This window comes from Manis javanica, chromosome 13 (assembly GCF_040802235.1).
Source record: "Manis javanica isolate MJ-LG chromosome 13, MJ_LKY, whole genome shotgun sequence".
Classification (NCBI taxonomy): domain Eukaryota; kingdom Metazoa; phylum Chordata; class Mammalia; order Pholidota; family Manidae; genus Manis; species Manis javanica.
The window spans coordinates 47,536,021-47,680,199 of NC_133168.1; the positions used below are offsets into that span (position 1 = coordinate 47,536,021).

The 144,179-nt window shown below is 37.7% G+C and overlaps 2 protein-coding genes across 8 annotated transcripts; both read right to left on the reverse strand.

Annotated features, from left to right (window-relative positions):
* Nucleotides 1-40,101: 40,101 nt before the first annotated feature.
* KIAA0408 (KIAA0408 ortholog) lies at nt 40,102-67,460 on the reverse strand. 6 transcript variants are annotated; one of them, XM_073219583.1, is made up of 6 exons: nt 67,315-67,460; nt 51,769-52,009; nt 47,609-47,971; nt 47,442-47,521; nt 44,399-45,722; nt 40,102-42,335 (listed from the first exon to the last, which is right to left on the reverse strand). In XM_073219583.1, the coding sequence occupies exons 2-6, from the start codon at nt 51,901-51,903 to the stop codon at nt 42,162-42,164; spliced, it is 2,076 nt and encodes a 691-aa protein (XP_073075684.1). In that variant the 5' UTR covers nt 51,904-52,009; nt 67,315-67,460; the 3' UTR covers nt 40,102-42,161. The 6 variants fall into 6 exon arrangements, with proteins under 6 accessions (XP_073075684.1, XP_073075683.1, XP_073075682.1 ...); XM_073219582.1 differs by having other exon boundaries at nt 51,769-52,023; nt 67,315-67,456; XM_073219581.1 differs by lacking the exon at nt 67,315-67,460 and adding an exon at nt 56,989-58,043 and having other exon boundaries at nt 51,769-52,023.
* MTCL3 (MTCL family member 3) lies at nt 67,315-107,764 on the reverse strand. 2 transcript variants are annotated; one of them, XM_036993949.2, is made up of 7 exons: nt 106,902-107,764; nt 103,799-104,987; nt 103,116-103,340; nt 101,247-101,405; nt 74,013-74,084; nt 69,032-70,198; nt 67,315-67,621 (listed from the first exon to the last, which is right to left on the reverse strand). In XM_036993949.2, exons 2-7 carry the CDS (start codon nt 104,891-104,893, stop codon nt 67,511-67,513), a joined length of 2,829 nt encoding a protein of 942 aa, XP_036849844.2. In that variant the 5' UTR covers nt 104,894-104,987; nt 106,902-107,764; the 3' UTR covers nt 67,315-67,510. The 2 variants fall into 2 exon arrangements, with proteins under 2 accessions (XP_036849844.2, XP_036849838.2); XM_036993943.2 differs by having other exon boundaries at nt 69,023-70,198; nt 106,902-107,760.
* Between the last annotated feature and the right edge of the window lie 36,415 nt (nt 107,765-144,179).

The following is a 144,179-nucleotide window of genomic DNA, read 5'->3' on the forward strand; positions in this document are numbered from 1 at the left end:
CCCACGTGTCACCAGCTAGCAGCCCAGCTGCTTGCCTGTGCCGCTCTAGTTGGGCTTGAACTCATGACTCTGAGGTTAAGAGTCCCATGCTCTACTAACTGTGCTACAGCAGGGCTCCAGTTAATTGCTTATGGAATGTGTAAACAGAATGTTCTTTGTTCTCCATTCCTGCCACATTGGCAAGTGGAGGAAGGGCATAGCTAGAAGCAGGGGCGGTGTTTCTACACATCTTCAAGGTCTCCCTATTTTCAGAGTGAGGAGTCTTGGCTCATCTTCGAGGACAAGATATGTTTTTGTGGACAGATAACTTCTAAGGACTGCACCGGTTGTTCTCTAGCTTGTGCTTTCCCATGCTGCATTCAGACATGGGGGAAGGTGCTTTCCATTCTCCCTACAAACATGTGAGAAGACAAAGGCAGTCCTTAACATTGGAGAAACAGGTGATGAGGGCAAAGACGGAGGAGGCCCCTGGGACCTAGTTAAAGGGGGGCTGAAAGGCTCAGGCTTAATCTGCAGGGAATGAAGATGGAGGAGGTGAGATGGGGGAGGAGATGGTGGGGGAGGAAGGGAGAAGGGCTGCTGTAGGAGAAGAAGGGGAAGGGAGTGAATGGGAGGCTTCTGCGGGGCGGCGGCTTGCAGGCTAGGAGAACTTGGGTGGGGGCGGCAGGGAGGAGGAGGCGGAAAGCTTCAATATAGGGAATCTCCTTCCATTTTTTCAGGCGCTGGCAGTAGTTAAAAAGATCGTGAGTTATGTTAGGATCAAGAGTTCCCCCTGCGGGCCATTGGTTGTTATTGTCTAGGGGGTATGTTGGCAAATCTTGGGAGCAACATTTATGGAGAAGTTTTGGTTTTATATCAGGCGTCAGGGAGAGGGTAGCCAGATGCTTAAGCAGGCATTCAAGAGGTGAACTTTCAGGGAGGGATGAGGAGGCTCCCATGGCTAAAAGGACAGAGAAGAAGACAAACAGGGGAAGACGAACGGAGATCCTCGGACTGGAAGCAGACTGCAAGGAGACAAAGGGCGTCCCGATGATCCTTGGTGGTCTGCGGAAACTCGTATATGAGTCAGAATTTCTTAGGAAGTGTGGGTCGTCACCCAGACTTCCCTAAGAAGGCAGTTTGCCAGAGTCACGAGGTACCTAGCACTAGGAATTTTCGGCAGACAGAATGGATTTCGGTGGACAGAACAGAAGGAGGAGGGGGGCGGGGGAAAGGGAGCATTCTCATCCGCAAAGGAGTCACCTCGTTTATGGCTGTTGGGGGGGGGGCCTGAGGGTCTGCCGCAGCCATGAAGGCCTGAAGCAGGGATTTATGGCTGCCGGAGGAGGGGCCTGAGGGTCCGCCACAGCCGTGAAGGCCTGAGGTGGGGAGCGTTCCCTCCTCGTCCCTGAGCGTCAGGGCCTTGGACGATCATGGTCAATGGCACTGCAATAGCTCGGGGAAGAGTGGCCCACTCTGGGGGGAAAACTTACCTAAAGGCCAGAGAGGAGTGGTGAGTGTGATGAGCCAGCGCTGGAAAAAGAGGACGAGGGCAAGCTGCTGCTGGTGTTGGGGGCAAGACCTGGCCCAGTTGGGGTGTCCCGTCTCCTGGGTTTTGGCACCAATGAAAGGAAAGGAGTGACACACAGCAGCAATTCACCGGAGAATTCCGCTTTATTAGGGAAAGGTGCTGGGTTATATAGGAAGGGGCATGAATTGATTGAGGTGTCACTTCTACGGGGCTGTTGGCTGTTGGCTAGGTGCTGGGATTGGGAGGGGGGCGAGAGGTGATTGGGCTTCAGGTGGCGCCGGCGGGAACCGAGGACCCCGAAGAGAAGCCGGAAGTTTGCCATCTTACTGGTGGGGGCCCTTCATCTTCTTTCTTTCAGAGTTTGTTACCTCCTAATATTCCCTGTAGTCCTCCAATGAAAGTTAAGTTCTATTCTCTCCATTGAAATTGTCCTTGCTAATTGCTAAATTTCCTTTGGCACAACTCTTCTGCAAGGCTCCATTATCTACCCTCCCCCTTTTTCACACCATTACTTTCTAAGGCTGTTTTATCTAATACCTTAACTTCAATATTTATAAATTATTTGTAGATATTCTTACCTCTACACCTGTAGATCAGACATCTCACCTTAATTCTGAAGATCCTATTAAATATGCCTTCCTGTCTATTATTCCTAAAATTTAAATTCAGTATTTCCAGATTCAACTTCATGTTGCCTTGGTAATCTATTTCTCTTTGATTTGCTATTGAGTGGACATGTGTCATAAGTGGTTGGCCAACTCTTTTGAAGACCTCCCTTTATTTTTATAATTCTTCACACTCTGAGTCCTGCCTTCAGAAGATAGAAATCAGAAAACTTACACCCGAACTCCTTTGGATCTACAATACTGGCATAAAATCTAGGTTTGACCAATTGGATTTTATGCACTATATATAATAATAACAGAAACATTAGAAACTTATACAACACTGAGTTTTCCTTGTCGAAATAGTCATATGTCAGACCTTACTGTGGTGCAAGATCTACACTGGGGCATTTAGCTGTGGATCCAAAGGCTCTCCATGTTCTTCAGGATAATGTACATTGTCACTAACACGGTCCTTTATAATCCAGTTTCTACTAGTCTGTGTAAGTTGGTAACATAAATAAGTCACCTTACCTAATAGCAAAGAGCTATTATCTTGCATATAATGCTCACGTGTTAAACAACATCCCAAGTCCCATCACTCCAAGGCCAGCAACCTTTTCAACATTTTTACCCATATTAAACTAAATATAATTGCTTTGATTTGTTAGCATGCCCTATCCCTTAGGTACAAGTTAGCCATGATTTGACAGAAAACTGAAATGACCGTACTTCCATATATGTCTTATATCACATTTGCTTATTTTGGGTCTTACAAAATTTTATTTTATATTTATTCAATGGATATGAATATGAATATATTTTAAATAGAATTTAGTTGAGAGTCAGAGCTCTCCTTGTTGTTCAGGAGGTGATCAGAAAGGTTGGGAGTTTAATTTTCATGAAGTCAAAGAGAGAGCTTTTCTTGCTTCCTGAATTAATTTGATGAATTATCACATCAGTTGCGCCTGTCTTGCCCTTTGTCTTGCATTGAGAATAATGCTAACAGCACAAGAAGCAGCAATCGTCTCTCTTCCAAATGCTCCCTCCACATGCTGTCCAAATGGTCAATACCAATCTTTCTCTGTAGAGCTGGGTATATTTCTTTGGAAAAATTATGTATCTTTCACATTCTACATTCCCCAGATCAAGGCTCGACTGAGTATAAACTTGTATAAAGAACACATTGTATGGACAGCTGAATGAATAGCTTTTGAAAGAGATTCTCACTTAATAAGGTAATTGGTTAATAAGAAACTGGTTTCCCAAGTTCCTGGCCAGAAATCAGAATAACAAGTTTGCAGGGAAAGCCTCAGAATTTTCTCAGCAGAAAGATTCTAACTGTTATTCTTATTTATTGTACAGCTTCACATCAGGGCTGGGCAAGCATGAGAACCCCTAGCTCTAGTTCCATTTTGAACAGGAACAAAGCAGGTTCTTGTCAGAATGGTGAATGTTCTCTTGGCTTAACTGCTGGGCACCCTACTCTAAACCAGTTTCTTTTGTGAAGCACATTGGAACTGAACAAAGTAATGGGTAAAGCCTGAAAACAGTTATTATTGTACTGGATGTAGAAATTAAAAGAGACAGAGAGATTTATTTTAACAAGATGTAAAGCAACTAAGAAGAAGTCAGGAGGGCTATATGGGGAGTAAGAGGAGTAGATGGGGAACTGGGAGAAGCAGGAGGGGAACTAACGTTCACTGATGCCTAGTCTGTGGCTCATAATGCTGGGAGCTTGACAGTTTACCACACTGAACCTTCAAAATAACATTTCCCATTTAAAGTATTTTCCTATTTCACAGATAATGGAACAGAGTTTTGTAGAAGTGAGCTCATTCTTCCCATTGCACAGAGCTCGTGAGGATCAAACTTAGATTCAAAATCCTAAGCAGGATTCAAAGCTGAAGATGTCTGATTCTAAAAATTGTGCTTTTTCTACCATGTGCCTTTTTTACAAAATTTCTTAGTTTTGGTTTTTGTTTCTTTCAAAAATTAAAAACCCACTTAAAATTAATCCCTAGGGTTTGTAAATGATCAGTTCACTAATAATTCCATGTATGAGGGAAAAAATTAATAAAGCAGTATTTATAAGAGCTGTATTCTGATGTCATCAGTGGTATAAATTATTAAAAATGGAAAGTAAAAGGTGAAAATGTCAGTTTTTAAAGATACTCTATAGGGCTGAAATCTTTCGATGCTTCAATGTGACTGTATAAGGAACAGAAGGCACTAACTCTAGTGTGGGATAGAGAGTATCACAGATTTTTGCAATGCTATAGCTATTTCCATGACTAAGAATATGATGTCTCAGCATCATCATGGAACAGAACTCCTCATGTGCAGACTAACTGGCAGCACAAGTAGGCACTGCATCAAAGTGACTGTGTGCTAGCAGGCTAGGTGGAAACTTCTACCCTAACAAGCTAGGATAAGGACAGTGCAACCCAGCTCACAGACCGCCCATTCACCACTCTGTCTCCCAAAGCTCATAATTCCCTCTAAATGGTGCATCTTTGGCAAAGCCTAAGGCCACATCTATGCAATGTCATCAATGTTCTGTGTGGACGTGTAAAGTTCTGCCCACTGTATAAAACCTGTTTTGCCTGTATAACATCAAGCTTGTAGGCATTCATGCATTTTCCCATTCATTTAAACATGAAGTTTTCTTTTTTCATTTGGATGCTTGATATCATTTAAATATGATCCAGGACTTGTTCAGAAATTGAAAACACCTCCTTCTTATGCAGCTCAAATTACCAGCATGATACCACCGCCTGGTTATAAATAACAGGTGTATCAATTGTCCTGATGCCTCCCCAAGGCGGATGACAAACTCCTACTCCCCTCCAGGGGAAGCCTGTGTTGTGGTATTTCCAGTTTATGGTTTATAAGAGACCTAATCCACAATGTTCTTCTATTTTTACATCTGCAAAACCTGAACCTAGAAGCCATACTAGCTATTTAGGATATTTTAGCTCTGCTGGCCACTTTGATTCAGGGACATTTGCAAAGCGTTGTTTTTTGCAGTAAAGCTGGGCACGCTGCTTGTTTCTGACATGGCCGCCTACTTAAGCCAGGTGGCTTATTTACAGTGTGACTTCCCTCAGCTCAACCACTACAAAGGTCACCTTGAGTTCTTAAGTCACTATCAACCTCAGAGACCTTCATCCACAGTACAGACTAGCAATTTTTAGCTGGCAACCCTCCAGATAACCTGTGTTAGCAGTATAACCTGTATTACCATTATTAACATTAGAATCATAAAATTTGAGAGCTAGAAGGAAGTTTCTGGGTCCTGGGAGTTCCTCTCCCTTATTCTAGAAAACAGGGTCTTGTCCAGGTGTTGGTGGAGAAATAAGGCTCTCCCATGAACCAAGGTTAAGTTGAGTTTTATACAGAACAAGGTGATGCATATCTTAGCTACATGACTCTGAGTTGTAGACAAGGAATGATAAAAGACAGAGAGGGGGAGTCTGCAACATGGAAATTAAAAATTGTCCCCTGCCAAAAGGCAATTCACAGTGAGTTGTTGAGCAAGAGGCATGTCTTCTGTGAGAGGAAGGTCTTCCCTGCTGCAACTTGGCTGGCTGGTTTCACCTGGTAAACCAAGACTCTCAAGCCTTCTTGCCATCGATTTAAGTTGTTCCTAAGTTGGATCTAAGAACTCATCTTCTGGACCCCAGAGAACTTTCATTCAAAGAAAAACTGACAACACACACATGTATATTAATATTCTAAATTTCAAATGGGTAAGAATTCCTAGCTCTTATTTCCTAATAACTCTTACCTCCTCCCTTCTCTTCCTGTAGAAGTTAGTTCCTGAATTTCGTTCTATTGCTATTCATCCATTTGTTTGCTTTTTTTTCTTCATTCTTAGATTGATTCATTCCATATTTATTGAATACTTGCCTTAAATGATGCACACTCCACACCCTTGATGAGATAGAAAGATTTATAAGACAGATATTTTCTCTATTCTGAAGGATTTCACAGTATTGGGTATGAGACAGGCATGTGCACAGGTAAGTTACAATACCAGAATACCATGAGAGTGATAGAATTCCTCTTGAAGCACAGGAGAGGTTGTTGCCTATTCTGCATGGGGACATCTGAGACAAAACCTGAAGTATGAGGGAAGTTGGTCAATCAGAAAAAGAAAGATCCTTCTATGCAAGTAATAGCATGCTCAAACACAAAGTTACACATGGAACCAGTGAAGTTTGGGAAATGAGGAGCATTTTCATGTAGTCAGAAGAGATATGACAGATAGCATCCCCAGAAGTTGTTTGATTGGATAATATATAAATGCTGGAAAAAGAAGCTTCAAGCTTTCCTGGAAAACCTTGGGTTAGCTTCAGAAACAGAATGAATATTGCATATACTAAAATCATTTTTCAGTAAGTCCAACAATATATCAGAGTTTACTTTGGGATGGTTGAGAATGTATAAAACCCTCAGGTCACTTGTAGAACAATTATTATTCTGCTTTTCAGTAGATAAAAAAACAGTTCTTACTCATAGAGATGGTCTTGCTTTGTTCTCAATAATTAGAAGATAAAAGAATAGGTAAATACAGTGGCAGATACTAGCTTAAAAAGACTTTATTTCCTGCTATTGATAATAAATAACATTGGAAAGCAGGATCACATTTCTTAGTTCATTAACCCAGGAGACTTGATTAGAAGTGTGATCCAGCTTTCCAGTGCTATTCATTTTTTAAATTAATTGTAACAGTTGCACATATAACTTGCAATACTAGTTATTCAAATAATTGAAATTAGAATGGCTGCAGATGGTTAGGATCTGAGCAAAGCTGGAACACACATATTAAAGGCAAATTAGATGATGATGGGGGAAGTAAGGGAAAGTATAAGCATTATGTTAAAAAAAGTTAACTGGTTCACATCAGTAAATAATAAGGTTTTCTGCTAATTTGGTGCAAGCATCAATTGTTCTATGGCTGTTTCTATGTAAATAATTTAAATATTATGAACTACTGGAATTGAATAATATATTTCCTATATGTTTCTTTTTTAAAACTTTTGAAAAAAGTTTCAAATTTATACAAAAGTTGTAAGAAAAATTTCAATGACTTATATTACCACAGTATGGTTAAAAAATTCAGTGTATTTAGCATCAGTATAATTGTTTTTATCAAATCTACAATCTGTATTACAGTTTTGACAATTTTCTCTTAATGTTCACATAGAATTTTTCCCTTCAGTACAAGACCAGCCTAGGATTGCAGGGAGTTGTCGTATCTCTGTATCCTGTGAGAATAAAACCCATCTGAAATAGTTCACTAGCCAATTACATTGATAATTTGAAGAATACAGGCAAGTTATTTCATAGAATATTCTTGAGTTCTTATTTGTCTAATGTTTCCTCATAGATTCAGGTAATACCTTCCTGGCCAGAATGCTACAAAAGGGATATTATGCCCTTTTTAGGGTATCATATCTGTAGTCACACGATTTCCATCTCCTACTCTTCCTTGGTGATGTTACTTTTGATCACTAGTCAATGTATTGTGTGGTTTTTGCATTATTTGATTATTGATTTCCCTTTTGAAACTAATAAACAATCTGTGGGGAGACAATTTGAAGTATGCAAACATTCTGCTCTTCATCGTGCAAACTCATCTCCTACACACTGCCTTTATATTCATCCATTGACTATTCTTGCCCAAGCCAGAATTTACTGCAATGGAGACAAAATGATGATACATCTCCAGCACTTCTTCTGTATTTATCAGTTGTCATTCTACTCTAAGAAAGAATATATTCTATCCTCTATTTTTCCATCTCTATTGTGGGCCTATAGATTCCTGTCTTTGATGGTATTACTGTCCTTATTTACTTGGATAATTAAAATATCTTACATTGCCCAGGCTGCCTTCCACATTATTTATTTATGTCCCCATTGTTTTTGTTTTTCATGGGAACTTCCTTAATTTCTGGTACAATAATGGGTTCCAGGTTAATTTTGTACCCAAATTGCTCCAACCTTGGAATCAGTCATCTCATTTTATGGGGTCATTAAAAATATTTTACATTTAAACATTTACAACATACCCAAAGGACTTATTCTGGCATTCTGGTCATATCCCCTGTTATTTCTTGCTATGCTACTGAATAAAAATATTAAAATATTCTCTTTCTAACAAATGTGAGCTCATTTAAAAAAAATTTATTTACATTTCTGTGGATTAAAAAATAAAAATCAATGCTGAAGAGATCTATAATGGAATTTGTAATTCAGAGAATACTGTGCTAAATCAGAATATATTCTTTAGCCTCCAGGACATGTTAAGAACTGGAGTGCTAGTCATGCAATTAAGTATTGCTAAAATGATGGGAGCAACTGTAAAATCTATATTTGGGTAACATCTGCTGCTTATTAGCTCAGTACACCTATCAGGTCTGGTGATATAGCTCTTTGCATTCTGCCACAACTGTCAGCAGTGAAAATTTGCTTTCATCACTGATTTTTAAGCAATTTAAGGCATTATATGCTATTTTTCTTAATATACTCTTTTTATCACAAGATCCAATAATGATTTTCTGCCTCTCAAAATAAAATACTATATATTCATTGATCAAGAACATCTTAAGTTCCATTAGAATACAAAGATAGGTTAATTTTGGGAATAGATTAATAGACCCTGATTCTAAGACAAGCTAGTGCACAATGAAATGAAATTGCAGTCTGATGAATTTTATTTCATCAGTGTACTACACAGGTTATAGAGGTCATACTGAAGTACTTTAAGGAATGCAAATTATATGGCTTAGAATGCACATCTGAGTAAAACCTTATGGTGGACAAAGGAGCAATTTTGAAATGAATATTATTGGATTTTTTGATGAGTAGTACTTTTTCTTTGTGAAATCCTCATATTTCTGGACCTTTTGCATTTCTGGAAAGAGAGCAAAGACAAAGAATTATCTTACGTCCTTTTTAGTGTTTTATCCAATATTTCTAAAGAAACAAATATGATATGGGATGGCATGATGTGATATTGCATAACTCTTCAAAGCTTTTTTCAAGATTTCGATGTGGCATCAGCACCTCTGGGATAGCTTAAATTCAGGGCTTCTACCTCACTAGTTGACTCATAAATTGAGTGAGGATTGACAGTACATTCAGTGGTGTTCGGGGTTGCCTTCCAGATTATTCCAACATGTGAGATATTTGTTCTGTAACAGCGCGAGTGTTTCATCCGGGTACTGGACAGCAAGTACAGGATTGGGAGCCTAATGGGTCTGTATTTGAGTTCTGAGCATTCCAAAGCTATATGAATTTAGGTCACTTAAACTCACACATTTCACTCTTCTAGTCTATTAATGAGCACTGACAATAACCACTTCATAGGATTGTTTTGAAATTTAACTGAGATAAAATAATAAAAGTGCTTTGAATATTTTGAAGTGTTTCTCCTTGTCCTCCTCCTTCTCTCCTTGTCCTTCTTCTTCCTCTTCTTTCGTCTCCTTTTCCTTCTGTTAACATAGGCTTGTCTTCAACTTCTCTGGATTTTCAACAAGTAATTTGGAATCAATGCATTTGGATAAACACTGAACAAATGAAAAGTGTACTAAAGCAAACACCTCTACTAAGAAACTTAGTACATCAAGATCTATGAAATTTCTTTTATAAATACTCATTTATTCCTAAGAGTCTTATAAATCATAACATTCCCATTTTGGACAATGAGAAAAATAAGGAATGGGAATGTTGAATAAGGTGGTCAAGATCTTTAAGCGACAAAATTGGTATTTGAACTTATATCTGCTGGATTTCTGTCTTCACCAAGTTTGTCTTCAATGTTAACTTTTTATGTGTCTTGTTAACTTTCATTCACACAGGAAGGAAGGTGAGACATTGTAAGAAGAAATCATTTTCCATGGGCTACAATAAACTGTGAGTGGGATGGGGAGTGCCCATCAGCTGAACTTCATCATGAACTGAGCATATCATTAGACATGACCGCTGTGAAAGCTGATAGGCAAAGGAGAGCCTAGAAGAGAACGTTTGTTTTCTGTTTTTTCAGATGGCTGTGCCTGGGAGAGAATTATGGGAGGACGCTCTGTAAGGGGCTGTTTTTTAAGGATCAGTGAGGAAGGGTGGCTTCTCTTTTTAAAATTTTGTAAATTAAAACAAAACGAACAAACTAACCAACAACAAAACGTTAGAACCAAACAGTGCAAGTTACTCTGAAAACGAATTGGATGACCTGACATCTAAGATATTATGGTTCCTAGAAAGAGAGTGAATAACAAAAGGAGATTAATAGGTTAATTTAGAACTTGTTTACTATCGAGTACTATGGTGACTTAAAGCAGAAGTGAGGAATAGAGACAACACACATGGTGATGACTGGATTTGCTCTACATGCTTTTGAACCTTTTTTCCCCTATGCTTAAAATTTTAATTTACTGATTTTATCAGTTGGATTTTGCTTCATGATAAATCACACCAAAACTTTTTTTTTTTTTTTGCTTCATGATAAATCACAACAAAAGTGTCTTAAATCAACAATCATTTATTTGGCTAATGAAATTTTGTTTGGGCTTTGCTGTTTGGAGCCTGTAGGTTTTATTCACATGTCTTTAGCCAACCCAGGTTGGCTGGGGGTTGGTCTGGGAGGCCTCAGCTGGCATGGCTTTCCCCTTCTCTATGTGTCCTCCTTGACCTAATCAGCCATGTGTGGTTATTCACATGGGCCAGTTCCAATGTGCAAGTGCTTGTTAAGCTTCTGTTAATGTATCTTCTTTGCTAATATCCAAATCAAAGGTGGACAAAGAGATTTCACTGTTTGATGGGAGCATCTGTTAAGTCAAATTGCAATGACATGGGTGCAGGGAGAGAAAGAATTTGTGGCTATTTTTAGAATCCATCGCATTGATTTACATTTTAATATGAATAATATAAAATTATGAACAATTAATTATAAATACTTTTAAATAATAAATATGGATAACAGTTCTCTGCAGTTCTGTTTTCTTGAGCTACAGCCTAGGCCTTGTTGCCTGTTTCAGCCCTTAACAAAAGGAAGAGACTGCATCTTAGAGAAGGGATTTGTTGGACACCTGTCATTTTTTGCAGATGTCCCTTTCTCAGTTTTTCTGATGTCTGTTAATGTCATACTGCTCTTCCTTTTGGAAATGGTGCCTTCCTCATCCCAAATTCAAAAGGGTAAAAGGGTAGGCAATACATTTTTCTAAACTGCACACATCACCATCTCTTAAAAATCTAAATCTGAAGTGCACAGAAGCCCAGAAGCAAGGCCCTAAAAAGACCAACCTAGAATTTCTGCACCTGACATCCCCAGAGATGCCCTGGGTCCCGTTTTTCTTGGAATCTGATTGTTCATTTCCTTCGATTCTGTGAATTTGTGTGTTCAGAAATGTTCTGCTTTACATTTAATTTATGCATTTTTACATGTAATGCAGTAAATAATACATGTATGTTAAAAACATAAATACATTTATGCAAATCAGAACATTTATGAAGATGTAAACATGTATCTTTAACATACCTTGTTTAAATTTGCCAGAATTTCTGTTTTGGCTTTTTTTAAGCCTAAGTATGCTTACAAATAAATCGATATGACTCAGTCCATAAAAGGATATTACAAGCCCTGAATCGCAAAACCTCACTGACGGCAGTATAGTCTTTCATTCAACAAATATCTACTGAGTACCAACAATGGCAAGTCCCTGTTGTATTTATCAGTGAACAGAGCACACAGGAGTCCCTGCCCTCCTAAAGCTAACATTGTGGCAGGAGACTATCTGGCTGTAATGGCTCTAAGAATTCACAAAGATACAGACTGCTGAGCCCTGAAATGCTTAAGGAAGGCTTCGTGGAGAAAGTAATGGTGAGCTGTGCATTCAACTGAGTGAGATTTAGATAACCAGAAAGACGATACAACATTATAATCAATATATTCCTGTAGTTTGGTATGCATTTTTATGAATTACAATATTAGTATTTTAGTTGTATTGGTAACAAAAAAATCTGAAATCTGCATTTAAAAAATATAAGGTCAATCTTGATTTAAACCCTTCAATGGCTTTCCACTGTTCCTAGGATAAGACCCAATATCCTTAACAGGCTCCTTCAAGATTGGGTACCAACATATCCAGATAGCTCCTTCTTTAGCCTTTCCTCTCTTTCTGGAGTCAACAAATTCCTGCCACACTGACCTACTTACAATTTTTACAGCTTATCAAGATTCATGGTGAGCTTTATGATCTCTTTGCCTAGAAGGATCTTTCCCCATCAATTTGTTTAACTAACTCCTACTCATCTTTTACCTTTCAATTAAAAGACATATTCTCAAGGGAAGCATTTCCTAATTCCCCTGATTAGTCAAGGTTCCCTGTGAAATACTGCCAACATTCTGAATATTTCCTTCAGAGCATTTAATGGAATGTAATTAAACAATTATCTGTGTAATTAATAGTTTAATATGTGTCCTCCCACTGGATCACAAACATTTTTGAGGATATTCAATATTTCTTAAATTAGTGAATAACATGAAGGTGTGCTTACTGAGACCCTTTCTTGCTCTAGTGAGTGTTTCCTGCAAGGGAGACTGCTCCTGTCTGGAACAAATGACACTAGATATCCTCATGTTGAGACTTGTTGCCCAGGAACTTCCCAGAAAGTCACCTCTTCAGTTGCCCTGTGTGAGAGGGTACCAGTGAATGGAATGGAATAGAATAGAATAGAATAGAATAGAATAGAATAGAATAGAATAGAATAGAATAGAATAGAATAGAATAGGATAGGATAGGTCTGCCTGATTTGTTAGGGTACCAGTGTAAATTCTCCTTTCTTCTCTCCCTTCTCATAGGAAGGTTAGTGTGTTCCCTCCCACCTCCATTTACCCACCCAGTTATCCAGTTGGATGCTTGTTGAGTTGCAAGATCTGCTGTCTGACCCTCTAATGTCTGGTGTGTGGAGTAATATCTTTAGGGCAAGGTGGCATAGTGGATATCCAAGAACAATAATAAAAAAAATGGAATAAAGATACTAATCAAATCCATAGTGGCGAGTGAGATTTCCAGGGAAAAAAATGTAAAAAGTATGAAAAGAAGGCCACTGAAAACTGGGGGTGATCCACACTTAAGGGAAGATCAGAGGAAGAGAAAAAATACGTTGAATGGGAGAAGCCAGGGATTTGGGAAGAAAATAAGGACACTGCAAATCATGGAGCCAAGGAAAATAATCTTTCAGGATGAAAGGCAAAGTCAGTGCTTTAAATGTTGCAAAAGAGGTTACGTATAATTTTAGAACTTCCCAGTTGTTTCTGACAAGGAGGTCATTGACGACTCTCAAGAAGGGGAATTTTGTAGAGTGACGGCAGGTGCGTACCAGAATGATGGCAGTTAAGGAATGTCTCTGTGAGAGAAACAACTCCCCAGGAATTACAACTGTGAAGAAAAAAAGGGAGGTGGTTTAGGGCATGGGACATGTTGAGTTGGGCACATGTTTTCAAGAGAGCATATTTAAAGACTCCTGGGAAGAGCCTGTAGAAAGGGAAAGATTAGGATGCGGAAACAATGGAGAGAAAGTCCTTCAGGACATAGGAGATAGCAGCTAGGGCACAGAACAGAGTCAGCTTTGGAGTAAGGAAGGGGCAAAGGCTGGTGGCTTGGCATGAGCATGGGGAGAAAGGTGATCCCAAGCTTACTGAATGACTTTTTTTTTTCAAGCTAAAAATTAGGTGAGGTGACCTGTTGAAAACAAGGTGGTGTGGGTGTGAAGCAAAGGGCCTGGGAGAAGTAGAGGACTGAAATGCCCAAAGGGCAACTGAGGAGAGAGCACCTGGGCACCCAAAGGAGGGCCGCACCCTGAGGCCCAGGTGAACCTGGTGATTACCCCTCATGAGGGTGCCAACAAGGTGAGGCATCCTTCTAGTTTGCTTTGCTCCAAGGTCCCAATAGACAAGAGACAAGAAACTGTTCGACTGGTATAAAGCTGGGATTTTTCCAGGGAAACGACATGGCCAGGTGCAAGTACTTCTTCCTCCTCCTAATATTTGTTAGTTAAATCATAGAAAAAAATCCTAAAATTTAGAAAACAGAGGAAAGAGGAAAGAACACACCTCACCACAGAAGCAAACACATCAGCAACACTTTGGTATGTTTATTTATGCCTTTTTAACATATTTCTTATTTTTTATTTAATGAAAATCAATGAATATATAATGAGATATATCTTCTTTGAAGTTCACATAATCTTATATATTGGTAAAAATTAGGTCTCAAGCATGGGGAAAAATGAGATTCAAAATACTTAACCAAAAATGACTGGCAGGTGCCCCTGACCCCTGCACTCCTATTGGTAATGTGCAGAATGACTTGTATTCTCAATCTCATACCCCTATTGTAGCCATTTTGATAATTATCAAGTATTTTTTGCCCAAAAGTGATCTTGTGAATTCTTTTAGCACGGTTTTCCAAATTTCTCTGTTGGACTAGAAGACAAAAACAAAATAATCTCCACATTTAAGGCCTACTAAGTACTCATGCAAATATTACCTCTTTCAGAAATGTTTAGAAGAATTATATTTACATTGTATGGTATAAAGAAATGAGCCAAAGGAAGTTTTCTGTTTTCATAGTGACCTAATGAGAAGAAAAAGGCAATGAACATGGGTTGAAGTTTTTGTTACATTTGACCCAAATTTGGATGAGGTTCTTAAGTCCTTCCTGATCTGATCCTTTTTCTTTCCATTGTCTACCTGCCTAGAGCTGCATATCATATTCAGCAGCTCAGAAAGAGGAGTCCTGTGTCCCGCCTGTTAGAAGACTAACCGTATTATTCCTTCAGCTCCTGCTTGGGCAAACAACATTCTCTTACACAGTTGGTCAGCCACTAAATGCCAAAAGGCCTTTTTCTCTTTCTCTCTGCCACATCTTTGGCTGGTTGGCTTCCTGGCCTCTGACTTGGCCCATTAAGAGCCCTTCTCTGCCACTGGGCCTTGAGCCTGGTACATCTTTTAATGTTTCTACTTACCTTGTGAGGATGTTTATGTACTCCAGTGTGAATTTTTCTTTCAAGGCCTGCATTCCCACTTTCTTGAAGACAGTAGGAGCTTCTCTCACCTCTCTTTGGATGAAGACAAAATTATCTCCTGAATACAATCCTGGTATTTAGGCTCTCAGGAAATACGTCTACCACAAGGTTCGGTATATGTGTCTACCGGGGTGAAGAAGAGAAGGAGGAGATTAAGAGAAAGCAGATTTCCTGCCTTCCTCGCTTCTGTTGCCACTCTATCTTCTTCCCACTCGGTGTGAACCTTGCTCTGCTCCAAGGCCATGCTGAGAAGCATACACTGACTCTTCTTCTCCCTGGTTCCCAGGCTGCTCCATGAGAGGTGCAGACCCTCCACAGACACCTCAGCACCTTTCCCCAAAACTCTCCATGTCTGGTGGGAAGGTGATTCACTTTGTCTGTCTTTGTCATCAAGTCCCAGACCCTATCCTACGCCCAAATGTCCCGAATGTTTCCGATCCCTGGATTATTTGCACACTCTAAATAATCCCAAATAAAAAGAGAGATAAAATTCTTAAAATAGATATTTTAATTTGCTACCTTTGCTTGAATTAGCCAGCTAATAACTCATGGCAGTGCTTACAGATATAGAACCTATCTGACAGACTGTAAGTCATTTGCAATTACTTTTAAATTTCAGGGTTATCCCTGGGAAGATACTCATTGACTTACATAAAATATGAATACAGTTTTATGAGAGGTGTTTGTATGCAGTCACTTTCCTCCTGGGACTTTAGAAAGAAATTCTCTCCAGGATTTCAGGTTTCCATGAGGAATGAGGTTTTTGGGGTATGGTTTTCTGAGATCATGCTATGCTCCAGGTCCTGTGGACTCTCCCTGTTCCCAGAGCCAGTGTAGATTCAGAGGTCTCCACATCTCCTATGTGCACAGTCTTAAAATCAGGCTCCTAATAACTCTGCAGATAAAGAGAAATCAGGGCACTGCACAGGAAGAGGTGGCCCTCCACTGTACCTAGCCACATTCTTGACCTTCAGCCCTTGCTCCTGACATGTTCTTATGTCTGTTCAAGGAAGAATTGAAGGAGCAATGATCACTAAGAATGTTCTATCATTTTCCCTGCCTCAGAAATAAAATGAAAAGGAGAGTTATCCCAAATTATCTTTAGATTGTCTGGTGCTAATTTTCTCTAAAAGACTGAAATTAAGTGTGTGCCATATATATTTAAAATTTTTTTCAATGTTTTATTTAACTTAGTGTATATGAAATACTACACAGCAATATGTAATCAAATATTACATTAATAATACAAAAATCATTAATAAGATATTTTACATTCTTCTTTGTATTTTATACTTAAAGAACATCATCAGTATCTTTGTCAAAATGAAGACAAGAAAAATAAATTTAATGGAATGTATAATTTATTAATTATGTTTGTCTTTATTTTATTGTTTATCACATCACCAATCTATAGACAGAACACCAGATATTTGTAATGGTAATTGAATTCAGGCAATTTTGGTATTTTTCAAACTTCCAAGTTGTATAAAAAACATAGTTTTATGTGTATTTTGCAATTTTGTTGTTATGAAGATATGTGATGTACAGAATATGGGCCTGCATTTGTGCTCTTGCTCCAAGTCCCACATATATGAGGGGTGGGACTGATTACTTTTTCCTACCATATGACCAGGTGCTGGGGAGGAGAGAGGCAGCCATAGATTGCTTCCATGACAGCCTTACCATTGTGCTTTCTCGTTCCTCAGTGCCTTCTCACAGTCTCTCTATTCTCCTTAACCTTTCCCTTTCAACAAAATAAGTATTTATTAACTAAATAAGTTACTGTGATATTTCTATTTTTACAATCTACAAGGGCGTTCACATAGATCATCCAGATACAGTTGCTGTATAGCACGCAATAAGGTAGATAACAGCAAATAAGGAAACAGGTCAAGAAAAGTTAAGTGATGTGCCAGAGTATAACAATTAGTCACCTAAGTCTTCTCATTTTAAATATTGCTCTTTCACTTCACTTTGTTGCTTCATTCTGGGTGTGATTTGGACTAGGAGAAATAGGAGTTAGGAAAGCATTTTTGGTGTAGCAAACAATGGGAGCAAAAAAACAGAAAAAAGCTGTCCAGTTTGGCCAAAGTTCATTGTCCTGTATTCAGGAAAAATAGAAAATGTAGGAAAGAACAGAGCTATGCTGATGAAGCCTGGGATGTCAGGGTTGGGATTCTGCACTTCACTCTGATGACTGTGTGCTATATTTTGAAAAGAAAGTAATTGAAGTGGAGTCTTATTTTTTATTAATAAAAATGCTGTTGATTTGCCCTTGAGAGTAAGCTGATTTTCATCTTAGGAGTGGGAGGAGAGAAAAGTGGTTTCAATCGCATCTGTTCATACAGTGACGGGGTGCTCTCACACCCACCACTCCTGAAACCCACATCTTCTAGTCATTCTCCAATACGGGAGGAAAGCACAGAATCCTGACCAGTTGGCACCTGAGTATGTATCACTAGTCATGAGGGTGACAAAGTTAGAGAAGGTGGCTGGATCAGTTATAATTTTGCCACCATTTTCCAGCCAGTGCCCAAATAAGGATCAATTAGTCACATCATTGTACAAAGGATAAGGCATTTCTTTTTTTTCAATTGATATATAATACTTTAAGGATTCATTGTTTTCAAAACAGAAGAGAATTATGTTTTGATTTTTTAAAACATTCTCCATACAACAGAGTAATCCCTTTAAAGCATGTGTAAGATTATGCTGTTGCTTTGCTTAAAATCCTGCAATAGATTTCTATTTTTCTTGGAGTGGAAGCATATATGTCTTTAAAACATCTCAGAGGGCATCACACACCCTAGTCACCCACTACCCTTTTATTACCTTCTTCTCTATTTCTCTTACGCATTCTTCTCCAGCCACAGCCTTTGCGCTGTGCCTCTAACACACTAGACACACTGCTGCCTCAGGACATTTGTGCTTGTTATCCCTTTACCCAGAAAATTCTTCACCCAGATGCTTATAAGTTCACCTCCTCACCTCCTTATGATCTTTGCTCAAGTATCCTCTTCCCAATGAGGCCTCCCTCATCACTCTATTTAAATAAAACCCCCATCCTAGCATAGCCTATTCTCTTTCTGTTTCACTTTCCAACACACTAATAACTACCTGGCATCCTGTATCTTTTATTTATGCATTTGTTTTTGGTCCATCTTCTGCCGCTAGACTGTGTGAAAATTAATTAAGAAAAACCTAACTGACTTGGAGTCAGAAGGCTGGCAGGGAGAGCTCTTACACCCACCACTACTCAAATTACAGCCTTACCTAAAGAGTTGAGCCCCTCACAACTCATACTGTTTTAGCTACTTAACTACCCAGTAGGAAGAGGGAAGAATTTCTGCCACCCCCTGCAATGGTCCAGACAGTGAGACACTGTCACAACTCAGCCAATGAGAAGCCATGACATGTAGGGCTCCCAGTTTCCTAAAATGGACTTCTTGCTTAGAATAGTCCACCCAACTCCCTCATTTCTTCTATAAAAAAGCATTTATCAGGGGATTGGGGAAAAAGATGGAGGAATAGGAAGGCAAGGTGGAAGAATCCTTCCACATACACCCTGAAAGCAACTACAGCAAATACAACTAACCCTGGAAATGACCTGAAGACTGTGGAACAGACCACCTACACCTGGGGAAGAAGAGAAGACCACAGAGAGAAGGGTGAAGTGGCAGAGCCGTAACTGAGTGGGACCCAAGCCCTTCCTCCATCCCAGCCCACAGGTGGGAGAAAGAGGAACAGATTGGGGAGAGGACAGGCATTCAGAAGCTCTGCACACCTGGCCCTGGAGAGCTGCTCTGGGAACACAAGTCCACATTCCAGTGGGTTCTGGTGACTAGCGGGGCTGGACACCAGGGAGTGTTGGAGCAGTCTGGGAGGCTGAGACTCCCGCCAGTTTTGGAGGACAGGCACGCTCTGATGCTCCCACTGGATCCAAAACAGAGGCAGCATTTTGAAAAATTTACCAGCAATAAGAAGGGTACCAGAAGGATGAGGGTTGAAAGGGGCTCTCTTCACAGGAAGTAGGGCAGGTGGACACTTCCTAAGCCCTCCCTCAGACCAACAGGTTGGATGCTCATGGGAGCCCTAAATGATCCATCTCCCTTGCTGGCAGCTCAGCCCCAAGGTGCTTCCATGTGTACTTACCCATCCACCTGACCCACTCAGCCCAGCAGTGGTAGACTTTGCTGCCTGGTAGGCAGAGAGAGGCTTTTCCAGCTTTCTCCACCCTCTCTCAGCCCAACTGGGGAGGAACCTGTGGGAGCAGCTCTGAGATCTCCTTCCTCACCATGAGAAGCCCAGACTGCCACTGTGTGCTCTACCCTGGCTTCCATGTCAGCCCCAGAGCCTCACATCTACCCCACCCACCTTGTTAGCCTAACGGCATGACCATCCCTGCAGCACATAAGGATCCCAGCAGAAGTGCAGCTACTCAGCTTAAAAAAGGCCACCTGAGGTAAGCTGCCATCTGCAGCAGACTGAGACAGACCACTGCCAGCAGAACAGACAGGCGGGTCTGTCCATAGCCCACCAACAGAACCTGGAGCTCCACAGCAAAGGAGAATCAGGCACTGGAGAGGAAAGAGGCTTGAGCTTCTGGGCACCATATGATGGCTTCTTCATAAAGCCATTACTCTCTAGACAGGCAGCAAACTCAATTTATTTAATACAAAGGAAGAAACACAGAAACCCTGACAAAATGAGGAGGTAGAGGACTATGCTCCAAACAAAACTATAGGCTAAGACACCAGAAAGAGGGCTAAAAGAAACAGAAATTACCAATCTTCTTGATAAAGACTTCAAAGTAGCTGCCATAAATATGCTCACTCATCTCTGGAAAAGTATTGATAATCTCAGGAAGGACTTTAACAAAGAGATAGAAGAGTTGGAAAAGAGCCACTCAGACATGAAGAATACAGTTACTGAAATGAAATATACAATGGAAGGAATGAATAATAGATTGCTGCAAATAGAGGAGACAATCAGTAGATGGAAATTAGAGAACAGGAAAACAACAAAGCTGAGAAACAGAGAGAAAAGAAGAATCTCTAGAAATGAGAGGATGCTAAGAGAGTTGTGTGACAACTCCAAATAAACAATATTTGCATAATAGGAGTACCAGAAGGAGAAGAGAGAGACAAAGGGGTAGAAAGTCTCTTTAAAGAAATAATTGCTGAAAACTTCCCCAATCTGTGGAAAGAAATAGATAACTAGGTCCTGGAAGTACAGAGAGCCCCAAACAAAAGGAACCCCAGGAATACAGCACCAAGACACATAATAGTTAAAATGAGAAGGATTAAAGATAAGGAGAGAGTATTAAAAGCAGCCAGAGAGAGAAAAATGATTATTTATGAAGAAAGCCCCATCAGGCTAACAGCAGATTTCTCAGCAGAAACTGAGGGGCCAGAAGGGAGGGGCATGAAATATTTAATGTACTGAAACCAAAGGATCTTTAACCAAGAATCCTCTACCCAACAAAATTATCATTCAAATATGAAGCGGAGATGAAACACTTTCCAGACAAATAAAGTCTAAAGGAATAAGCTGGCATTACTGGATATGTTAAAGGGATTGCTGTACACGGAAATTTTCTTAAGCCTAAGTAGTTTTTACCAATGGAAATAATCACAGTAAAGGTAGTAGGCCAATTACTTTCCAAGTAAGTATGAAATTAAAACAAAATAAAAGTAGTAAAACCAGCTATACAGAAAAATCAGTCAAGGGGGGATACATAGAAAATGCAGATTAAGACATCTAATATATAGAGTATGGAGGAGGAAGAAGAAGTACTTTTAGATTGTATTTGAAATAGAGCAATGATCAACCTAATATAGACTGTGATATAGTCAGGAAACTATCCATGAACCTTATGGTAACCACAAACATAAAGTGTACAATACACAAAAAATTAAAAAAGAGAAATTCAGTCACAACGCTAAAGAAAACCATCAAACAACGAGAAGAGTAGAAGAAAGGAAGAAAGGAACAGAGGAACTACAAAAACAACAAAATGGCAATAAATACATACCTATCAATATTACCTTAAATATAAATGGAATGAATGCACCAATCAAAAGATATAGGGTGACAGAATGGATAAGGAAACAAGATCCATCTATACGCTGCCTACAAGAGACTCATTTCAGACCTAAAGGCATATACAGACTGAAAGTGAAGGGATGGAAAAGGATATTTCATGCAAGTAATAGGGAGAGAAAAGCAAGAGTACAGTACTTAGACAAAATAGACTTCAAAACAAAGAAAGTAACAAGAGGCAAAGAAGGACATTACATAATGATAAAAGAATCAATACAACAAGAGAATATAATCATTATAAATATCTATGCACACAGTATAGGGGCACCTAAATATGTAAAACAAATACTAACAGAATTAAAGGGGGAAATAGATTATAATACATACATTTTAGGATACTTTAACATATCACTCATATCAATAGACAGATCACCCAGACAGGAAGTAAATAAGGAAACAGAGGCATTGAACAATACATTAGATCAAATGAACTTAACAGGTATCAACACATTCCATCCAAAAGCAGCAGGGTACACATTTTTTTCTCAAGTGTACATGGAATGTTCTCCAGAGTAGATCACATACTAGGCCACAAAAGGAGTCTCAATACATTAAAAAAGACTGAAATTGTATCAAACAATTTCTTAGAACACAATGGTATGAAACTAGAAACAAATTACACAAAGAAAGCAAAAAAGCCCACAAATACGTGGAGGCTAAACAACATGCTAAATAATCAAAGGATCAATGATCAAATCAAAACAGAAATCAAGCAATACATGGAGACAAATGAAAACAAAAATGCAGGAGTCCAAAAGAAGAAATACACATAGCCAGCAGGCATATGAAAAGATGCTCCATGTCAGTAATCACCAGGGAAATGCAAATAAAAAAAAACGACAATGAATGACCACTACCCAAAAGACAAGAAATTACAAGTATTGAAAGCATATGGGGAAATGGGAATCCTCCTACATTGTTGGTGGGAATTTAAATTGTTGCAGCCAATGTGGAAAGCAGTATGGAGGTTCCTCAAAAAATTAAAAATAGAAATATCTTTTGACTCAGTAATATCCCTTCTAGGAATTTACCAGAAGAAAACAAAATCCCTGATTCAAAAAGATACATGCACTCCCATGTTTATTGCTGCATTATTTAAAATAACAAAGATGTGGCGCAACCAAGAGATGGTACATTTACACAATGGAATATTACTCAGCCATTAAAAAATAGAAATCCTGCCATTTACAAAAACATGGATGGGCCTAGAAGGTATTATGCCAAGTGAAATAAGCCAAGTGGAGAGTGACAAATACCATACGATCTCACTTATCTGTGGAATCTAAAAACAAAACAAAACAAAATGAACAAAATATCAGTAGACTCAGAAACATTGAGAAGTCACTGGCAGTTACCATAGGGGAGGGGTTGAGGTAGTTGAGTGGGGTGGGTAAGGGAGATAAAAGCGCACAAAAATTCTCAATCATAATATAAATTGGTCATGAGGATGGCAGTACAGCATGGAGAACATAGCCAATGGTTCTGTAACATCTTTCTATTTTGACAGATAGTAACTGCACTATTGGGGGTGAGGATTTAATCATATTAGTAACTGGTGAACCACTGTGTTGTATACTTGAAAGCAATATAAGACTGTATCTCAACTATATTCAATAAAGAAGAAAAAGAGCATTTTTCTCCTTTGTCCTCCAGACATGTCTGTGGCTTTGCCAGAGCTTGCTTTTTCCAAATTGCAATTCTCTGCTGTTCCTGAATAAGCCCATTTTTGCTGGAAACATAACTAATTTTTTAATAACAATTGTTAGCACCAAGGTAAAGAATTTGTTCAATTTTGCTCAGGTTGTAGTTTTAAGGCCCAGAACAGTGCCCGGCACATAAATGTGCTCAATAAATATTTGTTGAATGAAGTAAATGAGGTCTTTTATTCTCTGATGTTTGTGCACAGTATTTTTTTGGATCCATTAGTTTATTAAAGAAACTGCTAATCTTCATATGAATGTCTATGAGTCTAGAGAGATTTATTTATCTCCCTGAGTATTTTGGTTACTGTATTAGAGGATTCATTTTTTATTCATCTCAGTACTGGCAGTATCACCAGGGGTTTAGTCAGACTGAACAAAGATGACCTTTCTTCTAGGTCATAGAATGGGTCTTGTCAAAGTTTGGGGCTTTGAAAAAAAATCTCCATCTGCTGGGTGTGACGTGGGCACCATCTGTGGGCAGGAATATTGTTAATCTGTTCAGTTTGTCATTTCTACTCTGATTCTATTTTATATGTATGCATTTAATTTGTTCTTTACAATATTGTTTTATACTCACTGACTGCTAACTTTGAAAGTGTCCAAAACATGTATATTTTCCTATATAATCAAGTTTTAATATGTGAGGGCAAAGAACCAGGTTTCTATGTCTAAAACGGTGGTGTGCAGAGGTTCAATAAATATAGGTTTACTCAGTGCAGTGATGGCAGTCTTTTAATTATGAGGGTCAAATAATGACATACACTTTATAATCACAGTTCATGGAATGAATTATACCAAGCTATTCAAGATTTACATAAGAACAAATAAATCCTGCATGTTCTTAAAATATCAAGATAAATGGAATCAGAGAATGAAAGGAAAGGAACAAATAAAAGGATACTTTCTATCATATAGTGTCAATGCTGTCTTCAATTATTTAGGCATTGAGAACATTTTCAGAATGTTAAGTAATCTTATTCAACCTGGTATGTCTTGCATCCGTATATCCTAAAGTTAATGACATAGTATTCACAAGAACAATTTTAATGAATCCTTCAAACCCACAGAATCTCTCTGTACTTCACTGACAAAGAATTTTAGAAGAGGAAAGTTCTGTTGGGGAAAGTACCAGTGGTGTGGCCTTTATTCTGTTCCATCAGCAAGATGGAAGCTAACTAGTTCAGGTTGGACCTGGAAAATAAATACAAAGAAGCAATGTTCCTGAATCCTAGAACTGAATCTATTGGTACATCTTAAAGCCTCACCCCATGGACTCCAAAACAGTGTCATTTCTAGGCTATTCACTTCCTCTCTGCCATGCCTCTTCCCAGTTTCCATGGGAATCTCAAGGCTTTTGAGAAACAACACCGTGCCTCAGGAAATGTCCAAGTCCTTGAAAATAAATACTGTTTATTAGAGATGATAATGATCCAAGTTTTCATTCAAAAGAATGATTCTTAGGACTTCTGGGCATTGCTACAAAGTAACAGCTGGCATAAGAGGCTATCCCTACCTACTATCAAACAGAATGGAAACATTGTGGAGAGATTTGGACAGATCAGTAATACATAAGACATCTTGCTAAGATGAGTGATCTGAAAATTTATTGTGTCATGGTATGGTGGTCTTGAGTCCTAGAAGTAATTTATTTAAAAAAAAAATTCTGGCTCATGTACTTTATTGAAGCCTACTGTCATTTTCTTCAAAGATATAAGTCACTCCCATGAGATTTTCATTAGTTATCCATTGGTTTACCTAATAAAGTATAAACTCTTTTGCCTTGCCATTCCAGCCTCTCCTGAAGCCTCCCCTCCAGGCAATCTGTTCTACTCACCATTTTCTGAATTCCCAGGGAGGGCCTCGAGAATTCCCACTGCCAAGCCTCTCAACAAACTTGTCTAACACTTAACATGACCTATGTGCCTAGGTCCAGTCAAATCCAACATATGTCATGAGTACTCCCCTGATAATGTCATGCTCCAATTTGGATCTCCTAGACATTTAATTGCCTGGAAAACTCAGAATTATGAATTTTATGTTAGACTTTCTTTCTTACTGGTAGTGAAATATTTGGCAAGTGCCTGCCTTCCTAAATCCCAATTTCTTTATCCATTGAATGGTGGTAATAATACCAAATTCACAGATTTGTTAAACTCTAAGAAGTTATTGAAATATTAGATATATCATAATTTCTGTTCAATACCATGTTTTCTTTATATAATCATTTTATGTGTAAATATCTTATTTCTCCATCTACATCCTCAAATACTTGAAAGTGCTGTATACTTTGTCTCCTTAATATGCCTGGCCAAGTATCCTTTCTATTCTACATAAATAAAAAAATGTGTGCAAATTGATGGACTAGATTTGGTACAGTGATGAAATTCTCCTGGAGTATCTCATGTTTGATCTCTTACTCACCAGTTAGGAGTATGTAAAGATAGTGCTTAATTCATTTTTATTGTTAATTACAGGAGATCTTGGGTAATTTTTAACAGAATCATTATGATAAAAAAGAGCTATGTCCTATATATTAATTAAGAAATCATAAACTCCTCCTTTTTGTCTCTTTAGCAGGAAACCAATGTTGAATTTGATCAAATGTGACCTGTTATTTACTGTTTTAGCTTTAAGAACTAGCACCCAACTTTGAGTTTCTGACTGCCGGATGACTTGTAATTCAACCTAGTGTGGGCTGGCTGTGTATCAAAACACAGTGGCTTAAATTAGAGCTTTCAAACAGCAGACAAAAGTGAGAAAACCAGGGTGGTGTTGTGAGAGAGAGAAAAGATGCTTTGTTTTAGGGACCTAGATTTTTTTTATGCATTTATCAAAGGACATCATTGATTAATTCAGGGACTCAGGTTAGTGAAGTAGGACTCTAAGGTAAACAAGACAGTCTGGAGCAGAGCAAGAAAATTATGTAATACAGCCAAATAGACTATTAAAAAGCCACCTTGCAGTTATTAATATGAAGTTGAGCAACCTGTTTTTCTATATGAAAATAAAATTATCACAAACATTCAGTAATGTTTTAAAGCATAGTTGAAGGCAACCTGAGATTCACTTAGTTTTCCTCCTCCTCTTATTTTGATAACCACTATTGGGTTATTAGTGATGGCTCATTGTTTTTACAAAGAGGGCAAATGGTGTTGGGCTCTCCTTAAAAAGAGGAAAAAAAAATAACAGGGATATTCTTTTCCTGTTTTCCAGTGGTTTTGAATGCTTCAGAGTATTTAATTGGAATGGGAGGAAGGAACTGGTAAAGTCACTTTAAAATCATAACAGCCATCAAACTGCTTGATGAATAAGCAAGGGGAAGAAAAACTATTGGATAAAATATACTGTGTATTTTGGAAAAACAACTTAGCAATTCAGCAACATCTACCAAAACCTTTGAAATGTTCATTCTTTTTTACTTAGCAACCTATTCCTGATTGCTCCTTGTCTATTTTATAAGGACAAATACAATTTTAAAATAAGAGGCTTAATTCTCCCTGTTGAGAATAAGGGAAGAGTCAGAGCATTTACTTTAGAAAACTTGTCCTTGCAAATGCTTTCTTCTTTTTTTGTGATATACATAAATCTGTTTGAGGTCAGCTTTATGACCCAGGAATGTCTCTCTGCAGGATCTGTGAACCGTCCCTTTGAAACGTAAACATCAAGCCTTTGCAGCATGTGAGGACACAGGAACCTGGAAATCTATGAACTAGGAAGCAGGCTTTCCCCAGACGCTGAGTAAGTCAGGCTTCTTGATCATGGAACTCCCAGCCTCCAAAACTGTGAGAAATGTTTATTGTTTAAAGAAGACATTTCCCTCCCTAAAAGGGAATGTAAACATCAAAGATGATAGTACCACTATCTCCCAGTTTCGGTGGGAGGGCAGGAAACTAACTTTGGTGGGCATTTTGCTAAAAGTTGAACAAGTACCTTCTGTTATAAAAATACAAATAGTTTGTTTTGCCCCTGGATAAGGTCAGTCAGCTCACACGGAGGGCCTCACCAATTACTGAGTGAATTTGGGATGAATTATGTGTGACAAATGGTGCTGTCCTTCCTCTTACTTGAGGACTACTTATTGTTATCTTGAAAATGTACATGTAACGGGTTGTATCAGTGTGACATATAAGGGGGTGAGATTCTTTTCTGTTTTTGCAATCTCAGCAGATTACCTGTGATGTGCATTCTGTTCTTGTTTAATGCTTATGCAAGAATAAAAGTGCTTTCTTTCTGGATTCTGACTAACGTTTTTGGGTTGGGAAAACGTGTTTTTCATTATTTCTCCAACAGTTTCAAATTTTATACAATTAAATTTGTTACACTTATACGCTTATAAAATATAAAAAGTATTTTATAATAGGCTTCCATTTTCCTAATTGATGATATTTAAAATCTTTTCATTAACAATTAGTTTATGACTACTGTTTTATTTTAAGCTAAAGCTCCTCTTGCCTCGAAACCCTTTTGACTTGGATGCTGTGTTTCATTTTCTTCTGAGCTGCAGGTTGTCATTTTAAGCCTGGAAAATATGTATCAGTACTGTCACAATGGGGAGCTCCATCAGTCTCCCATGGAGAGCAACTTAAATTCCTCCTGCTTTTCAAAGTGACTAATTTATCATTCACTCTGGCTAGCCCTTCTTTTGATCTCTGCTTTCTGGTTTTAAAATACTTCTCTTTCTTTCCTCCATCCTATAAGGCTTCTTTGGACAACATCAAACAACAAAAAATGTTTTACTGTAAGTATGTCCCAAATATTGCATTCATCTGCCTGTTTGTCCATTTTCTCTATTTATATCCATCCATCCATTTACCCATCAATCTATCAATCTGTCTTTATCTATCATTTATTTATCTTTGTGTTAACAATTGATTCAGAGAAGAATAAGCCAATAAGATGGTTATGAACCTATTGCTGTTTAGCTGAAATTAAAATTTAACTGGCGTTCTGGATTTATATTTGTGAAATCTAGCACCCCACGTGTATGGTCATCATGAATAAGCTTGCTGAAACTATTTCACCTAAGAATGGTAATTTCTTAGTCAGGGTCAGGGTGAGTAACTCAGTATTTTATGGTCTGTTACTTAAAAGAAGTAAACAGTGGCAGGGGTGGTGGTGGTGGTGAAACAGATGAGGGGGAATAATGAGGCACAAAATTACAACTATAATATAAATTATTCCCAAGGATGAAGGTATGGGATAGGGAATATAGTCAACATGTAATACTTCTGTATGTTGACAGGTGGTAACTACACTTACTGGGGTGAGCATTTAATAATGGAGATGACTGTCCAGTCACTGTGCTATACATCTGAATCCAATAAAATGTTGCATATCAACGATATTTCAATTAAAAAAGAAAAATAAAATAAGCTAAAAGACTTAACACAGTGAAGCTAACAAACAATACATATATAATTTAAATGAATAGAAAGAGAACTATTTATAAGATAAAAAGATATTTCCTTATCCTTTCAGGGACAATTAAGCTGATTTTCCACTCAGAACACTAAAAGATAAACATTATTTGAAAGGCTAAGCCAAATAAATCATATTTTGTATATATATTTAGAAAATTTGTTTTCCACATGTCTATTTCTGTAACATTGTGAGTACAAAATGCAAAACTATTTTGCTCTACATAAGTGACCCCATTACTTTTGTACGTACGTACACCAACATTTTTTCCTGTAGTCAAAAAAGTAAATTCCTATTTGCTACTAAGTCCTCTAAACTTCTCTATCTTATCTCTCCTTCCCCTGGCTGCCTTAGTTTTCAACTATAAGGAGAGACAATTTGGGGTAGCTTGTGTTGGTAGCTCATTTCCTCCCCCTTTTGGTAACTAGCTAGACATCGGTCTGGATCAGCTGAATAAAAGGACAAGCCCACGGCAGTGCCTGAAATCCGGGGTGCCCCATTTCCAACAGGCTATGCTTTCAGTGTCCCATGACACTGTTAAAAGAAGTTCCCTTTGTTACACTGACAAATCAAGTGGCCATTTCCTAGCCCTCTTTCTCTGGCAATATGTAAAGTATTTGGTGAGGTCCCTCTCTGGGAGCCCTTCCCACGGCTTGTCCTGCATGCCTTAGCATGCCTCTGAGATATGCAGGCCAACGGGATGGTGCGTGCCTTGCTGTTTTCTCTGTTTCCCACTTTACTTTTACACCTCTGGCTGCTAATGTCGTGTGTTGGTGCCCCCACTGTTTGACATGAGCTGTCTGAATTTGGGGCCAGTAACAGTGTTGTGAGTCAGAGCTAGATCTGCCTTTTCATTGTACTTTCCAAGATGTAAAGGGCTCAGAAAAATTCCAGATTGAAACCAGAAAATCTCATCACTTCAGTACAATCTCTTGAAAGTTATCTTTCTTTCCATTCAGAAAATTTTCCTTTATAAAATTTCAGAAAGCAGAACTGTTAAGAGAAAGTATTTTGAAAGGTCAAGATTTCAATTAGATTTTGCCACTGATACATATTTTTCTTTCTTTAAATGGGCTTGAGATTTAAGTAAGGAAGCTTTGTTTAATAAGCACATTTTAGAGTATTTTTTTTTACAGAGTTATAAAAGAGATATTAGGTCAATTAATTTATTTTCAGGCTTTGTAAACTAATTAGGATGACCTGAGTTAGAAATGCTTATTTAAGGGCACAGATGTGAAATGTAGTTTAAAGAATAATTTTCATTATTCATCTTCTATCTTCTCCTTTTTCTTGGGAAGGGATTGAGTACTTTAATGGTGACTTATTCCTTGCCTTTTTTCCTTCACATCGTTAATATCCTGTTTATAACCTGAAAAAAATAAATCTTTTTGTTTTCTTCTCAGCAGTTTGAAATTTCTGTCGTACCTTCTGCCAATTTAAGCTTATAAATCCCTTTTGCTGATTTTGCTGAGAACTATAAGCAAATGATCCTGCCATGTACTTGGGGATAATTAATTTTGTTTGAAGTATTGGAGTAAATGGAAAGTCACAAACAGATACCAGCTACTACCATGTTTCCTGTTGTTCAAATCACTTTAAACCAAATGTTTAACTTTAGAGTAAGTTCTGCAGAAGCATTCTGGATTTCGTCACTTGCCTTGGTATATTTTGCTGGGTGTGGCTAGGGCTAGGAGACTACAAATTCTATATCCTAGACTCCTTTGGTACTGGCAGGAGACCAGAATAATAAATGAAGGGAGAGACTTCTGGCTTCTAACTTCTACCCAGTGGTAGTAGCTGGTAGTTGTTGTAATGGTAGTGGAGGTGAGGTGATTCCAGAATCTATACTCCCAATGGAAGCAACACTTTTCTACTTTTCTATATTGACTGGTCCTTACTTAGCATTCCAGAATCAGCCCTGAGAGAGCTCCCAACAGTGCATCATCAGGTGTGTGCTCCAGGCAGGCCCATTAGCAGCTCCTAATCTCTAGGTACTATCTCATCTCCTTTCTTGGTCTTCTAGCTCTCATCAATAGTTTGTTCTTCCAAATGTCTCAATACCTTTGTTACCTATGTCTTGTTGTTATGTGTTTAAATTTTTACTGTTGTTTCTGTTCTCCTGACTGGACCCTGACTGATAAAATACTGAGAAGAAGCCACTAGAAATCCTACACTACAAACAGTACATAGGTCTTTGACACTAGAATGAAGAGGCATCTCAAAAATTATGCTCCTTCTGCAACAAAGTATATGGTTTCACAAAAGAATGATAAAGTACATTCATGCTTCTGTAATGGAAGTGGAAGTGGCATTTCATATTATAAACTCAACACAGCTTTCTGGAATGTAAATTATACTTGAGAATTTGTATTTAAAAAATATAGTATTTTTTTCACCCTTAAAAGCTTTGGGGCAGATGATTTTGCTTGTGAATTCTATCAGGCACTTTGAGTTTGCACCAATCTTTCACAAAATCTTCAAAGAATGGAAGGGCTGGTGGAACACTTCACATATTCTGTGAGGCCAATATTACCAATTTTACCCTAATAACAGAGCAATACAAAAATATCTCACACACAAAAAACTACAGACCAATATCCACTGTAAATATACATGCAAAAATTCTCAATGACAAAACATTAGGAAACAACCCAGCAACATATTATGAACCATGAGGACTTATTATAGGAATTCAAGGTTGGTTTGATACATAAAATCAATCAATGTAGTACACCATATCAATAGAATAAAATACGAAATTACATGATTATCTCAACAGATGCAGGAAAAGCATTTCGCAAAAGCCAATCCCTTTTCATGACAAAAACCACCAAAAAGAATGAAAGGGAATTTGTTCAGATCCCTAAAGGAGATCTACCAAAAATCTACAGCTAACATCATACTGAATACTTTGCCCCTAAGATTAGGAATAAGACAAGGCTGTCCACTCTTGCCACTTCTATTCAACATTGTACTTAATATTTTCAATTTGCGTCAATTAAGAAAAATAAATAAAAGATATTCAGATTAGAACGGAGGAAATGTAAAGGTGTCTATTTGCAGATGCTATCATCTTGTATGTAGAAAATCCTATGGAGCACCCCATTATAACACACACACACACACACAAATATTAGCACTAAGAAATGAATACAGCAACATTGCAGGATACAAGACCAATATACAAAAATAAATTGTATTTCTATGCAGTAATAATGAGCAATCAGAAAATAAAAACAATTCCACATATAATAGCATCAAAAATAGTAAAATACTTAGAACTGATTTTAACAAAAGAAGTGCAAGACTTGCACAGCAGAAAATACAAAACATTATTGAAAGAAATTAAAGAAGGTCTAAATAAACTGAAAGACATCACATGTTTATGGACCAGAAGACATAATACTGTTAGGTGGTGTGTCTAATTGATAAATAGATTTTACAATTCCTGCCAAAAACTCAGCTGTATCTTCTACAGAAATTGATACTATGATCCTAAATTTCTTATGGAAATATAAGGGGACCAGAAACTTACAAAAAAGCTACAGTAATCAACAGAGTATGGAACTGTAGTAAAGATAAACATACAGGTCACTGGAATAGAACTGAGAGTCCAGAAATAAACCATGATATGTGTGGTCAATTTTTATCAGTGATGTTGGGGAAGTTGTGTATCTATATGCAAAATAATAGACCCCCTACTTCATACCACATACAAAAATTAACATAAAATCAATTATAAACTTAAATGTAAGAGCTAAAACAACTGCCTATTAAAAAACCAGAAGTAAATCTTTATGACCTTGCAATAGGCAGTAGTTTAGATATGACATGAAAAGCAGAGGTGGCAAAATTAAAAAACAGACAAATTGTATTTCATCACAATTAAGAACTTTCATGCTTCAAAGGGCTCCACTAAAAAATTGCATAGACAACATACAGAATAAGAGAAAATATTTGTAAATCATATCTGATAAGGTACTTGTATAAGATTATGTAAAGAATTCGTATAAGTCAACCGTAAAATACAATACAATTAAAAACTGGGAAAGCATTTGAATAAAAGGTCTTCAACGAAGACACAGAAATAGCCAATAGGCTCATGAAAAGATGCTCAACATCATTAGTCATTAGTGATATGCAAATCAAAACCATAAGGAGAAACCACTTCACATTCTGTGATGTAAAATCAAAAGAATTGCAATAAAAAAGCCTGACAAATGTTATAACAAGTGCTATAATTATAATTATAGTAAGTATATCATAACTGCTGTAATTACAAGTGTTTCCAAGGATCTGAAGAAATTCAGACCCTCTTAATTTTCTAGTGGGACTCTAATGGTGAAGTGGCTTTAGAAAAATAACTCATAGCTCCTCAAAGGGTTAAATATAGACTTACCCTAAGACCCAGAAATTCCATTCCTGTGTATATATTCAACAGAAATGAAGCTTATCTTTTCACAAAAATTTGTATCTGAATGTTCTTAGCAGCATTATTCATAATGGCTAGAAAAAGGGGAGAAAACCCAAAGTCTATCTACTGAAGAATGGAAAAAAGGTAGTATATCTATACAATGGAATATTACTTAGCATTAAAAAGAAGTTTTGATTTATGCTACAAGGTGATTGAACCCTGAAAACAGTATGTTAAGTAAAAGAAGCCAGTTACAAAAAGCCATATAGCATATGAAATTTCCAGTCTAGCTAAATCCATGGAGACAGAAAGTAGATTAATAATCCTTTAAGGTGATGGAAATACTCTAAAATTAGATAATACTAATAGTTGTACAACTCTGTTTATAAAACTAAGAACCACTAAACTGTACATTTTAAAGTGATAGATTTTTGTGGTATATGAGTTACACCTTAATAAAGCTATTATAAAAAAGAAAATGGGGAGGACGTCTTGCTCTGGTCAAGATGAAATAGCCCAGTTCTACCCAAGTCCTTCTTTAAAAACCCTAGACATAACAGAATAAAACAAATATCAAAAGTCTCTGAATGCTGGGATAAAAGTGGGAGAGTGACCAGTTATCTCAGGATGTGAGGCATGACACAGGATTTAGTTCCCTGATTTTTCTTTTTGCTTTCCATATATCCCAGACAAGACACTGGGTAGTAACCTGGCCCACCAAAAGGCACAGATAGATACTCCAAGAAATGCCTATTTGCCATGGTCAAAGGACCAGGAAAAAGGCAGTCTAGAAGAACAGGAAAGCTTTCTGACAATACTCAATGTTCTCCAGCAGAAAATCAAACAATACACTGCCCACCTCGCCCACTGTATCCCCTCCATGTTTTGGCAAACAGGAGTGGAGAGACATTTCTACCTCCTACTCAGCAGGGACAGGCAGCAGTGGTCTGCTGTTTCTGCCAGGGTAAAGTTATTAGCAGGGTCCAGCTGAAAACTGAGCCTCCACTCCAAGCTGGCACCAATGAAGCAGAACTAGAGATGTCAACTCTGCACACCCACCCACACCGCTATCATCAGGGCCTAGTGAGGAGCTGAGCCTCCACCCTTGCCTGGCATCAAGATGGATCTTGGCGGCATGAGGTGGGCTGGACGGCACTCTGGTTTCCCCCTTTCTGGACAAATTAGGACTGAAAGAAGATATCCCCACCTAGTTACTAGGGCATCTAAAAAAATAACAAATATTGGTGAGGATATGGAGAAAGTGGATTTCTCACTCATTGCTGTTGAGAATGTGAACTGGCATAAGCTGGTCTGGGAAATAGTCTTTGAGATTTTACAAAACTAACCGTGCACTTGTCATACGACCCAACAATGGTGTTCGTCCTGGACATTTACTCCAGAAAAATGAAAATTCTGCTCACACAAAACCTGTATCAGAATGTTCAGAGCAATTTATATAGTAAAGTACTGGAAACTCCTCAAATGTCTTTACAAGGGTGTCTGGTTGAACAAATTCTGGTACATCCATACAATAGACTGCTGCTCAGAAATAAACGATCTAATGATATATGCACAAACTGAATGGCCCACAAGGACATTATGTTTAGTGAAAAATGTTAATTTCACAATATGACACATGATATGACTCCATTCACTTAACATGCTCAAAATGATAAAACTACAGATATGAAGGACAGATTAGTGGCTGCCAAGGAACAGGAACAGGTGTAGTCAGAGAAGGGGACACGAATACAAAGAGACAGCACTTTTGTGATGATAACAAATTTGTATATTGATGTGTTGGTGATTATACAAAATTACATATGGAAAAAAGTGCCTAGAACCACACACACAAATGACTGGTTTTTAAAACAATAATACATCAATGTCACTGACTGCATATTACAGCTTCATAAGATGTCATCATCAGGGGAAGCTGAGTAAACAGTACATGGGATTTTTCCATTTTCCAGCTTCCCATGAGTCTCTTTTATTCCATAAGTCTATTATTTAAAAAAAAAAGAAAAGGGTAGAAAGAAGTGTTTGCTACTTGCCAACTAAATAAAAATAAGAAAATCTAATTTTCCTTGTTGGTGACTAGTTTGTGGAATAGTAAGCCCAGAAAGCATTTTTTATTTTTGGACAATTGTTAATTGGAAAATTTGGTACTTCTGTGCTTGGAGAATAACGTGTTATCAACTGCAGTCACAAGAAATTGATCTGGACATGCTGCTCCGAGAACAGAGTGTGCGAAGGCTGTTCCCAGCCCTGGATGTTTTGCTACCAGGACTGGCTGTTAGAACGGAAAAGCTGAAAAGTGTGATTTCTTCACATGTCCTCAGAGACCTGCACAGCCAATCTCTTAAATTATTTTGTTATTGCAGAAATCAATGTTTTGTCTTAAAACTTTAGATACCCCGTGGAAAGTCACTGATTGCAAAATGGAATTTAAGATTTTCTAATAATTAGTCTCACTACATATGTTGTTTTAAAGTGCTTTACTCCTTTTAGTTCCACTCCTGCCAAGAGCAAATAAGGACCAAAAAAATCTGTCCTGTATGTGATATCCTTTTTCACTCCTACATTTAAAGGGTAATGCTACTTTAGTTTTATTTCCAACATGGAATACACCAACAACCTGATTTAATGCAGGAAGCTTGGATCACAAACTGGACAGTGGGTAAAATAGGAAAGATGATTTATATTTAAAATATGAGCTATAATACTTTAGAACTACCAATCGTCTAATCCTTGTATCTTTTGGTGGATAAAACCCTGAGAATAATTGCATAAACTATCATTGTTCTTCTGAGTAGCATTAAAAATGAACGGCTCAAACAGCCATAAGTTGTTACATCAACAAAGAAAAGAAATAGTTGATAGGAAAAATATGTACCATGTACATCTCTGGTTACTGGAATTAAGAGTAATCTTCAGTTTCCTCTTTTGCGTTTCTCTATTTTTTTAATATTCCACAAGGAACATATAATGCTTATTTAATGTGAGGGGGAGGGAAACTTGTTTTAAAATAAATTAGTGAAACCTCAAAAAAAAAAACAGTGGCTAGGAACGAAATGACGATTAAAAAGACAAAATCACTTGAAGATCAAAGTCTACTTAAGGGAAAAAAAACGTAAGAGTAACCCCATGCAATAACTCTTGTCAAACCCGTTGCAAATGTGAAAAATTGCAAGACTGGAGCCATTTTCAAATAGAGCCAGAGCAGCTACTTCAAATTGCTTTGTTTTTGTTTGAATTGGGACAATACTTTTGGACTGGACAAAATGGCAATTATTTTAAGCAATTACTTGAGAAGTCAGAGGGAAAACGGACATCCTGATCACAAGTGCTGGCATGGACTTTCTGGAAGATAAATCACTTGTCAATCAATGTATACCCACAGTAGCTCATCTTAACACCCAAAGAAAAATGTGTTTTCTTCAACTCATGTAATTGCCCCCTTCCTTTTCCTCATAAAAACCCCTTGTTTTCGCTATACAAAAAGGAACACTATTTGGGTTTCTACTTGAATCTGTGCTCCCCAAATTACAATTATTTAATCTTTGTCTTTTCATTGTGGCTCTTTATTTTCATGTGAATAGGGGCTTAAAAGAAACTGGCAAGGTGAAAAAGATACATTCATCGAATGATGCTCCATAGTTATAACACTCCAGAAGGATATCCTGGAATGAATGGTTGAGCAATGAATGCTAATCTTGCTCCTTATTTTAAATTGGAAATCATGGACACTAATAATTTAGCACTTTGATTTGCTATTGACCTTTGCCCATTAATTTTACAAGGATAATTTGTAGTAAAATAAAATATTTAAAATATGAAATTTATTTTTAATGAATGTGAAAACATATTGATGTATTTATTCATGCAGGGAAGCAAATCTACATTGCTGACATTAATGTAAAAAGTTACTCTCTTGTATCCTGCATGAAACAGCCACCCTGGAACAACCCATCAATAGTTCCCCTCAAAGAGTTGGTCTCTTGATTTTCCCTGCCTGGGATCTCCCAGGAAGAATCTTTATTATTCACAGTGATTTACCTCCTGAATTTTAACATACAGCGATTATTGCTCCCTTTTACTCCTCCATGTAACTTCCTTTTAAGAATACTATAAATGGTGTGCTGGCTTTCACTGCAAATGAATATTCACTCCAGAAATCATCAACTTAGAGAATCCTTTACTGGACTATCACAAAATTTGTTTCAAAGAATGAAATAAAAAAATATATATGTCATGTTAGATCATTTGGCATTATTTTGAAGCTGAGCAGCATTACATGGGGAAAAAAACTGCAGATCACATATAGCTGGACTATATTTAATGAGTTCTATAAAATTACCTGAGTAAATAGTTCAGAGAATAAAGCCTCAAAAAAATTGGGAGGGTACAATTAATTTTCGAGTGAGATTTTAAACTAACTGGGGATAGCTGTGTGCTCCAAGCAAAATGCTCTCATTTATTCTGGAGTACATTTATGTCATAGAAAATGAACATTTGTTGTGATTCTTTTGAAGAATGAGGACATCAGGATCCACTGATGCTACAGGTGAGGATTGCTTTGGCTACTTATTGGGCTAGTTACTGGTTTTACCTTCAACATTTACCTACATACATAATTTGTACAGTATCAGAGCACAGGCAGAAAAAATGAAAAATATTTTGATAAAATGAGCCTTCTTCATGACTTCTTGAGTACTCTCTCTTGAAACGGTTGAAACTACATAAATCATGAATAACTTTTGGTTAAGATCATTGAAAAACAAAATTAAGAGAAACTCGATGAAACCGAAATAAACACTTTCATTGTCATGCATAAAAGATAAGTGAAAAAGACCTGTTTACTCTCTGCTTCCTCTTCCTCTTTGGGAAAACAACCTGCACTAGAGTTGGAAGAGCCCACTATTTACTTCTAAGTAGTATCTTGGAAAATGTTTATTCTCTTATCTTGACTATTTAATTTTTCCTTCTGGAATGAGAAATCGCAATGGCCGCCTTAAGCTTTGTTGTAAGAAGTAAAAAAGCTAAGGAATATGAATGTGCTTGGCGAACTATAAAGTCTGGGATGCACATCGGTACACAGGGAGGCAGGACACTGCTGTTGGGAGACCAGCTTGGTTCTCATCTCTGTTTCCATCTCTGTGACCTTGGCAGACATGCACACATCTCAGAGTTGCAGGTTTCTCCCTGCTAAGAGAGATTGTTCTGCATGATTTTCTAAGTCTTTCCTATTTTAGACTCTTGCCTCATTTTCAGACTCCATCACAGCTTCATAGAGGCAGAATTTGTAATCCTACCTGTTGTATTAGTAAGATTACTGTAATATGTATTGGAATCTAAGTCTTTTTTTTTTCCCACTGAAAAAAGAATTATTTCCTACCATAAGAAAAATTCCCACAGTAAAAAATTTTGAGTAGACACTTGCCTGAAATCTTTTCCCTCCAACCTTTTTTTCTTTGTCTTGATTTTTTATTTTATGAAGCCCATTTTTTGAAGGAGCTTATTTTCTGGACTGCAGTAAAATGAGTAAGTCATAATTGTAAATTCTAATAAAGGTATTTGCTACTTAAGAATCTGAAAACAAAATAGTACTACAATAGAAATCAGAATCTACCTAAAGATAACTTAATTGCATCATGTAAATGTAAATTTCAGAGGTATATTTCTTTTTTAAACAAAATTTAATCAGACTCAATGAGCAGTTAAATAGGCACAGAATGGATGTCGGTGTATAAGAAACTATATGGCATTGAGTGTGGCCAGCTGCAAGAATTCAGGCAGGTTTGGCTTTAGATTCTACTATTACAGATATTTTAGAAGCTAGCTGAACCTTGTACATACTTCAATTTAGACTTTACTGGAGATCACTGTAGAAAAGGAGGGGAAAAAACGTTCTCAACGTGTGCAGGTGCCGCAGTAGGTGTTTCTACACCTATTTTATTTGATAGCTTCCAAAGACTGAAGATTTCAATATGAAGTACAGTTGACTTTGAACAACATGGTTTGAACTGCTTAAGTCCACTTATACACAGAATTTTTTCTTCAATGTATTGGAAAATCTTTTGGAGATTTGCAACAATTTTAAAAAAAGCTTTCTATTCTCTAGCTTATTGTATTGTAAGAATACAGTATATAATACATATAACAAACAAAATATGTATTGAGTTTATATTATTGGTAAAGCTTCCAGTCAACAGTAGGCTATAGCAATTAAGCTTTTGGAGAGTCACAAGTGGATTTTTCACTGCACAGGAGTGCCCCTAAGCCCTGCATTATTCAAGGGTCAGCTATAGTTTGTCAGTATATGTGCCTAAAAATAATTTTAAAAATCTTTGTAGGAAAACAGATTCTCTCTTTTTTAGGTCCAGATGTTTTCTCAGGATGACATGGAGTCTGGCTAAATTCTCTGTGTAGAAGTAAATCATATTTTGTGCGTAGTATGTTTATTATCTTCATTGTCTATATAAAAACAAATGAAAGTTGTGGGTGATTCTTGATACAGTGAATTATGCAAACATCTATATTTCTGAATTTGGTTTTGGACGTAAGGCTATACAGAGAACTTGTACAAGGGTTGTACAAACACACACACATACAGAAACACAAGCTCTCTTCTCTGCCTCAGTCTTCTTTCTTTGAGATCAGAATCCTCAGTTGAAATAATATGAGATTTTTTCCACCAAAAGTCTTCTAGGGAAAAATGTAAGTTTTCTATTAACACAAAGGTTTCTAATAAATTATTTCTGAAGTATTTACAAATCTCTGATATCCAGGAATGCTGGCATAATGAAGAGTATATTGTTGTCCAGAATAGAAAAACTACTGCTTGAACATCATAATGCATCAAAGAAAACTTTTAAGGATCATTTCCATTTAACTGATAGGTTTTTCCATTTAAAAAATTGCAAAATGCTTTAGAAGAGAATGTGGAACATCTAAATAATCTTTGCTTTAGTTTATCATTACAACCCCAATCAAGAAAGTGGATGCTGGAGCTTTTTTACCTTGAATATTATATGATTTTAGCCAACACAGAAGATATTAATACATCCCACTGTTTTAGTCAAATGCTAACAGAAAAAGTGGCTTAAAATTGTGAAGCTTGACAAATAACCCTTTTAATTTAGATAACAAAAGCAAACTCCAAGGAAGTAATGTGACTACCAAATAGTACCCATCCACTTGGTTATCAATCAATGTCACTGCCTCCAAATCTTCTTAATCCTTGAATATTTTGGGTTTTTTTTTGTGTGTGGTTTGTTTTATTAAAGACTACAGATTCCCAATCCACACCCCCTAGAAATTCTGCTTTAGTAATTATGGGGTTTCAGGAATCTAATTTTTTTGAAAGAGATCCTTAACATTATGACTTATATTTAAGATTAAAGACCTTGTGCACAGATCCACAGACTACCTGGGATACAGCGAGGGAGAGGAACAGGTGCGTTGCTCAGTTCTTGGGCAGGCTCTCCAGGGTTACACAGCTGCATCTTCCTAACAGTCCACAACTTTATGTCACGGGCTACCTACCACCTCCCTAGTGTTTTCTCTCTTCAAATGAAAACAATATTATATAAGTGACATCACTTGGTGTTCAGGTTACTTTGCTCTTATAGGTTTCCTATGAAAAAGAATATTACTGAAAGAAAAAAAGAGTGAACAGAGCGGATTTATAGCCTTTCTTACCATCTGCTCCAACGTCACATTCTAGAAGTTTAATTCAGCTCGACTGGAAACTCTCCTTATGGGAAAATACGAAGCTGTCTATCACCATACCAGTCTTGAGATTTTTAAGGCTGTCTGGAATTTGGAAATTATTTACCTGACTAGAAGTTGTGGTGTATAATGAAGTGAATTTTCTAAACTGTGAATATATCAGTCATAAGGGGAAGGGTCTCTGAAGGCTTTTGTCCTAAGAATTTCTTAACTTTGGTAGTCCTAAGAATTTCTTAACTTTCGGTAGTTAAATAGAGTTAATATCTAATAACATAGTTGGTTTTATAGAGAGAAAATGGAGAGCAGTTGTTTCTATCATCTTCAATATAGAATGCCAAGTACCTCAACATATTTCTGTCAGTTCTCAATATGGATTTTATGTGTTCACTGCATTTTATGTATTATAGTGTACAAAATACATCCTTCTGTCCTTTATGTTACTCATGGAAGCCAGAGTTTAGTTTAAGGCTTTTTTTAATACAGCTATGCACTATAAGAAATACAATTTAGGTCTCAATGAAATATCATTCCTGATCTTCCTTGTTAACAAAAAGTGAATTAGTCTTTTATGTACTAATTTTAGAGAAAAGATTAGAAAAATGAAAAAGTAAATGACTTACCTCTATGACTCCAAATATAGTAGCTGAGCTAAAAGCTTACTACGACATTAACAAAAAAGTAGAATTCATCAAAACTGAATTTCTTTTCATATCCCATTGAAGAAATGTTTGTTACTGAAGTTTTGACAAAACAAGCTTTTATGTCATTTTGTTTATAAGGTAGTTTCATGATACTGACCCTGAGGATCAAGTCTACAGTGAAAGCCATACACACTACCAAAGGGTATATAAAAGCTTTTGTGAACATTTTATGTTTGCCTTAGAAGGCTTATCTGTTAAGCCTGTGACAATTTTATTTATTTAAAAGAGTAAACACAGACTCAATGGTATTAGTCTATGCTTGCATGGATTAAGAAACTATGGGTTGCATATAGAAATCTACCAATGTTAGATAATGTGTATAATTCTTATTTTTCAATGTAGCTGGGGCCAAGGAAGTGGTTAATATGTACCTCAAATGCCTTAAGTGGATACCTACTAAAAGGTATACAAAATATAAATAGTACTGTATATTTTCAAAAATTTTAAACAAACGCAAAGAATATTAGGTATACATGTTATAATTTCAAAGGCAACACTAGCACATAAGTCTTCTTATCTAAATACATACCAGGATACTTAACTATTTCAACACATGCACCTAAAAACACATGGTCATGCACATAACCTTGCTTTCTGCCACTTGCAAGAAAAGTCAGAATATACAATATAGTACATTGTTTCAACTTAAACTACATTGGCAAATTAATGAGGATGGCATTAAAAAACTGATCTCAGAAATCAAAAGACAGGAAGATAATTATTCCATAGATTAAAAACACTGAAGACTGATGAGAAGTTAAGATTTAAACTGGTTGTCCCAGTGATCTTGAAAGATACAGAAGGGACAGGATTGGCTGTAAGCACTCAGAATGCTCTATTTGGGAATTGGGACTTTATAATCCGGCAATCCAGGCCAGAGACTCAGACCACTGATGCTTCGGATCGCAGAGAAATGGTATAACTATTGGCAGTTCTTCGCAAGGCAGCAGGTGCCGATGGAGCTCTTGATGCCCATCTGGACGGGAGACGGCGATTTGCTGGTCTAGCAGGTCGGGAAAATCCTTTTCCATGTGAGGATTTCACTGCCATGGGTTCCTAAAACACAAATGAAGACATTTATCTCACTAAACAGGTACCAAAAATGGGCTTAATATACTATGGATGTATTAGCATGTTTATAAGCAAGAAAAGGCATCAAGAACTAAAGAAGGCATTTATCTAATATTTGTGGTCTTGAGTGTTTTAGGCAAAGCAACTCACTTTTCAAGTGGAATATGGCATTTGATGCTCTTATAGATCTCTTCACATGACAAATCTGAATACAACTGATCTCTTTTGAGAATTAATCATGAGTTCAGGAATCAAAGTTCATGTTAGATAATATTAATAATATGGAACTACAAATGTTTCTTAGTGGCATATTAGGATGTCTTAGTGTTATTTAAAAAGAAAAAATAATAATTTATAGAAGAAACTGTTCATTCATATCAAGCTATCAACACTTTAAGAAGTTGTAAGGAAATGGCACACAAACCACCAAATCTTTTTCCCACTAAGAACCACTGCTACTATCTCTTGAAAGTTTTAATATTATTATTAAAAGACTTTCAAATATCATTTCATTCCACTTGTTACTAAAGAATTACTATCTATATTGGGCACCACTGATGAATGTCAACCTCTTCCTTCTCTTCCCTGCCCTTTCTTCCTTCTTTTTTTTCTTTCTATTTTAGTGGAAGAAAAGCATTCTTACACCTTGTAATTTAAAAAAAATTAAAAAGCTTCCATGACACATTTTATACTTTTGGTTCTCATTGACCTTAACAAAGCCTGTGTTATTTCATCTGAGATTGGACAAGGAGAATAGCCTCTATTTCTATGACAGTAACCTGCATATTCTTTTTCTCTCCCTGGAATTTTAGTTTTTTTTAGATTTATCCCCAGTGAAGGGGGATGAAGAACTACTCCTAGGGATTATAACAGAGGAGCCCTCCCAAACCTTCAAGCAATGCAAAAATAAGAAATAGTAATATTTCTTGTTAGTTAATAAGAATTTGGCTTGTTATTATATATATGTTTCCATTTCCCATCTAAAGCTACAGATATTTATAGGCTCAACTAAAAAACAGAAATACAAAAGCAGGGTAACGATCTGCACCTTGCAAACAGGCAAAGTTTCTGATAAAATGGATGTAAACTGGTATTTCTGTAGGATTTGAAAGCCAGATAAAAATATTTTTCTACAAAAGAGGGAAGCAACCTGCATAGTTTAAAACTATGTTGTATACACACCGCATTATGTAAAACTAGGATTTTCGAAGCCTTAGCTAATGATGCAGTATGTCACCTTGCAGCTTTTTATAAATTATGCATAAAAAGGGACTGTTGGACAGCTCTTCACTGTAAATACCAATCTCCTCAACCTCTTTTTCTCCTTTAACTAGTGAAGATAATATTTTTTTAGGAACAGACTGGAACAAAAAAGGCTAACAGTTTGTTTAAATACCTATTTTTGAGGCCAATTTCCATGTTAACAATTTACACAAATAAGAAGAGCTTTAAACATTTTTAAGCCACAATTTTTTATTTTCATATACTATCTTTTAGCTCCACAAATAAGAGAACTTTATAAGGTACTATCTTAAAAGATGTGTTTTTATCAATACTCATGTTCCTGTGACTAATTCCCATGAGAAAAAACATGAATCAAATGCTGGGAATGACTGAGCCAATCATAGCTATTATCTGCAAAGTGCATGTTATTTTAAAGCTATTTCCCATATACTTTAAAATATATAAACACTTTAAAATAATAAAATTCTATGAAACACAGGCACATTTGTAGTATTTTTTAAGAAACTTAAGCACACATTTGATCTTTGTAAGATTCTTAAGCCCATTTATTATATTTATGTTGTCCCATAGCAGAATTTTTAAAAAGTTATGTTATTCCCAGTCTTAAAAACTGCACTTTGAAAAGTTTGTCTTGAATTATAATCCTCAGATGTTTATTTATTCCCAAAAGATGGATCAAGAAATTAAGAAGATGCCAAAACATGTGCCTACATTCTACCTCTATGAATGGGCAATTGACTGAATTCTGAGCCATTGCTAAATACGGAAGCAAATCTACCAAAATCTGTTAATTGACTTCTCACCTCTGTTATCTTTTTCCAATCTACTCCTTGCTTCACTTGCTGTACCCCACACATAGCTGTTTTTTGCTGAAGCTCTTCTTCTATTTGGAGCATTTCTAAATGCTGACTTGGTGTGACCCCACCACTGACATCAGAATGACACTTGGTCCAATTATCCTGGAAGCATTTAGAATTTTGCAGGTCAGACCCCACTGATGTCTCATAGGTTTTCAGCAGCTTTTCCACAACACCATAGTTGGACCTAGGATCAGCCGATCTGGGTCGACCAGACAAATTACTCGGTCGCCAATCATGCTCGTGGAGCATACTCCGGTAACTGCTATGACTTATGCGTCCCTGCATTTGTCTGACTAGGCCTGTTGTAGGTTTTTTGGTGGCATTATCAGGCACATTTACAGGCATGTGGGCACTGGTTTTGAGAATATCAGAGCCACTGTCATTTTCTGCCATGTTACCTACACGAGTAACTATAGTATCACAGGGCTTAAGATCATCAGATGATTCTGAGTAGCTTTGATTTTGCCGCATTGCATGACAATTTCTATCGGTTCTAAATACAGCTCTGTTAAATTCATCAGTCTTTGCTGCTAGCTTATCATTCCTAGTGTTCCTTTTAAAGCTACCATTGAAACTGCTAAGCGGGCCGCTGCACTGTGTCACCAAGCTGCTATAGTCATTGTTTATAGAAAGATCAAGATGAGATTTAGCAGGATGAGCTGGGATCAGCTTTTCATATTTTGGCTTACTGGGAGTAGAGCAGGTTTTCTGAAACCACAATGTAGAGGGGCTACTTTTTGCACCTATCCTGATGTCATATGGCCACATGCTAAGTCCAATATTCTCATTACATGGAATCTTGTTCTCTGTTTTGGTTTCTTGTGCCAAAGAAGAAAACAGGGGACCATCTTTCAAAGTCTTGCCTTCATTTAGACACAGTGTAGGCATTTCATCGTGCCTCAGAAGGAAATGAGGACTGCAGTTCCTTTCACCTTGACCTTCTTGGGCCACCTGTCTGTGGTGGCCTAAACTTTCCTTCAAACTTTCATGGGCGTGTTCAGAATATGAAGTGGGAAAATTTCGAGATGTGCTTCTTGGAGGGGGAATGGGTGGAGTTTCAATACTTTGCAGATCAGTTGTATCAGTTCCACATTTTTTCATAGAATTGCTCTGAAGCATATTGCTACAGCTCAGATTTTTTCTGTTTTCCTGTTTTTGTTTTTCTAAAATGATTGGAAAAATGCACTGGCCATTGTTGATCATGTGGTCTTCATGAGGTATATTAATTACATTTGGCATTTCCTGGAGAAATGAATCTGACTTCATCCTGAACAATTATAAAACATGGTGTATTAATAACTTTATCTTAGAAGAAACCACAGCTCAAGCAAAAGATTTCTACTATAGCAAAAGGAACTCTTCAAATATTTTTATATAAACCCTCTAGTAAAATCCACCTCTCAGTGTTGCATTCAAGGCTCTACATACTCTGGTACAAACTTTCCTTCCAACTCTTGTTCTCAGTTTTTCTATTAGCTGAAACTTTGCTTGTACTCACACTAGATTGTGTAGTTTCATGGGTGTCTGCGGCTGGCATTCCCATTTCTATAGGTTTTCCCCTGCCATTTCCTCACCTCTGCTCTGCTCCTTAATTCCCATTCGTTGTGCCATGTGAGATCAAACTCCTCCCCCTGAATTTGAAAGAGCATTCTAAGTAGTAAGACAGAAATCTGAATAAAAGTACAATGAGACATGAGGAATACCAAATGGAAGGTGTCATTTGGGATTGAAAGAAAGCTAAGAACTTTCTGGCTGAGTAGAGTAAAGGGCACATAGGCATCTTGAGCTGCAATACTAACCATGTGGCTATTCAAAGCACAATGCATTCTTTGGTATAGAGGGATTCCAAAGCAAAGTGGACAGGATGATGGAAAGTAAGAGAGAAACATGAGGTTAAATTGTAATATCTTTGAATTACATATTAAAGATTTTGAACTTTTTTCTAAAGGCCCAGAGTAACAGGAAAAACTTTATAACAGTTGTGATTTGCCTAAGAAAATTGGCAAGTAAGTTTTTCTGAGTTCAATCAAAATAAAAACCTAAATAAAGCAACAATATAGATTTACAAATTAAAGTTAATTAATCACACTGATAAATAGAAATCATATTTATGTCTCCTCAATTAGTAACACACTATGAGACAGCTTACAATAAAGTGCAGATAAATACTCAATAAATGAACAAAGCGGTGAAAGCTACATGGGCAGGTAGAGGTTAAAATTATATGTAAAACATGCTTGGATATGAAAATCTATTGTAAGTTAGTGCAAAAATTCTCTCTGAGCTTCCTAAATAAAGAAAATAAGGAAACACACTGCTGTAGCTTTGTAAGAGAAGCATACTGCCACCCTAGGAGATAAATGTTGATCCTAGAACAATCCATCTTTACTTGCAGAGAATTCCAATTTATTTTTTAATTTGGTCAAAACTTTCTTTTACAACAAACAGGTGTTTCTGAATGAAAACAGCATTTTTTATGGCATTGTATATATGTGTGTACATATTTATAATATATATTATTCTAAAAATTATATATGTATAAATACATAATAAATTTTGAAAAATAAATGATTGTTAGGTATAAAATATTTCAGTAGAATATCACTACATAATTAAAACACACATTGCTAAATCTGACACTGTTTAAAGATGTATTTAACTGGATTAGCCCTGCTGTACACTCTTCCCTTGGCCAAATACTCAAAATGGAAAAGAACTACATTAGAAAATACTTGTTAATTTATTATGGAGGGTACCTTAACTAAACACCAAAAAAGGAAAGTATTCTTAACAGTCAAATTACACGACAATTACACATTTGCTTTAAGAATTAGTGGAGCAAGAAATATACAATTAAATCCTTTAATAACTCAATTGTTAATTCTCACTAACAAAGTGTAAGGAGGAGGCAGTTTGGATTCATTAATTGAAAACAAAATTTTTCTTGACTTTCCAGTATAAAATAACCACAGATATACCAGCGTACCTTCTGTGGTTAGACCTCTTTCGTATTTCCTCTTGAAAGCTGCATAATTCTTCACTAACTTTGGCAAGTTCTTCAAGTGCCTTTATGTATAAAAGTGTAGCATGTTAGTACTTTGAAATGTAAGTATTTCTTTAGAAACAGTTCTAGGCCAACCACAACTTACTTACCGTGTTGAGGGCACCTGAACAGCTCTTGCTTTCTTTCCCAGAAGTCCTCAGGTCAGACCAGACCTCACACGCAAATTGGTTGTCTATGGCCAATGGATCCATAAGCCCTACTTTTGATTTTTTTGCTGTCTTTTGTTCCTTACACATTTGATTTCCTTCACTGAGTAAGCTCTGCTCTGTTTTATTTCCTTTCCCCAGACCATCCCTGTGATTCATTCCTGTAAATTCACACTGTTCTGAATTGGGGTAATTTGGAGACGATTCTACCAGTCTACCTTGAATGGCCGCCTCACGATCAAAATCAATTATCTTAGCATGTTCGTTCACGTTGAATTTCCTCCGAAGCTTTACTTCATGACAAAGCTGTAAGGAAAACAAAGATAAAACTTTTTTCTCCTAATTCAGTCTGCCAACTTTTTTCTTTTTTTTTTTTTACTTTGTCAATATTTTTGATGCTTAGTACAGTGTTTTGACTTCTGTTTGCCATATCAGTATATAATACTCTGGGGTATTAATGCTCATGCATCCAGAGCTTCCTTGGCTAAAATCTGTGTAAAGACTACTTTTAGTAGGTCAAAGCACAGATGGTAATTTCTATCTTTCTGAGTAGAAATCAACTCATTCAAAAATATAAAATAAACCTGTGTCTACATATAAATGTCACAATGATACAGAACAACCTCAATCAATCACTGGCCATGCTCTCTAATTGCTTTCAAAAAGAAGCAAGGGTTTAACATTAAAGTCATGTTTTTAAAATACATGATCCCACTTGCATGCCAACATTTAACTGTTTAAATAGTTGAAAAGCTCATACAGTTAAGGCAGCTCTATTTCCTACGTAGGCGTTTTGCAATCAAAGGATGTTTCTTTTGGTAGGTAGGTTGGTGAGGGCTAGGTGTCACTGAGATTTTTCAAACGCCAAGGCAATACACATTCAAAAACAATTTTTTATCTTGATTAAAACAAATGTGATCCTGTCTTATGTGATATAACAGAACTCTAAGGTGTTGGTCATCTGTTAGTCTATATAAATAAGTGGACATAAAATTATTCCTTAATGGGAACTTCATTTAACCTGCAGGCACTTGTTTGGCCCCTAAAGACAGGAAGTGACTTTGCTTCAGGCTTGAGTTCTGGGAAAGTTGCTCAACTTTCAAAGGAGTCTGTCAGACAATGATTAAAGCAAACTACATTTTACAACATCTGTATCTGTACAACATCTATTATTCAAGGAGTATAAGATTTTTTGCTGCTCAGTATTTATCCAAGCTCAGATGAGAGAAGCACTACATACAGTTGATGTCAGAAGGACATACAGCACATTTATTTCCATAGATCCTTCTACGTCTATCACTGAATGAACTCAAGATAGTCATCAAATTGCAGCCATGAATCAACTATTATGGCTCCTGTAAACTTATTTGTACTGAACTATTGTGGGCATTATGATTTTGGCTGACCATGAGGGATGATACAAGAAGTGAACCTCAGGGTGCTTTTAGTGACCCCTCTTCTGAAGGAGCTACGGATGAAAACAAAATGCTTCAGTTCCAGAATCATGAACAAAAGCGCTGTTCCTACGAAACAGGTTTGCTTTTGTCTTCTGAATACTCAGAAATATGCATCTGATAATGTGCATGTTAGTCACTAGAAAGATAGCCACACTGCCTGCATTTCCCGTGTGATCCTTCCTCCTGCCTTCATCTCATCTTTCCCCTTTTGTTTTGGCATGCTTTACCTGATGGAGAATATTATATGCCGTCTTAAATTGTCTTGAGGACTTAAGTGAGGTATGAATAAATCAAGAACATAATGTTGGAAAGAACATACAACAAGTAACAAAACTGATGGAAAGCAATTTATTTTGTATAAGAGAATCTGTGTTACCTCATACCCAGCCCTTGTCAAAGGTTATCTGATCGTTGGAACAAAGGGAACAAACAGGAAAGATTACTATAGGGTTAAGAAAAAAATTCCCAGGCACCGATAGACTCTATGCAGGTTTCTATTTGGATTATTCTGGTTTCAAATGATCCAAGTATGTACACCTTGGTTTTTCAATCACAAATGCAATGATTGCAGATCAAGGCTGAACTGAGAATCATTACCATGTTGTTATGCAGTGCTAGACCCTGTCACTAGGTACTATCACTTGAATTAATGAAGTTATATGTGTGCTTTTGGGAATCTCTACAGTTTCTAATGCATGACCTAATGATATAACACACAGATTTTAGTGATACATGTTAAACAAATATAGTCATTATACTTGTGGCCATTAAGGTTTTTCCAACTGTTGTTGTTTGATTTTAGCTTAAAAGCAATTGTCTTGATTCTCTGTAACATGTGAATATGCTGTCCTATTTTCCTCAGTCTTTTCTAATCCCAGCTTTGTAGCCTGTGAGAAGGAATGTATAAAAGGTATGCTCTTACAGAGTACAAAGCTGGGGGTAGAAAGGAAATACATATTAGTATGATAAGGGGAGCACAATGCTAGTATTCAGGTGCTGACGGATATCTTCTATGGGTGTTCTGGGTAAGCGTATTAACCAAACACGCTCCCAGGTATGAAGCTGTATACTGCAGCCAGCAAGACATAAATAGGACCGCAGCTACTGTCCAAGATGGAGAAAAAAATATTACAGCCCTTCTGTCTCCTTGATGCAAAAAGGGACAGTATTTCTATGGACTAGCATCTTTTGTTCAAAATATGTTTAATGCCTGCTAATTGGTATGGCTTATATTTACCACAGAATCTACAGAGCTGGCAGAATAATTCTTTGATGAAAACAAATTTAACAACAGCTGATTGTTTTAGCTACATAGTTTAAACAATTGGCTAGACTAATCTCGACTCCTTTAGGCATTTTGCTTGCATGCTAGAATTATCTGAGACTGACTGAGATGTGTTACTAACTGGACTTTTCAAACCTTTGGAAGCCAGAGAACCATGAGCTCAGGTTTCTGTGTGGAGTTCTGGATTCTGATTTAACCTAGGCCTCTACTTGTTGATTGAATCTGAGTCTGTGGGTGGAGGACTTAAGAAAGTGAGCAAAACACTTCTTCCAAACTATAAAGGGCCAAGCAGTAGATTTTCATTTTAATCTCTAACCATACACTACATGCCTGCCTTCTCAAGCTTGATTTTAGAAAAACAGTTTAATAGCTATGTGTTTTTAATTTTTCCTTTCAGCATGCCAACTTGTATTTTATTCACAACCAATTATATGGCTATTAATAAGGAAAATATTTGCACTGTAAACACATAAAGCACCAGCTTTGATTGCCTGTATTTGAATAAAGGCCAAGGAATTTGTTGAAATAACCAGTTTGGCAATGTGCACAAAACCATGTAAGTCAATACCATGGATGTTACTAGAAGAAGGCAAGATAAGTATAAATAATTTTCAGTTGGAGCAAGCTTGAATATACACCAATGTAAATGCCTAAAGGACATATTCCAGGGCCAACAGGCACTGAAATGGTTAATGGGGAAAAATGACTATATCACAGTCATGGCATGTCATTTTCATAACTCCTTCCTAACAGATGTGCCAATAAATGTGCCACACCCTGCCAGAATAAACAGCATGCCCACTGTCATTTTCTGCTTGACATATGATACTCCCTTTGATTATACTGAATTACCTAATATGCAACTTCCTTCAGTTCCAAATCCATGCGCTTTGGAAAACATTTTATCAGTAGATATTATTCATAAATCATCTCAGGAAAGATCTGTATTTTAATGCCCAATTATAATATAAAAATATAAAAAAAAATAATGCCAAAATATAAAAAGAAAGACCACTTGTGTCTTTCTTATATTATCCCCCTTGCCTCCTATATTTGAAAACTTATGCAAAATACATACCTCACTTTTAATACCAAGGCACTCTAGCCAGAAAATAATAAGTTGATATACTCACTTTCTAGCAACAGTTCACATTCTTAGTTTTCATGCAAGGCTGTAAAATAAGTGTAGTCCCTTTTGTACCACTGGGTAAAGTTACGCTATTTTTGGTCCAGTAAATGTCACCGAGACATGCATCTCTTAGGTGGAATAAGGAAAACAGAAATCATTTCCAATACAAAACAACTTCAACAGAATTTTTATCTGAGCTTTAAGTTTCCAATGTATTCAAATAAACTTGTACCTCTTCTATCTTCTTCTGCATGATCTTCCATTGACTTTCCCATTCCTTTCTTTCACTGTCAAACTGGTCCAGTAATTCCATCTTTTCCTTGTGCCAGTTAGTCTCTGTGTTTCCCCACTGCTTCTGAAGGTCCATGGCAACCGCGTGAGTGTTAGTGAAGGGGTGTTTCTGCTCGTCTCTGCCTTCTCTTAACTATTCCTTGGAAGCTTGGAGGTGTTTTATTTGAAGCAGTCTCACTTGCCTTTAAAAGAAAGCCTAATATAAACATGACAAGAGAGCGTTCCAAGTCCATGCGCTTTGGAAAACATTTTATCATTTTGTCAAGTCATCACCATAAAAAAAGTAGAGGAAAATCGGACTCAGAAGTAAAGAGATGACAACAAATTTGCTTAAGAAGAAACTAACAGAGTCAAAAAATAAGTATCATCCAAAGGTTTTTTCTTTTTTTCCTGAGACCAGACAGACAGCAAAATTATAGTGAACAAGATGGTTAAATACATACGTGACATATAAATAATGCTTAACTAACCACCTAATCTAAAGATAGAATTTTTCACCAATATCTAAGAGTGGAAGTACAAAATTCAATGGTGTGATCACATCTACAAAATTGTGGTACATTTCTGCTGCAGCAGAGTGACTCCTCGTGACCTGAGGTAACCAGATTATATAGTTCTGTGACCTAAAGCCCTAACAGTGCGGGACTACCAACTCAATTTTATATTCAGAGCTGAAGCTCAAGCCAAATGTGATGACTGTATGAGTAAGACCCTAGACTTGGTAGTCAATCTGGGACCAACATATCAGCAAAACAAACTAAATCATAAAAAAAAAATTTCATTACTTTGCTGCATCAAGTAAAATGTAAAAGCGACAAAACTACTCTGAAAGCCATATACTAAAACATATCCAGGCTTTCTTTTCCTCCAAATAGACTACACACCAGAACCTATTTCGGATAGGTTGAATACAGAGACAACTGAAGAAAACAGTGGACTCAGTTTGCAGGCATCTCCTTGATAACATCAAGCAGTGGCCGAAATTGATTTCTAGCATTTGGTGTATGTGTACTTAGATTTTGAAGATGCAATTTAAAATGCCAGATTGATAATACTAAGTCATCTAAAATTTCTGAGATTTAGTTTATTTACACTCAAATGGGAGATAGTCACAGGGTTGTCAGAAAGATTAAATGAAATATGGATTACAAAGAGTTTGAGAAATTTTTTCTCTTATTTTTCTGCTTTAAAAAAATTTTACTCTGACTTCCACTGGAAATAATTTTTTTACTAATAAATTCAGACTTCTTTTAACATGTAGAAAAGCATGTTTAAGATGTCTGACTAGCTAAGATTATCATGCCTATAAGAATTCTCTTAGTTTTCTAGGCAATGACCGAAATGTCTTAACTTACCAGGTGGCAGCTTATGCTAATTAGGAGCAAAGTTCCCAAGAGTTAAGAGCTGCCTCGGTTCTGGCATTGTGGAATGAAGCCGACATAATCGGGCAGCAAGCCCCATTTTGTAGTCACAGAAGATGGCTGCCTATTTCATATCCCAGTTATAAGATAAACACTGAAGATTAATTTTTTGTGTGTTTGTGTCAGACTGTTCTGACCATGAATATCCCAGTAGTAAACTGTTCTGAACATATAGTGCAATCAGTAGATTTATCATAGACTAACAAGATAAAAAATGCTAGTTCTATGTGCAGGGCTCCACCTTCCAAAGCCCTGTAATAATAATGGGGCATATACTGCTATTCTTCTCTCAATTTGCTATAGATACTTTGATCATTTTAGCCTACTTCTTTGGTGCTCAAAATACTATATTGAATTCAATCTAGAAACAAGAAGCAATTTCACATTTAGCCACTAAAAAAGATGTTCTCATGTCTCCTTTTATTCACTTAGTCATGCTCTTTTCTAATCTCATATTCCTCCTCTCTGTCATCCTTCCTTCCCTCCACACTTATGAGCAGGCACCACAAGTGCCTGCCATAGTAAAGACAAGTTGCCCCCAAGTAAAGAAGTCCACAAGGACCTAACAAAATGAAAACAGAAGGGATACACAGGATTTTATTTTTTGTTCGTTTTGGTGAATCTGTCATTGATCTTGATTACCTAGTGATCTTTTAAGTTTACCTCATAACTTTTCACAGAAATGCAGACAGTTCTTATTTTCAGAGACTAACAGACTAAAGTAATATGCCATTAACTGTGAGCTGAAATCATCTTGCTTACTAGCAGGTATTTAACACTGAAATTTTTTAAGAACAGTGGAGAAGCTTAAGATTTCAAGAGAGTTGCAGACTTAACCAAGGAAATTATAGAAAGGGAGCCCACTAATTTCAAGCTGCCTGAAAAAAAAAGTACTATGATATTTCATGTTTTATGCTGTCTTTAAACACTGGAAATGTTCAGAAATCATCATAAAGTTTCTCCTACTGTAGCAAATGGTTCTGTTTTTTCTTTCTTTTCCTAACTCTTCTTGACCCACTTTCAGACCAGGGTTAAAAGGCTCCGGACCCTTCTCTTTTTTACCTACCTGGAGATGATCATCCAGGAAGGTCTACATCAGGCTTGCTCCTCGTAACAGGTTTATACATGAGCCCAGATAATGGATAATGGTCCAAAGCAGACAGAATCTTGCACTTAATTGCAAAGAGCCAAGCTCACTACTTAATATGGAGAAGGGCCAATCTACAGAGCTTCCAGAGCCAGAGCTATATCTGGTGCCAGGAAATGTAACAGTAATGGATTAAAAAAACAAGCCTTTGAAAGAAAATTCCTATACAGCATCTGTGCCAATTTTTGTGGGAGGATTTATTTCACTTTCCTAGCATCTATGTCTTGTCATAAATGTCAAATGTAATATGGCTGAATATATTGCTTTCTCCTCTAAAAATAAAGTGGGGCCATAGAATTGTTATGAGGATTATATGAGCCAGAGAGAATGCTTAATAAAAGTGCCTACCATCATTTTGGATCATAGCGGGTGCTCAATATATACATTTCTTGGTTTCTTCCTTCTTCCCTACCTCACCTCCTCTTCCCTTCCCTTCACCTATCCCTCTTCACTATTGTTTTCTTTCTCTGGAATGAAATTTGATTTTGATATTTATGTAATTAGAAAACTGACAAACACAAGTCAGTCATGTGAGCTATTATATTCTCAATGATTCTCCTTTGCCCTCAGTATGTTTTTCAAATACTTGAAGGACACATGGTAAATCCAATACTTAGAAAGTTTTTTATTGTTAGTAAACATTTAAATAGATAAACCTTCTATAATTCTTCTTTTTAAAATAATTCTCCTTAAATTAAAAAAAAAATCCGACCAATGGGACAACTCTGTAAGGATGTAATGCTCTATAATGAAAAGTTATGAGGTACAGTGGTTGAACAGATTCAAAAACTCAATTCCAGTGCTCTCTACTGAGGCAAATATAAAAGTTCTCTTTGTTCTTAGTCGTCACACTTTTTCACCCACAGATATCGGCATCTCTGTGGGAGAGAAGGAAGGATTTCTGCTATCTGCAAGGCTCTCTGTGGCTCTTTCACTCTCCATTTCATTCCTTCCAGAATTTCATTCAGAATAAAAATTTATTAGAGCACATATAAAAGGACAGAGTGAACTGCATTCTTTAGTCATGCATACATTCTTCCCTCAAGGACTCTAAATTAGAATTACATAATCCACTTAACCTACTTTCCCATCCCCAGGGCTGGAAGTCTTTCAGAGGTATGAGTGGGTTGCATAAGTATGGTGATGCGGCCGGGGAGAAATAGTTCTGCTAACCTTCTGGCCCTATTAGTAAACACAGGAGTCTCACAATAAATCATTTTCATTTCCCAAATAAGCCTCAGTTTGGTCTTGTCTGAGGGGTGCTCCATTCTTACCACACCTTGGCCATTACCATCTCAGCCTCTATCTTCCCCGGTGAAAAAGTGGACTTCAGCCAAATAAACGAAACAATGTCAGGGGAGCTGACTCCACTGCCACTTCTCTCTTCTGAGATTTCTGTTCAGAGTATTTGTTTTTACTCTCCTATTTCCTCTTTCTCAACATATTACTTTTCACATTATTGGAGACATTTCATTTGTAGGAAGTTACATATTCCAATAGGAATACCATACACAGTATGTACTGTTAACCTCACAATTCCTAGAAAAATCATTTGCCTTGGAGATGCTTTGCTTTCTCTTAACTTAGAGAGACTGGGAATTCTCATGCCTAGAGCCATCAGAGTTATGCTTCATTTGCCTCCACGATTGGCTAGCCCTTTCTCCAGACTATTATGAATCAGTTGCATCATTTCAGCTAATTAACATACCTTATTTCTCCCCTAGATAGGTTCACTGGCAAATGCATCTTTCCAAAGACAACCATGATTTTATTTTGTTCCAGGGCAAAAGGTTTTTTTTTTTATTACTGCTACTTCTCATGATTTCACCATGTTCCTTATGTTCCAATAGGGTTAAAGAGATACAACCACATGCAGTCCTGAAGAAATCAATTTTGCTTTTTCATTTTATTATCTTCCTCCTTGTTTTCTCCCCAGTTATATACTCAAACTAAAAAGAAACTAATACATAGATGCACAGATCTTCCTTCTCTTATAAAATAATAGCTTTGAAAGGAACTTATGGCTTGGCAAAAAATCAAATATCTAGAATTAACCAGCTTAGACAGTGGAAGACATAGCAGTACAGTTTCAACTCAAATTACAGAAATAGTTATGCAGTAAGCAAATCATTTTGGATGAAACTACATTTATCTACCTGTCATTGCAATTCTAAATGCCAGCAATCTCAAGAGTTAGAAATTTTACATTGAGATGTTAAAAAGTCCTCACCCCAACAAAGACAGCATTTCTACTACATACACTAGTGAAATCCCACAGTAGGCAAAGTGCTGTTTGAAGTACTGAGAAGCAGCATTTGAAAAATACAGTCTCAGAGAGTGGACAGCACTGTCAGTTCAGATTTGGGAAAGCCACTCACAGCAACTGAACCTGCTCTGCCCTGGGAGTCAAGCTAAAAACCGTTATACACCCCACCCCACTGCTTTTAAGCCCAGGCACAGACACTGAGACAGACAGATGTTGGAATCACCCTCCACTTGAAAAGTAGCCATAGTTTAAAACATGTCAGCAGCAGCCCCTCTGTATTTTGCCACAATTAGTTCCTTGCTTTCAAACTGCCAGAAAGAAACATACCTTTTTGCTCTGGGGAGAAGCCTTATGGATGTCGACCGCTGGTCAACTAGCAATGGAAGGCTAGCTAGCTGTCTTAAGACAAAAGTCTCAGCTCAGGGAATCTTGTTTCTTTGCAAGAAATGGGAATGCAAAGTAAGTCCAACCATTCAACAGAGCAGTACTGACAAGTGTCCTTGAAACCTTCACCACTTTTCACAAATCAAAAGGCTGCTCAGCTCATTGTCACAGCAGCTGAGCCTCCTGTGACGTCAGTTACTCAGAGGCGGCCCTCATGTCGCCTCTTCCAACCAGAGCTCTGTAATTTTAGAGCAGCTCACACTCCTGGTAAACAACTCCAGGTCCAGGACATTTTTAGCTTTTACAATGGATCCCAGTATTTTCAAACTTGCCAAAAGAGCTGGTGTTAATATCACACAATGGCCATGGCCAATTTTAGATTTCTTTTATTTGGAAGAAAACCACTTTTTTACAGGCAAGAGCTACCTCCCCCACAACATTTCCAGGCTGTGTGTGTGAATTTGTACACACATACATCTCCTCACATTTGGTTTAACTGAGTTAAAGAAAGTGTACAGAGCAACTTTGTGCCTACCAAACTGAAGATAAACTCAAAAGTTTAAATAAGAGGACAAGGTTTTGTCCTCAAGTCTGAAGAACTTCCTCTTGGAGGTCATTAAAGGAAGACACACTCACTTTCTCATTATTTGTTCCTGCTTCTAGATAAATATTTCATGGGGAGCTTAAAAACTTAATGGTAACCTGCTCATGGTAGGATTTAGTGCATACAGGACAGTTGAATTAAACTGGTTTTGAAAGCCTGGTATCATAATCTCAAAAGCAACAGCAATAATGGTACTGATGGTAATAATAGTGATTCCTCACGGAGAGACGGCTCTGTGCTAAGTACTTCGATTACGCCTTTACCTTAGTTCACCCTCAGAGCAACTGTGTATGTGGATATTAACCCGATCCTACTTATAAAACCATGGCCCAGAGAGCTGACGTATCCTGCCAACATTCACAGAAACACCCCCGTGCCAAGGAGAAGGGCTTGGAACCAGTTTCTCTACCTGGAGACCCTGGAATTTTGTCACAGAGATGTCGGTTTCAGTTGTACTGCCACCACTTATCTGTGTGAACTTTGGGTTCCTGTTTTTTCTGTAAAGAAATAATTATTTTCGTTAAGTTGTTTAATAAGAATGTGAGAGGATACAAAGAATGTCAGGCACACAAGAAATGTTATCGTGTCTCTGCCTTAAGAGGACGAGTGGAAAATCCTGGGGCAGGGAAGGGATTGCACAAAAGCATCTCCACAGAATTACCTAATAACATTGTTCCCACCACCTTCTCTTCAACTGCAGACCTCCAAAGTTCCATGTGTCCTTTGTCCTACCATAACTTCAGATAATATATGGCCTAGTTATAGGAGAAATGATGTTAGGCTATACTCTACACTATCACTCAACAGTACTTATTTCAATGCCCTTTTTCTTCTTTTTATATTTATTTTATTTTATTTTATTTTATTTATTTTTGGTATCAATATACACTTACATGAACAACATTGTGGTTACTAGATTCCCCGTTATCAAGTCTCCACCACATACCCCATTGCAGTCACTGTCCATCAGCACAGTAAGATGCTAAAGAGTCACTATTTATCTTCTTTGTGCTATACTGCCTGTCCTGTGTCCCCCACTTACATTATGTGTACTAATCATAATGCCCCCATTTCCCCTTATCCCTCCCTTCAATGCCCTTTTTCACTGGCTGTCCAGGCAGTTATTTATTGCATGTGATTCATCTGCTTCTTGTCATAGGAAAGCTAACCTTAAATTATATATATAATCAAAAACAAGGGATAGACTTGGACAAGAATTTCACTCCAAGTCTACCACTTATTCTAGTATTTATCAACCCTTTCTTTTGCATGACTCATATATATTAGCTAGAATTTCCATACTGTTTCATACCCAAAAGAAATAAAGTAACACAATCAGAGAATAGCACATAAAGGCAATAATTATTGAGCATCGCTGTTTTTTGAGCCTTTCCCCTAAAAACTTGTTTTAACAAGTTTTTAGGGGAAAGGTTTAGAAAAGTTCCTCCTGTTATGTACATAAAATGAATTGATTTAAAAGACTGATGCTGGTGTTCTCAGTCCTACAGGGATATTCAGATGTCTTGAAGTGCTTGACATTTTCAAGAAGGCTGAAAACCTAATGGAAAAAATGCAATTTGTTGTGTAATTCAGGTTACTTTTAAACCATTTAAATATTTAAATCTTCAAAATGAAACTGACCCAAATTATTGCTCTATGTACTGGAGAGAATCTGGAAGAACCATTCATATCTGATGACACAGTAATCAAAATATAACATGTATGTAATAATATTTAATGTAAAGTAAATGTAGAAACACCAGCTACTGTCAAGAAGCAAAAATGAAAATCCTGGGAAGGATATGGAAAGATTTATATGCACAATGTTATTAAGCCTCAAACTAAATCATTTTGGATAGGGTGAGAGTAATACTGAGGGCATAAATTTCCAGACTTACAGAATTTTAGAGCCAGAAAGGAACTCTGAAATCATCTAGCTAACCTTCTTATTTTACAGCTAGGGAAAGAGGCCCTGGTGCTAAGTCACTTGCTCAGGGTCACGGAGCCACTTGCTAGCAACCCAGGAATAGAATCTAGGTCTTCTCATTCCCAGTAGAGTGTCTTGAAGTTTAAAATTCCAAGGAGTTCAAGGGAAGGGAATAGAACCCAGGGATAAGGGTTTGGGGTATGAAAGATTGGTTTCTGGCCTCATCAAATTTTAAATTCAGTTTTCTTCTAAGTCCAAATGAGAGAGATGATAATTTGTCTTCCAAGTATAACAAGAAGTCATATAGTAGAGTATTTATCTTGATGAGTATTTATCGCTTGTGTCTTTAGATACTATAAATCCTGGGTCAAAATACGATGACAAAAGGATTTTAACTTAGTGATTAAGAAAAATTGGGATAAATGTATGAACTTTGCCTTTAAGTGTGCTAGTGCACTTCTAATTTATAGTTTTTTGTCTGAAGAGGAGTGACCTTGAAGCATCACAAAGCAGTTTATTTATTTGATCTCTTTATGCTATGACAACCCTGTCTGTGTATGAGACTAGGTAACTTCTGACTTCTTGCTTGTGTATTTTGCAGTCCCTCCAACCTTTACTCTTTAATCATATTTACTGTAAAAGGGGTATCTTATTTCGAGTTTCACTGGAAAGGCGATAGAAGAAGTTGGCAAAGAATGAGTTAGAAAAGCTAAACTCATTCTTACGTATATTAAAATTTAGAGGCTATTATAGGTGACTTATATTTTAATTAATCCTTCTTTCTGGAATGTCTGCCCTTTGCAATTATCAAAGTAATTTAGGATACATGATCTCAGTTGTTTAGCAGGACTCTCTTGACTCATATCATCTTCCGTTCCTAGGGAGATGTCTTAGGTACTCAAATTAACAAATATTTGTGAATATCAACTCTGTGCCACGTGTAGTGTTAGATCCTGAGGATTGGAAGAAGACTAAGACAAACCCTTTTCCTCAGCAAGCTTGGTCAACTCTGAAGATCCCTGAAATGTGACCTCCAGCATGACCGCCCACATCCTGAGTAGCCCACTACCTTGAAATAATTTTACATATAAGTGTGGAGAGCCTCTCCTGGCGGTCCTCGTAGCAACCACCAAGAGAACCACAGTTTCGTGTTATCCCCCACCCTTGTTGCACCCTGCAGTCATTCAGAGAATTATTTCACAAATTACTAAAGCTGGAACTTTCCCCCAAACTTTGAGTCAGACCATCTAGTAGTGAGGCCTGGGGCTTCTTAATTTTAATGAAGTCCCACAGCTATTCTGTTGAATTTGGTCCTGTGTTTTTTTTTTTGAGTCCCAGAATAATGGAGTTTGGACTATGGATTCACAAAAGAAATATAATTTTGATACTTTTAAGAATCTGCTTTGGGTTATAAAATTATGAGAGTCACATGCAGAGTATTTATTATCCATGGAATTACATATTTAGACTGCTGGGTTTCAGCTAATGTACTGTTCTCCAGTGCTGGATGTCTTTCCCCTAGAATCATGGGATGCTGGCTCTCTCTTCCATGCTGAGGGCTGATGACATGTCAACAGATTAGCCAACCAGATCTGTCATGGGGCTTATGTACAGGCATTTCCAGATGACAGAACTATTCTAAAGAAACATTTTCAAACTCTGTTTTTTTTAAGTACTGATCTGTGTTCTGAAAAAACAAAACAATAAAACATTTAAAAAATGTGGGCTATTTAAGACTAGAGACAGATCTTGCTTATGGTTTTCAAATTTGTTTTTAGTGTCTCTATACTATTTCCAGATTCTTTACTTGGGAGATGGTAATAATGATAACCTCAAAATCTAAAAAATAAAGGACAGTTTTAAGGCTATTTCTTACACCAGAAAAGGGCCTTGGGAATACCTGTCTACCACAAGAGGGCCACCTTGAATCATTTCTCTCTCTCAGAAAGTTTTAGCAGTAAAGCAGGTTTGAGAGGCCATTTAGAGAGCATAATCCGAAGGAACAGGACACAGAAATTATTTCTTATTCTCCCTCTCTCACTCACTCCCCCGACTCCCCACTGCCTCCCACAAAGGAAGTTGTCAGCCCACCTATATCTTCTATCAGAAATGTTAGATTTTCACCATTAGGTGATTACATTATATTTTTTATAACTGTCTAATAAAATCCCATTCACAGAGGAGGCAATTACTGGCTAGTCACTTCTTGGCCTGGAAGAGGAGAATAGCCAGCACACAGAAAGGACTGCAAGGAACAAGTCAATATAGGTACTTTCTACAGATCTCAGTACTTCAAACAAATGGCTACTTAGGAATAAATTACATTCCTTCTAAAGTGGGGTGTGTGACCAGAGACATGAGAACCTCCTGGAGAGCCTTCTCACCTCATGATTTGTGAGTCTGATGATGGGGAGCCTCACTTTCCATCAACTACCTCCTCTGGCTGCTTCACTGTGGCCTCTCCCACTATAAGGAGTCTATATAGTGCCTGACACAGTGGCCCTAGTGCCTTAGAAGATAACACCCTTCAAGGTAAAGGAGTGCAGATTCCTAGGAGTCACCTAAAATCCAGGAAAAAATTAATTCTGTTGACTTGCCATGTTGAACTTCTCCTCCGAAGTTCTTAATAACTGATCTAGGCTGACAAGGATGTCCTATTTAAAAAGTCTGTTTTTTCTGTCTGGGAGTTAATGACACAGTGGGAATGCATGGATTGTACAATTGCACATGTTCATAAAAAGAAGGGAATTACAAACTAGATACTAAACTGAGTTTTCTGACTTTGAAGCAATAGAAGATTCTGTAAGGTTTTTCTTTTTTTTTTTTTTTAAAGCTCTTAAATTCTCTTCCCTTACTAAATCATTTGAGGCAGCGGGCAAACTCTGTCCCTTGTGTGCTTTCAATTTTCAAGTACACAGGGTAAGACAGGTACTTCAGATGTGAATTTAAGAAGCCGACTTTCTGACTTTAAAGACACATTATATTGGACAACCTCAGTAAGGAACAAATGGTGTTTGTCAGCCTTTGATAAACACTTATGCATCTTGATAATTCAGATTATATAAGCAGCTCAACTCAAATCACTCAGAAGAGACTACAGAAAAATGAACATGTGGAGCACACTTTTTCAGAAGAGTAATTTCCAGAGCTCCATCTCTGAAGTATGCAGTAGAGTAAAGCTCTTCAAATAGTTGCACCATTCCTAAAACTTCGGGGTCATTAGCCATTTTGTGAAATGAGTCATTGTTCTAAAGTTCCGTGAAAAATTGGTTTTTGAAACAGTGCAACCCTCCCATTTACTGCTTATTTCATATTGGTAAAGGCAAATATTTTTAATTATTTATAATATGTCTAAACATGTACTGGCAAGTTAAAAAAAAATAATAAAAACAGAAGCAAATATCATGAATTGAGCTTAAAGTAACCTGAACAGGAATTTTGATTTAGACAGCATTCAGAGAAACATTCTAATACACAACAAAGTCAATAATAAGTCAATAAAGTTTCATGAATATTTTTGGAAACACTGAGTACTTGCTAAAAACCACTGATTATTTTTAAAGCATAACAAATTTTATGCATTTATAAAAATCTTGCCATTTTATTTTCAGATGCTGAGTTTTGATGGTAATTAATTTTGAAAAATAGCCATTGGAAACTCATGCAACTATGAACTAAAAAACCTTCTATGTTTGCAACAGTGAAACTGAATAATCAGGAAATGTCAATACATTTAAGTATTATTAAACACAACATCTGAGATATAAAATGAGGCTCTCAAGAACAACACAGCTTGGCTTAACACTGGGCACGGAAAAGTGGATATTTCTGAAGTTTCTCCTAATTTCTAGACAGTGAGTATTACACTTGTTGCTCCTGTTTTCTGATTAAGTGAAATTATAACAGTACTCCGCTTGATAGTTGTTCTAGGAAGTATTAAAAAATTACCTACAACCTCACTAGGATAGCCACAAAGTTACTTTTCAAATTGTGAGTGAGTAGCTTAGAGCAAGTGAGTCTCTAAGCAGAGAAGGAATGGACTAAAATGTGTTATTAAGTTATAATGGAAAGGACCGTTAGAGATTCTATGATTTAGCACACACTTTCAGAATGGTCAACACTTAAAACAACTACCACCATTCCCTGCTCTTCAATATAGAAGTACAGTTTGGAAACACTTAGTATGTTACCACATTTATTACCGTACCTACAAAGGTTTTCCTGCCACATCCAGGCCATAAAACTTTCTTACTCTGTATGAATTTCCCTCTGAAATTCCACAGGTAGGCTCTTTAGAACCCCAGGGCCTACTCACGAAATGTTAGTTTCATCACAGTGTGATAATCACTTCTATGTAGGTAGGTGATGTAATCACCTCACCAACCAAAAGCTAGATCAAAATTACAAACATAGAACCCAAACTGTCTTTCATTAGACCTGAGTGGTTTATATCTAGGGTTTAGGCAGTAGTGTCTTTACAAACACTGGTTTTAAATGTACCACATCCCAGTAGTTTAATAAACAGTCAACTTTTCTCACTTTCTGATATTATCCTCCACCATTTTCTCTTCAGTCCTTATATTCAGTTAGGACTTCTGACACAAAACATGACTTCTACCAGATGAAAGTGAGCTGGAGTTCTATAAGAATACAGCTACAAGTGCTGTGTGAACATTTGGAGTTAAGGCTTAGCTACCAAAAAGACATTCCAAATTTCATTGGCAGCTGATGAAGTAACTTTATCCTGCTCTACTACAAAAATTGAAGTGAAGGTTGGGGAATGCAGACCAATACACATTCCAGGCTAAGCAATGAATTTTCCTTTGTTTTATGAGTTTGAGTCAGTTTTGCTTAAAAATAGACAACTGAATTCTTTTTTTCTTATATTTAGGCCAAATTATCAAAGACATCTCACGCCCAAGAATGTGAGTGCAAGGGAATTTTCTACAGTAAGATCTGTTTGCTTGACTTCATTTTCAGAGTGATGTTTAAATAGCACAGCTTCAAAGGTACAAATAGGAGAAGATTCCTTGTGTCAATAATTGGGAAACTTTGTTCTCCTGGTGAACAAAGTAGCCTGGGTGTTACTCGTTATGATTGGCTTTATATAGATAATGCAGGTAACAAGATCCTGGAGACTCTTTCTGAGGTCTTGGGCACTATCTTTGTTAAATTTCCTTACCCTGTCTATGTCCTGTGGCATAAGGGAGAGATGTAGCCTAGATCCTGGGTGCCAAAAAACAGCCCAGAGTTCCAGGGAGAAGAAGGCACCTTGTCCCTTGCTTTCTAGTTTGCTGAGAGCACCTCCCAATTGCTGGCCCCTAACAGTGGCCTGAGATAGAGACAACCCTCAATTTCCTGGTGCTAAACGAGTCTCCTATTGTACACCACAGTGTGGTAGAGGTGTGTGTGTGTGTGTGTGTGTGTGTGTGTGTGTGTATGCATGAACAAAATGGCAAGTCAGTCTCCTATTGTACACCACAGTGTGGTAGAGGTGTGTGTGTGTGTGTGTGTGTGTGTGTGTGTGCATGAACAAAATGGCAAGTCAGCTATGCAGTGGCAAGGCAGAGTTGGAAAGAGCTTCCCTGGAATTTGACTCTACAAGTAAAGTTGCCTCACTAACTTTGGAGGAGTTGTCAGACAGATCCCCAAGTTCCCAGAATCTGTGATCAGTAGCCAAGCCAGTCCTGTTTCCCCCTTCCCAATATCTTACTGCAGTTCTGTATCTGGAGGGCGTGGATGGAACTGAAAGGTTCTCATGAAATTCTTCAATAAAACAAATGCCTTTGGAGTTCATAGGTATGATTTATACCCATTGCCAGGGTATTACTGACTTTAATTCCTAACAAGAGATTTGAGGATGAGGTCACATAGTTTATTGTAACCTTGCTATAGGTTGCATCTACCAATTTAGGTAATTCAAACATGTAAAGGAGTGGTTCTCGGGGACCACTATATTAAAATAATATAAATGCCTGGGTCCATACATTCAGTTTCAATTAATGTGAAGTAGGACTTCAATTCTAAAAGCACCCCAGGTACACAAGATAGTGAAAATTCGTGATACTTCTGAAATGAATATGTGCACCACATACCATGTTTCCCCACAAGGACAATATAAGCAAATTTTGTCAGGACAATTATTTGAAATTCTGACCCTTTCCTCTAAATGCCCACAGAGTTTCCCCGTCATTGTGATAACCCACAACACCTCCAATACACTACCAAATGCTCCATAGGAAGCTGAGAATCACTGCTTAGCTGGACGTATTTGGCTCCAAAGACAGCAAACATCTCAGAAAAATTTAAACCCTCAAACCGATACTTCCAGTTCCCTTGCCAAATGGTTCCCAGGGATGGCAGTCTGGAGATTTATCAAAGCTCTAACAAATTTTGATTTTTAAAGTGGTTGCTTTCTCTGAGATGAAATGTTTTAAAAAGAACACCCCTGAATAATTATTAAATATAGCACTTAACATTACTTCATTCCTTTTTGTCATGAAATTCTACCTAGCCTTTCAAATATCTGAGACAAAAAAACAGATGTATGTAGTGACAGATTTCAACTGTTGGTTAATCAACCTAGTTGGTTAACCACTCCTTAGCCCAAGTCTCTCCTCCCTCCAAAACAAATGAAATAAAAAAAAAGAAATTTTAAAAGCATGAAGATTAATGTCTGTTCTTTTAAACGTTATTTTTAGCTTTCGTGAATTTTTTTTTTGATGACTGCTCAAAGGGAAATGGATGTAGTAGGGGGATGAGGATTCAAAAGACAGTTACCAGTACCAACTTTCAGTTGAGCAAAGGTTTTCTACATATTATTCTTTATGCTGAGATACAAGATCCTTTACCAGAGACTTTCATATCCCCCAATCCACCTGTATTTCCACATACATGACTTCAACAAGTGCTAGTATTTCTGAATGTTGATGGCAGTGATGTATTTCAGCTCCTCACTTGGTAAACCACCAAATGAGATGGACAAGGCCTTCTGCATACATGGAACCTATCTAGGTCACTTCAGGTATGGGGAGAAAAGGGGATGCTCAGGTTCACCTAAGTTAAGTTTGTCTAGAGAGCAACTCCCTCTGGAACTAGGCTACTGGTCTTGGACTGTGATTTAATGCAATTCTAGAGAATGACTATTTTTTTACCCATGCAAAATATTGCATATACACTTCTATTACTATTTCTGGGTGGTAATCTATTAGAAAAGACAGGACTTAGGGAATAGGCTTGATTAGCAATGGATGTTCAAGTATAACAGATCAATGTAGAAATGGCTGCTTTGGTTGAAAGTTGATCAAATGAAAGAGGAGGGGATAATTATTTGCTCAACAGACTAAAGTCTCTAATCTACTCTCATGCTTCCAAACACATCTTTTTAGACAAAACACCATGAGCATTGACACAAATATTATTTAGTTTCCCTGGTGGTTACATTTCATTTGTTCACCATAATTTTCATTGATATTTATGGGATTAAAAAAAAGTATCCATTAGTCTGAAGTAACCTATCAAAGTTACTTTATAAGTCTCTATAGTTTTTAAAATGTAACCAATTTGTGAATGCCTAGCTTTTGAATTATCATCACAACTACTGAGAAATAAATTGAGATTTAGTCATTTTTTATAGTCATTCAACAATTACTTATCAAGAAGAGTAGAAATCAAGATGAAAAAGAAAAGAAGCAGAAATTAACATAATTTATATTTATAAAAGGTCAAACTTCCTTACCTGAAATACTTTGGTGTTTAGGCTTCTTGTTGAATTTGGTAGTGGTAAGATGTGTCTTTTTAAAGAAATAAGCAGTCTTCAGTGTTTTTATAACATCGGTTACTACAGAAATTATACTTCTTTTACTTCTTGTCTTGAAGGGTGAACAAAATAAACAAACTGAAAATACTACAATGAATGGTAAATGATGAAAGATTTACAGTACAAAAAACAGTGTAAAAAGGAAGACAAGTTTAAATATTGTTGTGTAAGAAAGTGATGAAAATAATACAAGAATGAGAATAAGTAAAATGATAGGCTGGAACATCTGGGAAGGTAAATGCAAAGACAAAGAGAAGAGCTAATTAATAATAATTTTAAAACCTTAAGTTTATATCAACTACTCTAAGCATTCATTCAGTTTTAAGATCAAGAACCCTCACTTAAGCCTTTATTTACAAAATCTGAAACCTTTTATACACAGTGTTTTATTGCACTCTGATTTCTACATTTTTCCCTGAGTTTACAATTAAGAAAAACCACATGCTCAAAATATTTTTAAAAATTGCAACAAGAAAAAACTAAAAACCAGTGATTTGATATAGTTAGTAGGAAAAAAACTTTAACATTTCAAACCCCAGCAAGTTTTATCCTAAGACATTTTTTTCATAAGCAAAGCAGAGCAACATGCGAGACAAATAAGCAGTAGGGTTGCAATTTTCCTAGTTGTCACTAACAGGCAGTTAATTTAATATCATGCTTCTGTGTATAAACTGATTTTTCAATTTAAACCTTTTTGCGTGTCTTAAAAGCCATGCATGCTGTTGTACTTCTCTGGGTTTTCCAATGGATACAGGACAGTAGGCTTACCAGAGAGGGTAGCACTGCCTGTTTTGTTTTATAAATTCTCTCTTACATGGTTAACTCTGATAAATGCATTGGTCTTTGGCCACCATACCTGGCTAGAGCAGCTCAGTCCAATTCATCAGTTGAGCCTCTACAAATTAGGATGAAGGAAAAGTGCTGGTGTTCCCTGTTCGGGAATAGTTATTACTATTTATCTGAATTAGTGTTGCCTTAAAGTGAAAGTATACAGTCCTGAGATTCTCTACTACAGAGCTGACAATGATTTTTTTTTTCTAGAAAAAAGGATCATGTTGCTTTGATTTGTGGTAAAGGAGGGACTTCCATTTGTTCCTTTTGGTAGGGCTCTAGACACAATATCTCTCTTTCCTGCTGATTTCTATGTTTACTAGTAGTTATGCTTTAATTCTCGCTATTTAATAATTAAATATATATATATATTAAACTCAGTTTGAATCTTGGCTTAAAATCTGCAAATCAACAATTTAAGATTCCTGTTCATAATCTTCTTTCAGTTCAATCTGTTAGAATCAGTAGAGTAATACTGAAAATGTTGTTGACCTTCAATAATAATGTATCTTAAAATCCTTTACACAGAAACTGGGGGCAGGGGGTGCTATATTTTTGCATTATACAGAATAGAGGGGAGATAGTTACCACGTGACTGGGTCAGGAAAACCTAAGGCCTCAAGGACAGTGTTAAAGGACAGGTGCGCTGCGGGCTTCCAAGCCCACGGGGAGGCTCTGAGCCGGGATTTCCTTAAAGCGGGGCGTGGGGGCCGGTGCGCGGAGACGCCCCACTGGGGGCCGCAGGTCCGCGGGCCAGCCTCGCCATTGCCGTGGCTCGCAATAGGCAGAACTGTACCTGACTCACGGATATGGGCTCCTCGGCACCGCGGTCGTCCGCGGATTTGGGCACCTCAAGGCGGTCGATGAAGTTCTGCAGCTCCTTGCGGAAGGCCTTCATCTGCGCGTTGATGCGGTAAAGCAGCTCGTGCTCACGGATGCGGCTGCCGTCGTCCTCCTCGTCCATCAGTCCGAACAGGTCCCCGTTGGCCACGTAGATGCGCGCCTCGGTGATGATGGTGCTGGTGTCGGCGATGAGCCGGTCGATGGTCTTGCCCAGGCGCTCGGCCTCCGAGCGGATGTCCTTCATCTGCTGCCGGTCGGAGAAGCTCTTGGGCCAGGGCCCGGGCGCTGGATAGAAAGAGCGGGTGGGCGTGAGGCAGCGAATGTTGCGCACCTCCTCCGAGTCACTCTCGCCGCCAATGGGCCCTTCGCGCTTGCGGTGTGGCGGCCGCGAGTCGTCGTCGCTCTCCTTCTTGCCAGCATCGCTCTCGGCGTCGCTGTCGCGGGGGCTGCCGCGGATGCCCAGGTGCGAGGCCAGGTCGTAGCGCTGCATGTTGGACATGAGCACGCGGTTCTCGTACTGCAGCTGCATGACCTTGCCGCTGAGCTCGTTTATCTGCAGGCGCGCCGCCTTCAGCTCCTCCTGCAGGGCCTCGCTCTTGGAGCTGTCGTGGTGCCGCGCGCTCTCGTGGCCACCTGACTTGTACTTGTACTTGTTGAGCTCGGCCGTGATGCGCTTGTTCTGCTCCTCCAGGTCGGCCACGTTCCTCCGCAGCAGCTCCGTCTCGTCCTCCACCAGCTGCAGGTGCTGCCGCAGCTCCGACAAGGATTCGCTCTGCTCCCGCATGAGGGGGTTGGCCGAGCCGTTGAAGTCGTCGCCCCGCAGGTCGTCCAGTTCCGCCTTCAGGCCTCTGTTCTCCACCTCCAGTTCAACGATTTTCCTGCCCAGGATGTTGGCTTCCTCCTCCACCAGCCTCAGCCTTAGCTTGAGCTCAGCCTCCCTGGTGCTGGGAGGCCCCCCGGCTTCTCCTTTGGGCAAAGGACTGTCCAGATCCCCGTAAAAGGATCTGTACTTCTGGAGCTCGTGTTCAAATCTATCCTTTTCTTTGTCAATCTTGGCCATTTTCTTTCTCATCAAAGCAGCTTCTTCCTTCACAAACTGCAGCTGGCATTTCAGATCTTCACTGTCCTCCTCATTTGGGAAAAAGAGGAAAAAGACAGGAGATCATTTTTATGTAAATCAAGAAAAACAAGAAATGGCACCTGCAAAAATAATTCCCTTTTCTTGTTAAGATTTAATGACACACAGAGACAGGGAGTGGTAGATGCCATATATTTTCCCCAAATCATCTAAATTCTTTGGCAAATAAAAGATTAGGGTAATAGTAAACTTTCGAAACAAACAAAAAAAGGAATATAAAAAGAAAAACTGTGATCACCATTTAGAAATTATTATATGTTGTAAGTGCACACAATTGTTTGGCTTTCATTTCAACAATGTTCATTTTGATTGTTTTATCTTTTACATAGTTTGAATTCCCCTGAGGATAATAAATAGGAAACCTATTTTCTGGAAGAACACATGGTTAATATGAACTTACTGCCATTTATTAAGCACTGACTCCCAGTCAGCTTCTGTGAATGTCTTTACACGTATGATCTAACTTAATGTCCAAAAGAAAAACTTGTGAGTAGGTATAAAAATACCTAGTTTAAAGAAAAACTTGTTGAAAGTTATACAGCTAGCAAGTGGCAAAGGACAAAGGTGAATTTGGAAGTCAATTCTGCTTCACACTAAGATTTAGGCCCATGATCACTCTGCCATACAGCAAGTAATCTGTCCATCTTTATTCAAGGTAGAATTTTTTTTTTTGGAGGGGGTAGAATTGTTTTTAAAGTCCTTTAAAATAGGTTCAGTTTAACCCTGGAATGACCTAACAAGGGAGAAACTGGTAGGTGTTTCATCCGGGTTACTTTCAAAATAGGATGTACTCCCATCACTCTGAAATGGCTAAAGCTGGTGAAAGGATGATGGAATAAACCCACAGAGGTGCTTCTCACACATTCTGAGGACAACCTTCAAACTCGAGTCACTAAACTGAAAAGTATAAATTAAAAAAAATGGAAATCAATTCTTCTCTGAGAGCTAACATAAGAACCATATTATTATGTCAAGGCAGTTTCCCCAAATTCTCTTTGAAGTGTTTACTTTGTACTAATAATGTAAGTTCTGAGGATTTTGGTTTCCTCATGTTCTCAATGGGAATAAAAATGCTTTCCTTTCCCAGCAGAATTAGCTGTATTTGAGATGAATGCTGGTAAACAGTAGCAACCACTAGAGGTGAAGGTGAGGAGAGTGCTGAGCTTCCATGAGCCGGGCTCATGCAGTGTGGCCCCAAGGCTTTGAGAGGGAGAGCAGGACACGGGGCTCCTATCCTCCCAGCTACTAATGAGAATTAGTGGGAAGGGTGTGAGAGCTGCTGAGTGTGCAGAGCCTGGGTATCACACATTCCTTATATCATTATATCCTCACATCAGCTCCCGTGGAGAAGGTGACACTGGGTCTGTTTTACAGAGAAGGCAATGGGGTAAAATAAAACAAATCAGATGTATTGGCTTCTATGGATTCCTCTAGAAGGGGTATACAAGAAAGGAGAGAAGCACAGAGAGAAGTGATGTGAGAACTCAGGAGAAGGGTAAGATGGTGCGTCACAGAAAGGTAGAATTAAGAATCCGTTTCACAAGGCAAGAGAGAAGCTGCCCCGCAAGAGTCTGTGGTTTGGGGCCCTCAAACTAAAGTCAGAGCAGATGAAACAAGGACATATCATGATATTTAATATCACATCAGCAGAAGAATCAAAGACAACACTGGCATTTTGAGCTTAGGTGTCCTGACAGTGTAAGCCGCCAATAACAGGAACAGGAATGAACAAAGAGGAGCAGATTTTGTATAAATAATATGGGTTTAGGTAAAATTAACACACTATCTTTGGGGTGTGTCAGTGGTGGGATATCTAGTAGAAACACCTGTTGATAGGCATGTAGAATCTCAGGCCCAAAATTACAAAGATGACACCTCTGGACCTACAGAGAGCTCAGGTCCAGAGGGCAGGACATGAGAATGAGATGCACTGAAGTGGTGATTGCAGCTATTGCGATGGACTTGGAGAAGAAAAGAAAGGGAGACAGACAATAATTGGTTAACGGTTTGGGAGGAGATGGCAGAGATTTCCATTTGGGCAATCTGGCACTGAGGTTACTGTTGCTAATTGCTAAGCAATACCATTGCTCAGTAAATAAGGTCACTGTGCTGCTGTATGAACACAAGGAATACATCAAAGAAGCTAAGCAAAGGGACAAAAATACAAAGCCATGCAAATATCAGTAGGTTAAACCACATGAAATTGCCATTTGTGTAGGTCAAAATCAACAGCATGTTGTCAGCTTCATTTCATATGGCTCAACCTAGAAAAGAGAGAGACGGGAGTACTCAAAAGTGCACCCTGAGTATGTTGCAGAGGCCAGACACTAGACACTGACAAGCCGAAGCTAAATAAGATGGCCCCTGCCTACAATATGCCCTGGCTAAGTATGGGAGGTGAATATATAAACAAGAATTACAAAAAAAGGAATGCTGGCAGTAATACAACATGAGAAGCAATGGTCCCCCACCTTGACTGAGCAATAGAATCATCTATGGACTATTTTATAATTGAGATCTCCCATATGAGACCATCCTGATCAATCTACTGGAGTGGGTTTTTGAAAAAAGAGAGGTAATAACCTCTGAAAATAAATGGATTGGAAATGATAGGCTCTTCAAAGGCCACAACAGCATCCTTACAAATTCCCCAGGAGCTTTATGCCCATGAAATAAAAACTGGTGGACTGCAATATATCTGGACTGTTATAAGGTCGCAGGTCCCACTGAGAAACTGATGGAAAGCTGTGTATGCTTTTTGTTTTGTTTTGTAGAAAGGTGCCCACAAGCATGTGGAATGGAGGTCCATAGTGCCAGGGAGAATTCTTAACTGAATTCCTGGGGGAGTGGGGGTTAAAAAAAATACATTGTTGCAAGAATAAATAAACTTTAACATGGAAAGTATAAGAATAAGACAAACATGAGTTTTAAAAAAAATAAGGCAAGGAGAGAGAGGAAAAGTGAAAATAAACATTTAATATGTTATGTTTTAAAAAAAAAATTGAGATCAACTTCTGAATATTTAACTACTGCTTTAGTTAAAATGATCTCATGAGAACACACCTTACAAGAAATTTTTTTAAAGTACACTATAGTATTACAGATTCCAGCTCACACATTTAAGTGTCAGTATCTCGCCCAGTGTTTTTGGAGAGCCATAACATCACTTCTGCCCCAAAATATTTTTTTTTCTGTCCTAAAATCTCCTTCCTTACATCCATCAACACTTCCTGCTCACCCTGAAAGCAGAGCTAGTCTTTACTGCAGCTGTGTTTCTAAGGTTCTTGACAAGCCCGTGTTGAGTACATCTTTTCAGATTTATTTTTATTCCTTCGCTATCTTTCTCTTGCTTCCCCAATCCATGGTATAAAGAATTATAAAGAATCACTTCATTCTAGAGCTCTAAGTCATGAGCCTACCTCTCTCCTCTACCATCCCTTCCTACTGTATTCCTTTCTTTACTATCTTCTAATACTAAAGGAACAGCCATTCTATTGACCTTACAATTACAAGTGAACAAGATTAGCATCATGGGTACAGTTCTCAAACAGCAACACATTAAGTACAAATGACATCTGCTATGTGCTTACAATGTAAAAGCAATATTGGGGATGTTAGTGCTGGCCTTATAAGTAAAGACACTGAATGCTTTAGAATGCTTGTATCTATAGCTACATAATTGATACACATAATATAACTTTGTTTTACATGAATCTACCTGGATATTATATCTACAGATTGGAGCTTATTATTATATACATGTAAAGGTGTTTGATGTAGTAGTTCAAATTTTCCAGGCACATACCTCTGTGGGAGTCTGCTGAGTCTTTTTTTCAGATTTTGGCAAATCTTTGCTTCCTCTTCTTTTTAAGGATAGCTGAAATAAAACATGAATATATTTAATGTGGTAAATTATAATTTTAATTCAACTTTGTTTTTAATCTCAGATGGCAAAACCAAGTCAAATGAAAATGTTAGCTCACTAATCATAAAGGAGAAGAAAAACCCCAAACTACATAGAATTAGGTAAGTTGGTTACCTGGGACTGAGATACATATCACAGTAGAGAGTAGCTAGCAACTAACTAATGAGAAATACAGGAAACTTACTGTGAGAATGCCAACCTGGAACAAAAACAACAAAACTTAGATTGATGACTCAATATACTACGTATTTCAAAAGAAATCAAGTCCTTGTTAGCATTCTACATCACTAAGAAAAAGAAGGAATAGGTATTATTTCCCGTTGGAGTTACTAAAAGCTTGAAAAGACAAACTTTCAATGATTTATGTAGAATTTGAAAAATTTCACACACCCGTGCAAACAAATATGATACACATATGCACATACACACACAGGTAATATGGTAGGAATGGTAGGTGTTACAGTGAAACAGAGAGGGCAAGCTTCATCTAAAGGAGCAGGCTGAGTGGGAATTAGCTTCAGCAGATTGGTGCAATACAGGAATGTGGGCTTTTTCAAGAGAAGCTAGAAATCTTGATTGTTATGAAAAACATCCTGTTTTATTGGTTGGCCCTAACTGAAATTCAAACAATACTTTGCAGGTTAAAGAACACACATCTAACACCAAATCCTTTCATGACAAGCAGTATATGATCTCTGGTGCCCCATTCCATTCCTCAGCACCAATATAATAAGGAGGATCCCTCTGTATAAATAATAATCCATATGCATGGTTATCTTATCACATAGGGGATATTGAGTTGAATACCCTAAAATCAATTAAATAATGCACCGACCATTAGGAAGCTCATAATATAGCATGGGAGATAGGGAAGCAAACAATTATAGTACAGTTGGTAAATGCCATGCTTCAGGTCTGGAAGCAGGGAGTTCACTGAGTGTGTCATTACCACCATGAGATTAATGCTGACCATATATAGATGCTGAAAAGCCACATGTGCTGAACTAATGAATGGATATAAAATACAAGATTCTGAGGACAAAGATGAAGATGGCATCGACTGACAGTGAAAGCAGGAAAGGTTTCTCAAGAGAGGAGGCTTCATGAATTTTCAAAGAACTGATAATTTAATTCTTCACATATTAATTTCTAACCATATCCAGTGTTAAATGCAGGAATATGTTCAGGTACAGGAGGCAGGGGAATACATTGCTACAATTGCTTTCATCAGTATGAAACTGAAACTGCAGAGCCAAATGAAATAGTCCACGTAACTATTTACTTCTAGTTCTTCACAGAAAGATGTTCTCTATGTTGCTTGTATAATCTTCCTAGAAACAAAAGCTGTGGGGCCTGATTCACCATACCCAAAAGCAATTTAGGAACCAATCAGCAAAAAAAATCCCCCAAAATCCAATAACATAGTCAGCTCAACTCAGGAATCCTGGAACATTCAGAGTATTAAGGGCTACCTACAAAGAAGCACCTAAATTCGTTTTATCAAGTATTTATTGAGGGCTTTTACTTTGAATGTATTCCATTACATGTTTATTTTGTGCTTAGTAGTCCACTTCATAAGGTACCTATAACAAACAATAATAAAACCAACACAGTCTGTGCTCATTATGAGATTCCTAATTTACCCGGCAAATGGTCTGTTTCTCTCCAATTTAATATAGTGATGAAAGCAATGCTAATATAATAATATTAACTGGCATTGACTGAGTACAAATTCATGTCAAACACACATTATTTCAACTAATTCTTAAAATACTCTTTCTAGCCTCATTTTGCAGAAGCAGGTAAAACTTAAGCTTAAAGAGGTTAAATACATTATTTAAAGCAGGGTTCTTAAAGTGTGGTCCCAGGACAATATCGGTGTTGGTCGGAAACTTGTTAGAAATGCAAATTCTCAGGACCATTCCAGAACTGTTGAATCAGAAACTTGGGAGATGGTCCCAGCAAACTACGATACTGCAGATGAGGCCCAGCCAACTATGAAAGTGGAGATGGAGACCAATGAGTCAGCTATGACTTAACAAGCTCTCCAAGTGATAATGATGCATCATAAAGTTTGAGAAACACTGGTCCAAAATCACTGCTTGGTAAGTATTGAGTCTTCACCCACATCCTTCTGATCTTTAGTACTTATTAGATAACAAAGGAGAAAGATTTAATCCAGTCTGGGAATGGAGGTGGTGTGGGGAGTTAGAAGTTATTTCTAGAAAGACATAACATCTTATCTTGAATCTATAAGAAGTCAGCCAGAACATGATGGAGAAGAGGAGGAAGGGAAGAAAAAAGCATTCCATGTAGAAAGACCATTTCTGGCACACAAGGAAATTCAGTATAGCTGTAACAAAGTGTGAGGAGAGAGTGACATGTGATTCAGAGTGGTGTAAGTCAAATTGTGAAAAGGACACTGAATAAAGTTTGTATTTTATCTCACCAAAGTTAAATTATCATTCTAAGGAGCATTAAATGTATCATTCCAAGGAGTATATCATTTAGGAGTATTAAAAGTGTTTTAACCAAGGAATGTCCATAATCAGACTGACATAGGAGAAATACAAAGACACAAAGGTGGCAGTCAAATGGTCATGAGGTAAAGGGATATCATGTAAGGGAAAGGAGGGAAAGTATACTCTAGTTCTGAGTATTTTTTGGAGTGGGGGGGGACTTTGTTTTTCATTCATTCCATAGATATTTGTTGAGTTATAGCATTTATGTATGGGACTGAATGGTTATAAAAATATGATGGAGAAATATTTCAGTCTTCCTTCAAGGAGCTAACTGTTGATGGTACAAAGGATGCATATGATTACCTAGACAGAATTAACTAAGGGCAAGAAATGAACAAATAGAAGTCTGAGAGCAAAGAAGTAGCTATAAATTCTAGACCTGGTGAAATTAGAGAAACCCATTCAAGGGGGCAAATTTTTGAAGGATGTGCAAAAATTTAAACAGGAATAAAACTAAGTAAACAGCAGGAGAAAAGACTTGGAGGAATGAGTGTGCCTTACAGATCCGCTGACTTCTGAAAAGAAGTGATGGAGGCAGAGACACTATATAGATGTGACAGAGGATGGTGCTTAAAGGATGAGGTCTGCTTGTGGAGCTGAGAAATTCAGAATTTATCCTGTGGGCAATGTTAAAATGAGCCCTCTAAATTAATATAGCAGAAAGGCTGGAACTAGGCCATCCTTTCCTAAGAGGCATTTTCTATTTTACTTTTATTTAAATATCACTCAAGTGGGGTATCGAATTCAAAACTCTGGAAAAAGCTTTCTCCTTGAATAAACGTATGTCCTTTAAGGTATCTTTAGGACTTCTACTGCCTTTAAGTATCACATTTAAATTTTTCACAAATACTTAATCATCTTTTTGTATTCCAGTAAGTTACTGTTAACTTTCCAGTTCCAATGAAATGGAGATGATTCATTTGTGTTGAGAAAGTTGGAGAAATAATGTATTTAAATTCAGTCTCTTTTCTGGGAGGATAAGCTTTTGCCACATCCCCCTTCATCATCCTGCCCCACCTTCATGCAATAAATCTAGGAACCCCTATAAGTGGAGCAGTTGGGGAGCAATCTTATATTTTTATCCTTGTTCTCAAAATAGGCACTTCAAATGGTTCTCTGGATATATATGTTGAAAACATGTCTTGCCACATTTAAATTCTCTGAATAACTGGCCTCAACTTGTCCAAAAGAGGTTGCTGTTCTTTTTATCCACATGAAGGCCAGGAATCAGAATTTTTGCCAAAAATTATGTTTGCACAGCAATTATATAAAATGGATTGTTTGTGTTCTAAAAATGTTTTCAGACCATCTTTCTTCCTCAATTGAAATATGGTCCACTTATTAATACATAGCATCTTTGTGTGCTTCAGATAATGTGATCAAACTCCTAAGACTGTAGTAAGATTAAATGAGTGATACATATTAACTGTATGGCAGACATTTAGGTCTCAATAAACCCTAGGTATTAATACAGTTATAGTTTCCTTCCTGACCTAACCACTATACAAAAGGATCTCTTTAATTTTATCCAACACATAAGAGACATATATATATATATATATATATATATATATATATATATATATATATATATATATATATATATAAAATGTCTTCCTATAGCATTTTAGACAGGTTTTCTCTCGCTCAATTGCTGAAAACATAAAGGATAAATCACTCTGCTAATAAGTGTTAGAACAAGGATATAAGTTATCATTACTTTACACTGTTATGCCAAAGTAAGTACAGGATTATATTACTTCTCAGCATATCCTTATCTTTGCTAGCACACCACAGCTACATGGGTTTGGGGTACTAGTTTACACATATTAAACACGAGCAATGTGTTTTTCTATTTTCAACATAGGGGGCAGCAGAAATGACATATACACACACTGGTTCTCACAGTCATCTTGTAAATACTTTGACTTCATGGCACCACAGGGAGGGAGGCACAGGGATTCTGACTAAAGGCTAGAAGAAAACTAAGAGTCAGGAACTCTGGCTCTGTTACAGTGAACGTGTCTCCCCAAAATTCCTACATTGAAATCCTAATGTCCAAGGTGATGGTATTAGGAGGTGGGCCTTTGGGAGGTGCATGGGTCATGAGGATGAGGCCTTCATGAGTGGGATCAGTGCCCTTATTAAGGAGACCCCACAGAGCTCCCTATCCCTGTATGCCAAATAGAATGCAAGTCTGCAACCTGAAAGAGGGCCCTCACCTGATCATGCTGGGACCCTGACCTTGGATTTTAGGCACCAGATCTTTGAGAAATAAATCTCTGTTGTGTATAAGCCACCAGTCTGTGGTATTTTGTTACAGCAGGCCAAATGGACCAAGCTAGGCTCCAACCCATTGTGAAAGGGAACAGGAGAGGCACCTGTCTCTAGAAGTCTCCTCCTTCTACTGCCCTTCTATTACATCCTTGACCCTTACCAGAGACCTGGCAGAGGAGGTGGGGGGAGAGCACCCAGAGAGCCTGCTCGGGACCACACCCTCTGCACTTTCCTCTAAAAGAGTGAGGGAGCATCCCACTTTATACTAAAGCAGGATTTGGAGGGACAAAGGGAATGTGGGTGACGGAGGCATGCCGGATGATCAGGTTGTATCTTTCTTCCGTGCAAAATCCTCAGTGGTTTTTCACCTTGCTCAGTCACGGCAGGCTTTACTAAGGTACAGGAGAACTCAGAGACACACTGATAAAATAAAAGAAATTGAAATAGGTTCTGGCACTGGTCCGTCATTTTTTCAAAACCTCCTGGGTGACTGAAATATGCTGGCTCTGAAAATCGCCACCCTGTTCTATCTGGTCAGTTCACAGCCTGCCCTCACCCCCAGAGAAGCTCTCAGACCTTATCTCCACCACATTCCTCCCCTGCTTGCCTTCCACACTAGGTTCACAGACATCCTGCAGTTCTTCAAATATGCTAAGTATGCTCCAAACCAAGGCCTTTTCTCTCTGGAGCCAGATCAGGTTCCAGATCAGAGCCTGTAACCCTCTTCCTTCATACACTCTCTTGACCTACCCCCACAGCTCTCCCAGAGTCTAATCAGAGAGACCTTCCTAGACCACTTCATATAAAATAAAAACTCTATATTAAATGCCTCCTCTACTCTCTTGCTCCACACACTCCTTGTCGTCTTCACCCTGCTTTATTTTCCTCCACAGCCCCTCTCACCACCTTTTTGTTTCATGGCTGTCTCCTCATTCTGGAAGGTGAGTTCCACCCCCTCAGGAACCTTGCACTCTTCTCAGTTACAGCTCTGGTTCCTTAGTTAAACCTGGCACAAAACAAGTGTTTCAGACATTTTCAGTCGAAAGAGGAAATGGCTCTTTCAACCTTATTTCTTAACAGAGAGATGTTTCTGAGGCATCTTAACCCAAGAAGTTGGTAGAAATCAAAACAAAAGTCCATTTTAAAAGTTCCATTTAAAGCTTGGAAAAATAAAAATATCTCAACCTTTTCAGCAAAAAAAGACTTAAGAGCAAAAAAGGTATGAGCTGAAAGATATTTAAAATGGGACATATGTCATTCTTTCATTGTGTTCTACTAATTTTCGCCAACCCATTTTCCCCAGTGTCACATATAAGAGTCTGGGTCTCAGAATCATTTTGTAGAGGATATCTGGTACCGCCATTCTCTGCTGGCCTATCTGCCTGTGTGGTTTTCACTCATCAGCTTCTGTCCCACGATTTCTCTCCTGCCCCTGGCACTCCAAATCTCTGGAGCCTCTGCTTTTCTTCCTGCCCTCATGCCCAGGATACAGGGACACTTCCCCAAGTTGCTTTCTGAAGGGTCCTCTCTTTACCTTCCGTCACGGAAGGAACCAAGTCGATGATTCTCCCAAGTCTTTCACTTTTCCTACGCTTGCAGAAACATCAATGTGATCATTCTGATGTGAATTAAATTGTAATTTACAAAAGGTTTATGAAAAATAATGTGGAAATTATGGGCATAAAATTACCTAAGGTCAGGGTTCCAACCAATGTCCATTACACATTAGATTCAAGCAGTGATTAAGGCTTGCCATTGTAAAATTGTTTACAAAACTGGCTGTATTTTTACCCTCCTAACAGGCAGTCCATCTGCAACATGCTCTTTAAGAGGCAGAGTCTGTTTCTATACCTTTTCAAACTGGGTTAGCCTAGAATGTGCTTTGACCAATAAAAGGCGTTGGGAGTAAAATGTGTTAGGAGAGATGACAGGCTAGTTCTGACTGGACGCTCAAGAAACCTTGCACACTTTCTCTTGGAAACATGCTGCTCCATGTGACAAGTCTGGGATAACTTGATGGAAGAAAAGAGTCACATGACTTAGTCATTCCCATTGTCTTAGCCAACAGCCAGCCAACAACCAGAAACAGAGCCTTCCAACTGTCAGCTGACCACAAATACATTTGTAGAACAAACTGAGACAAGAATAAACTATATAGAAGACCACAGAATTATGTATATAAATAACTTGTTTAAAGCCACTAAGATTTGGAATGGTTTGTTATATGGTAAAAGCTGATACACTTGCCAAATATTTTTCACCACTGGGATTGAAAAGATTCCAGTGAAAAAAATAGAAACAAAAATGAAAACAAACCTTTATTCAAATCCAAGAGAAGCAAAAGACATGTAAAAGGCCAAGAAAAAGCATTTGAACGGATAAACAAACCTAGGGAGAAACAAAATTCATTGTACTTTCCATGTTTTTATCTTTCCTCTCTGCCTTTGTCAATATTTGGATTCCACAAACTATTTTTTAATAAAACTGAATGTTAAATAAATTATAAAAGCTTACCTTTCAGTTCTAAAATGCAGATGTTTCTTTTAATAATATAGGTGTTCAATTAGCACCAAAGGTATGATATGAGTTAGAAGTTGATGAAGTTCATCCCAACAGTTAAGCTTATTACAGAGTCTGGCTCAGCACATTTTTCAATAACTTAGCTTTTATTCTTCCCTTTCAGGAAGAAATGAGATATACATCTTTACCATGCCTTCTTGGATCTAGTTTCTAATTTATATTTTTCAATCCCACCCTTAGTTTTATCAAATTTTGTTTGTTGTTGTTTTTCTGTAATTTCCCTATTCAAGAAAGAAAAATTATTTTATAAGACTTCCTACTTGTTAATGTACAGAATTGAAACAAAGAATTTAAAGGAAGCTATATCCATAAAATTCTCAATTTAATTTAAGAATAAGATTTTCCAAACTTCTACTGATAGTTAAGAAGTCCGGAATTTAGAAAAGAATAGAATGGAGAAGAGGGGGAAAAAAGCTGTCATTAATTTATCTATTACAAGAAACGGCCTTGGAAGAAGCAGGAAAGGAAATCGATCAGCAATTTCAATTTGGAATTTGTTCCCAGAAGATACTAATAAATTAAAAATCTGTGAATTTTTCATTTTTGGAGAAGACAGTGGTCCACTTCTGGATATCATCGTGCAGAAACATGTCACAGAGGTGGAGAGGTGCACTGGGCACCCAGAAGTGTACGTCATGGACCTGGAGCCTCACATCTGCAAGAATAAATCAGCCCTCTGCTGCCAAAGGTTATCTCCTTCTGTACCATAAGTTCAGGTCCCATTCCTACCTTCTGAGTCACGAGGAGTCCAAACTTACTTTTTCTTACCTTCAGTGAATCCCCAGATAAATACTTTAGAACCCTGAAAGAGCTACTTTTCAGCTGTGAAAACCCTGAGCCAATGCCAAGCTGAAAAAGCTGGGATCACTGTTATTTTCAGTTGTTTATTTTTTAAATAAAATAATCCAATGAATTTTTGTTTCCTGGCTCCTCTATCCTTCTCTCTTATGCTGATTTAGGTATCAAGAGCAGAGGTAAAGGTAAGATTGACTAGGGAGTTATATACATTCTTTATTGCTAAGGAATATTAATGAGTGAACTTTGTAGAGCATGCTGTCAAACCAGGCCATCAGTATAAGAGAGAACATTTGAATCTTTGCCTATACGGGAATCGAAATTATCTCTACAAGGCTACATGACTTTGAATGTTTCTGGAGTTGTATTTTTCTTTTTAAAAAGTCAGTCTTTGGTGCCATAATTACTACAGAACTCTTTTGCACTTTTCCTAGGATATTGCTTCCTAATAGTGCTTAAACATTTTTAGATTGAAACTCACTTCCCATGATTAGTACAGTGCAATTTAGTAAGTCAGGAACTTGAAATGCAAAATATGGAACTTAACTCCAAGAAATACAAAAGGTCTTAAGGATAGTCCTCAGAGAAAAGACAAGACATGCCAGGTTCTCTCATTAAATGGGACGTGGTTGCTATAGAATCAGAGGAAGTGAAATTAGGAGGAAAGAGTGCAATAGTTGGGGCTTGGGGCTTATAAAATCTTTGTAAAAAATATTTCTTTTAGAAGTTAGTTTAGACTCAATAGTTTAGACCCATTGTGTGCTTCATACCATGTGATCAAAACGTCTCCTACATCCTTCGGGAGAATTAGTCTCTATAGTCTATAAATTACTCTAGGACCCCCAAGGGGCTGAAGGCTACTGGTGAGAGTTTCTGACACAAAAAACTCCTACATCATTGTGGCAACTCTCATTTGGAGCAGGGTATAGGTTGTTAGAAGGTCTTGCACATTGTCACTAATAACCTGATCCCAAAGCAAGACCCCTTTGTTTTAAACAAGCAAAGACAATAGGGTAAGCGCTTCTCTGATATTCGCATCATATATTAACCTTAACAGGTACCATGAGAAGGCCTCACAAAGTCCCACACGAGCAGACAGATTCAGGACTAGAAGCTTTATCAGTTGAGATAATTTTTTAAAATCTGAAAACCTGGTTAATGACTTCTGAAATAATAATCATTAAAAAAAATTTTTGCCTTAGATACTTGAGCTACAGTAAATGTATGCTTACTAAGCTATGAATGCCATCAGGAAATGCAGAGATTTATACTCCCTTCTAATTTGCTCCAGTTAATTGAATTCCAAGCACCACTGCATTTAGCAATTAAAATGCATTTAGAAAATTATGGCTGGGCAGTGACAGCACTGCTTATGGCCTTTCTCTACAAGGAGGCAAAGAAAAAACACTGTAGCCAACATTCATAAGTTTAAATAATGACTTTTCCAGTCTTTCTTATATAGTGTCTCTACCAGTTTCTACCTTATGAATGCAGCGATATTAACATTTTTGTATTAACTTCAGAATCTTGTAAGAAATATGTTTGAAGTGCCTTAAAGATGACAGGAAACCAGGGAGTGAGTATTGCATAGGTGACTTAAAATTATTCTTTATACAATTATACATCTGAAATACCTCATGACAAAAATTTAAAGGTCAGAGTATTCAATAATTCCTAAAATACAATGAAAGAGAGTAGAAGCAAGTTTCTCAAGTAATTCCTAGACTACGTTAAAAAGTGACAACCTATAATCATGCTTTAAAAATCTGGGAATCAGTTGCCATATTTTAAAATTTGGACAATTTTACATTCTAAAAATCAAGATTTCCAGTTTCACTTGAAAAACTGGAGAAGTGGTAAAACTGAGTCCTGATTATGGCATGGGAACCTTAGGCTAGACCTGAATATTGAGACACACAATATCCAGTTTGCCGATCACTCAACACAGATGGCTTCACTCTTTCATAGGCCCTGCTTTGTCCCAGTAATAGTGAAATTCAAACTCTGCCCTGAACTGCCAAGGTCACATGTATATGGAAGGAACCCAAGAAATCCAATCTCCCATTTAGCATCTTACAGGAATCCTTTCTCTACCAGCTAGGTACCCTGCCTGTGTCTATGAGGCAGGTCCCTTTACAAATGGCTCTGATGGATAAAACATCTTCATTTTTATCTCAAATCTACTTAAAGTGAAAAATCACTTAAAGTGATTGAAAGAACCAGACTATTTTATCTTCTATATTAAAACCCTTCAAACACTGGAAAAGAACGGTCACATCTCAAGTATTTTCTTCTTCAGGCTATATATCTTCCCCAGTTCTTTTAAGCATTTGTCATTTGATGTGGTTTTCATATCTTTCTTATGGTCAACTAAATTTCCTAAGCCTTTTTTTGTGTGTTAGTGGACATAAACGTATTTCCCTCCTTTTGTATTTGTGTAAATTTAAGAAACCAAATTTATTATTTAATTTATTATTTATTTATTTAAATTTGAGAAGCCACATTTATTCATATTATTACTTTGAATTTGTTACTCTAGTATATTGACATCACTGTGATCTTTCATTTTGTCCTTGCCTGTACCTTTCTTATTACCAAGGAGGATTCCACCTAGGTATTCCTTTATTAGAGTGTGGTAAATATTTATTAGAGAAATAACTTGAAAACAAATAGCATAAGAAGAAAGACTGAGTTAACTATTTTTTACAAATCTATGAAAACATTTAAGAATAAAGCATGACACTCACAAACTCTGTGACCTTAAAACATGTACCAAGTAAAACTCATGAATAAGATATGATTACAGAATATTTTCTCTGCAAATCTTAAATCTGTTTCTATGATTTAATTCAATGACAGCAAACTATTCCTGGAAAATTGGCTCCTTCCCACTTTTCAAGTTAGAGAAAATAGAGGTAGAAGTAATTGATTTAATAAAAAATTCAGAGTGTATTTAAAAGGGCAAAGAACTGACTGAATCCAAGGTTTTAAAATCAAACAGTATATCCATATAGTGTGTTTTGTACGTGTATGAGCATTTAATAGAGCATATGAGTGTGTATGTCTATGTGCATATGTACACATTTGAATATGTGTTGGAGCATGCATGTATATATGCATGTGTGTATATGTATGTATATATGTGTGTATGTGTGTTTTAGGCCCTTCAAGAATTTCAGCACATCTTAAAAACTGCTCATTGAATTCTAAAACACAAAGACAATCAGAATTTCTGTAGCCTCTATCCACATATCAAACATGTATTTTGAAATATATTATAAATATCAGAACAAATATTCATTGAAATAAGTTATAATATGATTTTACTTTATAATAAGGGGTATCTTGATATTCTTTGGAAGTATATTGTATTTAATCAAATCAGTCAGCTCATTTATTCCAGGCTAAATAAATGCACTTAGCCCCTTAATACAATACTAAGAATATGCACACATGCACACATATCTTCTTTAGACATGAGAGCAACTTAACAGCTACACATAAATAGTACTGTCAATAAATAATAAATAAGCACCTTGGAAAATAAATGCACAAACATGAGATCATGAAACATCAATGGAATATGCTCTATATATTAAAGGAGTTATGTAATCACAGATTAACCGATTCATTTCCTAAAGCATTATTTTTTAAGGAACATTTATCCTGTTCACATTGTTACTCATATTGAAAGAATTTGGGGTTATTACAGCACAAAGGTATCACATTTTTCCTATTCAAATATACTCAAAGGCAAAAATAAAAATGTAGATGGCAGTAAACACTGCAAACTAAAGTTAACAGTCGAGTATCTGCCAGAATCTGAGCAACTTTTCCTTGAACAATAGCATCAGTGGAATTCAACCAAGAAACATAATGTATGTTATATTTAGCCTTCATTGTCTAAAACCAAAGAACTATAGATGCAGACCATCAAAACTAGACATCCATGTTACTTAAGAAATTAAACACAAATTTGCCTATGACTCAGCAATTCTACTCTTAGGTATAGACCCAAGAGAAATGAGAGCTAATATTCACACAAGGACTTTCACAAGAATAGTCTCAGCAGCATTAATCATAATAGCTCAAAAGCGGAAACAATACAAATGTCCATCTACTGGTGAATGGATTAAAAAAATACGGTATCATACAATAGAATGCTATTTAGCAATGAAAGAAAGGAATGAACATGATATGACATGGATAAGTCTCAAACACATGTTAAGCGAAAGAAGCCAAACATAATAGACCACATATTGTATGATTCCATTTATATGAAATGTCTAGGAAAGGCAAATTAATAAATATAGGTAACAGATTAATGGTTGACTGGAGTAGCAAGAGGGAAGAGAAAGAATGGAGATTAATAGTAAATGGGTATAAAGGATCTTATTGAGGTAATGAAAATGTTCTAAAAACTGCCTTATTGTCATAACTGCACAACTCGGAAATTTTATTAAAACATCACTTAATTATACAGTTGGAGTGGGTTAATTATGCACATAAAACATGCCTTCATAAAGGATTATTTAACAATAAAGGTTATTGTTAAAAGAACAAATAACCAGGCAGCCAACACCTCTACATCCCAATCCTATTTTCCCCAACACATTAATAAATATTGCACAGACATAGCTCTATCATGTATCTGGAGAAGTGGCCTAACCTATTCGCAATCAGCAGCTCTCTGGTTATTAAAACCATAATACAAGAGGACCCAAGCAGGAGCTAGGAAACAGGCAGAAAAACTTTAGGAGCACCCATGTTTGGGGCTATTGTTTTTCATATACTAAAGGTAGGCAAAGAACAACTACAAGCTGCTTCAAATCTTTCTAAGATGCAAAATTTTCTCACAGTCAATGTGCCTGAGTGCTGCAGTAGCAGACTTCCCTCTATTCCTTCAGAATAGGCCAGAACTACACGAATGTTTATCAGTTATGAGAACTTAGGCTGGAGTTCTGCATAGCAAGTTGGAGTTACAGTTCCGGAGCTGAGAGTTGGCAGTGAATGGCATTAAGAAAAAAGTTACACAGTGAGTGTCTTGAGCCAACACTGAATTTAAAAAAGTAAGTTTGACATTCAATGATGCTAGTTTTTAAGGAAAAAGGAAAAGTAGGAAAAGAAAGAAAAGTGCTTTGGATGAAGACATTTAAATGATAACAGGACTACTTTTTCAACAAATGGTGCTGGACAACTGGAGACCCATACGCAAAGAGATGAATTTCAATGCCTAACTTACACAACACAAAAATTAAGTCAAAATGGATCCTAGCCCTGAATGTAATTATTAAAACTAGAAAACTCTCAATAAAGAGTGAAGTGATTTTCCTGTGGGGTAAGCACATCTTTTTAGATGTGACACCAAAAGCCTAAGTGATAAAAGAGAACATTTATACACTGGATTTCATCAAAATTCAAAACTTCTGCACTTCAAGACACCATTAAGTGAAAAGATAAGCACAGAAGAAAACAGTGCCAATCATACATCTGAGAAAAGACTTGTACCCAGAATATACCATGAATTGCTTAAATTAGAACTTGAGAATAGGTAGACAAATAATCCAACTAAAAATTAACAAGAAAATCAGATATTTCACAAAAGAAGATATATGAACAGAAAATAAGCACATGAAGAGATGTTCAACATCATTAAGGAAACACAAATTTAAAATGCAATGATCATTTAATACTCATTAGAATAGCTATGATAAAAAAGAAAGACAATAAGTGTTGGCAAGGATGTTGATAAACTGGAACCCTCCTCCACTGCTGGTGAGAATGTGAAATGATACAGCCACTTTGGAAAACAGTCTGGCAGTTTCTTTGAAAATTTAAACATGAATTCTTCATATGACACATAAATTCTACTCTCAGATCTAACTTCCAAGGGAAATCAAAACACAAGGTCACACAAAAACTTGTATGTGAATGTTCATAGGAGCCATTACTCATATAAATGGAAAAAATGCAATGTCCATCAACTTAATATTTCCGAATAATTATTTGATTGTGTGTATACATACATACATACATACATTATATATATATATATATATGTATATCACATTTGTTATAGGGGAGGGAACTTAAGTAAAACAGTCAGCAGGGGTCAGTCTTCTGAACCACAGAGCAGGGCAAAGAGGCAGGAATGAATCTGGACAGCTAAAGAATAACCAGTTCAGTAATATTGCCAGAACATATCTAGGGATGCTCTCTGTTTATAATATGTCCAGAACATGTAGACCCTTTGGTCTATACATGGTATATCTATATATACAAATGTGGTGTGTGTATCTGTGTGTATACACACATCAAGTATTAGTTGGAAATATAAAGGAATGAAGTACTGATACACATTACAACTAGGATGAACTTCAAAACCATTAGGCTAAGTGAAGGAAGCCAGATGCAAAAGACCACATACTGTATGATTACAATTGTATGAAATATTTAGAAAATACAAAGCTATAGATTTAAAAAAAGATTAGTGCTTAATTAAAGTTGGGGTGAGAACAGAAGTTGACTGCAAATGAGCATTAGGGATCTTTTCAGGATGCTATAAAATTGTATTATGGAGACAGTTGTGTAACTCTGTACATTTACTAAAACCATAATTAAATTGTACACGTAAAACAAGTGAAGTTGGCACATAAATCACAACTCAATAAAGGTATTAAAATAAAATGTATCAGGTCAGTTAGGTAGCATATTCACCTAAAAAGGAAAAAATAAAAAAGTCTGAAAATTATTCTGAAACACAGAAGGCAGTTTTAGAAAATGTTGTATTCTTAATCAGATAATGAATATGGCCCCTATGAGCCCAAAATAGAAGTTATTAGGAGGGGATTAAGCTCTGAAGAATAGGGGTTGTTGGGAATAAGAAAACTCACAAAAGACACTAAAATTTAATGCAAGAATTTAATGCACACTGGTGTCTTTAAAGAGTATGACTGACATGGCAGAAAATTAGCTTTACAATACTGAGAACAAATGAAAAATGAGAAACTATCGAAGAACACAGGTAAAAATGATAAAAAGAAGGTGGATCAGAAGAGAGTTGTAAGAATACAAAGTGAAGAAAATCCTAAGAAGAAAAAAATGAAGCATATGTGATTCTCAAGCCTCTATTACAAGAAAGCTCCTCTGAGATAATTAAAATATAAATGTTACTTTTCAGATAAAAGCGTCTACATGTTCTGGACATATTATAAACAAAGACATCCCCTGGATAGGTCCTGGCAATATTTTTGAACTGGTTATTCTTCTATAGCTATCCAAAATTCATCCTTGCCCATTCTCTGCCTGGCTCCAAGCTTCAGGAAGCTGACCTCTACAAACAGTTTTGCTTAGGGTCCCTCACCTACCAGCTGCCTTCTAGTTGGGTTTGGCCAAAAGGAGACACTAGCAGAAATGCTGAGGGATGGAGCAGGAGGAGAGATAATTCAGGGTATTCCTCTGGCTCCTTTACTTTTTGAACACCACATTAGTGGGAGCACAGGTCCCTCCAAGATGACAGTTCCCCCAGGGTGGACCCTCCTCCACAGTTCCAGCTTTCAGTGGCCCTTGTAACAGTTTCCTCGGCAGTGTCTTCATCTCTAGAGGTAGTGATGATTTCCAAGTGTTGCTAGTCTTCTCTGAATGTCTCACCAGCCTAAATTAAGAGTATATTCCCTTAATCCTGCCCTCACCACTGTAAGTAGTCCTATTCATTTGGTAACATCTAGGGTGAATTTTTTATTTTCCAACTGGAGGACATTGCTTAATACAATAGGTAAAGAAAAATATCCGTAAATATGTAGAGAATAATTTGACCTACACAGGAATAAGTCAGAGCAGTCTTACACTTGTCCACTGTGCAACAGATACCAGAAGCTAATGGAATACAATATATAATGTGAGAAGAAAATTTTTGACTCAAGAATTCCATTCTGCCATTTCTGTGCAAAATCAACCAAGTGCTATTTTCAAAAGTGCAAAGGTGCAGGAAATGTAGTATCTACAAACTTTTCCAGAAAAAAAAGTCAAGAGTTATTATTTAATCAGGTAAAGATTATTTAAAATTGAATTCTCAGAAAATGTAGAAGTTGTGATTTAAAATAATTGACAGTCAAGTATTGAAATTGTTTGTATAGAATTCTTTTTATGACTATATACAGACGAAGAAAAGATATTCTTTAAATTGAAACTACAACAATGAATAATTTAATAGTAACAATCTTAGTCTATAATCCCATATTAAATTAACAAAGACCAGATGGTAATCCAAAGGCTCAGACTAACAGAAAGAATTCTTAATTCCTTGTTTCATTCTTGATTTGGTAATTGGAACAACTGAGAATCGTGTATGTAGTACATAAAATCTTAATGTTAAATCTAGTAGAATTATTAAAAGTAGGATAGCTACCTTCCAAATCATTATAGAACATAATTATTCTAATTTAAATCTAGTCATACCTCTAAATAAGTGAATCTAATGGCTATATTTTATCCTTGAAAGACAATACTTTCCATATAGCAGATCCTTCTAAATATATATAGATGGCTACCATTTGATAAAGTTCTATGATAATCTCTCTTTGCATGGGCAAAGAGGCAGTGGATACAACATATACCAACATATTAGTTGCTCATTGTACACTTTGAATACAAATATCAATTGTGGTAATTATTTCTGCTATTATTCATGGTTCTAGGCCAATCTAATGGTAAGAACACTTACTTTGTGAAGGAAAGAAAAAAATAATGTAGTTAATTTTATTAACCACTTACTGCTATGATTATTTAACTGGCTAGACAAGTTAGAAATAACTGGGTTAGCCAGCAGATGAATATAGAATACTTTGAATTTTTAATTTTAAGTGCTTCTGAGTTGAATTGTGCTGAATATAAATGGCCCTATTAAATGAAATACATAAGTATAAAATGGAGTGTCAGGAGAGAAGCTAAATGACATCTTTAAATGTCATCTTCAAATGTCATTTACCATCTGGATAAAGATCAGTTTAACTGACCCTGAAATGTAAAAATGGAATTAGAATAGAGACATCAAAGAAGTGATTGTATTTCCATTAAAATGCAATGAAGTCTAAACTCTTCAAGATACAACTGAATTTTCAATTTGGAAAATATTTCCTAATACACAGTGAAATTTCATGTTAGATTTATTCAAATGTAATGTGATTATTGGAAAACAAAGGAACCAAGTAATCCTAATGTAAAAAGCAAAAGATTAGCCCCTCCGACAGCAACCACATCTTCCTACCTTGGCACCTCTTCTCTCACCCAAGCAATAGTCTGTGTGTGGGAATTAAATAGAAATATAGTTCTTCAATTCAAAGAGTGTAGAATTTAGCTGTGAAGTCAATAACAGCTGCAAAACAATCTAAAGTGCCAGCCCTCTTCTCTCTAATAAAATGTTTCTCTTTGGGAATATTTATACAGCAGCAAAGGTCAGAGAGAGACCTTTATCCAGACAATGCAGCAGTGTCAGCCCTGCTGACAAATGCAGGGGCATACAGTGCAGCCACGTCGTCTGCATGTCCCCCAACATCTTTGTAAATGTGAGCTACTGGAGGGTGAAGCAGTAAGGACTAAGGACATGCCTCATAGAAGAAGGAAGAAACAGGTAGAAGTTACCCCTTTACAGCGGGGAGAGATGGAGACTGGAGCTTCAGAGAGTCACAGACATTTATGGGAAAAGAGAAAGCAAGTGTTTCAAAGTCCTGTAAAAAAGAATTGGAATCCTAGATAGATCTAAAATTTCAATCTCATGGATTTAAAAATTCTTTCTAGGAAGCGAATTTCAATCTGCTAATCTAGAACTATGTGATAGTAATAATACTAACAACTTCTGGTGTGTACATTGTACCATACAGCTCATAAAGCACTTTCCCATTATTTCCTGTTATCCTTATGAAGACTAGATAGGGAAAACACTTATTTTCCTTTAAGAGATAATTAAGTTGACAGTCAGCTATTAAGTGACTTACCTCAACAACACAGGTATTAAGTATATAAAAAGAGGAGACATGATTAAAAGACTTGAAAACATTTTTCTAGCCCTATGTTCCTAATTTTTTGTCTCTCTAAAGTTTCCCTTTCTGTGAGATAAAATACTTTTTCTGTAGACATCTTACAAGTCTTCTCCCAGTGCTTGCTCAGAGCACTTCCTAAACGTGTGCTAGATGTGCAGAACTTGGGAGATTTGAGGAGTACTGAGGTCCCAAAAGAGGGCAGGTGATTTGTGGGTGAGAAAGAAGACGGAAGTGGCTGTGAAGGGGGCAGCCTGAGTCCCTGCAGTGGAGCTGTGCAGCATTGTTAAGTGGAGACCATAGGCGTGGAGGCAGACTGGTGTGGACCCAGCCTGCTGACTAATGGTATTTACCCTGCTGAGCCTTGAGTGTTCATCTCTGAAATGAAACTATTAACAACATAATTATACATACAGTATTTGGCACAGTGACTGGCTTATAATTAGCACTCAACCCTGGTGGCTACTGAGCAACTGCAGCCCTAGAGTAACTCTCCATCTCTCCAACCAAATTAACTGCTGAATTGTCTGTTTCAAACATTGAAGATTTAAAGCAAATAGCTGGATAGTCTTTGAGACTGACAGAATCTGCAGTCTTCTCTCATTCTTTAAACCTGCATTTCACATTTTCTCACAAAGGGCATCGAGGTCAAACTGAAGAGCTGACGTCCAGGGTGTCAGCACTGCCCTCGAGTTTTTGAGCTCCTGTCCTCATTCCTCTTTCCAAGAAGCCTATGAACCCTCATTTCAGGGAAGACTTGTTGCTTTGGGGGAATAACTTGGATTTGAGAGAAGTAAGGTAGAGGACAAGAAATTTCTAAAAGGAGGAAAAGTCTTACAAGACCTGTAATTCTGGTGGTGGGCTGAGGCCGGATTACTCAGACGCTTCCTTCTCCTCTTGCCTGTACTTCACTAGGCACTATGGAAAGAATCTTAGTTCCGAGTTTCTTGTTCTCTCTGCATAGGGCCTGAAACACTTCTAATTCTCACTCATTCTCTCATTCAGAATGATTTACTGTTACCAGCTTTTGTGTCCACAACTTCTGGTTGTTGTAGATACAATGAAGAATAGCACAGACTCGTTCCTTACTCTCAAAGAGTTCATGGTCTAGTGGGGGAAACAGATGTGTACAAATTAATTATAGGCAATAATTATTATTATATTACAGAAGAATAAGGTCTCAGTGACTCTATACCAGGCACTGGACTGGTTGTTGAGGAAGCCACAGTCATCAAAGATGGTCTGAGCCTTGTCCTCAGAGTTCACCACACTGAGGTAATGAATACCAAAGTATTCAGTATAGTAATGCTTATGTGTAACTATTGTCAATGTACAACCTCTACAGGGCTTTTTTCTATCAGAAAATAATTAACCTAAAGTCAGGGACTACTCTCATGGTGACAGTAACCGTTATCTCCTACACACACTATATATACGCTCAATCAATGCTTGCTAAGAAATGTTTGCTAAAGTCAGATCAAAGTTTTGGTTTCTAACGTCAAGGGAAAGGCAGAGTCAGAGGGCAAAAGCTATTTTCTGCTGCTGCTAAAGCTAAAGTCCTTCTCAGGCAGCCAAGGGTAGCCATGGTAGAGCAGAGTGGTACAGACTAGTGTTGTTAATTACCTCCCCAAAGCCTAAAGGAATCCCAGGGACTAGTTAAGTCACAGCTACACTCTTCGGGGTCCCTTAAGGAAGGGACTAAGTTGTTTAATTGGGGTCGGCCCTAGATGAGGATTTTGTCTGTCACACATGCGCCAAGGGCAAGTGACCTCAAAGAGATTCTTATCATGCTCTTGGAAACATAAAGACTTTCACCTTTGAAACATATCAGAGAAGTCACATTATTTCAAACACAGTAAAATACAAATATTTGTATGTTTGATGACCAGCATTCATTAACTTATGGGCCACATCCTCTATGGTGAGAGCCTGGCAGCCTTCCAGGGACAGATTTCATTCCAGAGAAGTGTATGGTTAACGAACTCATCTCAGAGACTTTTGCCGCAACTTAGGTACTATCATTCAATATTGTGGCTTATTTCTTATTGGAAAAGATGGTGAATTCTTTGGTTATCACAAGGTCTTCGTGGTCTCCTGGGGTGAGAGAGCTAAGTCTACCTCCAAAGTGTCTCAGATTATTCGGAAGTTCTCCCCTGTCCTGAGCCCTGTATATCAGGTCTCAGTTCTGATTTCTACACTAAACCAGACCCTGAATGCTGAGTAGTAGCACCATCCAGAGGGAGCATTGTAGGTCCTACTGTGTGGTTATACACCCTTCTGTAGAGCCCTCAGTAAGGGCAAACTCAGAGTCTAAGGCAGTGCGCTGACATCTGTATCTCTGAACCCTCTGTGGTACCTACATGACCATACTAGAGTAGACAATAAATTACTGTTCAATAAATATTTGTTATTTAAATAAATGAAAAGATAATTAGAGTAATAAAATAACGGTAGTGAAAGGGAATGGCATACCTGTCAGGGGGAACAGAGATGGATAACTGACAAAGCAGAAAATGACATTTTTATAGGGAACCTTTGAGAGCATTCGGTTTGATTTCTCCATTTAAGAATAAAGAAGCCAAGGCCTGTACATATCAAGTTATTTGCTCAATGTCACAGGGAATGAAAGGTCAGGTCTCAAAGTTGTTTTTTAGACTCCATGATATATGCACTTTCTGATGAGCCATGCCAAATTCACAGCTAATGACAAAATTTTAATTCCCAATTTACTGATTATAGAGATGAAAACTGGTAATTGTTATGAAGGCTCATCCACCCACTGGTTGCCCTATAAAGTCTGTTAATAACTGTCAACATCTTGCTATACTGTAATTGATTTTCTTTACGGTTTCTTTGAAGACCTCATGTGAAATTCAGTGTTGCCTCCATATCTGGTCATTACTAGGGAAGAATTTCTTTCAATATTTTTCTCTCTGCTTCAATTGCTACTAAACCCAGAGCTATTTCCTAACAATGTACATGTCTTGGATTAAGTTTCCTTCATCTTCCCAGAACTCTTACTGATCAAATTTTTAAATGCTTATTTCAATGGTTATGATTTATCACAAATCATTTCAAATCCCTTTTAAGGTAGGTTGGATAAAGAAGTCATAGAAGCAAACAACTCTTCAGTAAATATGAAGGTAACATACTTCCATGGTGTTATTTAAACACAGGCAAACTGTGGGTAGATCACTCAAGTTCAATTTAGAGCCCCGAGACTGCTATGAAATTGGCAGAGTCCAAGGTTGGAGACTTAGCTCCCACCAATACGGTTTATCAGCAAATGCAAAAAACACTTCAACATACATTTATCGAGCAATTCCTGTGAAGTCATGACAATGCAAAAAAATCAAAACCAATAGATATCTGAATGGGAACTGTGTATGTACTCAACAGGAATGCTTAATCAGGTTAAGAGGCATACTTTTACAGTGCCTTACATTTCAAGAATATAAAGTTCAAAATTCCAGCCAAGAGAGGAACTGGGATATGACCACCTATATAGGGTATGTAATGCTGACATATATTTTTGTGTGAGAAAAACAAAAATTTGAAGTTTATAATGAAAATTCAGTATGTTTCACAAAATCATCCACCAACAGGCATTTTCTGATTTGTGTACTACTTTGCTTTTGCTGGGCACTTGGCACCTGGGTAAAAGAAAAGAGCCACTTACCCAAGACTGAGTCTTGGGAGTTACCTCTGAGTACATATAACTGCATATGTAATTTCATGAAAAAAAAATCCAAAGAAGTTAATAAATAAGTACATCTTTAAAAATGCATTTGCCATACATGGTAACCATGGTAAGCTTTCCCAGGCTTATCTGGTACACTATTCTTTGTTTTTAATTTAGTCGCCATTATTCCTACCTATGTTATTCAACAAACCACTGCCTCTGAGAAGATGTGACTAAAGTAATAGTGTTTAACTGATGCATTTCAAAAAATTTATGGCAATTTCATTTAAAAAGAAAACAAAGACTACTGTTGCATTTTTCAAATTATAAGTGAACTAACAGAACCAGTGGAAAATATTTGAATGCCAAAGAAATTGCCCCATTAAACCTATCTTTTGGGTTTCTTTGCTGATGTATCACTCAGCATTTGTTTTTTGGGCTTTTTTTTTTTCTTCATTTTATAACTTAGATAAACATGTCCTTTCAAAACCAAGTATAGTTATCAGTTTCTTATTTCATATAAGAAAATAAATAGGTGGTTGCAAGTACGCAGGACAAGCTTTTGTTCCTTACAGTGTTCTGCCTACAAAGGGTCTGAGTAAACAGTTTCCTTATATATTCTAAAAAAAAAATAAAAAACAAACAAAAAAGATAAACACACACAGAGACACTACTCCTGAAATTTATAGTACTAATTATTTTTGTCTTCTAAAATTAAAGTTCATGATAAGAGATAGGATATATTAACCAAGAGCACATAAAATAAAAGTCCCAAGATAGATGATGCTATTGCAGTAGGCCAGTTAAGAGCCCTCTAGAGCAAAAACCAGGAACAATTAAGGAAATTACTTTGACTTGGATGAGGGTGAGGGTGAGGGATGAGACAACACAAAGAGTATAGATGCTGAAATGAAAAAAGGTCTAAAAACAGTTCTCACTATCATCATCTCAGTTACTCTTTCTTCCCTTTCCATCTTCAGAAGTCCTCTGTTGGTTATTTCTTCCTTAAAATGTCTGTCATCAATGCTTCTCAAAGCAGCAGACATAAAGGTGAAATGAAAAGACCTTCCTTCCCAAAAAGCACAAGGCTTCAAAGTTTTGAAAATAAGGTTCTTCTTACAGCAGTAGAACTTAAAAAAAGGCAGACTCTCAATTAACTGTAGCAGAGCTTCCCGCTCACAGAGTCTCCTCCATATTGCATAGAACTCCTCGATGCCACATTTTATGCTATTTGTGCATGAACTCATCCTGGTATTCAAAGAGCTATTCGTAGTTTCCATGAAATAACTTACAAAACCTGTGGTCTCTCTGATTGTTATGATGCTGAAAGATAGACCATCATTTTTCCCAGGTTACATAAAGGTAATGGCATTTTTCTGCAGCAAGAAAGCATACTGACAGTAGCAATCAATGTTTTATAATTTGCATGAGAACGCCATTAAGATTCTAAGGCAGCATCCTAAGAGGTCCCTTTTGTTTGCAGTTGGCAGAATATCAGCTGTTTCAATATAAGCAATGAGTTCAATATAAGCAATAATTGCTCAACTAATTATCTCCATCCTGCCTCTACTCAACTCTTCTTAAGCCCAGGTGCCTACTTCTTGTTACACTCATGGGGAGAAGAGAAGCAGATGTATGTGAGCAGATGCACAGGACCTTGTGCAGCCACTAGTCCTGAGAGCAATCGGTCAACACCCTTGAAGTCAGTTAAACTCTTAGTAAATGGTTGCCAAACTCCAGCAGATGGCATATTGCTCCCAGCTGTGCTGTTCAACATCTATATGACTCCATATAAGAAACTAAAAACTGGGGAATTGGGGGACTGCATCTCTCTAGTATATTCTATTTAACATTTTATGATTTTACTCCAAAACTACTCTTTTCTTCATAATGGAAAGTTTGGCCTGGTTCTATTTTCTCCACTGGTAGAATGCCACAGAAGGAAAAGAGTCATGTGGTTAACACTCACCAAGGGCTTCTATATATTTTCATTTACAGCCAAGGAAGCAGATGATTAACTGAAGCTGTAAGGAGTCATACAAGGAGAAGGCAGGCTTCAAACTCACAGCTTCAAACTCAAAACCCCACAAAGTGAGCCAGGTGTCACTGCAGCTCAGTTATAATATTGATCTTCTTGGAGGGTAACAAAAAGTATTATTACAAAAATCTTAATGAGACATTTCTTATTCCTAAACATATTTTAAACTACCTTTTCTGTTTCTGACACATTCCTGAACATTATAAAGGTCTAAGCTCAAGTGAATGATTACAAAACTTTGGTCAAAATATCTTTACTTTTTCTCTTATTACATTTAGAATCCCTCAGATCTTTATCTTCCACACTCTCCCCCTTCCTCTGTTTCTCTTTTCCCCAGCACTACCCATCTTCTCAAATTGTGAATGCTATTTTAGAGCCCATCTTTCTAATAAAAGGTTACTTTAAAAGCTGATGTCCTGCATATGTACTCCTGAATTCCTTACACTTTTATTGCTGTAGTCTTTAGTTAGGGATTAGAGTTTGGCTTTTATAACTCCAAGGAGAATGTGAATTTCCTCTTTGGTATGAACATATACCCATACTCCTGTCTGCAAAAGCATTTTCCCAAATCAGAGTTAGAGCCCTGAAGGAGGAAACAGAATCAAGGAAATTCATCTTTACAATGATTCTCCTGAGGACATTTTCAGGTTCTAGACCTTCTTCCTGGAAGATAGATTACTTTGGCTTTTAAGATGGGGGAGGTGTCATCTCCCTGGCTAATGGAAAGTTAGTCTACAGGTATTTTCCCCTTTCTGAAACACAGGATAAAAATCAGAAAGCTGGTATACCATTCTTCAATCCAACTTTCCAGTTGTTAAAACATACCAGGTGTGTCTTGCCTGAGGGTTTCAGCACCAGGCAAGTTCACTATGGACTCAGTGGGACCGAGAAATGACAATGGAAAGTTCTTGGGGTTAAAAGGTTTATACCCTGTTTTATTCTCTTGGCAGTAGGTCAAGCACTAGAAACATGTCTGCATCCAGCAGTCTGCAGGTCTGTGATCCACCTCTGTCTCTGCCTCTGCCCAGAGCACTAGGCAGAGTTCTCTGGGCCAATTACATCATCAGGTAGTTTAGAGTCAGACGAGGATCCTGGGTATAGAAACCACCGTTTTCCCCACAACATGATACCAAATCACAAGGTATTCTCTTTTATCCCTGGTAGTCAAGTGAAGTTTGTCTTGACTTGATGTTTTTAATTGTATAAACAATTAATATGGGATAAGGCAAGTGAGGGATGAATATGGAATGTAGCCTAATGTGACTGACAATGAACTTTCTCTTTGCTTGTCCATTAAAAAATATTTAATAGTTACATATATGCCCCGGTGTGCTTCCTCCCCCCCATTCGTATGTTGAAGTTCTAATCCCAAATACCTCAGAATGTGACCTTATTTGCAGATAAGTCTTTACAGAGTCAATCAAGCTATAAGGAGGTCATTAGGGTTGGCCCTAATCTGACTGTTGTAGGGGAAATTTGGACCAACTGTTATTAGGAAAATGCCCTGTAAATGTGAAAACAGCCATCTACAAGCTAAGGAGAGAGGCCTAGAGCACCCCTCAGAAAGAGTAAACCCTGCCAACACCTTGATTTTGGACTTCTGAACTTTAGAGTATCTCCAGAACTGTGAGAAAATAAATTTCTGTAGTTTAAGCCACCCGGGTTGTGGTACTTCCCTATAGCAGCAGTATCTAATATAGCTACCTATACTTATTTTTTTCCTAGAAATTAAATTTTCAGTTTTTGACACACTTCACTGTACATTATTGTTAAAGAAACATATACATCTATATCAGTTTTATATTTGATCTCTTAACTTTAGAAAAAAATCTATGCTGCTCTTTAATAGTCATGTCCTGATTTCATGATAAAAGTCAGGAGAGCCACAGATGTTGAGAATCATTGAAAGCAACATTTTACAAATGAATAAACTGAGACAAGTAGAAATGAAAGGCTTTTTAAGTCACCCAGTTAGTTACTGGTAAGGATAGTGCAATGGCTCTGTCTCCGTGTTTTTCTACTATGTACACAGCCACTCTAAGGTATTAGCCAAGAATTACATACATATCATTAAAATGATTTTGCCCCAATTTGTCATGTTAAAAATGCTTGAAGTCCTAATCAGACTTTTGTTATCAGACATATTCTTAATCAGTCTATTGCATTTTCACTGTAACATGGTAGATATATTTTTGTATCTTTTGAGATAAGCACAGCAAGGGAAGGTGCAATATCTCAGTTCATAGAAAGACTAGGATTTTCATTTAAACACTGCATATTTAGGCAGAGGAAAATGTTCAAGGACCACATGTGCATTTGCTGATTCTCAGTAATAGTTGTCACAAGTTGCACTGTACATTCTCAGGCAGTTTTCAAAGAAGAATTTGATCTTAATTCAAATTGTAAATCACAAAGCTGACTGCTTCTTGCTAGGTCTTTTCCCTTTCTTTTCTCTTCCAATCATTTTCTTTGATACTGATTTTGTTTTCTGAGAAGATTCAAGGGAAATGTAGTACGAACCTTTAATCAGCTGATGTGGAAGAGATCTCTGACTCTTCTACCCAAAAGGGTAGAACTAAGATGAATTGGTTAAAATTACAATTAAATAGATTTCAATTCAAAGCAAAGAAAACCTTTAAACAGAGAGAGCTATGCTGTGGTGAAAATGGCTGTTGCAGAAGATCTTGAGTTAGTGGTGATGTTCTAAAGATTAGACCACTTGGGGGCGTTGTTATAAGTACTATTCAAGCAATGATTAGGTTAGATTATAAGGCCTTTATGGTCTTTTTCATTTTGAAAGTCTGTGGTTCTATGAACTCAGCAGAAATTTTACAGGACTAGCTCTTCCTCAGCTAATCCAAAGCTTATTCCTTCACACTCTTGCCCCTTTTGTGTTTTGGGTGTAGCTGTGTAATTTATTTAACTCATATACACTTAGATGACACAGGATGAAACATCAGTCACAGCTAATATATGTCAAATTAGAGGCAGGGCTGAGGTGAAGAGTTTTCCTGTTAGTTATTTATCAGTTTGAAATCATGTATCTGTTACTATATTGTGTGAGAATAACAAACTGTTCTATAATCATTTAAAAAAGGAATTATTTTAACAGACATATTAATCCCTGGGATTTTTTTCTAAGGAGCTAAATATACATAGCACACCATGAGATAATCGAATACTAACCTCCTTCATTTTTTCCAGTTCATTCTGTAAAGCCTGCTTTGCAATCTCAACTTCTATAAGCTGTTGCCTCAATTTTTCATTTTCATCTTCTGTGGTTGTTCGCTTTTCTTCCACATTCTCCAATTCATGGTGTAATCTCACAGATACATCTTTTGCAACCTAAAATATTTGTAACAATAAAGTACAATTAAAGACAGTACAATAAGAGGGCTAAATTCATATTTACACTAAAAGAGTTCAGAGCCAATACATTTAAGTGTCTACCATAAGCCAGGCATTGTTCCAGATGCTTTACATTAAGCCATTCACACATAATCATTTAAACCTCATTATAATTCTGTGAGATAGGTACTATTATTATTCCTATTTTATAGATGAAGAAAGTGAGTCTCAGAGATGTGAAGTATATGTTCAACATCACACAGATGACAAGTGACTAGCTAGTCTGGCTCTCAACTTTGTTCTTTTAACCTCTACGCTATACCATGGTAATGAATGTTCATTTGTGTTTTATCATGTGTAGAGAAATTTCACTCATCTCCTCTGTACAAAAAAACTAGATGCTTCCGTTATTACTCATTTTAAAATCTAGGCAACAAAGTTTTCACAACTGGGTTGCAGGGCTTGAATTGTGATCTTATAATTCCAGGTTCTTAGTTTTAGGAAACACTTTAGTCCTTGAGATTAAGGTTTTTTAATTTATCTTTATTACAGTGTACATTTTGGCCTCCCATTTGAGATTGTATCAGAAATTTTAGGGTGTGGAAGAAAAGTAGAGCACTACAGTACAGTGGCTCAGGACACAGGCTATGGTTTTCTGTACTGGGCAGAAAGCCAGCCTGGTTACCTATTAGATGATTTCTAGGACTGGGGGACTGGGCACTTAACCTGTTAAAGGTTCCCCTTTCAAACCTCTAAAATGATAATAGCCCCTATGTTTTTTTTTTAAGTTAATATATGTACTATGCTTGCCCCAGGGCCTGGTGCACAGTGAGTACTCAACAATTGTTAAGAGAAGGAAAAAATACATAACACAATGACATTCAGAAAATATTTTCTCACAGCTTTCTTTAAAAACAAATACAGGATAATTACTTGGTTCTTATTTCTTGATGAAGTTAGTATCATTAAAATTATACTTGTTCGGTTGCCTCAAGCCATGAAGATAACATCTGGATTGCACTGTCAATGAATCTACCTACAGTCAAAGTAAATCGATCACACCCACTAAAAAACACATTTCAAGGTTGAAATATCTCCCGTGGGGGAAATTTTGATGAAGCAGCTTTATATTAAGAATGAGGTTCTTTTACTTCACTCCTCCTTTGCTTCCTAAAACGGGCCACAAGTTGGACAGTTTTCCTTTCAGGGGGTTATTAATGTGGCTGCGCACAGAAAGGAAGGAGCCCCGCAAGAAACGGGGTAGGGGGGGGGACTTGCAGAGAGAAATCTTAACTCAATGTCTCGCCAGTGTTGCTCCTATTCTGGCTTCAACTCATCTCCGCGCAGCTCGAGTGCCTGATTGCACCTGGCTCGCACTGGGAGTCTGGAGGCCACATCAAGGCCGGGCGCTCTACCATGCCCATGTTTCCGCCGGAAAGGAGGTGCCCTCCTCACGATCTCTGAAGAACCACTGCTACCCCCAAGAGAGTCCACAGAGACTCTCCTAGACCTTCCACAAACGCGCGCGCGTCTTCAGACGCATCCGTCTGTTCTTCCCGTGCCCGATATTTTGTGGTCAACGCTGTGAAACTGTTTCCCTAAAGCTCTTCGTTTGTCAACACTGAAGGTCTTTCATTACAAAGCACCCTTGACCAGTTTCCCCCGAGCCACCCCCGCCTCGTCCCCGCCAGCCCCAGCGCCGCAGACCTTGAGGTCCTGCTCCAGGCTGCGCAACAGCTCCCCGTCAATTTCTCCTGTCTGCGCGTAGCGGAGCCTTTTGCGCTCGGCTTTGCGGAGGCGGTACTGCAGGATCCGGCAGTTTTTGTTGGCTCTCTCCAACTCATGGCGCATTTCTTGCAGTTGACAGGCATCTTCCTCGAAGAAAGTGTCCCTCATCTCGTCCATCTCCGTCCTCAGCTCATCAATCTCGTTCTGGGGCGGTGAGAGGCCGCGGGTCAAAAGTAGCCTCGCCCCCGCCCCCGACATACACCGTGTACACCCCATTTCAACTCCAAATTCTCAGCCCTGTTGCCCCCTCTCCATGAGGCAAGAGTGACACGGGGATGGGGGAAGGAGATGAAACTAGAAAAACGGGCCCTTTGGGCCTTCTAGTTCTCCCACTCCAGCTCTCTCCATGAAAAAGTGGGACAAACCATGATAATTAGAGAAACAGGCCGCAATCTGAATTTAAATTAAAACGTAACGGTATTAATCCAGAGCTGTTTTAAGTCCGGAAAAGAGCTAGGAACCCCCTCCTCTCATTTCCTGTTCCCCTCCCTCCACCCTTAAAGCTCCCGGACAGATTAGCAGCCTCTCACCCCCGCGGACACGCCCTAATCCCCCGAGGCCCACGCCTCCCCTCCCCCACCCAGCCTTCCCAGCCTCCTCACCTTGAGAGTCTCGTTTTCCTCTCGCAGCTTCTCCATCTCCTCCTGCATTTCCTCCTGCTCCTGGAGCTGCTGCGGGTGCGGCTGCGACGAGGGGGGTGCCGCCGCCTGCATGCCCCCGCCGCTCGCGCTGCCCTCTGCGCTCTGCTGGGGGCCCTCCGCTGCCGCCGCCATTGAGGAGGCGGAAGGGACTGCAAGGGGTTCGCAGATGGCAAGGGCGCCAGTGACCGGGGAACCGCGGCTGCTGGGGCCACCACCGTTCTTGGTGTGCATCTGAGCCGCGGCCGCCGCCGCTGCCGCGCGCTCTTTCTTGAGGTGGAACTGGATGAGCTCAGATTGCAGACATCCTTCCTTCCAGTAGCTCCCTCCGCCGCCGCTGCCGCCCCCCACGGCGCCGCTTCCGGAGCTCTTGCTCCCGGGGCCTGGGGTTTTGCCCACCGAGGAGGCGGAGGAGGGAAAGGCCCCCTCCCCGCCGCTGCCGCCCCTCTGCTGAGAGCGCGCGCCTTTCCCTCGCCAGCTCCTGGGCGGCGGCAGCAGCGGAGGGGCGCCCCCTTCCCTCTCCCCGAAGCTGCCGCCGGCTCCTCCTCCTTCCCCAGCTCCTCCTCCTCCCTCCCCGAGCGGAGGGGGTTCCCCGAGTTTAGACACGGGCTGTAGCTCCCGGGGCGGCTCCTCGGACTGGACGGGCCTCCTGCCACCCACCGGGGCCAGGGTCGCCACGGAGGCCGTTTCAGCACCAGCCGCGAGCTGGACAGCTCCAGGCGCGGCCCCTTTGGGCGCCTGGGGCCCCGCCTTCTCGGCCCCGCCTCCACCTCCCCGGGGGCCGGCCGCGGACGCCGCGCGGCTCCCGGCCCTGCTGCTCTGAGGCGGCGGCTGCGGCTGCTGCTGTCGAACAGAATTGACCTTACTGCCGGTGCCCACTGGGGATCGCGCGGCCGCGGCTGCCTGCCGGACCGAACTGTCCCTCAGCCTAGCCGGTGACTGGGCACGCGGCTGCTTTCTGCTGCTGCCCTCCGGGTGCAGGCGAGCTTCCGCGGTAGCGGGGGCTGCAGCCGCTGCGGCTGCGGCAGGGGCAGCGCCCCCCGTCGGTGGCTGACTCATGGCGGTCTAGGAAGAACTACCCGGTGCGATGTAGAACGGTCCACCGCCAAATCATTCTCTGCCCTTCACAGCGCCAGCAATCGTCCTTTCTAATCTGGGACAGAAACAAACGAAAGGAAGCACACAGCATGTCTGCACTGTGACAGAGCATAGGGTGACTTTCCTATGTACGGGAAGCCCTAGAAAATGAAATTTGGGAGTCCCTTAGTAGAAGCCTTGACTTCAAGAGGATGCAGAATTGTCAAGTCTTATTTGGTCCAGGGTGGCGCTATCTTCATCTCATTCCACTTCAGTAAAATAACGAGGATCTTAGGATGTTAGTTTTACCTAACATTCTCTCACAGCAGCAGGTTTTGGCAAAGATGAGAAATGGAGTCAGAAAGCAATCGAAGGGAAGGGAGTTTTTTTGTTTTGTTTTCTCTTTTTCTTTCTTTGTTAACGAGGATACGATCAAGAAGAAGCTTCAGAAGGAAAAGGGGAGGTCCACATACCAGAGCTGTCAATACCCTGCCTTTTCAACGCTGGTTTTCCTCACTATCAAATCTGCATTTTAAAGCCTAGTTTAATAGAGGAAATTTAATTTAATTAATATTCCCAAGCATCAATTACATGAAAAAGGTTATGATATAGGTTCCTAGAGAAAATATCCTATATAAGAAATGGCACTTTTCTCGAACAGCTAACAATGTTCTTGGTTAGAGAAATGCACCCAAATTCCTTTATAATGAACTAAAAGAATATAAATAATGAAAGACTTGAAATTGATTTCAGTTTCAAGAATTAAGAATCACCTATACGACTCAGTGATAAGTAACATTAAAGGAATTTTCTTTTTCTCCTTTTTTTTTTTCCAGCTTCAGGAGATAATCTAAAAAATACTTTTGGAAAAGTTTATTCACTGCTCTGCACGATTTATTAAATTACAGGTAATGACTTTTTCTACACTTACCCAAATTTCATAGTTCTTTTGAATTCAGTTTTAAGTGTAATTGCTAGATAAAAAAATATTTTCATTTTTAAGAATATTCTTACATGGTATATCAGAAGAAATTGTACTTTTAAAGTTATCCATCCCTTCTATGGAGTCAAATTCAGAGACAATGACCCTGCACCCAGAACCCTGGTGCACCCTCACTCTGGTGGGAGGATCAATTTCTACTGTGTATTTTTTCCCAAGATAAATCCATTAGTGGCTTTTAAAATTTGAAAAATAGCAACCTATTTCCTCCTGAGTTTTTCTCCCTAGTGATCCAGCTAGCTAATCAGCTAGTTAATTACATGCCTTTTCCTTAGAACTATAGTTTCTCTCTAAATCACTGAAAAAGGACATGACTAGGCAGAAAGTTTGCTTTTTAAAAAACATTCTTCCTATTAGGAGAAAAGATGCTTATCAGTTACTTTATTAGTATTATTACTGTTACTGTCTATTTTAAGTATTGTAACAGTCAATGTGCAGGCATTCCTCATTTCATAAAGAAGTATTACTGGAAGTCTCCTCCACCTCCCTTTCTCTTTCTGGAATCTCCTTTCAACTCGGTTTAGAAAATAATAGTGGACAAAGAAAACAAGGGGGAAAAGAGCCCATCAACTTATTTTCTACATGTTCTCTGGGAGCGGCATGCTCCTAGTATGTCTGGCCTAGTCATTACATGGGTCACACTAACATGGACCATCCAAATAAGTTATATTGCCAATGCAGCCCTATTTTTGTTTTGAATTAAGCAGAATCATTCTGGAGCTGAAAGCTACACTTACACTCGGCCCCAAGTCCCAGCAGAAAGCTCGGGTTTTGGGAACTGGACACCCACAAGCAAATGTACCTGGTTGCAGTCATGTGGGTCTCACAGAGTGACAATATGCTGTTTCTCTTTAAGGATTCCCCGGTGGAAATAACAACGAAGCAACCCTGGAATGGCCCAAACCAACATTTTTAACCTCAAGTTTCATCTGCCCACTAAACCCAACCCACCTCTCATCCCCATCCCTTTAGAAACCCAGAACTGCTCACATCTCAGCTGAGGCGAAGTTTGAAGTTGATGCAAATCAACAACTCTTTCCTTCTGCTCTTCCGGCGACCTCAGTGTTTATTATCGTCTTTCAAAGACGAGGAAAGTTTGACTGCGTGGTATATACTGTCTGGTTGAGCACGACCTGGGGCCCGCTCGCCTCAGTTCCACCTCCACTCGATTTCTCCAAACAAAGGCGTTAACGTGCAGACTCTGCGAGCTCCGGAGCAGGTTACTGCTCGGCGGCTAGTTTGGGGCTGCGGCTGGGAACAGGAGACCACGAGAGGTACCAAGCAGTGCCAGACGCTCCCCAGGAAGTGCACTGATATGCATGAGCTGACCTCACCGGACTGGGCAGAGCAGGGGCGGGACTGCAAGGGAGGACAGGGTAGAAGTAACGAGAGGCTACTTTCAAGAGGAAAATGAAGGCGAAGACTGGGCGGGGGGTGGGGGAAAGATAGGGGTGGCAAGAAAATAAAAAGGTCAGAGCCACACCCGTGATGGAAGACGGTACCGCGCTCAAAGTCCTTGCTTCACTCCCAGATCCTGTACTTGGCCGAAGATTTCAAAACCGCTCGGAATCGGATTCATTGGTTTTTTGCATGGCTGTGTCCTGGGCCGAACAATCTCCGTCGGTTATTTACTTGAGCTCTTTTCTTAGGGAGGCGGATTCGAATAGCCTTCCGGGCGTGACTGACGTCTCCTACTGCATGCAGCTGCGAGGCGCTGGCGGGCGACTGCTGGGAGTTCTTTGTTCGCTTGCTTTAATTCTCAGTCGAGCTCTGCACGCGGTGCACCCTCCCCACCCCCAGCTCGGGCGGAGTCTTCAGACATCGTTTTCACAAGCAGATAATGGTTGCCAGACCCACCGTCCCACAGACAAAGGGTACTTGTGATGCTACGACTAATTTAGTGCAAACCGAATAAAATTTGTTTTACAGAGATCGTTTACAGACGGGTTTGCCTTCGGTACATTTCCTTTTCTCCTTTTTTAAGTTTTAGCTTTTACTGTGATCACAACTGCTAGAATCTATAATCTTCATAGCACTGCATGTGGGTAACAGAAATGAGCAAAAGTGTATTTATAAGATAGGAGCTTAAAGGGAATTCAGGAGGAAAAGAGGGAATTCAGAATTTATGCCTTTATGATGTACACTAATCCATACTGGTCCATAGTAATAATATTTTTTAAATCCCACTAGAAAATTCTCTTCTCCTTTCTGGTTATTTTTTTTTTTTGCAGGGCAGTATGAAGGTCTCCCTCCTCCCTTTAAGAATTCCTTGGTGAACATGAATAGAATAAAAACAAACACTGCTTTAGAAAGGGTATGTTTTATTTTGAATTCTTCTACCTTAACATTACGGCATGGTGGGTAAAAGAAGGTATCTTGAAATAATATTTTTTATGCTAGCATGAATTTTCGTCTAAGATTTATTTTTCAAGAGTAATTTTTTGCATTAAAATCGAAATAAAAACAATTTAGTAGTAGTTTGCAAACAAGCAAAATGATTACAGCAAAGTAAAAGGATGTTCAAGCCCTGATGATTAGTACCTCCAGCCATATATAAAACAAATACAGTATCAGGGCAAAAAAAAAGACCAACAAAAAACATTTATGCATTCACATGCTCCACAACACATAGTAAGTGCCTAGTTTATGCCTGGTACTGTCCAAGGTGCTGGGTATGCAAAGATAAATCTAGAAATAGGTCTTGTCTGGAGAGGCTCCAGCATATTCATGAGAACTGGGATAATTTCCATATAATCCTTTGAATCTTTTTGGAAGGTGGAAATGTGGTATCTGTGACATCAATAATGAATTATCTCAGACCTTGACCAGCACACCAAAAATAAACGGGAAAAAAAAACAAAGTAAAATATAACACAGTTTATTGGGAATTTATATTAGGCAACTGCTCATTGTGTATACAAACTTGAGTTGTGATTTTCTTAAGAAATGCCAAGACCCACAGGTCACATTCAAACAAAATGGATAAAAATATTTTCTCAGATTAATCTTTACAAAGAAAATAATGATACTATAAACCATAGTCTATGGACACAAAATACACGTGGTCCTGCTTCTCTAAAAATTTGTGCTCTGTTCAGCCATTTGTATTTCAATTTTTTCCTAAGGTACTATTACTTATTTCAATGCAATTAGTAGCTTTAAAAATGTCTAACAAATCAATAAATGATTATCATCAGGCTTAAACCAAGCAGTTGATACGCTCGTGTGACATTTTATGATTTAGTATCATGCAACTTCAAGACTGAAAACTAATAACAAAGTATAAGTATAAATGATATTTCAGACGCTTCTTTCCTCATGTAAATGTGCCATAAGAACTTTTGAACTGGAAATTTATCAGGTTTATTCTTTTATTTCCTAGCTAAAATCATACTTCTCTGATTAAGCAAATGCAAAGATTATCATTCAAGATTTTGTCAGAATTTAGAAAGGCTTCGTTATTATTTTTACTATGTTTCAGAAGTAGACAAGCCACTTGACCTTTTAATGCCTATAATAGTAAATCATCCACTCTATAGCACAGTAAGATGTACATCTTCTATCAAGGGAAGAAGGCTAAAGTCTCAATTTGAAAGCCATTAAGAAATACATAGCTTAAAATATCTAGCCTTTAATTCTCATTATTTTGTCTATATAATGCTATTTTTATCTATATAGCTTTTGTTTGCAGGGCCTTTCACTTTGCTCAAAATACTATGAAGTAGATATTATCTTCTCCACTTAAAACGTGGAATAACTGAGTTTCAGAGATGCTAAGCATTACTAAAGTTCAATTTCATAATCAGGACTTGAACTTGGATCTTCTCTTCCATGAAGTCTGCCTTTAATATTCTTCCCAAGCACCTCTTTTTCATACCATGACTTAAAAAGTTGTATCTCCAAGCCTCATTTTGTATCTGTATCCTAGTCTGATCTTTTCACATACGCACAGCCTACCTACATTTGGAGATAACACTATCACTTCAAACTCCATATGATTTTTTTCTCTCTCTGATAGCAATTTCTATTCTGTTTTTCTTTTAGTGAAGAAAAAAGTATATATCTAGTTTTCTTATAGTGAAATCATAACTTGATATACTTTTTCACTGAACACTGGTTTCTTCATTGCTTAATCTTTTTCATTTACTTCTATATCCATTTTTTCCCCAGATATTCCTTTGGCTGACCTTTTCATTTCCTATACAGTCACTACCAATATCTGAACTCTCATTATTCCATGGTTAAACTACTGCAAATTCTTCCTATATTAGATAAGTTTCTTATGCCAAATCCATTGCTGCCAGTTTACACCCTTATTTAACAAAATTTTCCTGACATCTCTCTGTGGCCCCATCCTATGCTAAAATGTACCCCCTAATACTTCACCTCACATACTGCCTATCCTACTTAAACTTACTGTCTCTTTTTCCCAGAATCATGTGGAACTCATTCTGTTTGTAGGCTTTTCCTCTTGCCATTTTCCGTACTTGGCATTCCTGTCCTAAGGTTGCCCATGTTTAAGTGTTCAGCTTAAGTTTCAAATCCTTCTGTCATGTGAACTTAGGAAAGTTAAACTTTCAGAGACTCAGTTTTTTCCTACTCATTCGTTTATCTATGCATTTAACATACATTGTTGAATTTATGTTTTTAATAGTACCTAACTTGTGTAATTACCACTATAAAATGATGAAGATAATTCTTATGACAGTGCATGGGACATGAACTAATTATAACAAATGATAAGTGATGATTACTATATGTCTGGAACTGTCAATAAATGTTACTTTGTGTCTGTAAACTGTCAATAAATTGTCACTATTATTTTTAGGAATATTATTACACTAGTTTACACTAAATTTCATCACTTCTGAATTTCTATAGAATGAATAAGTAATGTCACATTATTAGAAACACTTGGTGAGTCTTGGATTATTTTATAATTGTCCACTCAAAAGGTAAATATCTTCAAATAATGTTCCTGTTTCCCTTATTATCTCCATCAAGAGAGTTGGTCAGTGTAGGGTTTGGATTTATTGGCACACTTTTAGAGACAGAGAAAAGCTAATGTTTTCAGATCCATCCTCTGCTTTTGGAGAATAATTTAGCTTAAGTATGTGCCATTGTCTTGACCTTTGCTGACACATGTATGCAGTCATAAACCACATTTGTTCTCTGAATTACATTTTAGATAGTAATTTATAAATCATTGACTTCTAGAGTTATAAACACCATGATTCATCTTTTTATTTCTCAGCTGTCTGCCCAAACAATGTTATACACTAGGGTTAGCCTAATTTCAGGCATCTTAGTAAAGTCTGTTATACCATCTCTCAGAGTAGATGTATACATGTTATAACTTAACATTGTAACCAAAAACTAATGGTTTAATTAACACGGGATTAAGGTTGCTTTGTGAATGGCAAAAATTGCTACTCTACTATTGATGCTTTAGTTGCTCCTCCTTTTGCTGTTGTGGAGGTTTGCATTTCGGTATTGCATAGTCAAAATTCTGTTGCATCACTTCCATAAATGCTCATGAATACTCACCTAGCCACTTGTTATAGCCAAAATATTGTCAGATGTGTGATTTCAACCTTGCTCCATTTTCAGCTTTACATCTTAATCTTAGTGCAGATTTTTAAACAAGTCTGGTAGTTATTATGCAAATGCCATACACATTTAAGATTACCATTAAATTTCCCCTAATATCACTAATTTAATAACTCAGAACTGTAATGTTTTTATAGCAGTGCTTTAATGATCCTTTATCTCACTTACTCTAAGTCCTCCTTTTTTCAATAATAAAACCACCGTAATATGAGTGTAGTAGGCTAATCCTCCTTATGCCAGTCCAACCAGGATGCCTTCCTAAGTTACTCTGTACTCCACTAGGAAATTTTCGTATAAGATTTTCATTTCTACTTCCTACCTTCCCCCATCATGTCTGAAAAAAATGTCTAAGGATCCTCTGCATAGACATATAAAGGAAAGATCTTCATGTAATTGGATCTGGTAGTTCCATATATTATTACATACTGAATATTTGTAAAGTATACTGTAAAGGTAATACTTTAATATTCCCTTGATCCAGTTTGCAAAAATAAGCAAAATGTCACTGTATTTTATATTCTAGTATTTTGTTTTTCCTATTCTTAAATTTCAGTGAGGTTTTAATTTGATGTCTAGTCACTAAGGTTTTGGATATTATTATATGCTATGCAAAAATCAGGGTACTCTTTTATCTGGCAGGATGCTAGATTACTTTGAGTTGATTTATTCTTCACTGAAGGATATTTATTATATGTATGTGTTCATTCAGGCACACTCAATTTAATTTCAATTAAAGTAGGTTTATTTACGATGAAATTATTTATGAGATGTGGATCAGATGTAGGAGAAACCACGATGGATACCTCAATAACCTGCGGTTAAATAGCAGGGAAGAGCAGACTTGGTAAGTAATACCACTTTGCAAAACAAACAAACAAAAAATAAATAAACAAACCCCTACATTATTGGGAATTGTGTTAAAGAGATGAGGGAACAGAATGGTTAACTGGAACCCAGAAGAGATCTGTGTAGAACATGCCACCTTGAAAGCAGTGACTTTCTGTTGACTTTCTGTTGGGGGACATAGTCAACTCAGGGTGATCTCACTCTCTTCCCTGCCTCTGGTTTACTGCTGGGGCTCCCCATTGGTTGATCCTGTTAAATCCAGAGGGCTATTGAGTTATTTGATGCCATTCACTGAGGCTAGCCTCCTGGTTGGAAAGCAGATCTGAAGGAGTCAAATGTAAGATGTCCAGTACAATAAGCAACAATATTAATAATAACTCAAAGACTTTAAAATTACCTTGTCCCTCATAAACTCTTATCTTTCATGTATGGTGGCAATCTTAAAATTGCTACTTTTAGTGAAAGCATACATTTTGAGTTCTTTTTACTAGTAATGAATTTTCTTTGTGTGTATTTTCACTAGCATAGCATATTAATCAATTGAAAGGATTATCGCTTTTATTACATCAATTTTACCTCTACATTAACATGGTATATCTTTTTTTTAAATTAGGTTATCTTTCTGAATCTCAATAATTTTTTTTCCCAGACAGCTTACCCATCCTTTGTTAGTTCATTCTTCAGTCTTTGATATTTTTATGCTATTGTGAAAGATATCTTCTATTTAAGCACATTTTCGAAATGCTTGTTGTTAGTGTATAGAATGACAATGGACTTCTGTATGACTTCATATGCGCACATGCTGCACTCATCTCATTCCAATATTTTTCTGTAGAATAATTTTTAAGTAGATAATTGATAATTATATCTTGTGAAAATAATGATATTAATTTCTTCATTTCCAATTCTTTTGCCTAATTTATTTTTCTTGTCTATGGTACTGGCTAGGACCTCTGGTATAATGCAGAATAGAAATAGTGATAATGGACTATTGCTAAATTAAGAATAAATGAAAACTCTTACATTGATACAATGTATCCACAAAATTTATCCATAGCAAATAGCATACTTAATGATGGTTCATTAAAACATTCCATTTGAAATTAGAGCAAAGACATGAAAGACTACTATAACTACTTTATTCAATATTTTACTGGAAGCTCTACAGTAAAGCAATAAAACAAAAAATAAGTTTAAGGATTGCGATAGAATCAAAAGTGGCCATCATTTTAGATGATATGATTACTAATATTATGATCAACTCCCAAAAATCCTAAAGAATGCAGATAAATTATTGACACTAGAATTAGAAAATGTTGCTGTAAAATCAAAGGATCAACTCATAATGCATATCATTATACCAGTAACAAAATGTTATTTAAAGAGATGTATATTTCTTATAACAACAAAATCAGCATGTCTATCAATAAATTGAATAAAAAATGTATAATAACTCTTTGAAGAAAATGACACACTCTTATTCAGAAAAATTAAGAAGGCCTAAGTCAATTAAGAGATTGATGTTATTAAATGTTGATAGGAGGACTCAATATTCTAAACATTTTCCCCTACCCGATTAATGGGGAATTAATAGTTAATTAATTGTTCAAAAAATATCAATCAAATTCCCACAGATTTGTATTTTGAACTTTATCAATTTTATTCTTAGTCTTATATATTAAGTACTAGGGCCAAGAATAACCATGACACTGAGTTAGTTACTATGCCCTATGAGACACTGATTATTTAAATTTTAGTACTCAGTATACTATTGGCAGAGAAACTAAAGGAACAGAAGTGGTGAGTAACAGGGTGGCATTAAAATCACTAGACAAATGATGGATTATTTGATAATGCACTGAGACAAATAGCTAACTAAGTCTATAAAAACAAAAGAATTGGATCACATATGATCTATATAGCCAATAGAATATTATAAATTGGCATAATCACTTTGAGAAAAACAGTGTAACATTATACAGAAATGCTGAAAGAATACAGTTTCTATAATTTGGTACCTTCAATTGTAAGAAGAGAATTTCTTGCATGTTTACTAGGGTGTGTATTCATAGGGACTTGTAACATCAAAAACATAGAAATAACATAACTTAAATTGTGATAGATTTGTACAATGGATTACAGCAGAGCAGTAAAAACACTTGAACTATATCTACAAACAACAGATAGTTCTCAAGAACATACAGCTCCACAAAAGAAATAAATCACAAAATACATGCACAAAAAATGTATGCATGTAGGTTTAAAATGTGTGAAACTAAGCAATCTATTATTTAGGGATGAATGCATAGAAATGGAACTAGAATGAAAATCGAGGAAATGGGAACAAAATTCAGGATAGTGGTTAACTGAGGGTTAGGAAAAAGCAGTTTATGGGGTAGAGCTGGCTTCAAGAACAGTTGTTACTCCTGGATTCTAGTGCTCAAAGCATATCTCCTCTTTGTCTTTTTTCCTCCTGTACCTCTGCTTTCCTTTGTGTTGGTTTCAAATATCAGGCAGGCTTTCCATTTGTAGAGGACTACTAGCACCAGGTTTAGAAATTCATGGAAAATAGAACACTGTCTTCTAGTAGCTCCAGCATAATTCCAGGCATAACTCTCAGTGTTCCACATAGGGTCTTAAGTCCCTGCAGTAGTCACGGGGATGTACAATTATCACTGCTAGGTCTGGGTCACATGTGAGCAGCTTAAGCTTAAGTGACAGGGTCAATTCTGGCAGTTCACAAAGCCAGGATGGGGGATTCATGGTCTTCCAAAGCAAAGTTAAGGTTTTGTTAACAAAAAGAATGGGATCCTGATGCTGAGATGCCAAAACGACAGAAGCGTACTTCAGTCTTAAGGTAAATGACTCCCGCCTTTAAATGAAGTACCTAGCAACCCTTAAACGGTGGTTGATAACTGGGGAGTCTGAAAGATGCTCAGGTGCTGAGGTGAATTCTGACCAGAAATCAGCAAGTGGGAAGAAAGACAACCATCCATGTATGAAAAGATTCCACAGCTCTGGGCGACACACTGGAAAAACTGACTCGGCTGGAACAAGTGATGGGAATAACTGACACCAGATCATTACTATAGTAGCTCACTTTTCATGAAAGATCCAAAGGACTCCCAGAATTCTCATCATTTCTAAAGCTTTTACTGCAGAAAGGAAACAAAATTGTGTAGTCTCAGGGGACAGAACTGAATTCTAGGGATGAACTTGAGGTATTAACTCATATTTGGAGAACTGGAGTTGATAAAAGCTGGTGATACAAGTTGAATTCCTGGCAGGCATGGACCTAGGGAGTAGATAAATCATGCTAATCAGAACGGTCCTTAGTGGAGACTTTCAGAATGGGGGGCCTGAGACCACTCAGGACACCTGGGATCACTTAGCTTTCTTGCATTCTCTAGTCTATATAGGACAGTGATAGAACAACAAAACACCAACCTGAAACATGAAATTTACAGTTTAAAATGTAAAGCCCATGAATTTGATCAGTAGAAATAACAGCCAACTATTTCTTTTGATTGTGGTGATACATATATTAGGATATTTTTATCTGCATATTTCCAGAATTAGGTAGTCCCAGGAATGGTTAGTTGCATAGCTCAACAATGTTAAGGTTTGATTTGCCTCCCTTAACACTCCATTGGTGTTACAATTTGTGGTAGCATGTTAGTTGTCCTAGCTTAAAGCATCACATCTTCACAGTACAATGTCTAAAGGGAAAGTGAGTTGAGGGTCCTGAAGAAGGTAGATTAGTTTATTACAAACTTTCCATAATTATAATGGTATCAAGACATCTTCAGAGTTATGAGACACTTCAACTCTATGCTTAAAAAAAAAGGATTATACTACATCTCTGCTCATATTTCTATCCATTGGATTTGAGGTAAAAAATGGGACAGAGTTGAATTGTTCTACCTTGTGTTTGGGCAAAGTGATGTTCCTTGAGTGGTTGTGAATCTTGGATGGAGAAAAAGAAATTAGTGAGACTGGGCATTTTGTGGGGCAACAAAAAGTATTAAAGTGGGTTAGGAAGAATATTTGTGGGAATGATTACTTATTTTATTTACATAAGTGATGCCTAAGTATAATATTGTAAACATTTTTGAAATACAGAAACATATAGACTAAAAAGTGAAAATCTACCTTCACGTCTCCTCCTTGTGTCAGTATATTTTATAACTTTTTCACAATATTTATTTAGTGTTTGTAAAATTCAAAGGCAACTAATTTAAAGTTTATAGTATGCTACTTTCCAGTTTACATTCTAGAGTGTAACAAATGTATCCTGCTAAGAAAACATAAACATAAGAGCAAAGCAGACTAGTGCTGATTTTGTTTCATTTGTGGAAACTTACTGGAGAGACATTTAGATAGAGAAACATCATGAAACAATAAAACTCAAGCTGGCCTCGAAAGAATGCAAGTTTGACCCATTTATTGAATTCCCCTGGCTGATGCTGATCTCTTTCCATTTTGATTCTGATGTTTCACTCTTTTCATCTAGTGCTCACTGAAAAACACTTATATCCCATCCGTGGAATGGTGACATTGCTCACTGAACTTTCATCCTATGTTATAAGCTGCTTGAGAATAGGGGCCATGTCTTGCTCATAGTTACATCCCTATTGTACTTCCATACTGACTAACTATTCTTTGCCCACAAAAGGTTATTTATCCATGAATGTTTGCATGTTTAAATTATATATTATATTTTCTCAAATGTATACTTATTTTTCTCATGTAGATTGTTAGGAATGTATGGGACCACATCTTACATAGTTTTTTACCCTTCCCAGTTTCTAGCTCAGGGCTCTGCAAACTATGAGTAATTCGTACTCTCAGTGAAGACAGTATTGTGGAGGACTATGAATCTAAGCAAAGGAAATGGGGATATAGACTAAGTCAAAGAAGGAGGCCAAAGTGAAAGGTGTAGACTCTTTCTGGTAAGGAGTAGTTGGGTATTCTTTTAGGGCTCCCAGACCCCAATTCCAATGTGGGGGTAACAATTCTTGGACACCAGCAGGATGTCTAGGAATTGAATTCTATTCTGACATCCTATGCCTGGAGACAGTGTCAGATTCCACAGGTTAAGTGGTCAGTACTATCAGACTGTTGCCCCAGCCCACACTTCAGAAGTCCCAGATGGTTACCTGTGTTTCTGACCAATGGGCTGTAAACTGGAGGTTCTAAGACCTCCTCCTTAGGTTTGATTAACTTGCTTGACTGGGTCACAGAACTCCAGGAAATACTTACTTATGTTGACCAATTTATTAAATGATATGATAAAGGATATGAATCAATAGCCAGGTGAGTAGATACATAGGATGAAGTCCTGGACAAAGGAGCTTCTGTCCTTGTGGAGTTTGACACCTGGTAGAGTGGCACATAGAAGGGGTCTAGTTTTCCAAGTGTGGAAGTTCCCCAAAAAGAGAAAAGGTCCAAAGTAAGCACTTCTCCTTGGTTTTTATTGGAGGCTTCATTACGTAGTCATGATTGACTAAGTCATCGGCCACTGATTCAGCCTCCAGCCCCTCTCCCTTCCTCAGAGGTCAGGAGGTGGGACTGAAAGGTCCAACCATTTAATAACATGGTCAGTTCTTCTAGAAATCAGCTTCTGCCCTTTGGTAGGGTCCAAAAGTTACCTTCATTGATAACAAGACACCTATTTCACCTTTATAACTCTGAAGCATTTTCGGGAACTGTGGGTGAAGATCAAATATATCTGAGAAATGTTTTGATTATCTGAATGACCAAGCATATGTTTCTTATCAATCATTATATCACAATTATCTTCAGCAGTTCTCCAATATCAGTGGGTGGAAACTCCATTTTTCCAGTTATTTAGGTCAAAATCTCTGACTCCTCACATAGTATCTCAAGCAATCAGTCTTGACAGCCCTAAATACAAAACGAATTCCAAACAGACCCATTTCTCTGTTACCAGTGCAGTCCAGAGGAAAATCATCACTTACCTAAAAGGGTCTTTCTGCTTCTACCCTTGTTTTCTTTCTAATGTAAGTACTGTCCACAGGGTGACCAAAATGACCTATTCAGTTGAAGTCAGATTGAAACAGGGACCATGGGCTTCAGCAGAGTAGGGTGAGGGCCTCCAGAGAAAAAGCAGAGCAAGATAAGTACAGTAAGAACAATGTAACAATGTGCAAAGAAGTCCCAATCAAAACTCTGTGTTAAGCATTATGCAAAGTCAAGGTCACACATTCTGTAGGGTAAAGATACTAGACTAGGAATACAGACATCTTCAGTGAGATCAGTTAAAGCTCAAAAGTCCAGGAGCAACTTGGCCTGGAATGTTTGGGTGTTCTGCCAGGTTATCTCTGCATAACCCATGACTTCACTGTATCTCAACCATAAACAGCCCTAGCAAACAGACAACAACTCAGCTCACCTTGGGGGCAGGGCAGGTGATACAAGTCTGCACCTCTAGCCCTTAGCCACATTCCTGCAATTTTCAACTGACTATAAATCTCCTGGACAACATACCATCACAGGCTCTCTTGTCCCCTCCTGGCATGAGCCAGGAGCTCTGTCCTCTCACTGTATCTCTCAATAAAAGCCTCTCCTTGGTGGTGTTTGCTAAGTTCATTCTTTGACTCTGCAAACAAGAACCCTGGCATCAAGATCATGTCACTTCTCCACTCAAGCCCCAAAAAGACTTGGCATCTCTCTCAGAGCAAAACCTTAAGTATCTGTATGTCTCACAAAGCCATATGTGGTCTGGCTTCCTCACTCTCCTCACCCTCCTTTCCCTTTCACAACAGCCTCCTGCTCTTCCTTAAACCCTACAAGCACATGCATGACTTTTGAAGCATTGTTTCCCTTCTGTTAAGAATGCTCTTCCTCAAATAGTCACTTGCCTCGTCTTTACACCTTCTCTGGTCTCTCTTCAAATGCCACCTTCTCTGATTGTCACAGTATTCTGATTAATTTATACAAATTTGTTCGCATTCCACAATCTCTATCCTCTCTACTATGCTTCAGTTTTTTCTGCATAGCACTCATCTCCATCTAACATATTCTGTATTAATTGTCTGCCTCCCCCCTCTAGAATGGGATCTCCAATATGGTACAGTTTTGCTTGCTTTCACTGCTCTACTCCTAGGACCCAGGATGGAGGACCTTAGTAAGAATTCAAAAGTGTTCTTATGTATTGAATAAATGAATGAGTGAAAGAAATAAATGTGTGAATAACTAAGAAAGAATTGATGGAGGTTTCACATGCCAAAGCAGAGTTTTGCTTTGCTATGAAGAGCAACAGAGATACACTATAGATATTTGAGAAAGGAAGTAGAAGTTACCTGCTGTCAGAAAGGATAAACCTGAGGAAGACAAAGAGAATAAGGGAGGGATTCCTCTAATCCCATCTGAGATCATTGGAATCTGTTTTGGGAGTATAGTTATGGAAATGGAGAAAAAGTAAGGAAATAAAACAGAACAAAAAGTGAAATGGCTGAATTATCTATAGTGGGAGGAGGGAAGTAGCATTTCATAGACACTCCAAATACTGTGACCCTCCAGAGCCATTGTGCCACTCCCAACAAGAAACAAGCTCATTTGAAAGAGATGACACTGCTGTTGTGGGGGAGAGTTTTTTTTTTTTTAAATCATTTTAAATCCATAGTATTCTTTATTGTGATGATGTAAGAAGAGTGAAAACAAATTTTTTTAAAATTTTATTTTGTTATCATTAATCTACAATTACATGAAGGACATTATGTTCGCTAGGCTCCCCCCATCACGAAGTCCCCCCCACATACCCGTTCAGAGTCACTGTCCATCAACATAGTAAGATGCTGTAAAATCACTACTTGTCTTCTCTGCATTGCACAGCCCTCCCCATGCCCCCCCCGACTATACATGTTAATCATAATGCCCCCTTTCTTTTTTCCCACCCTTATCCCTCCCTTCCCACCCATCCTCCCCAGTCCCTTTCCCTTTGGTAACTGTTAGTCCATTCTTGGGTTCTGTGATTCTGCTGCTGTTTTGTTCCTTCAGTTTTCTTTTGTTCTTATACTCCACATATGAGTGAAATCATTTGGTACTTGTCTTTCTCCTCCTGGCTTATTTCACTGAGCATAATACCCTCTAGCTCCATCCATGTTGTTGCAAATGGTAGGATCTGTTTTTTTCTTATAGCTGAGTAATATTCCATTGTGTTTATGTACCACATCTTCTTTATCCATTCATCTACTGATGGACATTTCAGTTGCTTCCATATCTTGGCTATTGTAAATAGTGCAGCGATAAACATAGGGGTGCATCTGTCTTTTTGAAACTGGAGTGCTGCATTCTTAGGGTAAATTCCTAGAAGTGGAATTCCTGGGTCAAATGGTATTTCTATTTTGAGCATTTTGAGGAACCTCCATACTGCTTTCCACAATGGTTGAACTAATTTACATTCCCACCAGCAGTGAAAACAAATTTTTTATAGTAATAAAATGATATGTTTTTCAAACTTTTTCCACTGAGAAAGTGGGAGGAAGAGAGTGGGGTGGGGGCAAGGGTAAGAGTGTGGAGAAAAAAGAGAAACTGAAGGAGAGAGAGAGATTCAAACTGGTTTATTGTTATGAAGCATTGTACTTGAACCCTAGTGTCTTCTGCTATTTCCTTTAGTCTTGAATTTCTGAGAATGTAAATACCTGGGAAATATGTGTTTACCCTATTAGTTTCTAAGGGAAGAATGAAGAACACTATATGTTAGTAGAATACAGGAATACCATTCCCCTACTACTGAAGTCCCCAGTAGAGAATGTCTGCACAGGCTGAGCCATGCAGTCTTGTAGGACTGAAGTGAAGGTTTTAAGAGCTAACATCCACTTGCAAATTGCTTGGCACTTCTGGGCAAGTGTATACCTTCAAGAGTTGACTAATTCCTAATGATCACAAGCTTTGAATTTATTCTCCTTATTTTGCCTTTTGTTCTCTTTGCATTTTTTTTTCTCTTTTGATATGAGTAAATATAAGGGGAGTTAGACTGAACAGATTATGTGGTAAGGACTTAAACTGCTTGGCTACACTTTTGAATGGAGAGAGAGAGTAACCACCTATGTTAGTAAGAATTCCTTCGGTTAAATTGATAACTCAAATCAAACCATCTGAGGCAGAAAGAGGGTACTTATAAGAAGGACAGTTTGTCGAGTGTGATTACAGAAATGTGACTACTCAATCTCCTGGAAGGCAGGCCTGTCACGGGCTCCAGAAATAGCTGGAACAGGAGACTGAGCACTTCCAGGGCCCTTTAGCTTGGCCTCTTGTCTCTGCTTCTTTACTCTTCACCTTAGTTTTTTTCCTACTTGAGGCTAGGTTCCTGCCCTCTTCCCCAGCACCTGCACCCCACATTGTGGTGCTCCCACTACCAGGGAGACACTAGCTGGTTCTTCCTAATTCTAGTTTGAAAAACCCCAGGGAAGGACTCTGAGTCACTCTTCTAATTATAAGATCGCCTTCCGTGTATTCTTCCAAGGCCGAAAGGCCATGATCGGGTGGGGTCCTGCAGGAAAACCAAGAGTCTTCTGCTCATTCAATACATGAGGAAACAGAGGCACAGGAAGGATCACTAACTTGTTCAAGGTCACTCAGCTAGTACAATACTATTTGAGGAGTGTCTATAGAGGTCATTAAATGCATTTTAGTTATAATTGCACTGCAGTCACGAAAAGCCATCTGCAAAGAGCCCAAAACAGAAAATAGCAAAAACAAGGAGCATAAACTACATTTAATAGGTTTTATACTACCGTCAAGTGGTGTTACAGAGAATTTCATCATTATTCACATCAATGTCTGAGGATGTTTTATTTTGCTTGATGTAACCTTTAAAAAGGTATAAAAAATTGGCAATATATTTAAAATCATATATTTATGTATTTTATGGGGCATAAATTTAAAGGATCATTCCAATTAATACTCAAGAAACCAGCTTTCTAGTTGTTAACAGCTGATGTTGATGCGAATTTTGAAATTAAAAAATCTGGGGGTAAACTCTCCTGCAGAAAATAGCCATTTTTTCTGAGGTGAAGGATAAATTTAGGCAGATTTCAAGATTTTCAACAGTATGGGAACCTTCTTTCTGGGAAACAAACAGTAGCTACTAAGAATGAAATAAAACGTAGGTGAGTGCTAGGGGCCTTTCTTCAGGATGTGCCCGCTTCTCCTGCAGGGGGCAGTGCAGCTGCTCTGTGGTTTGCTGATGGGAAAGAATTAGAGGGCCACAGGGCACATTGCTGGCCAGCCAGCCTGGTTCTTAATCCACAAGTCCACTCTGTCACCCCAGCCATTTGAGCACAACACAGCCATGCTGTTCTCTTTTATGAATTTGTAGTTTATAATAATATGATTCCGGCATTCATTATTTCCACATACTACAGCACAATTTTAAGGTAAGGCAAACTTAGCTTTATACACAAGTATTGACCACTTGAGTGAATATTGAAGATGATATGCAGTTCATCATCGTTTGATGATTTTTAGTATCGACTTCAATTGCAGAAATGATATCTCATTGTGCACGTGATCAACAAATTTGTCTCAGGAACACTAGAAGAGTAATAAGTATACATCTTAGGAGAATTCACTGTACCATGCCTTCTAAGACTGGACTGAGGCTAATATTCACAACTCTCTGGTTATTTGATGAAGTCATCCAAATCCTGATGTAATCCATAGGGGGAAGAAAATTATGAGAAAGTAGGTAACTTAAACAGGGTGTTCCCTTGAGGTAACAAGATTGCATGTGTGTAAATATTCTATCTTTTCCCCAGGCAAAAAGAGCTGCTGCTCCAGCTTGTTAATTAGTTTAATGTTCAGTTCTGTATCCCCCACCAGCATAGGAGCCACTTTTAGTGGCTCTGGTAAACTAAGGGCTGATGAATGTAATTGATTAAGTAGTAAGATTTAAAATTAATGCATTTTGAATGTAAATCTCATGTGTAGAAGCAAAAGGATTTTTTTAAATGGGGTCTTAAAATAGGCAATGTGTATCTGTAGTCATTAATATATTTCTTTAGTATAAATGTGTATGTGATATAATTCACAAAGAACATCTGGAACATTTATTGAAACCCTCCAGTTTCCTAGAGGTTATTTAAAAATGTACCATGCTAACCACAACCTTAAAAATGTTTTACAAGCAATATAGAAAGAGGCAGCTTCCCCTCTGCCTCACTCCTTTCTTGTGGATTAATATGAAGGTGAGCAAGAAATCATGTGGGATTCATTGAGAATCAACATTCATACACACATTCAGGGCTCAAGATCTCGGGGAACCTGAATGAGTGGCATTTGGTCATATTCTCCTGATTGGGAAAGTGTACTGGAGAGCCCTTTTGTATCCAAGCAAGATGCAGGATTTCTGGACATCTTTTAAGCATGTTCCATAGCTTTATACAGTATGATGGAGTGAAAACTATTATTCACCAATTCTTCATGGCAAGACACAACTTAGCATGCTCTTGGCAGTGATGTGAATTTTTGGGGGATGCTAGAAATAAGTTAGCTCAAGTGTGGCTGGGTCAGGATCAAAACAGGTATGTTTAAGGGCTGGGGAGGATCTGCTCGTCTTCATCTTATGGTTGGGGTCCTCCTCCAAGCTCTAGTGAAATAGAATTGTCCCTGCCTGGGTCAGCTGTGCTTGGTCTTGCTTCTCACATGAGCTGAAGATTTAGAAGCACAACTGCTTCCATGACTTCTCTACCTTAGGCCAGTCTTCAAAAGGAGAAGTTGACGGGGCCCATTGCTAATGCTGACAGGACCCTAGCCTGTGGCTGAGTGGGATTTATGATGGAAACTAGATGAAACAAGAAGAGTAGGCTTCTTCCCCCAGAGCCTCTGACAGGTAATTCAATGAGGAGGTGTGCTTTAATCTGTTTTGTGAGCAAAGTCTCTGGTGCCATGTGTTCTTTTTATCCCTCCCTTGGAACACCATCCCAAGTGAATGGACTCTCTAAGTGGATCCCTTCTGATGATGGCCCTAAAACTGATAATATCCTTCCTTCTCCTTCCATAGACCTTGCATGAGAATGAACTCCAAAATATTTTTTCCCACATTTTCCTCAGTCCTCAGTTTCCTGCTAACACTTGCTAGAGGACTAACATCTCTAGGAGAGCTTGCAACTATACTTTTGTGTATATCTGCGCATGCTTCATGCAGGTCCACAATTTTCTGTCCTACCCCACTACCCTCTTCCCAGCTTCTCCCATATCAGGCACCTGGGATCCTTTCTAAGTGTGTCATTTGCCAAGAGATAGAAGACTTTTCATCCCCCAGGCAGTGTGCAATGGAGATACCAGTCTCTATTAAACTACTGTTCTCATTCCCTGAGCCTGGGACTGGAGCTTCTGCAACTGTTGGTGACCATGTTTCCTATACCTGGTCTTCTTTCTGGACCAAGTACAATGCAAATCTTGAATAAAAAGTCAGATTTTGGAAATGTAATGTATAGCAGGGGAAGAAGCAGAGATAAATTTAGCATAAAAATCCCAAGGAGACGTACAAGGAAGAGGCCCTTACTTTGCTCCCACTTGCTTCCCACTGTGCTGTCCATAACTCCAGGTCCTTGGATGAATGGAACACTTGACGACCTGTAACAAGGCAGGTGGAAAACAAGAGGTATGAACCTAGGAGGCAGCATAGAGGTCTAAGGGGTTGAGAACAAAGAAAAGAGACAGTGGGCCCAGAGGGGAAATTTATTCTCTGTTGACAGCAGGGATAATGGCCATAAGATCCTAGATGAAATGTCCCATGCCTTTGATGATTTGGGCACGATTGTATATGGCAGAAAAAACTACTAATATTTCATCACTGGTGAAATGTGTATACATTGGAAAATATAATTCAAACCTGAGTCAAAGGATTGCTCTACAAATTCTTCTGGACTCTGAGTGTGATGAGGAAACAGTTTATTCAGTATGGGATTCCATCCCCCTTCTCTTCCACAGTTCAGGCATATCCCAGATTATATGTACACATCTGTACAAGGGCATATCAGACATGTACCATCAAGTTCCTTGTGGGCTCTTCCAATGCTTGTCATAAAGAAGAAAATTGGACAACTACATTTCTAACAGATTTCCTTCAGCTGTAATTCTTTGTCACAAGAGACTACTACTAACCTTCACCAATTCTCTTCTAGACCAGTTCTTGGACATTCCTATAGTCATGAAGTCAGACCTCTGGAGAACATATATATATATATATATATATATATATATATATATATCAATATCCAAGAGATCAATGGATAGAAGCATACTTCTAGAAATTCCTGAATAACAAATTCCTAGTAATATTGTTTGTTTGTTTTTTTCTGACAGTTGACATATTAGATTCTGCATTACCTTCTGAAAAACCTGGAATCAATTATTGTTTCTCTAAATTATATATTTGGCTAGTTTGCCTTGCATGGCTCTGGTCCAGGTGTTTTTGAGAAGATGATAGCAGGCCCATATTTGTTGCAAAGCTAAAATGTGTGTCTGAAGACCTGAAGGGGGACTTCCTAGAACTGCTCTGTCTGCTCCTCCATCACCAGCAGAACACGAGACGGTCTTTATTCACGTGGAACAGGAAGGGCCCCAACCTTAAGGACATCCCATAAATTCTGGACTTCGGTGTCTGTGTCCTATTTTTCCAAATTCACTTCCACGTTTAATACATTTTTCTTATGTAAAGAAAAATCTTTACAGGTTCATTGTTGGTTTCTGCTTTTGGTGACATAATTTGATAAGCTTCTCTCAATCTGGAATTTTTTCACCAATATTTTATTACAGCATTCTATAATTACATGTTTATTCATTCTTTAAAATGCTTTTGTTTTTGTTTCTTTTTTGCTGTAATGCAGAATTGATTTTTCCGAGGTTATGTTCTGCCTTGATTTTTAGTTACTTAGACCACCAATACATTATTCAAAAATCAAACTGGTTTGAAAGTCCTCTTCTGTCATATACCAAATTGTTTTAAATACTTTGGCCACTTTCTGGTCTTTTTTTGTTCCATTTATGTATTTCTTCTTTAACCATTACCAATGTCTTGTTTACTTTTCTATTTTCTTTATTTGGTTTTATCTCTTATTTCTTTTCTTTTTCTTAAAATAGAAAAGCCTTGAATTTCCTGTTTTTCTCCCAGGAACACACTCCCTTTCTAAATGCATCTACACGGACAGTTCTTTAATTGATTATCTTGGATTTTCTAGGTAAATCATGGTATTGCTTGTAAATAATCACAGATTTCACTTTTGTTTCACATAGGTATACTCTGTTAATTTCTTTTCTCTTTCTTTCTTTCCTTTTTTTTTCCATTCCCCCCTTACTCTTTCCCTTTTATTTTTCTTTCTTTCTCACTCTTGGTTAAAACTTTCTAAGCAATGCTGAACAACACTAGGCAATGGTACAGTCTCATCTTAATTTGTATTATTTTCTTCATGATCTTAATGCGATTAGCTAGGGAGTTTTGTGTGTGTCTGTGATGTTTTTTTCTTGCTCTTTTCTTTTAAATGAAATATATTTGCTGTTGGATTCACTTACTGGTGCACATCTGGGTCAAGTGCGAGAAAGGAGGGACAGCCTGTGAACTAACCAGCTTCTATGCATTTCCACAAAGTACATCGAGTAAGCCTGGGAACTCCCCTTCCCCTTCCTGGCTCATCCATCACGCACTTGCTTGAAGCCAGGCCTGCCTGCATTCTCTGCTCCCTGGAGCTTAATTGTGTTTTAGGAGTTTTCTGAAAACTGCCCATTGACTCTCCAGGTGAGCTAGTGGTTTACTGGGTGGTTACCCTTCATTAAGTTAAATTCATCAATATCATGTCTTCCAGAAATTAATGTCACGCTTCTCTTCTTTCTCTTAATTTCTAAAAACATATTTCTTTGGAATGTTGTTGGGACAAATACTGCCTGCTTGTAACCTTTTGTCTCAGAATAACCAAGTGTCCACATGTGTCCACATGATCCCCTCCTTTGGGCCATATGCTAGGTATTTGATGGCCTGTGGTTACCTAGGTCCAGGCCTACCTTACCAATGGACACATCTTATTGGGAGACAGTCCCCTCTGTGAAGGTTTTCTTCCTTGGGGACTCGTTATGCAAGAACGACTCCTTGTAGCATAACACACAGTAGAGTCATAAATCACGTGCCCTCTTTGGCAAGAACATAGTCTCTGTCTCCTGCCCTGGCACACACCTAGTCTTTGTCTCCTCTCCCACATACGTAGTTCCCTCCCTGTCCATGAGAGTGTGTGCAACCTTGTCCAGCCTATGGCTCCTGGACTCCCTATGCTTAAGTCCCAATAGATCTCACATGGCATCTATGGTCTTTCTTTCAGTCTCTCAAGCTTTTTCCTGTAGCAACTTGCCCATTTGGATGTGTGACTGGACTTGTGATGACACAAAGGTCAATGGGAGATCAGTTCATCCAACCAGCTTGAAATGGTTAATGGTTCCTTTACAAATAAAGTCTATATTTTCAGTTCTCAAATGTCAAAACATAAGTGAATCTTCCCTTAACTAATAAAGACAGAAGGAAATAATAATATACTAAAACTTAATTTCCTCTTACACAACATTGAGAGTAGTTGGCTTAAAAATATGCTGCTTAACTTAATTAATGTTTAATTAAAAGCAGTGATTCCAAAGTGAAAATATGAATATGAATTACTTGTCTGTTTCCAAAAGAAGTGAAAAATAAGCATATGTATTGAAAGAGTGTTTTTTATTCAGACTATTCTATGAATTATTTTCCTTTTTTTTATGTTGGCAAAGAACCTTTCTAAGAAACAATGCTGAATTTAGATCAACACTGCATACTAATTAGGAAAAAAAAACAACAACCCTCTCTTATTATTCTCTCTGAAAAACAAGCATTTTTCCAGTGGAGCCTTTGTAGGTTTATGTATATCAGGGTCTGATTTTTCAAAAGATTTACTGCTTTATGTTTTTCAGTACTTGATCTCATTGTGTCTTTTACAGTGAAATGTCATTGTTCAAATCACGTTTTTGGCAGGATGTTGTTCTGTTATATTCCATGGGAATCATGGAAAGCTCAGAAAGGAGGTAGACAAGTCTCATTAATAAAGCTTATGCCTGTATTTTGGTTTTTGTATGCAGCAAATTTGTCCTTTTGTATGAAAGGTACATGCAAAATCTGTAAGGCTTGATAAAATTAGTTTCTTACAGCAAAGGGTTACCACACAAGACTGAGGTCTTTTCTCAGTTATTTATATGCCTTGAAACTCAGTTCAAAATTCAAAATTAATTTGAATGCTACCTTCAGTCTCTACCCCACACCCACCTTTGTTCTCATACCCTTCTTGTTCAGACAACTTATATTCTTAATTTATTCCTTCAGTAGAAAATAGCACTTTGGTCCCTAACCCAAACCTGTTCTATTAGCACCCTAAGCTCACAATCTTTCCTGTGTTATTCTTTATTTCATTCAACCAATTTTCTGATTTCTATTACCTAGGTCACTGATTTCCAAGATAAAAGCTGATCTATCAAACTAACTCTACATCTAGCTGTATTCTTCTTCTTTTGCTCTTTGGTATTGTGGATAAAATTGCAATCTTTCCAGAATCTCTCGCCTGGCCTTAGTGCATGTCCATATTAGTAGGTGTTTCCAATGGGTGGAGAGAAGTAGTCCATCTCTTTATCAACAGGTGATTGTAAGAGTGGGGGGAGTGAGGTCATATGTGGACAGGAGAGGTTTGGTGGGGTCCTTTTGCAGCAGGGATGCAAGAGACAGGGGAGAGCAGAAGTGGATGACTGCCTGTGGGCAATAAATGGGTTTCTCCCACTTATTTCTCCCTTTGACTGATTTCAGCTTCAAAAGTTATTTGCCCTGGGCTGGGAACATATTTTCCCCCTGGAGTTACAGTATAATCTCGCATTAACTCATTACTGTGACTCTACATTAACGATGTAGTAGTATGAAGGGCTTATGTTATTTTTCAGAGGCTGAGTACTTGGTTTGACACAACTTTGTCCTGAACAGCCTGTACATTTACACTGACTCCCATGCTTTCAACCATACTGAAGCAGATATATAACTAAGATGTTATATATTAAAAGCCTGCAACTATCATCTAATTGAAGTAAGTTAACATATCAAGACTCTACAAAGTCCCAAAACACATAGTCTTCAATGACACAAACAGTGGGTGGTTAATCACAGCCTCTTGGTAACCTCTCAGGTTGATGGAAATTTTTTTCAAGAAGGCAACTGTATGCCTCTGTTGGAAGGTTTTCTGTCTGATGTGGTCATTGTGCTGTTGAAAAGTCCCACCTGTTTCCTAGAACTGTTTCTTTTTCCATAAGGTCAGAACTATACCTTGCTATCCTGACATCGCTAAGGCTTTCACAAGTTAGGACACATCTATTGCAAGCAAACATACCAGATGAGAGACGTGTAATATCTGGGTTCTATGCCTGGTTCTCTTACTGACCCAAATAAAATTTTGTGCAAAACAATGTCTCTGGACTGGACTTCAGTTTCTTAGGACATATAATGAGTGTTTGGATTTTATGACATTTAATGTCACTTCCTATCCTAAACTTTAAAACTCTCACTCATCTTAAAGTGCCTTCTTTATTAATTTATAGCCTACTATCATGAGAGAGAGAATGATGCAGGCAGGGTACCTATCAATTGAAGATTTCTAGAAAATTAAACCCTAGAGCAAATGTGTTTTTTCATTTTCTCACTCTAGGCCATTTACTTTCTGTTTTTTTAATATCTAATACTCACTTCAACCATTTCTTCCACCTCCTGTCCCTGCCTCTGGCTACAACCAATCTGTTGTGTCTCTGTGGGCTTGGTTTTTTATTGTTTATCTTTTTCTCTTTTGGGTTCAACATATAAGACAGAACATAAAATATTTATCATTTTCTGACTGACTTGTTTCATTTACTGTAGTGCCCTTGAGGTTCATCCATTTCATCATGAATGACAAGATTCCATTCTTGTTTATGATTGAATAATATTCCACTACATATATTGTATTTTATTTCACATCTTTTTTATCCATTCATCCATTGATGGACACTTAGATGTTTCTGTATCTTGGCTATTATAAATAAAACTGCAAAGAACATGATGTGCATATATCTTTTCTAGTTATTATTTTAATTTTCTTTGAATAAATACCCAGAAGTGGAATTTCTGGGGCATATGGTAGTTCTATTTTAAAATTTTTGAGAAATATCCATATTATTTTCCATCATGGCTGCACTAATTTACATTCCTACCGACAGTGTAAGAGGGTTCCCTTTTCTCCATATCCTTATCACCCCTTGTTATTTCTTGTCTTTTTGATAATAGCCATTCTATCAAGTGTGAGGTCATATTTCATTGTGGTTTTGATTTGCATTTCCTTTATGATTAGTTATATTAAACATCTTTTCATATGCCTGTTGATCATCTGTATGTCTTCTATGGAAAAATGTCTATTTAGAGCTTCTGTCCATTTTTAAATTGGATTGTTTGTTTTGTTTTTCTATTAGTTGTACTAGTTCTTCATATATTTTGGATATTAGCCCCTTATCAGATATATGATTTGCCAGTATTTTTTCCAAATCAGTAGGTTGCATTTTCATTTTGTTGATGGTTTCCTTTCTGTGCAGAAGTTTGTCAATTTAATGTAGCCCCACTTGTTTATTTTCACTTTTGTTGCTCTTGCTTTTGGTGTCAGATTCAGAAAAATCACCAATACCTATATTAAGGAGCTTGCTTAATTGCTGCCTATATTTTCTTCTAAGAGTTTTATGGTTTCAGATCTTGTGTTCAAGTCTTTAATAATTTTGAGTTTATTTTTGTGTATGGTGTAAGATTTCATTCTTTGGCATGTAGCTGTCCAGTTTTCTTAACACTATGTATTGAAAAGACTATCCTTTTCCCATTGTATGTTCTTGCCACCTTTGTCATAAATTAATTTACTTTAATTAAATTAATATACACATGGGTTTATTTCTGGACTCTCTTCTGTGCTATTGATCTATGTCTGTTTTTATGCCAATACCATACTGTTTTAATTACTATATCTTTAAAATATAGTTTAAAATCAGGGTGTGTGATGTCTCCAGCTTTGTTCTTTCTCAAGATTTAGCTCTTCAGGGTCTTTTGTGGTTCCATACAAATTTTAGGATTGTTTTCTATATTTCTTTATATATTGTTTTAAATTTCATACAAAGTTTAGGATTGTTTTGTACTTGTGTAAAGAATGCCATTGGTATTTTGATGGGGAACAGAAAAAGAGCATAAGGTGAATACTAAGGAAATCTGAAAAAAGTATGGACTTTAGTCAATAATAACGTAACAATGTTGGCTCATTAACTGTGACATATGTATCATAGTAACATTAACAAGATGGTAAACTGGGTGTGAGTTATATAGGAGCTCTATATACACTCCTCTACTCTTCTGTAAATCTAAAACTACTTTAAAACAAGAAGTTTCTTTTAAAAAACTGGAGGCTGTGTTTAATGACAGTGGATTCTGATAACCTAAAAGTGATTAACAAAGAAGTAGTTTTATTTCTTTTTCATCCAGAGATGATTAGCAGCTATAAACTTGAGCTTACTAGCTTACTATGTCCACTGACATAATAGATCCTCACAGGAGTTAGAGACTCCTTCATGACCAATGAACAATAGGCTATATTTTAACCAATTAGGTAGAGATTTATATACTACTCTTATCCTTTCCAAGGTCCAAGGTTCAAGCCTAACAAAAGAAAGGTTTCCATTTCTATCATATAAAGGTTTATTCTCCTCTTTAAAGGGCCATTTAGGGAAATTCTTCACTGGGCTACAATTAGTCTTGCCTGAGCAAGGAAAGAAGCTCGGTGTTCATTTTAGTGATGCAGTCTTTGACATTCCTTAGATAAGAGATTTTACTGAGTGAACGTGTTAGCTTTCCTTCATCTATATCAGGGCTTCTCAGTTGGCACTACTGACATTTCAGGCCACATAATTCTTTACTGCTAAGGACTGTCTTGTGTATTGTAGGATATTTAGTGACATCCCTGGCTTTTGTCCACTAGATGTCAGTAGCACCCTCTCTTTCAGGTATGACAACCAAAAGTGTTACCCAGCATTGCCTAGCATCCTTTGGTTGGCAAAATTGACCCTAGTTGAGAACCTCTGGTTTAGATCAACACAGGTGAGGTGTTCATGATAGGACCTTTTGAGCCCACGTTCCTGGGGTCTCCTATTCTTAGTGGCAAGTAACCATGACAACAGAGTATTTAGTGTTCTCACTGATTTTTGGGTTGTGTCCTAGCTAGCAATCTTCTCTGAGTGGCACATAATTCCACAATGTTGTGACTTTAGAGTTTGTTGATGGAGATCCCATTCTTGTTTTGTGGTCTGTTCATCCATTAAATTTCTACAGGGAGGAATTTTTGCTACCAGCATTTGGAACAGGTTATTAGTGAGAAACTCACTCAAAAGTCTGCTTATTGTATTTGCCTTCTGTATCATTTCTCCATTTCTTTCACCATACAGACCATCATTGGCCAAAACTCTGTTGCTCTGTCATTCTCTTTGTATTACCTTTGTAATATTTTGCTAACTTTACTTTTGATTCAGTGTTAAAAAGGGTGTCCATATATTCAAAAGAGTCAACAATCCCTGAGTAGAATCCCAATTTCTAACAGCTATATTCATTATATTTTAATTTCTGTGTTGATTGGTTTATGACTAATATATTGATGAAATTATTATGAAAAAAGAGTAACTGAAGGATATCTAAAGAAAATATCATTCCTAATTTTTAAAATATGTTGATCAAGAAAGAGCTTTTTTTTTTTTGCTGAAGTTTATCTTACAAATAAAAGGACTGAGTCAAGTTAATGGCCATGTTTACAATGTTGCCATGTAAGTGTTTTTATCACGCTAGAAAAAAAGACATTAACAGAACTGGAGGGCTTTTAAACAATTTTAAAGTTTTAGTAAATGAGGTAGAAATACAAAAAAGTTCAAGAAATATCCTAAAATTGGGTAAATACTTAGAAATTAGACTGGGTTGATATTATCTTCTCTGTCTTGTCATAAGTGTAAAATAATAAAACATAACTACAGTTTAAGCAAACAGAAGCTTATACTTTCATTGACACCTGAACAGATAAGCTTTCATTATGTTGGCAAAATTTTAGGATTAGGAACATATAAATACATGTGCTCAATTAATTTGAATTATAATAGCCAATATCTTTATAAAAGGGATTGATTCTCTCAGGTAGCGAGACAGACATGAGCAGGTCCTGCCCTGTCCTGGACAAAGTCTTCCCAATCTCCACTTACCCACTTGTCACCAGATGGCAGAACGTGCCCCAAACTCTTCCTGTTTATTGTTCAGTCTCCCGCTCTAACAGGGCCAGACAAGATGTAAAATGCCCGATGAGTATTCTAGGCCACCAACACAAGTTGGTGCAGCACACCAAGACCCAGAAGGTGACCTGGAGTTACCTCAGGGTTCATTATGTCATAATTGTAATACATTTACATTGTGAAAATGTAAAAAAAAAAAGTGAAAAACCCCCTTTGGGTTTCACTTGGGTACTTATGGGTAAGAGCCTGAGCATTAGGAAAATGTTATATAAAAAGTTTATACAAACTGAAACTGTCAATCTGCGTGTTAAGTGATGTAAGATGCAGGAGGGACTCCCACCATTTTAAAAACCAACTCTAACCCTAAGAGCTGGGCTGCTTCTGGTTTCCAGATGGCCCTCTTTGCACCCTTCTTGAGACTGTGCTTATGTGTTACCTAATAAACTCTTTCTGCTTAAGACTATTCTAAGTCTGTCTCTTGATTGGATTCTTTCTTTCCAGAAGACAAAGAACCAAGGTCAAAATGAACCAGCAACATCTTTCTGGTGCTCTGACTTGGATCACTACTCCCAATAAGCCATATGAGCCTCACCTCCTTGGCTGAGGCACAACCTGCCTATCCTCTGAGGGTGCTTTCCCCCTCTGTCTCTCATTGACAAACAGCCACAACCTACCGGCTCATCAAGGAAAGACTCCTCTATGAGCTGAGAGGTCAGACTGAGGAATATTGCATTATGCACCCTGCTGACTGCAAGACAATGGTGGAGAATACCCACTTCTAACCCTGGGCAATCTCCAAGTATATTTAATATGTCCATACAGGAGACTTTCTTGCTCTACTCTGTCCTTCTGCCACTTTGCAATTGTCCTGGCTTTGCTTCAGCTTCAGTATAGCACAGGTTTTTTTTTTTCCTTTTCTTTTCGGGAGGGCTGAATGAGTAGTTTGTGTCTAGACTCCGCCTCCCAGAATCCCGGATGTACTTCCCTTGCTGGGTAGGGGCAGATGAACAGGTTACCTGTTCCGAGCGGAAGCTGCAGCCTAGCACAGGTATTTTCTCATTCATTTTCACTGGTGTTAGGGCCCAGAGATTTGTTCCCTCCTTCACCGCTGTGTGAACACTCTCTGGGAGCGCTTTGACTGTTGTATTTGTACTGGACATGACTGGTTGGGATTCTGCGCTCTTTACTTTTGGGCCCAAGACAGGGATCAATCAGATTTCCTCCCTTTTGCCTGCCTTTTTAAACATCTCACTTTTTGCCACTCTGCAACTAAGAGGTGGGGCATGGACTTCAGCTTGACTTGGGTGGAATGCAAGATCAATGAGATTGAAATGTCCTTAACCTTAAGCTTTACAGGATGCCTTCCCAATGGCCAGATCCCTAAATTGGAAACTCTGGCCATGTATTTCATCCTTGAGGTTGTCCTTAAACACGGCCAACAAGACTTGAGGGGAGGAGGGAATTGGCAAGATGCTAAATCCCAAAGACTACACTCCAGTCCAGGACCTTTGATGACTGGCCGCAAGGCATATAGCGACAACGTCCAGATGAAGAACTCAAGGAAGCTACAACAGCTTCAGGGTGGGGCTCGGTAAGGTGCACTGTGCATAGTTCCCCATGCAAGGAATGCACCTTGCCCAGCAAGTTGTGGGTGAGGAACACCTTGCTCACAAGGGGCTGCAGGGGAGGATTTGAGGGATGCCTCATGTCCCCTGTATTCATTTATCTTTTCTTTTAAAGATGAGCAACTAACTGACAACTCCTCAGGACTTGCCCTTAGGATACATTCTAAAGAATTGAGCCAAGTGTGACTCCCCCAAACATTAAAGAGGAAACAGTCTTCTTTTGCCACACAGCATAGCCACAATATAAACTAGAAGGAGGAGGAATTTTGTCTGAGAAGGGGAGTTTAAATTATAATACCATTCTCCAACTTGATCTTTTTTTCTAAAAGATGGGCAAATAGAGCGAGGTCTTTCATATCCAACTTAGCTTTAAGGAAGAACCAGCAACTCAACTCTGTGGGGCTAGCAGGGAGGAGCCTGCTGCCTTGGCAATGCTTAATTTGTCTACCGAAATTCCCTCCCCTTCTCCCAGTGATACTATCAGTCAGTCCATGAACTCTGTCCACTAGAGCACCCTTCTAGAGCAAATGAGGGGCCTCTTGCTTCACTGATCCCTTCCTTAGTATACTCAACATTAGGCTTCCCTTGGTGGTTTGTCCCCATACTTGGGGTCCCTTGACCCTTGGAAGCTGTAACCATTCCAGGATGTAATAGAACTTGAAGGACTTCCCATGAGGGTCAGAACTCCATTTTTCATGCAGTATTTCAGTCAGATATAACAGGATTTAGGTAAATTCTCAGATGACCCTGAAAAATATCTAGATAAATTTAAACCCAATAAAAACAACATCATCTCACAAAACTGGAGCATGTTGGGGTTGGGATCCTTCCTCTTACATGTTTGTCTGCCCATGTCCTCCTGGTACTATGTGGAAAAACAGCACATCTGTGTGCCTCCCAGCAAATTGGACTGGGCCATTTACTGTTATAACATCTCTATAGCCTCCAGGAATGTATCTATGCCCCTTCCCGCTTTTGGGGCTTCACCCCCTCCTTCCAGGAAAATAATCACCTTAATTCCTTCCTCATAGGACTGGGTCTTACCAGAGGAATAGGGACCAGAATTGGTGGTGCATTCACTGCCTCTTTGGTATATCATAATTTGTCCCTAATAGTTGCTAAACCTAGAAGTTGCCCCTAGAGATTGGAGGAAATGGGAAAATATATCATGGAGGCACGAACCCAGATTGAAGCCCTGTCAGCAGCAGTCCTACAAAACTGCCACGGCTTAGGTCTCTTGCTTCTGCTCAGGGAGGACTATGCACCATGTGCCAAGAACAGTGCTGCTTTTGGGTCAATCCATCAGGACACATTCAAACACACGTTTGGAACCTTATCCAACAGGCCTCCAATCCTAAGGATAGAGCCTCCCAAGTGTGGCTCACCTGGGAAAATGCATGATTTTGGATATCCTGGCTCCTTCCTTTTCTACAGCCCCTTGCCCCCATCTTTCTTTTACTCCTGTTGGGGACTTATGGATCAAACTTCCTAGCCAAATTTGTCTCTTCCCACCTTCAGGCAATAAAACTTCAGATGGTCCCTAGCCACCAGCTATCAGCCAATCAACACTCAGGAGATGACATCATTCTATGGGGACCTTTGGGTCAATGCTCCAGGACAAACGAGCTGAGACCGACAGTCACCAAGAGGTGGGACCCTGAAAGCCCCACTACACCCCTCCTCAGCAGGAAACAGCTAGAGAGAAAGGACACCGTCTTCCCAAAGCTCTTGAGAGAGAAAATGTCAGGTAGCTGGCAGACATGAGCAGGTCCCACACTGTCCTAGACGAGGTCCTCCCCATCTCAACTTACCCCTCATCATCAGATGGCAAAACACTCTCAAACCTTCTTGCTTATGGTTCAGTCTCCTGCAGTATCAGGGCGAGACAAGATGTAAAAAGCCCAGTGGGGATTCCAGACCACTAACAGTTTGTGGTAGGTGCCCTAAGACCCAGGAGGTGACCCAGAGTTATCTTGGGGTCCATCGTAACACAGTTATAATAAATTTACATTGCAGTTTTGGTCTCCCTCTCTGTGGGTTTCACTTGGGTATTTATGGGTAAGGACCTGAGCACTAGGAAAAGGTGGTATGAAAAGATTATAGAAAGTGAAATTGGCAATCAACATGTCAATCAAATGACATAAGATGTAAGGAGGGACTTTTCACCATTTTAAAAACCAACCCTAGCCCTAATAGCTGGGCTGCTTCTGGTTTCCAGATAGCCTGCTCTCCATCCTTCTTGAGAATGTGCTTACATGTTGCTTGTTTTCTGCCTCCTACAACTGTTCTGTCCCTTGATTGAATTTTTCCTTCAAGAAGACAAAGAACTAAGGTCTAAAGGAACCAGTAAGAACTTTTATAATGTGTTTCTTAAAAAATAGTATAAACATAACAATTATTCTTTTTTTTAATTTTGGTATCATTAATATACAATTGCATGAGCAACACTGTGGTTACTAGATTCCCCCAATTATCAAGTCCCCACCACATACCCATTACAGTCACTGTCCATCAGTGTAGTAAGACGCTGTAGAATCACCACTTGTCTTCTTTGTGCTTCCTTCACCGTGTCCCCCCACTACATTATGCCCCTTCTTCTCCTTCTCCTTCCTTCCCCCCCACCAAATCCCTTTCCCTTTGGTAACTAGTCCATTCTTGGGTTCTGTGAGTCTGCTTCTGTTTTGTTCCTTCAGTTTTTGCTTTGTTCTTATATTCCACAGTTGAGTGAAATCATTTGGCACTTGTCTTTCTCCGCCTGGCTTATTTCACTGAGCATAATACCCTCTAGCTCCATCCATGTTGTTGCAAATGTTAGGACTTCTTTTCTTCTTATGGTTGAATAATACTCCATTGTGTGTATGTACCACATCTTCTTTATCCATTCATCTACTGATGGACACTTAGGTTGCTTTCATCTTGGCTATTGTAAATAGTGCTGTGATAAACATAGGGATGCATATGTCTTTTTGAGACTGGGAAACTGCATTCTTAGGGTAAATTCCTAGGAGTGGAATGCCTGGGTCAAATGGTATTTCTATTTAAAATTTTTAAATTATTGTTCTGTTATATTCTGACCATCACAATTCTAGGAAAAATTCTTTATATACTCAATATATACACTAGGTTCAATGGAGACATAATTGTATCAGAAAAATATAATCTTTGTATTTATATAAATCAACACAAAGTTTAACTATTTGCTCTATATTGGAGAAAAGAATTTAATATCCAGCCCATATCACATAGTAGGTTATATATATATCATTAGGAAAAATAAATAAGCCAATAGAAAAATAGGTAAAGAAAGTGAAAAGGCAATTAATTCAAGAGGGAGGAACTGGCTAAAAATCATTTGCAAAGGTTGTTGATCTTAGTCAAAGAAAAGTAATGAATAAATGATTAAGGAAATAAATTAATTAGGGATAGACTACCAAACCTTGGTCTGCTTGCTTTCTAAATAATATCTTTACATTCTTTTTCCAAATATGATCAGAAAACTATGTTAAAGAAATATATTAACAGAAAGACCTTTGTATCTAAAAATCATTATGATTTGTTTTAATAGTCCTTAAAAAATAGTAAACCTACAATATTAGTAGTTATTTAGTGTTTAGCTGGAGTGGCAGGGAGTGAACTTCCAGAAGTTAATTCTGTCCCTTCAGTTTCTCTTTTCTGCCTTTCAGCTAGGACTAGTGTCTGTTCTTTTTTTGCCACAGGTGGCAGCATTTGATTATTGCCATTAATTTCCTCCCAGGCACATATATTTTTTAGGAAAAACACTGACCTGTGCAATATGATTAGAGAAGCATGGCTAGTAAAACCTCCGTGCCATCACCACTAAGGAGCTATGTAATGCCTTCCTATGAAAATATTGTCATAGAAGAAAATATCGACCATTTCATTTCCATGTATCAAAATTATACATATTTTAGAACATTTTAACTTTTAGAACCATTCATTTAGCAATCTTCAGAATAAATTACAGTAATACTATATACTTTTAATAAAGTAATACTTTATACATTAATCACAATTTTTTTCTTTTTGTCTTGAGAGATTTAGAAATCTTAAATTCTTTTGCATTTTGTATTGCACTTTTTTCCTAGTTTATTTAAGTGAAATTTCCTCTTTTGAAATTAGTTTTTCTGATGTCCTGCCTAAAAACACCATCATTTTTTTTTATTAGAACCAATCTTACCAATTGCCTTTGTTCTTAAATTCAATGATAACTTTTGAAAATACTTTAATGGTAAAGTGAGGCCACATGTTACAAGCTGGGTTTCATCTCAGATGTACAAAGTTGTTTAATATTTGAAAGTACATTAATTTAATTCACCATATTTATATTTTAAAAGAGCAACATAATAGATGCAAATCATTGAATAATATTTAACCTCAATGAATCATACAAGCAAAGCATTCTTAGCAATCACTGAACAAACATGAATTCCTAATTTAGGATAAAAGGTAGTTTCCAGAGGCTTCTAGTAAACATAATTCTTAATAATGGAAATTTCATATTTAAATTTAGGAACAAGATGAGTATGTCCCATCCTCCATACAATTCAGCATTATATCGGAGGTCCTAGTCTATATAATTAAGAATAAAAATAAATAAAACATAAAGATTGGAACGAGAGATAAAAAATTGTCCTGTCAAGGGCAAACTCATTATTCTAGTAAATTCAAGGTTTTATTTCTGTCTAATTTATTCATTTCTTGTCAGTTTAGTAATAACCAAATTAAAAGTTTCTTCTCAGGTTTTCTGTTCTTCCTTGTTTTCTCAGGGTTGAATGTATATTCTCGAGAACTTTCAAGTCCACATTCCTTCAAGTGCAGCTGGAAACTAGAGGAAGTAACTAATCTTTGGTTTGGTTCAATCCTATGCTAGTAGCTATAGAAATGAACTGTCACTTCTATTCTTGTTATAAGTGGAAATCAGGTATGTGGCTCACTCCAACTTCCTTTAGTAAAGGTATTAAACCCTCTCTAGGAATTCACCAACATTACAAATAGTATCACTTTTTTAAATTGACATTCTTCTTACCAAACAAATGACTGTAGAGACACAATAAGTCTTCATCAGAGCAATTTGGCTTCCTAACTGAAGTTAAGAATTTTTCAAATTGTCCTTGACTCCATGCCAAAGAGAAGTCCTAGTAATGGTACAAGATAGGATGTTTCTCGATCATCTCATACCCCAACTTGGCATTTCCGCATACCCTCATGGAAAAGCTCTCCATACCATGCTGGCTTAGAACATTTTTACAGATGAGAAACACCAAGAGAAATTTTTGAGTTTCCATCCTTCTCCTATAGAAAAGTTTGGGATATTTAGAGGAGGACTGGCTACTTTTTTTTTCACATTGTCTGATTTTCTATCCATACCTCTCCAGTGCTGCTCACCTTTTCCCCAGTTCAGAACTCATTTTATGTAGTCTGTGGTCATAGGGCAACTGGTCTTGTCTTTTGAAGCCTTTATAATATCTCTTTTATGCCACACCAGAGCAGGGATTTCTGAAGCAAGGAGGAGATCTGACATTTTAATTTCACTTATCTGTATGACTTCCAAAGAAGAGCATAAACTGAATGTCCAAATCATTGATTTACACAAACTAAAAATTCATCACTTCATCTACCACTGTCATTATGAAAAGAAATGTTTGAAAACAGCTGATATTAGCCAAGGATTTTGTTTTTATCTTTGCGTGTTGACATGCCAAGTTGTATTTTTCTTTGTGTTTACTATGCTTGATGATCTCTGATCTTCCTGGGTCTGTGATTTGGTGTCTCTGATTTTAGAAAATTCTCAGTTATTATCTCTTCAAATATTTCTTCTTCTTTGCCTATCTCTTCTCAGGACTCCAATTAGGCAGATGGAAAATCATTTGAAATTGCCTCCTTAGAATGACTTACTGTCTGATCATTCATCTAATTGCATTGAGACTACAATGCTCTGAGCTCTCTGATGTACTCTTAGATGTTCTTTGGATTATTTTTTACTCATTTCCCCTTCCTGTTTTCTTTTCAATTTGGATGATATATATTGGTCTATCTTCAAGTTCAATTATTACTTTTTTCTAGTGCTGTGTTCGTCCTGCTGACAATTTTATTTCAGGATTCTTTCTCTCTGATAGTGTTTCCAGTATCCAACATTATCATTTCCAACATCTCCATTTAATCTTTTAAAATTTCCCTTTCTGATAAAATTCTTCATCTGTTAATGAACATTTTCCATTTTGTTCATCAGATGCTTTAACATACTAATCAAAGATATTTATACTCCCTGTCTGATAGCTCTAATACCTGTGTTATCCAGGGTCTGTTTGTATTGATTGACTCTTAACAGTTTACTTTTTTTTCTTGATTTTTTTTGGGTATCTAATAATATTTGATTAAATGTCAGAATCTTGTGTAAAAAAGTAGTGACAGCTGACATCAATAGTATTTATATCCCCTTATTGGTATGCCTTTTTGTTCAGGTTGTTCAATCTAATTCAACAAACTTTGGTTTCGTTATTGCTATAGATATATTCAGGTGCCAAAGAATCCAAATCCCTCTAGCAGTGGACTACTTCTGTCTGGTGCTTTGTATAAGGCATAGGGTGTTGGGATGACTTTGTAGAATTTCTGCTCCATTGTCAGCTTTCAGCATACATTCTATTCTCTTGGCAATAGGCTACTTTGGCATTTTACTAGGTACTCTGAACCTCGTGGAAGGTTGGGAAGAATTTTCTGTCCTGCTGCACCAGTCTCAGTTTTGAACAGGACTCTCTGTGCCTAAACTTTGGGAGTTTTCTCACCATCCTTGTCTCTTCCTCTCATGGCAAATGAACTCTGCCTTTTAATGGCTGGGATCTTTTTTACCTTTTATTGAGATACAATTGACATACTACATTGTGTAAGGTTAAGGTGTACAACCATGATGATTGGATACATATATATATATACGTATTACACAATGATTACCACAACAAGGTTAATTAATATCCATAACCTTACATAATCACTTGTTTTTGTGGTAAGAACATTTAAGATTTAGACTCTTAGCAACTTACAAGTACATAATGCAGTATTGTTGCATATTAGTCATCATGCTGTATATTGGATCCTCAAAATGTATTCATCTTATATCTAGAAGTTTGTACCCTTGACCAGCATCTCTCCATTTTGTCCAACCTGCAGCCCCTGGCAATCACCATTCTACTCTTTGTATCTATGAGTTAGGCTTTTATAGATTCCACATGTAAGTGAGATTATATAGTATTTTTCTTTCTTTGTCTGGCTTGTTTAACTTAGCATAATGGCTTTGAGGTCCAGACATGTCACAAATGGCAGGATTTCTTTCCTTTTTATGGCTGAATAATATTCTATGTATATGTAAGGTCATATTTTCCTAGGTTTTCTTCTAGGAGTTTCCTAGTTTCAGACCTTACATTTAAGTCTTTAATGCATTTTGTGTTAATTTTTATAAATGATGTAAGATATGCATTCAATTTCATTATTTTACCTACAAATATCCAGTTTTCCCAGCACCTTTTATTGAAGAGTATTTTTTTCTCTACTGAGTATTCTTGGCTCCCTTGTCAAGTATTAATTGATCACGTATGTTTTCATTTAGTTCTGGGCTATGTAAATGGGGAATCTTGGTCACTCAGTTCATAGAGTTATTAAGTAGTATAAATAAAGATGCTTTGTGTCATCTTATCTGTAACAGCACATGATATAGAAAAAATGAAAATCCTGAAGCCCTTTCTTTCTTACCCCAATATATTCTTAGAAAATAAAAGAAGAAAGAAAATGGGAAGTCGTATGACATAATTCTTTTTTTCCCTTACTTTTATGCTTTTGAGAGTTATAGAAACATTCAGATAGATCTGGACCAACGAAGAGCCTCAGAATGATAGCCCTTCTCTAGCACACCAGGAAAACTGACTGCAAGTTCTAGGGGAAATCTCATGAGGGGCTCTTTCAATGCAATATGGTAGAAGAGAAGTTAGAGCAATGAGTCAGAGGTAACTCTTTGCTTCCCATGGGAAACAGAAGGACCAGCAATTGTATGAGGAGACACAGAAATAAATCATTTGTAGCTTAGAATTGCATAACTCCTAAAGGTCAGACAGTTTCTTGGCAGTCACTGATACAGAGCGGAAGACTGTTGGCTACTCTGCAGAAGGACCAGTAGCTCTGGACAAGCAGAGAGGCGAAGACTTTTGTCATCCTACTTACTCCAAGAAAGAAAAGTTTAATTTCAACAATGTGGTAACAGTTTATTTCTCTAAAAAATAATTTATTTTCTGACTCTTACAGGTGCATGTAGCAAGGTCTAAAAAATGTTTTATAGTTTTAATTATTTAAAAATAAATACATTCTTATACCTTATTCACTAAATGGGCAATTTGAGCAGGATTTTAGTTGAAGTAAGTACAATATGCAGACTGAGTGATTTGAAACTTTTGAGATCTTGGATAATACAGAATAATGACATAGTTTTGTTGATACATAACTTAATCTAATATGATCTTATGTACATATCCAGACCTCTACCAGATGTCCACAACATTCAGCTCTGTATATTATTCATGAACCACAGTGTGGCTCTCTGAGTTTGAGCAATAATAACAAAAGCAAAAATGAGAACTGAACCAAAGATTATAGAGAAGCCACTGAACCAGAAACAGATAGCCCTTTTTTGCAGATTTTACAAAACTAAGCTCTACTGAAGGTAAAGAATAGGTGAGATGAATTAAGAAAAGGAAACTATTAACACAATAAAGGAACAAACATAGAAAAGTAGATTTTAAATGGAGAGTTTCAAGTTTGTGCCAGTTTAGAGTAGAAGTGCCAA

What these genes read in the sequence shown, in the direction of transcription:
- KIAA0408 (XM_073219583.1), bottom strand. Translation starts at nt 51,903, where the DNA reads ATGGACCTTCAGAAGCAGTGGGGAAACACAGAGACTAACTGGCACAAG. An exon ending in GTTCAGGTGCCCTCAACACG is followed by an intron (nt 47,522 to 47,608) that starts GTAAGTAAGTTG and finishes TTATACATAAAG; the next exon opens with GCACTTGAAGAACTTGCCAA. An exon ending in ATTGGAAAAAGATAACAGAG is followed by an intron (nt 42,336 to 44,398) that starts GTGAGAAGTCAA and finishes TTTGTGTTTTAG; the next exon opens with GAACCCATGGCAGTGAAATC.
- MTCL3 (XM_036993943.2), bottom strand. Translation starts at nt 104,893, where the DNA reads ATGAGTCAGCCACCGACGGGGGGCGCTGCCCCTGCCGCAGCCGCAGCG. An exon ending in GCCTGGAGCAGGACCTCAAG is followed by an intron (nt 101,406 to 103,115) that starts GTCTGCGGCGCT and finishes CAAATATTTTAG; the next exon opens with GTTGCAAAAGATGTATCTGT. An exon ending in CTCAGCAGACTCCCACAGAG is followed by an intron (nt 70,199 to 74,012) that starts GTATGTGCCTGG and finishes TTCCCAAATGAG; the next exon opens with GAGGACAGTGAAGATCTGAA.